Raw genomic sequence first — 141,798 nt, 5'->3', positions numbered from 1 at the left:
TCTTGCCGTGTGCAGGAGCAGTTGGACAGGCTGACGGGCCGGTCGAAGTCCTCCCCGTTGAAGCAGGTGGCGTGGGGCGTGCGGCGCTTGTACACCAGCTCCCGCCCTAACAGGCAGCTGTTGCCCCGCTCGTCTGACGGGGACCAGTGCTTGTAGTCACCCTCTGAGCACGGCACACCTGGGCACGTGGAAAAACAGGCAGCTTCACGACCCAGCCTCTCCGTGCGTGCGTGCGGCAGCCACGCCCCTCACGGGCGGGCCGAGGCGGCCTGAGGGGTCTCACCGAGCACGTCGCTGGCGTTAACTTGCAGGATGAGCCAGCTGTGCAGCTGCTCGGCATAGGAACCGAAGATGGTAAAGACGGTGCTCTTCTCGCCGGGCTCCGTCAGCAGCTGGTACACGTAGACCTCGCGCTCGGAGAACTGGAACTCCGTCCACGTCTCGCCCTCGTTGGTGCTGAACCTGCGGCGACACGGAGAAATGCGCCCGGCGCCGGGTCATCCCTGACGGGGGTTGCTTGGCAACCACCTGAGGCACTGTGTGAGGCTGTAGGCACGTGAAGGAGAGAAGCAGAAGGGGTAGGCGACTCACTTGAGTGTCCTGGTGGAGCCGCCCTGAGCGATGGCCATCAGAATGCCCCCGTGGTCCCCCCAGGTGTAGAAGTGCGGCCCGGCCAGAGCCTGGAGCAAGAGCGGAATACTGAAGCTGTATTAAACTCCCTAACAGATGAGGAATATCAGGAGCTGAACGTGGGATTCAGTCGGATAGCAGCACCGTGCGGTGAGGCTGCGATCCGAGCACGGAGCCAAGCTCGTGAAGCCCCCCACGGTGGGAGCGTGAGGTGGGGGGGGGTTGGGAGTCTGTACCTCTCTCCACCGAGTGCCTGCACTGCTCGACACATAGACGTTGGGCTTATTGGCCAAGCTCCGTCCCACGGACCCTAAGGGGGAAGGGAGAAAGAGAGGCAGTGGTGAGGGGAGAGAGAGAGAGAGAGAGAGAGAGAGAGAGAGAGAGAGCGAAAATTAGTGGAAGAAGAAGGAAAAAGAAAGAAGTGGGGGTACGGTTCTCCACACTACGTCAGCGGTCCGGGCATGAACACACACACACACTCAAACACACAAACAAACAAACAGACACACACACACAGACACAAACAGACATACAAACAAACACACACACACAAACACAGCACTCCTGTCTGCAAGCATGCGCACGCACACACACACACACACACAGCACTCCGGTCTGTACGTGTACACACGCACACACACACACACACATGCACACGCACACACACGCACACACACGCGCACACACACACACACACACACACAGCACTCCGGTCTGTACGTGTACACACGCACACACACACACACACATGCACACGCACACACACGCACACACACGCGCACACACACAGCACTCCGGTCTGTACGTATACACACGCACGCACACACACGCACGCACGCACGCACGCACACACACACACAGCACTCCGGTCTGTACGTGTACGCACGCGCACACGCACGCACACGCACACGCACGCACACACACACACGCACACAGCACGCACACGCACACGCACGCACACGCACGCACACGCACGCACACGCACGCACACACACGCACACACACGCACACACACACACATGCACACGCACACACACACAGCACTCCGGTCTGTACGTATACACACGCACACACACACACATGCACACGCACGCACGCACGCACACACACGCACACAGCACTCCGGTCTGTACGTATACACACACACACACACACACATGCACACGCACGCACGCACACACACACACAGCACTCCGGTCTGTACGTGTACGCACGCGCACACGCACGCACACGCACACGCACGCACACACACACACGCACACAGCACGCACACGCACACGCACGCACACGCACGCACACGCACGCACACACGCACACACACACACACGCACACACGCACACACGTACACACACACACACACAGCACTCCTTTCTGCTGAGCGGAACCTCTGCCAGATGGAGCAATGTTTAAGCCACACCACAGACAGGAAGTAGACAGCTGCCAGCAAGAGTGCTAGAGGCAGGCTGGGAAGTGAGAACTCGAGCTCTCTGCCAAAACACAACCTTTACACATCAGGCAGCAGCCTCCCCCTCCAAAGTGCCTGCTGCTTCACAAGGAGCTTCTGTTTACACTGGAGATTGCACAAGAACACCTCAATCAGCCATTTAAAATAAATAATTTTCTTTTTCAAACAACTTAGGTCTACAAACAGAGCTCTTGAATTAAATACATTTATGAGTTATAATAGCATAAAGTTAAATTATTCATAATAAGTTTAAATTATTCAGAATTCTATTGCACCCAATGTCACAAGTTCCCACTCAAGAACCCATCTTGATGGTAAGAAGGTAAAATTGTTTTTAACAGTGCTGGAAACTGTATTTAGTAAACATCTAAGATACTCAAAATGCAGCTCTAAATGTTAAATGTTTCCTTTCATTCTGCCTTTTAACCTTGACTTTGGAACAAGCACGACTGCGAGTCTGACTGGCTGCTTGTAATTTCTGAATCCACCTTTTTTTGCTGTACCACTGGTTAGGTTGCTATCCTACAATCCCCCCGCGAGTATGGAATATATTGGACTGAAAATTGGCCTAGCGCGTTGGCTCTCGGTGCACCCCCCAGAGACCCCCGGAGCCCTGCCCTGAGGCAGCTGCTGCAGGCTTCTGCTCGTCCAGAGCAGAATCAGGGCATGCTGTGTTTTCTCCTGATCCTCTCAGCTCTGTGTCCTCTCGGGGAGCTAGCGCGCATGTCAGCGGTGATGGGACACACAGCGCAGACACCTCGCTCTGGTCCCCTAAAACAAATGTGGCGTTTTATTAAAAAGCTGAGGTCTGGAGGCTTATTTCGGATAACCAGAGGAAAGCATTAGGAGAGTGAGAGCTTTTGTGTGTGTGTGTGTGTGTGTGTGTTAATTAGCTGGTGGCTGAAACAGCAGTAATTAGCACATGTGTTTGGGAGCACGGGTGCCCTACGCGGGCAGACGTCTGGGTGAGACTCCTCTTCTCCTCTTCTCTCACGGCTCTTTATCTTATAATGGCTTAATGAAAAGGCTGTCCGCTGGCAGCCAGCACAGGGAGACGCGTGGGAGACGCGTGGGAGACGCGTGGGAGACGTGCGAGAGACATGAGTGTGCCCTCCAGATGCAAGCAGAGAGCTAAATCAATGTTTTCAGGCAGATGTGAAGGGGTGAGGTACTGGAGAAGACCACATCACACACTGCTGGGTGTGTGTTACGCTCTCAGTGGGGGCTTGAGCCCCTCGCATGTACAGAGACACACACACACTCACAAACACACACACAAATGCATGCACACGCGCACACACACACACACACACACACACACACAAATGTACGCACACTCACACACACTCACACACACGCACAAACACACACACAAATGCACACACACACACAAATGCACACACACACACAAATGCACACACACACAAATATTTTTGGCTCAGAGTTCTAATAAATTTTGAGCAAGAGGAAGTGGGTGTCTCAGCAGTCTGAGAAAAAGCCTGCTCGCATTTCATAAACACACAAACACACCCTGGAGGATGTGTTACCAGACAGCTGAGGGCTTGGTCATGTGACCTACCTGTTGCCATAACGAGGCCAGGTGCAGACTCCTTGGACAGGATGGGCATCCTGCGCAACTGAATATTCAACAGCTGACTCCAGCGCTGAGACAGGTGCAGTGAGCAACCTTTAGAGAGCTGGAGAGAGAGAGAGAGAGAGAGAGAGAGAGAGAATGAGTAGAGAGAAAGAGAGACAGAGAGAGAGAGGGAGAGAGAGGTAGGGTGAGTGAGTAGAAAGAGAAAGAGAGAGAGAGAGAGAGAGAGAGAGAGAGGGAGAGTGAGAGAGAGAGGGAGGGTGAGACAATGAGTAGAGAGAGAGAGAGAGAGAGAGAGAGAGGGATAGAGTCCAGCTTAAACAGTGGACCACAGTTTAAATGTGCCACTCCCACAATGCTAACCACTTATGTTCAGACACACAGAGGCTGGAATCCTGAAGAAAGACTGTCAGTGGGCATTCTGCAATAAAAACCCCTTAACAAGCTTACTATTTACCCAGAAAACCTGTGCACAAACACACCAGCCACAGCTCTGACACACCAGGCGCAGGCTACCTGGCAGTCTATGGTGCCGCCCAGGCTGTCAGTGGTGGGCGGCTCAAGGAGCTCCCAGGTGCCACCTTTGTCGAAGGTGATGACCGAGCGCATGTTGTCCTCGCTGACAGAGCCGTTGAGCAGCGTGGCCACAAACACTCCCCGCAGGCCTTCCACACGGTGCAGGTCAGCGAATGGCTCGTTGGCAAAGTACCTGCAGATCACAACACACACACACACACACACACACACACACTCAGTCTCATATTAGAATCGTTGTGGGGTATTTCCACTGTCTTGTCCATTAATGCAGATAAACATAGCTAAAACCGCTTCTATAGTCTCGGTGTCCATAGTAACCAAATGTGAAATGTGAAATATTTTGGCTTGCTCAGTCTTTCGAATGAAAACTGCCTTTATAGAGAAAAAGAGGGAAACGTCACGGCAACATCAACATGTTCATCACTTCCTGTCACGTTTGCGCATCACCCAGCCTCGGCCTAAACGCCGGCTGTCCCGAGCATTCCTTTCTGAATAAGCTGCACTTTAGAAAATGTCACGCTAGCACGACCGTGCTGCAGCACTGGCAGCCACGCCGGGGGGCCGGAGGCGTGGCCCGGGGCAGGCTCCGCCTCTCCGCCTCTACTGGGAAACAATGAGGTCATGCAAGCATGGATGAAGGATGGCCCTGTCTTGGTGCTTTGGAGGTGAGAGGGTAGGTGAGAAGCAGGAGAGGGAGCTCGCTAACCCACATATGAGTTGCTACTGTCCTGCAGCAGCAACATGCCAACGGGTTCGAGGAATGAGAAATATGGAAACTATACATGGATACACATACATGAAACACACGCACGCACTCGACGCAGCGGTACCTGATCAGGGTGTTGCTCCCGGAGCCCTCGGGGCTGTAGTAAAGCACGTTTTCCAGGGACAGAGAGAAGGCCAGGCCCTGTGTGTCCGAGATGTACAGGTGTGTGACGTTGTTGTTGTGGTTCACACACACAAACACCTGGTCCTCCGAAGCGTCCGCTATGTAGTACTCCTGCAAAGGATGGCATAAGGACGGAGAGCTTACGCAGGTCAACCACAGGTCAACCACATGACAGGCATACAGGTGAGACAGGCATACAGGTGAGACAGGCGTACATCTGAGACAGCTGGACAGGTGACACAGGCTTACAGGTGGATCGGTGTACAGGTGACAGATGTACAGGTTGACAGGTGAGACAGGTGTACAGGTAAAACAGGTGGACAGGTGTACAGGCAGACACCATGCACGTTACAGCGTGCATCACTGGAACATTGAGGCAGAGCCCTGCTACTCACTGTGATGGGGTGGCGGGTGTTGAACTGGGCCTCTTTCATGGGCTGCCGGTTGTAGGAGACCCACAGCTGCACAGAGCGCGGCTCCCGGGTCCCCTGTGTCGGTGGACACAGCTCTGTTAGACCAGGACAAACCAGTCCAGCCTGCAGTCTACCACTACCTTCTAAACAAAGCGCGGAAATCTACTGGGCTGTCAGGAAAAATCCCGTTAAACACTTAAGGTCTGCCAGAAGTGTCAAACTTCAAGTGCTTTGAAATAACATACCATATACTAATGTGTATCATAATAAACCACAATAAACCAAGTAAGACACCCAGTCAGTATCAGCCAGTGGTGTCCTTCCCAGGGTTCTGTGTCAATAAATAGCTTTAAGTACTAATGAATGCCAAGGCTATGGAGTACAGACAGCAACCTGCATCTGGGGCAGACTTGTAAAACCTTACAGTTCTGGAATCCTAAAAAGGAAGGAAGTGTGTGATTTATGAGGTGCAAGCATGAGCTCAGGAACGCGAGCTCTACCGTAGCCTCCCCGTGCCCACAGCTCCGAGCTGTCTCGGTGCATCACCGAGTGAGCTCATCCTCTTTCTCTCTTTGTACTGCAACCGCCTACACATTTGCTCCTGACCCCGATGCTGCAGATGCATACCTGTATCAGACGCTGCTGCGCGAGCATCCCTGCCTTCCGCCTGACCGGACTCAATCTGGCTCTGACAGCTTTGGTCGTAAACAGAGGATAACTGTCTTGGACAATCAAGTGGGATTAAACAACAGAAATGAGGAGATCTCCTCGTCCTGGCTAAGTAAGAGCAGAGAGCCGGGTGACAGGCCCTGGCTTGCCAGCTTGTTCCCAGTGCTGCGCTCAGGGCAGTTGGGGCTCAGCGGGCTCAAGCCAAGGACAGAAGCAAACCCTCGGGAGGCTGGAGGGTAAACCCTCGGGAGGCTGGGAGAGGGTTTTCCAAAAGCTTTCCGGGTGCTCGCTGTCTGCCTCACGGAAATGAATTCGGCCCGAGACACTGCTGGTGGCCCCATCTCCCCCTGCCGCGCGCCTCCACGCCGCTGATTTATCTGCCCTTCGATGGCCGCAATGCATCGTGGGTGGCCAAAGAGAAAGCTGGCCTGGGTGTTGGCGCGCCGTTGCCAAGACAGGCGCAGGGAGCTCTAGTGGTATGGCACTGACCCACTCTAAGCCAATGGGAAAACAAAGTGGACAAGCTGGTTTGAATATGCAAAGCTGATGTGTCGCTTATAGTATGCCCAACCCCCCACCCCCCCCACCCCCCATTCACTCAGTGTTTACCTCGGAAACAAGAGTCTTAGTGAATTGGCAACCTCTGCCATGTTTCAGTCAGCTGGAGAGGCCTGACGTGGAATTCTAATTCTACAACATGATTAGGATATTTGAAAGTGTGTGTGTGTGTGTGTGTGTGTGTGTGTGTGTGTGTGTGTGTGTGTGTGTGTGTGTGTGTGTGTGTGTGAGAGAGAACTGCCGCTCAGACTTGTGTCACAGTGCAGCTTCCATGGTTACTCAGAAGCAGAAGTGCTGTATTTGTGTTGTTGTTCCTCATCAGCGCTGGAATGTGAAGATACCAGATGAAGTGGGTCAACCTGTTCAGTGAGAGGACTACTCACAGAAGCTCATATTACACTAAAAAAGTGGGTTATCCTTCAACGGGACCATTACAGCAGCAAAAAAGCTTAATTATTACCCAGGGCCTCAATGCTTTTTGCCGGGAAACCCGCCAGATAAGAGGAAGCTTACGTTTCCAGCGCGTTAATTGGGATATGAGGCTCCCTGCCACCAAAACACACTCGTGATATTCGCTATGCTAATATTATAAGCTGGGCTGAAGAAAGGAGAAAACAGGAAGGAGGTAGAGAGAGAGACAGACAGAGAGAGAGAGAGAGAGAGAGACAGACAGACAGACAGAGACAAAAGACACTGAAGTTCACAAACTGGTAAGCGAATCTCTTTAATCTTGACTGACTGTGGCACTGAAGTCAGTAAGAGAGCTTCTCTGATCAGCCGAGCCAGTCAGTTCAGAAGCAGCCAGGTCCACTTCTCTAGCTTCCTTCAAGACTTGGGTAAGTCTGTCAACACACATTCCCTCCAGCATGGAGATATACAGCCAGTCCTGCTGACAGGACTCAAAACCCCACAGCGCTATTTGCACTGGGCTGCTGGTATCTGTCAGTTCAGCCCTGTCGGGGACCTAATTTCCCCATAGCCATCATGACATGATCTTGTTTAAATACAAACTCCAAGCTCTGTGGGGACATCCGTGGTCAGGAAACCCTCATGGTTTTCCCTACTGTAAATCCATCAGGTCCTGAAGGGAACATAAGCAAATCCATTAAGAGGATCTCATTGGAATTTTGGATGTGGGAAGGGGGGGGGGGGGGCTGGAATGGAACACAATACTGTAACTCCTGCTGTAACTCATGCTGCAACTGTAACTCCTGCTGTAACACCTGCTGTAACTAACTCCTGCTGTAACACCTGCTGTAACTGTAGCTCCTGCTGTAACTAACTCATGCTGTAACACCTGCTGTAACTAACTCCTGCTGTACCGCCTGCTGCAACTGTAACTCCTGCTGTACCCCCTGCTGCAACTGTAACTCCTGCTGTACCTCCTGCTGCAACTGTAACTCCTGCTGTACCTCCTGCTATAACTGTAACTCCTGCTGTACCTGTACCTCCTGCTGTAACTGTAACTCCTGCTGTAACTGTAACTCATGCTGTAACACCTGCTGTAACTAACTCCTGCTGTATCTAACTCATGCTGTAACTCCTGCTGTAACTGTATTTCATGCTGTAACTGTATCACATGCTATAACTGCCAGTGAATTGGCAGCATATCTGCGTGTGTTTCTGTGCCTTTCAGAGAAGCCAAACCGTTCCACTCCAGCTGAGATGTAGAGACGGTTTATTGATACAACCCCAGCTGCTGACACATTCACATCACAATAGGCCCCACACAAAAGAACAGTTATGAAACCACGTGTCTATGTATGCATTTGTCTTTGTGTGTGTGTGTGTGTGTGTGTGTGTGTGTGTGTGTGTGTGTATTACTATTGTCTGTCATGAATGTAGAAGAAAGCATTTTCTAACGGTGTGTCCATACAACGGTCTGAGCCAGTGGGCCCTGGGTTGGTGCAAGGCTGGTGTGAGGTTGGAAAAAAAGCAAAAAGGAATGATCATCCGGAGCTAAAGTAGGAAGCGTTCAACTCCAGGGATGAAAACACTCACAGACCAAACCAGCATTAACAAGAGTCACCCAACTCTGGATCCTGTCACGACAACGCCGCAATGGCAACAGGACTGGAACTCCCACGTAGTGATACAGGAAACTTCAACGGTATACCGGCCTTGTTTTACGGGAGCTGAAAAAGGAGGGGGGTGAAGGGAGGAAGGCCAGTAGAGTCCTTCCTCTGGAGGCCCTGCTGGGCACAACAGTCCCAGTTCTGCAGCGTTCAGTGCAGAGTCACGCCTGAGAGCGACTCTGCGCCTCTAGTTCGGCGGTCACTAAAGCTCTTGACAAGACCAAAAAAAAAAGGGATCGGCACTTTGGAGATGTCAGGACCATTTTCATGCGTGCAAAAGTGCTACAACCGAGAAAACTCAACAGAGAAAAATATGACCTTCAAAAATATGTATTGCGAATAAAACTAGTCTAAAACTACTTTATTTCTGAAAATCATCGTGGGCACATGACCCTAAGACAAAACCCTTGGCATTCCACACCTGTCAAATCAAGCGCACTTCAGATTGTCACAACAGTAACAGACTGAGGGGTTCTGCAACTTCCTGCCCTGTGCGCTCTTACTCCTCAGAGCAGCTCTCTGTCCACGTAGCCATGAATCTGCGTCTGCCTCCATGGAAGCTGAACTTCCTTTTATGGGCATGCATTATGAGAAACTCACTTTTTCAGTGACTGTGCAAAGGCATTCTGGTATCTGGAGCGCCTGCCAACCCACAAACTGTGAAGGAAAGCAACCCAGTCAGCTTCTTGTGGGCTTTCACGGGAAAACACGGGTTAAAAACAAGCCATTCAAATTCGGCCCCTTATAAGCATCGCTAAGGTCGTGGGTAGAATCGCACAACCACCCCCCAGCCCGTCTTACTATGAAGGTGTAGCAGTCCCTCCAGTGTTATGTCAAAGGTGTGAGCTGAGCTCGGTAACTGTTCTGGTGTCAGCTGCGCAGACCAGCCTGTAGCGCTATATGAGCCCCCAGCCTGGACAGAAGAGCTTCGTTGGGACGGCGAAGACCTGTAGCTACGTGTGACTGCTGTTCCAAACTGGGTCAGTACAACGCAGGCCCGGCAATGACTTTCTTACTAAAAGAGATCAATACCAACTGTCTACGGTAAAACTGCAGACAAGGGTTATGTAAGTGTTTAAAATAATTATGCTATGTGACTATGTGGGCGTTAACCACTAGCTGAGCTAATGGCTGAGGTTGTATTAGCTGCACTTTTCTAGAAAGTTAATGGCACTGCTTGCTGCAGGACCTACACATTAGTTTGTTGTTAGTTAACATTACCAGTTACACTAATAGTTTGTTGGCCGAATGTGTGTGAGATTACCATCCATCCCTTCAACACGTGAATAACATGAGAGTAAAATTTACGGTTGTATGCCACCTCAACTGATCAGGGGTCAGTGATGTTAGCATGTTGTGCCAAGGGAGAATGTGCTCTCCATCTCTCAGTCACAGATACAGGGTCGTTTGGACAGAGAGCACCACGAAGGCTGTGGGGCCTGTGGTATCATGACCCTGCTCTGCTGGGCATAATGGTAAGACCTCCTGGACTGTACAGGACTGTACAGGATGTGTAGCAGTTTCCACAGGTGCTGCTAACAAGCAACCTTACTCACTGATAACAGAAAACAATGACAACACGTTTTATAACAAATGGATCTATATAATCAACTTGTTCAGGTGGTTGTAGAAAATGGTCTTGGGGGAGAACTCCTTCTTTAGCAAGCATATCACTGCCTTGGCTGTGATGGACTTATAGCACACAAACCCACACCCACAGTTCATCCTAAATCCTGATGTGCATGAGAGCATGTCTTTCTCAGAAATTCTCAGTTATCATGTACTTGGCCAAGTGCATAATTCAGCATTCCTTCAGCTAAACAGCTTAGCTCCCCACAACACACACACACACACACACACACACACACACACACACACACACACACACACACACACACACACACACACACACACAAACACACACACAAACACTTCTTACCCTGGTGGTGGTAGCAAACATGTACTTGTCCCGGAGCTGAAAGCTGTCCACTCTCTCCAGGATAATCTTCCGGTTTTCCTCGCTCTGGAAGAAGTCGGTGCTGCTGAGGACACTGGAGACGCCCTGGGGCTCATGCCTCTGGATGAGCACCGTGCTGGGCCCGTCGTACGGCTCCACCCCCCTGGGAGGAAACGCACGGGTCTGCCGTTACACACGCGCACACGCACACACGCACTAGATCCGAACAAAGGACTCAGCAGGCAGATATCCACGCCTGGTGGTCAACTAACAAAAGTTCTAATGTGACCACAGAACCACAGAGACACCGAACAGAACCCCTGAGATGCTGCACGGAAGTGCAGAGCCAACCTTGGCGCACGTAAGCTGTTCCCTTCTACCCGAGGGGTTTCTGCACACGTCCCCTCCGGGCCCGGAGGACACTTTCTCCAGCACCACACGCCCGGGCTCTTGGAGAGCCCATGACTTCACCACCTGGAATCTGGGCCTGGGAGTCTGAGTCTGGGCTGTGGAGAGACGCGCCAGTCCCCTTGTCTAGGTGGGCTCGTGACGCTCTTGATGAAAGGATGAAGGGATTAGACTAAGGGGAAGAAATACACGCACTGCTGCTCACCCCGCGGTTCCAGGCGCACGGCAGCGGGGGATTAGCAGACAAAAGCAGCCGCTTACGGCATCGCAGCTCAGACGCAGACAAAAGCAGTTGCTTGCGGCACTGCAGCCTGGGGGCTGGCATGGCCCCCTCCAATGAAGCTTGGTCCTAAAAATAATAATCCATGCAGTCCAAAGAGGCCGGAAAACCTCTGTGCTGTGTGTGCAGCATCTAAAAAGGTACAACCAGCACTCAAAAAATGTTTTTCTGTATGTTTTTTTTAAAAATACCTAGTATTTCAAGTACTGTAATAGTTTTGTAGTATTAGTGGTACTAGTGAATCTGGCGGCACGGACCATCTCAGTCATCAACGATGCCACAGCCTGCAAGGGATCTCGCCCCACGAATCGTACCAGGATGACAGACACAGACAGATACGGCTCCACACAGAACCATGCAGTGGTGCGTGTGGTGTGGGAAACAGAACCATGCAGTGGTGTGTGGGAAAGAGAACCATGCAGTGGTGTGTGTGGTGTGGGAAACAGAACCATGCAGTGGTGTGTGTGGTGTGGGAAACAGAACCATGCAGTGAGTGTGTGATGGTGTGGGAAACAGAACCATGCAGTGAGTGTGTGATGGTGTGGGAAACAGAACCATGCAGTGAGTGTGTGATGGTGTGGGAAACAGAACCATGCAGTGAGTGTGTGATGGTGTGGGAAACAGAACCATGCAGTGAGTGTGTGATGGTGTGGGAAACAGAACCATGCAGTGAGTGTATGGTGTGGGAAACAGAACCATGCAGTGAGTGTGTGTGGTGTGGGAAACAGAGCCATGCAGTGAGTGTGTGTGGTGTGGGAAACAGAACCATGCAGTGAGTGTGTGTGGTATGGGAAACAGAACCATGCAGTGAGTCAGTGTGGAGGGAAACAGAACCATGCAGTGAGTGTGTGTGGTGTGGGAAACAGAACCATGCAGTGAGTGTGTGTGGTGTGGGAAACAGAACCATGCAGTGAGTGTGTGTGGTGTGGGAAACAGAACCATGCAGTGAGTGTGTGTGGTGTGGGAAACAGAACCATGCAGTGAGTATGTGTGGTGTGGGAAACAGAACCATGCAGTAAGTGTGTGTGGTGTCAGTAGTGCTGCGCTCTGCATGCACTCCCTTCCTGAGTCACAGCTGAATCTTAATGACAAGCAGTTACCCAAACAAGTGAAACCCAGAGTTGCAGTCTTTTCCTGGAACAAGACCAAGACTGTGCAGAAATCACTGGAATTTCTCTTAATAGACTCAAGACATTTCACGAACGTACAGACTTACAAGATTCGAGGTTAAAAAAAACAAAAGTAATAAAAATAAAAAAAAAACACATTTGAAGAGAAAGTTCTGCTTGTTCTGAAAGTGCTGCTTGTTTTCATAAATATGCAGCTAGATTTGAAGCCTGTCGTGTAAATACAGGGGTGGGAAGGCTACACGTGGTCATAGTGAAGCGCAAGCAGGGGCTGTGGAGTTCACACACGTACAAATGCATGCGGCAATATTACAGTGGCTAACTCAGTCAAATGTACGCAGAACCAGTCAGACTAGCTAAAGAAAGAAGTGGGGCGCCCACATACATACCTCACACACATACAGATACATACACGCGCACGCACACACACACAAGATACAGACACACACACACACACACACACACCTCCTTGTCCTAAGGGACCATAGTGCCTGATGGACATGATGTGACAGGATCTCAAAGTTCGCAGGATGTTCTGACTCAACTTTTCCCACAAGTACTTGATCGCCACCAATGATCTTACCAGAAGTAGGACTTGACATGTTCCTGAATCAGAACCCACGTCTCTCCAAAGTCATCCGATTTCCACAGCTGCCAAAGAAAAGAATCTTAATGAGTAGCTGGTTCAAGCCCAGTAGAAGGAAACTGAAAGCAAAACTTTTCACTGATGACTGGATGCATTACAAAGTGCTTTTCATGCAAAACATAAAGGGAACAGATACTATACCAGAATACAATAATAAGAGAATCTTAACCAAAACTGGAAACAATAGCAGATTCTCAAGAAGATCTGCTAGACAGCAGTGAGACGGTGTCGAGAACGGAGAAGCAGTGAGACGGTGTCGAGAACGGAGAAGAATGACAATGAAGCTGTTACTGGAACACCTGTACATCAGTGTGTTGGACAAACACCTGTACATCAGTGTGTTGGACAAACACCTGTACGTCAGTGTGCTGGACAAACACCTGTACGTCAGTGTGTTGGACAAACACCTGTACGTCAGTGTGTTGGACAAACACCTGTAGGTCAGTGTGCTGGACAAACACCTGTAGGTCAGTGTGCTGGACAAACACCTGTAGGTCAGTGTGCTGGACAAACACCTGTAGGTCAGTGTGCTGGACAAACACCTGTAGGTCGGTGTGCTGGACACACCTGCTTGTCTGGGTGGGAGCTGTCATAGCCCAGGACCAGACTAGGTCTCTGGCTGTGGAGCAGCAGGTCGGTAGGTTTGAATGGGGTTGCAAAGCCCTGGACACTCTTGCAGAAGTCGAAGGTGTTCCACAGGTAACTGTTTGTGGTGTCCGCAAAAAGGTACTGAAAAGAACACGAAACTTAGGACACAGTGAGAACAAAAATGTATCTTTCAGTACATTACATCACATTTAAGTGAATCTAATTTCTCAATAGAGAAGCATCAAAATTCACCCTCCTGGCAACTGACGAATAAACAAACAAGTACTGAGAAACATCAAAAGCTCGAAACGGAGAAAAACAAAACGGTCTTAAGACAGAGTGCGAATGAGCCAGCCTTGCTCTACAGCTCTGCTGATCTAATTCTCCCTCGGCATCTAGTGTTTGATCCTTTATTCATGTGCCTTTCCCATCACCTCTCTCCTTCCAATGGCCTGGATTTAGAAAGAGGACAACCCCCCCCCCCTCCCACGTAGGAAAAGAGAAGACAACCTCGAAGAGGACCCTGGAGTTTGAAGAATCAAACCTCCTTTGGAGAGAAGACAGAAAAACTGAAAAAAGAGGAACAGGGAGACAGAGAGGGGGGAGAGAGGGAGAGAGGGAGAGAGAGAGAGAGAGAGAGAGAGAGAGACAGATTGCGAGAGCTCACAGATGAAGTGCGATTTCCACGGTACTGCACACAACTCTAAACAGATGTCTCCACAGGGAGTCAACACTTACAAGACAAGACTGCTATAAATAAAGGCTCACATGAGCAGGCAGGCCTGTGTCAAAGGGCTGTTTGTGTCTTGGTTCTGCCATTAACTCTGGGTTACACTGCCAGTGTGCTGGTCAGTGTGGTATTACTATACAGAGGTTTCTGCAGCAAAATCCTCTCCCTGCAGTAGATCACTGATCACTCTCCACTGATCACTCTCCCTGCAGTAGATCACTGATCACTCTCCACTGATCACTCTCCCTGCAGTAGATCACTGATCACTCTCCACTGATCACTCTCCCTGCAGTAGATCACTGATCACTCTCCACTGATCACTCTGTCAGTAGCCGCTACAGTAGTCGCTGTAGCAGCAACGCTGCCTCACCCTACCAGGCCCGGCCATACCTGAAGAGCTGCACTGCAGAAAGGAACCGCAATTCCCACAAGGCCATGCACCTGACCTGCACATTGGAGTTCAAGGGCGAGGTCTGCAGGAGAGGCTGCAGGAGACCCTAATGCCCATAATGCCTGTGACCTTGGCTGACCCAGGTCAGCACACACCCCCAACACAGAAACACAGAAGAGTTCGGGGAAAAGTACTCACCCGTTTATTGTCTGCAGGGCTGTGGTAGAATTGGGAGATCACCTGCTTGCTGTTCTCCTTCTCACCAGACATCTTAAACTTCTCCGATATGTGGGTGAAGGTGGTTCCATAGTCATAGGATACGTAGACCTGTTGGAGATTTTTAAGGCAAATGTACTGAAGAAAACTCCTGGGTCCAAAGAATTCCTGAATGTACTGAAGAATCCCTGGGTCCAAAGTCTGGGTCCAAACCCAGCTCATGAAGGACCTCTGTCTGAAGCATCCTGTATCTATATCTAGCCACTGACTTCCACCTGTAGTAATGCGGTAGCATGAACGCATCACAATGGATTCTGATTTATCGTGTTCAGCTACTTTGTTTGAAAAATAATTCTACAATATACCACAAAGCACGCTAAGGCAGAACAGGTGCTAATTAAAGTATCTTAGCATAATGCTAAACATCCATCCAACCTCAATACTGAACCAATATAATAAGGTGACAATTATCGCTAATCTGCTGCTGTTGACGTAATATCGGTATGATCATAGAGTCTGAACAAAAGGACCAGCACATCACGTTCCACTTTTGGAAGTACGATCGGGATCCAGTGTACAGTGATCCAATTTTACATGCCCTGCTTTTGTGCAAAGACAATTACAGAGTCAATCCAGAGCTCTCAAATTTCCCTTTCTGCATTGGACCCTGCACGCACAGTCTCTGCAATCCTTCGACTAACCCAAGTTCTGGAGCGTTCTGTCGACTGGTACGCATCTCGGAAAACTCCTCCCCTCTGAAACTCTTCCTTTTTTGTTACGTTCAGATCTGCACTCATGTAAACACATCCTGGACGAGACTTCACATGACATATTTAGTCTCCAGGCTTTGGGACGGGTGCAAACACTCTGCAGCTTGACTGACGACACTGAAAGGATGCCAATATCAACACTAGCTACAGCGGTGTCGTCAGCATACTTGCATTAACAATAAATCACGTTAAACATTAACAGAAAGAAAGAATGCTCTGTGCATGCCCGCCTGAATAAGGATTTAGAAGCCGTCTGTTGCGTTTGGGAAGGGATCGCGCTGTGCTGTCGGCAGGACCAGATCTAAGACATAATCAAAAGCAGAGTGGCACAAGGTCTGTGGAGTTTTTTATTGCGATGTGCCTTGAAAGTGGCAGAGCGAGATACCAGCAGCACAGGGCACCTTCAGCTGGTACCTTCTCACATCTCTGTGAGCCATGGGGAGCCCAGCCAGTCTGTGTATTTCCTTAACCCCAACACAACTTTAAAGCAGAGGACTCAATGATATGATACCTGGTCGCCAAATCTATATGGAGTTGTGTTATTAATTATTAATATTATTATTGATGTTGCTGTTGTTATTATGTTTATTATGACTATAATTATTAGTATTATTGCATTTCTTTACATATTGTGATATGCATATTATTTGTGTAAAAAAGCAACATTTTGGCAACACAGTTACTCCAAAAGACATGAAGGCAGAGATCCCACAACCCTACCTGTAGTGTTTGTTGTGGTGTGTTAGGAGTGGGGACATAGGCCCCATGAGCCTGAACCTGAGTGGTACTTCAGTGGTTAAGGTACTTGACTTGTAATTGGAAGGTTCCAGGTTCAAGCTCCACCACTGCCAAGTTGCCACTGTTGAGCCCCTGAGCAAGACCCTTAACCCTCAATTACTCAAGATGTACTTAGTCATAATTATAAGTCACTATGGATGAAAGTGTCAGCTAAATGCAGTAAATGATGATTCACTGATGACACACCGATTCAGTCAGTCAGTTCCACTAAATTCTGCTGCAACTCCATACTGTGTAGCATTTTTTGCTGACAGCTGACTCTCAGAAATGCTTAAAACAGGACAGAGGCAGCATGAATATGAATCTGTACATGACCTTTGTCACCGTGGCTCCTGCAACTCTAAAAAAAAAAAACACCTCGTCAGAAGAGTTGCACGGACTGGTTTCAGCTGAAATTCATAAGGTTTCAGCAAGCGGGTATCGTCCTCTCACAAGAACTCGCTGCACTTACAGAGCGGAGACGAGACCGTCTCGCACGATCTGCACCCTCGCCATGGCGGTGCCCTCGCCATTAAAATCCATTATTCATCCGTTATTCACCAGGAGAAATGCCAGCTGGTTAAATTGAGGCCCACGCTTGCAGTAGCGCTCGTCACTCACAGTAAACAGGATGTGGTGCGTGAGAACAAAGACCCCGCGGCCGGAGGGAGGCGGGCAGACTCACCGAGCTGCTCTTGGGGTTGGCTGCACTGATGCTGTCTCTGGCAAGAGCCACGATCACGTTACTCTTCTCTCCAGCCCAATGGACAACCATCTGGTTATGGGAGTCATTTAGGTTGGCCTGTAAATGGGGGGGACACAGAAACCATTAAACATAAGTACTGTCATTCTATTAAACCAAATGAACAAAGTATTGGAAGCTTGGGAACAGCACAGCAACAGGAAATAGAACTCATTCAATTAGCTGAGCAAATTAATTAACCAGTTGTGGTTAGTAATGCATCCATCAGCAACTAATATGGATGACCTTTTGAGAGCTTGAGGTCACAGACACAGGCGTCACGTTACAGATTAGATTCTTCAGGGGGTCTTTTCCCTCAAGGTTTCGTAGCTCTCTGTACTTTTCCTCCTCCGCCCTGCGGCGCCGAGCGGCCCCCGTCCCGATGAGGAGCACCAGGGTCAGCCACAGCTGGAGCGCTGAGACAGAGAGAAAGTGTGCCTTCTGCTCCCATCTTGCTCCCAGCTCTGTGCTGAGCAGTCTGTCTCATCTTTAATTCAGAATTCTGGGTGGACGATGGACTTGTTAAATGGGAACTCATCAGAGTTGTCTTCTGAGTCTCTCGGCCAAAATACTACATACCAGCAGCTTTTCTCTTTGTGGTGTGCGACTTGGGCAAATTAGCACAGAGAATGCTACAAAACAACAACAACAAACAACAACAACAACAACAACAAAGCTACAAAAGAACTGCATTTTTATAAGAAAGCAGAACAAGGCAACGCTACCGGCTTTGGGTAGCGCACCCTGCAGAGGCAGCCCACGGTCACCGGATCTCATCACGGTGACACGTCTGAGCTTGGCAACTGGGCTGCAGGGTGGGAATGACCAGTCCAGGCCCAGGAAGGAAATCCCCTCGAAACGCGAGCCCGAATGGGCCCCGAGGTAAATCTCCCAGGCTTTCTAACCTCACTGCAATGCACCAGCGCTTTTCCAGAACAGCTCTGCCGACACAGCTCTGTGCTCATTAAGACACGATCCTCTGGTCAGGCGCCGCCGATAAAGTCAGACGAGTCTAGCATATCTGCATTCACTGAACGCAGTAAGAGTTTTACCCACACAATAGGCTTATTATAAATCAGGACACACTTGATATGGGTACTTCATATCTACTATAGAAATATGCTTTATTAGTATATGCCTCAGTTATATGATGGCATTTGCATATGTGTTTAAATAACCTTGCTGTACAACAGACTGAAAAGAAACATCAACTTCATTAAATATTAAGGCTCAAATTTTATTTTCAAAATTCTGTGAAAGTCAAATTCCGGTCATTACTGTGAAGGACTAATCGTAAGCCAGATTCTCCGCGTGATCCGGTGCAAGTGTGTCCAAGGCTCGGTACCCCTCCCCTTCCTCTGTGTTCCCTGCGTCATTATACGAGGTCATTAATTACCAAAAGTGAACAGCAGTTGGCTTTCAGCGCAGCCTTGTTCTGCAGTCTATAAGCTCAAACATTCTTGTGGCTGAATAAGGATACTTATGCTCGGAAATGTGGTAGTCCGTGACCTATCGACTTCCTCGCCGAGAGAAAGAAGGCCCTGTTTGTCTTCTTTAAATTCTTGCTGTCAGAAACAAAGTCCCGCATGCAATGCGCACAGGATTCCACCTTCTCAGTCAGCGATGGTGAGTGCTTGTGCCGGCTTGAGCCCGCCGTGCAGACGGAGGAGACGCGTACGCTGTCTGGCCGTTACTCTGCAGGGCAGCCTGGACAGCGCCAGCAAATGAGCACGGCGCTATACACCCAGTAAAAGCCCACGCAGCTCACCTTGCAACAGCTGTTACTAGGACTGAAAGCTCAAGGCCATTGAAAAAGAACGAAAGGAGGGTTTTTCACAAAATAAACAGGCAAACACGTGAATGGCCACAATATTTCATACGCTTATCTATTATTCACCAGAGCAGGGAGGGGACAGAGAGAATGAGCTTCTGCCCACCACTGCAAGCATTTCAGCTGGCGGTGGACTTAAACAATGACATCATCTCTGCAGCAGCGATGTCAGGGCCAGCAGTTCAATTTGCATGTCATCTAGTAGCCTCTGCCTGGCATGAAAAACCATAGACTGCCTTCCCATTTCCATAAATAAATAAATAAAAAACACTAATTTAATATCATTTAGCTGCATTGGTAAATGCTTGACCAGTGAGACACCAGGGAGCTATTTCCTTGTCTTGGCAGTGTGCTGTATATTACTACCATGCATCAGGAACAGAATAATGGTGCTGTTACTGACATGAAGGCCTGTCAATGTCACTGTGGGGGGTGATTCACAGACTCACAGGAGACAACAGCTCATCTCAGGTGGGAACAAGGCAAGAGTTGCGGTTTTGGGCTGTTCGGACAGGTTCTCTCCACACTGAAACAGGAGGAGCCTGTCAAAACAAGCCCTTCCTCCACCCCTGCCAGGGTCAGCTCCGCCTCCCCACCCTGTGCCAAAGCGGACTCCGCCTCCCACCCACTTCGAGGCCTTGCTGCTCTGCTGTCGCCTGGCTTCGGGCCTGTTCACGCACACTCACACCCTCCACAGCCCTCTGATTAGTGAAGGGTTTTGAGCTTTGCCAGAACTACAGAAAGCATCTGAGCCAGCCAGAAAGCATCATTAACTCTAAAGACCCAACACTTCAGCTTACACTGTAGCACAAAAGGACACCCTGCAAACATTTCTGTACAAGTGAAGTTCAGATTTGTGTTGAAGATTCTTATCTGATCTTGTCTGGCTCTTGAAATGAGTGCGATTTAGAATATTTGGTATAAATAAAACCTCAGTGTTCACTATAACATGAGCAAAGGTAAGCAAAATAAACTACTCTAATCTTACTATTTCTTATTCTTCTAGTGATCCAATCGCTCGTTTAGTTTTTGTAGAAGCCCTCGGTACATTAGTATTCATGAGCCTTCGGAAGCAGCGCGCTGTGATCCCGTCCTGTAGGCAAAATCAATAGCCATTCTGAATCTAATGAAAACAGCTTTCAAGAGAAACTGATGGAAATGATGTCTCGGGCTGTTTCCAGGGGAATCGCAGATCTTAACAAACACTGAGCTCCTCCAAGACTAAAAGGATAGATGAAGCAAAATGAGAAAAATATAGATTAATCAGAGAATGGAATTAGGTAGCGCTCATTGACTGGCTGATTTATAAATATGTTAAAATGGTTCACTTTTTGCTCGGGCATTCCGTTCTAGAAAATAATTCTGAAGACAAGAACGTTCACAGTCCATCAATATACAAGGTTTCACTTCAAAAGTCAACAAATGAATGACAAACAACTGTGAAATTCAGAGTTCTCTCATTTTTTATAAACAACAATTAGTACCAACTTTTTAAAAAAGCACTTTGCACTAAAGAAAAAGTATGCAAAAAAAGAATTCCAATAAAAATCTGTCTCACTTTTTTTAAAATAACAAAACACTTTGGAGTTATGAAAGTGGCTGAAATATAAACCTTCATCCACCTTCAGTATCCCCCCGTTACTGTGACTAACCTACATGTCCACATGCTTATGCTAACAACTATGAAAACAATGTTCAGGTTTGACTGAGGCCTTCCTTCAGACCTGGAAGGTAAACGGCCAAGCCCCAATCGCTTCGAACGCACCATCTACTATTTTGAAATCAATATCAACTCACCATAGAAAAGAAAATGTTAACTGGATCATCTGGGGAAGCCATTAACCTTGCTAGCAGTAACTGAGCCCAGTGCAGGCCTACAGTAAATCTTCCATAAAGGAGAAGACACCGTATAGAAGATTTCCTGCACACACCACTGACAGTGCTAGGTGTCATTCGTATTCAACCTTCTTCCTGTTCAGCTCGCTGGAGCTTTTATTTTTGAAACATACTCTTCGTGTTTCTCCTTCGTTTACCCACAGGCCTACATGCATTTGTTTTACTGCTCCAATCGTATCCCAGCCAGTTATGAAACGGGTGATAGATCTTTCCAGAATGCAATTTAAATTGTTGTTTGTAATAACACTGTTGGGGGGAGTTTGCCTACTACAGCTTTAATGTTTACTCTTTTTTAAGTTCCCTTTCCAGTCACTTATCAAACCCTCCGTTCCGCTGAAGTCAAACATTCAAGCATACTCAAATATTTGCTTTTTACTCCCCTTGCAAGCCAGGACTATTAAAATTAAAATTCTTTGGCCTGATTATAGACTCGAGGGACAGAACTTTCCAGATTGCAAGTTAAAACTGTTAGTTTGTAATAACACCACTGAGGGAGATTGCCTATTGTAGCTTTAATGTTTACTCTTTTTAAACTCCCCCCCCCCCACCCTTTCTGTTTATGTGGAGCCAGTTTCCAACATTATTTTATGCTAATCACATGACCATGATCTTATGATGACAGAATCTCCTTACAAGCTGCCAACCAAGTAGCATTATACAACAGCTGACTTGAGATGCAGGGATTAAGCAGTTAAATAGATTTCATGACGGGATGGATGGACGCTTTTGCGGCAAGATCCAGCTGAGGTGATACAGAAGGCTAAAACGCACAAGAATAGAAAACTCCCACTGCAGTTTGGACTGAATTTGCTCCGTGGGCTAGAGAAATGTGTCCACACATGCAGTCCTGCACCATCTCGACTCCAGGCAGAGACAAACAGAGGACACCCTGGTCATCTTTTTACTGCCATGCACAGGCAGCAAAGCTGCTAATGGGTGGCGTTCCTCGCCATAGTAACACAAGCAACCACCACGGTGCAGTCCTGAAGCCCATGCTGACCACGGTCATGAAGTGCTCCCTGTCTAGTCTAGGCTAATAACACCGTTGTTAAGGTTCTTCCATGGAAAAACAGCCATGTTGCGGCCAGTGACACCTCTCGCACAAACGGCGCTGCCTCATCAACACAGCTGCGAGCCGTGAGAAAAGGACCAGACGAGGAAGCTTTAACTCGAGAGTTAGACGGGGCGACACTAAACTGCTAAATAATATCCAAAGAGAACCTTTAAACGGTTGATCGCACAAAAAAAAAGCACCCATGGTTGGATTTAGTCTTACGTCACTGGGTGTATAACAACTCCTGCACGCCAGTGTCGCCGTAATAAGCCTTATCTGATATTAAATAACCCTTATATCATATTTACACCGGACTAAATTGCTGAAAGCTTTGCGTTCTCATTCTTGTACTTCGTTAGGTGCGGGTTCGTTAGACACTCACTTCGCGTGCGATCAGGTGGCGTGCCGTATCTTTCTAAGGACAACGGCGAGGTGAGACCTGGCGCTCGCGCTCCTACTGTCCGTGAACTGCGTTCGTCCCCAGTAAAGCAGCGGACCCGCGTCTGTTCGCGTAACCATTTCAGGGCCGTGATAAACCCATCGGGGAAGGGACACGGGTCGCACCGTAACGCCGGAGCACGGAAGGTGAAGTCTGGCTGCAAAGGCTGCTTAGCGCTCGGGAGCAGCTCGGACTGGCAAGAGACAACTCAGTCCGACCGCTTCGCTGACTTCGTGCTCACAAAAGAGACAAAACCGGCTTACCCTTCCATAAACCTTGGGCACGGGTGACTCCGCGGGGCTTCGCCGATTCCGGTGCACGGTCGGTGCCGCCTGCACTTCTCGCGCAAAGCGCACGATTCGAGTTTCGCTGCCCAAGCCCTGCACAACCTCCTCGCGCACGTTCACCAGCGAGAAGCCTCGCGCCTGCGGCAGCACAGATCTCCGGTCTTGGTGAAGGCGAAGCGTGGCGGAGACCGACCCAGGAACCAGCAGTAATAGCAAATACATGCCCCAACGACGGAGAGCGAGCATCTTGCGTGCCTGCCGTGTCGCCATGTTTGTGTATGTTTTTTTTTTTTTTTGAGTGCGCGTGGAAGAGCGCCTCGAGTGGAGAGCCGAATTGATGCTCGAGACCTTTGTTGGTGCATATTTAGTGTCGGCCGATGTACCAGATCCCTTGTCTGCACAACCGCCTTTCTAATGTTTGCACCGTTCTGCTGTGTCTGCCCACTCGCCACTATTCGATTAAAACTTCTAAGATCGTGCATGTAAAGCTGTTTTTGCTTAGGATACTGGGACATCCCGAGTGACTACATTTTAAAGCATTTCAGATTAAATTAATTACATTTGCTCTTGCAAACAGTTGGTGTCAGATGTCTCAGGAGACCATTGCAAGACACATGGCATTTTTAGAGTAATACACTAAATAATTTGGTTTAATCACACATCCAGCACATGTTTAGTGTTTTAAGCGTTACTTTGGGTTTAGTATGATTAGATTCTGCAATAAAGCTTAACCAATACATTCACAACAGAACTACCTTCCAGACAAAGCCCATAAAACCTCTCTTTAGGCTAGGTAACTGCTGACTCAGTTTGACTCTACATTTATCATGAACAGTGGCGTATTTCTGACTAGGCCAGTGCAGCCAGTGTCCAGGGGCATCTGACCACAAGACGGTCAAGTCAGGTCAAAGACACCACTGCAGGTGTAAAGGTAAAATCCATAGATTATGCACAAAAAAGTGAATTAGAAAATGAAGCGTAATATGTCCTCAGGGCCCTCAGTCCATACATGCAGTCCATACACGCAGCTGTGCATCTCCTGTGTGCCTGTACACCCACAAGCCCAGGAAGATGTCCAAGAGTCACCTTTTGCAAAGGTTCAAGTCTTCTCCACAAATGACTACACACACACACACACAGAGAGAGAGAGAGAGAGAGAGAGAGAGAGAGAGAGAGAGAGAGAGAGAGAGAGAGAGAGAGAGATTCTGCTTTGATACTGAATATTAGCACATTGTCTGGCTGGAGCAGATATCAAGTAGGTAACACAGTTAAATGAGATGTATCATGGAATGCTGTTGTTGACATGCCAAAAGGATATTTTGAACAGCTCTTCCAAAGATGCTTGTGACTAGAGGCTTCACAAGAGCATGCTTATAAACAATAAACATAGTTCACTGTTGCATTAAGCCAGAGCTGTAGCGTAGGCTACTGCAGTGAATGTCTGCCCATTAATAGTCATTTTACACTTAGATTGTCAGTGCATGTTAAGGTGGTTCATAAACTCACTGTAATTAACTTATGTGGTACTAGTTCCCAGTATTTTGTGCTACTATTTTAACATAATGAAAATGCAAACAAGCTTTAAGTAAGCTAGATAACATTTATTTATGCCACAGATGTCCTATGGGTTCTGTAATTGCAAAAAGACTAAGAGAAAAGCCCTAATCCATTCTCAGCCCTGTATCGAGTAAGCTCTTGTGCTATACTGCAAATATTCTATAAATCTGTTTTAAAACAGACTGTTCCTTAAAAGGACAGGCATAAAGGAACAGTGATTGGCTTTGGGTGATATGCATATGGAACGGAGCTGACCCTCTTTTAAGAGCACATTTGATGTTTCTAACAATGCCAAGTTGACCATTTTGATCGACACAGTTCCGTATTGCAGGTTTTGCGCTACTTCTGTTTATTTCATATATATATATATATATATGTATGTATGTGTGTGTGTGTGTGTGTGTGTGTGTGTGTGTGTGTGTGTGTGTGTACACATATACACACACACACACATAAATGTTTTTTGTTTTTTTTTATCATCTGGTTTTAGAAACTAATGGTGGGAAGCTTTATTTGAGATCGGGTCAAAGAGGTGTACGCTGTGTTCTGTTGTGACATGTTCAGTGAGTTACCTGACATACTTTCTCCCTGTTTAGAATACGGTGCAGTGACATCGTCCTAATGTTTTTAAGAAGGGGGGGAAGCAATCTCCAAGGTTTGCAAAGGTAAGGAATATGCAGACTCATAGCTGCAATTTGGAAGGTACTGTCACACAGCTCTCTGGGCCAGCAGCCCTAACCAACAAAGCTAATACAAGGGCCCTTCACTATGTTCCCCAGAATCCCCAGGGGAGATTGTTGTCCCGGAATATTGATGTGAACCACCTGTTTCTTTGTGAAGTATTGCTGCTGTTTGTAGTGAGTGGTATGAGTTGGGCCTAGTACTCGCTGTGTATTGACCGGTTTCCTTTTGGGCTACTTCTCTCTGGCTCTGTTTTTTAACTACGATTTTGGATTGTCCCTCTATAATAAACTATTGACTTATCTCCTGCCTCATTAAAGTTAAAGATTTGAAGCTACTAATTAACATCCTAAACACTTTGTTGAATTGTCTTATATATATATATATATATATATATATATATATATATATATATATATATATATATTTGTGAAACAAATGCCTAATTAGTAATCCTACTAATTAAGTTCCAAGTTCTTTGGTAGAAAATACCGTGTTTGTAATCAACATCGCATAGTGGTCTACAGATTATTTCTGTTTGGTCTTGAGTCAAAAACCCCACCTTGTTTAAAATAACTAATCTTGCTAAGGCTTAACAAACGTAAGATAAATACATCACCCCATGTTTTTGCTTTACTTGTTCGTGGTGTAAAATGCAATGAATGGAGAAAAAAGAAGCAAGCAAGAAGCTGTTTTTGAATATTACATTGTAAATAGAAGTGTCACTGGCTTCACGTGCCCTCGTTCGCCGTTCCATGTTGTGGCACGTGCTAGCTAAAGTCGTTAACGGACGGCTAAGCTAAGATAGCACTTTAGCCTACTTAGTAAGCCAAATTAAAGCCGAGCTAGCTACCTACGTGACAGCGAAAAATTGTACGGTTACATAATCTGGTAATGTTTATTTGGTTTCATAGGTCGATTTAAATTTTGATACCCAGGTAAATGATCTCTTTTCTGAGCAATTAGCTATTTGTCCTCGTCATGCAATGAGCAGTTAGCTATTCTAACGTCAAGCAGCATCGTGGGCTTCAAGAAAGTCTAAGTGTTAGTTAACTAGGTTAAATAACTTCAGTTAGACTGCTTTATACCACTGTTTAAGGGTAACCTAGCTAATGTTATTGATTCCTTCAGGTTTAAACTGAACAGTAAACTTATATGTAGGTGACTATATATTAACATTAACTAGTTGGTTTACTTTACGCAGGAATTACATATTCCGTTTAATGCAATGCAAGTTTAACTAATAAAAGCTATCAGGGCAACGTTAGCTAAGTAAACTAGGTTAGCTAGCGTCAGCTGTGTTAGCCTGGAGACTGCCCTGGGTGGACCTGCTAGCTTCGCCAGTATGACAGAGCATGCTTTGCAAATCTTGTGCACATAATGCTTGGCAACACCTATGAAACACTCATTTTTGGGAGACATGGGTCTTTTGTCTTTCGACAAGCAGGAAAAAAGGCCATGACTTGTAAAGAGTCAGAAGTGACACTCAGGGGACATAAAATAAACGTGCCAGAGGTAGGTCATGTTATTAAAATTGTCTAATTCTAATGGCCTTATTTGTTCATTGGACACTCATTTTGGGCACAATAAATACAAGCACACAATAGAGCACATTTGTATACATTAAACATGAACATGACATGACCCCCCCCCCCCCCCCCCCCCCTTATATGCTTAGAAGAGATACCTTTAGATTATTATTAACTTTAGAGTTGTGAAGAAGCATTAGTAGATTGTTTTCCAATGTCTTCCAGGCAGCTGATTTATAGCATCAAAGCACTTTCTCCAACACTTCTCTAATGTTCTATTTCATCATGAAACTGATGTTAACTTTACAGTATGTAGGCTACTTGGTGCACAGACTCCCTTGGTATTGTTCAGATTTCTTCATCAGTCACATGTCAAACACAGCATTTCATTTTTTGTGCTAAATATAACAATTTTTTTCCATAGGGTGAGCATGCTGTTACATATTGTGAAAATTCTGCAGCAAAGAAGATAAAGGTACAATGTACCAAGTCACCAACTGCAGATGTGACCGGTGGTTTTGAAACAGCATGGGCAGGCATGTTCATGTTCACTTTTTAGCTTTATGTTGTTTATTCCATAACATCATAACCTACTATAAGTTTTGGCCAGGGGTCCTTCATCAGCTGTGTAAGCAAAATGCTGCATAACAGATGAAGGACCTCTGTCTGGAACATCCTGTTTCTCTGGTAGCCTTGTGTACATCACTGCAGTTTTGACTTCGCACACACACACACACGCACATGCGGTGTAGATGTAGAGATAGTCGTTCCTTCACTACAATTTTTGACTCACTCTTTTCTCTGTGCATATGTGCCTACATACATACTCATAGATATAAAAATAACTATTTAATTTCCAATTGTAGAAGCAGAGAATGATGTCAATCTCCTCTTTTCAAAGTACTCCAAGGTCTTGCAGTAAGTCCACAGGTCATGTCCAGACTGCTGTAAAATAACTACCCAGTTAACGGGACAATTCTGTATTTAATATACAGGCTAGGTACTATACTTGAGGTTTGGCGAAAAAAATTCCCTAAGCTCCTAATAGCTCAAATGTTCTCAGCCATTTATGCCCCTGCATCCACTTTATGCTGTTTAACAACTGTTAGCTATATATCATGTTTATTCTTGCTGTGCTCATTTTGGAGGGTTTGAGTTTTTCAGTGAATCCATTTTCCCATTGTTTAATAGTAATAGACCTGTACCCAAAGGTGCAAAGGGGGGGAAATGAGGAACATTAAGCATAAATACTTAACGTATGAAACCTGCAGACGAATGTTAGTCAATTATACATCTAGAGATGTATATATAATGCCCACTGTTCAGAGAGAGAGCTGCGGTGGACGCATCGCAGATCGAGGAGCTGGAGAGTATTCTTACTGAGGCATTAGCCTTGCAGTCACAACTTATAGAGAAGAAAGAACATCTCAGACGGTCTTTGGCTGTTATTTCAGACAAATTGCAGAAATAGATTTTATCTGAAAGAGCTTTTCATAAACGGCTTAGAATTTATTTAACTAAGATTTTTGTCAGGTTTTTTTGTCAAAATGTATTGAAATAAATATTTCAGTATTTGTAACCTTTGAGTTACACTTGAAAACGTTTTTGTTTTGTTGTGGTGACAGTGTGAAGGATGCTGAGTAGTTAGTTGGGGATTGTATTCTGACTTGTTTATAGTAAATATACATAATGTCCACATAAACGTCCTGTAATTATTCTTCAACTTCTAGCTCTCAAGATTACATTCAATTACAGCCTTTTAAATAATGAAATGTTCACACAAATTTCCCTGGAATGTGACAGCACAGACTGTTTCAGGGTGTTTAATTTTTATTTAGTTAACATGGATATAATCATAGAACACTGTAAGGTTAAGAATCCATCAGACCGATGAGAAGTTTATAGGTTAACCTCTGTATGATCTGCAAGGATACATATGTGTCTTTTTCAGCAGATAAGCTCATAACACATTCTCAATAGCTTTATTTAATCAAGCCATCATAAGCCTCATTAGGCGCAAATGTATGTAAGGCAGCTGTAGAATAAATATTTATTATGCATTTCTATGCAGTCAATTTCTACTTGTCCTCAGTCTGATATGTAAAGGTTGAGTACTTTCCCAAAGTTTGGTTTCCTTTGCTAGTCTCTGCTGAGGTCAGTCTTATTATTTGGAAAAATCTTGATATTTTATGTTATAGTACATTATAACAGTACTTGAAATAAGGTGACAAGTCCACGTAACACTGATGAGTGACCTCCCTCAGAGTTGTTTATTTCCAAGTGGATGAATGTGGTAACTACAATACCTGTGGGCAATTTGAGACTCATTGGTTATGTGCACTGTACAGTAGTTGGAGTGTATGGCATTAGTGTTTTTACTTAAGCATCTACTAATTTGTGGTGACATTTAGCTGCTATTTTTTCTTTATCATTAAAAAATGTAAATCTACTGAACATGGACCAGGTGTATGACCTTCTAGTTCTTAAAAACTAAGGGGTGTAAACGTAGCCGTACATATGGAACGACTGACAGCTGTTGGAGTGAACAGACTGTTGTTGTGCCTTAACAAAAAGGTGTTGGCTTAGCTGAACAAATGATTTGTTACATTTAATGTATTGCCTGGGCATTTCTCCTAGTCACAAAACAAGTTCCTGTTTTTCACACAGCCACTGGGGGACAATACTTGGCAGATATTTTTTTGTTCTAAAGCTGAAATAGCACTGACACTGCTAAAAGCATTTTGTGTCTTTGAGCCTTTACAACCTTCTCCTATTAGATACACTGGCTGTATTATTAAATAAGTTACATACAGAAATACAACATACTACTGGCCTAAATATAACCTAAAGGACTGTAGCATTAAGATGATTATCATTTTTAGTGATCACTAACAGATCTTTGAGTGACAGTGCTGCACGGGATGGGGAATTTATGCAATCAGATTTTAATCACATACTGTGGGAAATTACCTTGTTCTTTAAGGCAATAAAGACCTCATAATGCTGTATGAAGAAAATAATTTGATTGTGATGTGAAGATTATCTTGGCAAGTAAGAACAGTGCTGAGAACTTCCATTTTTTACAAGGCCAATCTAATCTGAAAATTGCAATGATTGCTGATTAGGGATTTAGGAGTGTTATCCTAACCAAATCCCATTAGGCTCTTGCCATGATTGCGGATTCTTCAGCATTTTGTTGGGAATCCCCAAATACTTGGCACCATTGAACAAGACAAGGTCCTGTGTGCCAGTCTCAGAAACACATCATTTTGTTGCTTAGCAATGAATCCCTCTTGATACAGGCCATGGCCTAAAGAAGTAGGTAAATGTGGCATATGTATCTGATGTAAAACCACATAAAATGGGCTTATCTTAGAGCTGGGCAATATGGCAAAAATATGATCACAATATTTTTTTCCCCCATATTGCTCAACATCAATATTTATCACGATATATAATTTCATAATGATGATGTTGAATAGATTATCTTTTTGTGTTCACTTGTTAACCTTTACTGGGTAGCTTTCTTGTAACATTAACTCTTTAATCTTCACAGAACAGGAATGTGATGGAAAAATCTATTGTATTTACTTTTAAGAACATCTTAATAATCCCAATCAATACTGAAACGATATCTTTAATAAATTAAGATCTTATAAAAAAAAATATCCTTAGCGTCTTTAATTGTAAACAGTGAGTTTTATATGTAGGGGGATTATGAATAATTACCCAGTTAACCATAGAGAGTTGAGGCTATGTATGGTCTAGTGGGTTTATTAGATTTGTGATTTAATTCTGGGTCATACACACCACATGGCTAAAGTGTTGTTTTACAGGTGCAGTTCTGTCTCCACCTAGTGTTGGAATATAATGACTTTTCAGGTGGTTGAACCAGAGATAATTCAAAATCTGGAAAGTAACATGATTAAAACTGGCCTAAAAGGATTAGAAAAGTAAGTCTGTCCTTTATATTTATGTACATTGTATACATTGCACAAATATGTAATCCTCTTGGTACTTAGTATCCTACTACATAGATGAACAATGCAGATGATTTCCAGGGGATTTTAGTCTAGGGGTTAAAATTCTTATCATGAGGGGAATTTCACATGATGTTGAAATTTGTACCAAAAGCCACAAGACCATCAGACCTTTCTGTACAAGGAGAAGAAAATGATAAAACTACAACCACACATTCTTCAGTTAATCTGTAGAGCTCCAAAGTTGATCAACCCATGCATGCATAGTGGGTCTGCAGTTTGCCTACAATAAAGATTTATGAGAAATCTTGAGGGCAAAATAATTTTAAACATAATGTAGTCCATAAACATGCAAAATGGTTTTATGTAGCAGACAACAGGCTTTGGACATCTTTTTGATTAAAATAAACCGCACACTTCATGAAGTGAATTTAATATTGAGGAATCTTAAGACGAATTTAACTTTATCCACTGCTAACATGTGCATTAAAATCTGACTGCAGACATAACACAATAAGAGAATGGCAACTCCTTCATGATCAGTTCTTGAGCTTTTCCAAATATATTGCATCATATGTAATTATGTTAACAATTATCATTATGTTCCCTTACTGTTATCTAAAACTGTTCATATATGGCTTATAGCCCCAAATTCTTAGAGCAAAAGTCACCGAATTCAAAACTTTACAGCAGACTGAGTCGCTGCCTGTGCTCACGAAGCGGACACACACAGTGAACTTAAGCAAATGACTCCAAATCACAAGGTGTTGCTTGTGGATTACATATAGATCCCAAACTTTCAAAACATACTCAATCTGAATGAAAGAGTCTGTGTAAATTACCACTATCCAAAGCGGAAACACCGACAGCAGTCTTTCACGCAAAAGCCATAGCCACTTAAAGAAGACCAAGGCAAATAGGGATGTCTAATGCTGGCTAGGCTTGCAGTCTTTAAAAAGGCAGACAAAGTAATAGTTTTATATTACCATTTAACATTTCTAAAGTTCACAAAACACCCCAAATAATCCAAACCAAATTAGATCCACAAAAAATTCATACAAGATTTAAGGTGTGTAGAACTAAACTGAAATCATGAGTCTGACATGTTTACAGATTATTATAATAGAGTATATTAAGAATTATTTTTGAAGTTGTTGATGACAGCAAACAATTGAGGTGTCTTAACAAATCAGTAGACAATTATATTTTCCCTTCCTGAAAGTTAATCATGTAAAATACGGCCAGTGATTTTAAGATGAAACAAAATAAAACACTAGCACAAAGCGACCAAAACATGTTGTCTGGGCCAGACCCCTCACAGGTACACTGTCATATCTTAAGCAGGGGAAAAAAAATGAATTGCTCAACAGCTATTAAACAGCCGTGAATCAATGCCGCATTTGTCAAAATCATATATTTAGAGAATTCAAATATAATCTCACAAAATGAAATCAATTGAATCATAATGACAAAAGCTCCAGGATCCAAACCACTTGCCAACACCTCAGACCAGCCTTCCTATTTGCTCCACAGGAGAGCCACGGCTTTACAAATCCCGACGTCATGGTAGTTGAAGTAGCAGAGACCTGCGAAGGTGACAGTTGACAGAAGGAAGAGGCCTGCCCTGGCCATCTTGATCTTAGAATCTCCTTTGGCATAATCTGTTATGACCTGGCCCAAGCCCCTGAGAGAGAAATCTTATGGTTAGACACACAGTGCACACCAAACAATATTGATACTAATCAATCCTTTGTTTAGCATAAATATCATGATATCATCTTAGCTCAATGCCACTGTAGTGGGGGGGGGGGGGACATTAGTTAAAGATACAATACTCTCTTTTAGTAGATAGTGCCCTATTCTTTAAGTGTTGGTTTAAAGTCTTAGCACACTGTTTGATTGAGAGCAAAGAAGTGCACCACCAAAATCAGGTGTTTCTGAACACTTTAGCTGGAACACCTGATTTCGACTGATGGTCTTTTCTGAAAATAGCTGACACCCACTAAATGAGCTTTCCTTAAAGATGGTTAAATCCCTGATTTAAGGCTTAAACAGACACGCATGATTTGGCAATGTAGACCAAAGCATTCAAAACTGCTTAGATACAGACTTCTAAAGCTTTTTTCTCTAATTAAAAAGAGCTTTAAAAAAATAGTTAGCACAGTTTGCACAATGAGAAAAAACGATTAATACGTTTAAATATCATTTTAAAGACTTAAGTTGGCTTCATAAAAAAATGTTTTCCTCTTTTTCTTTAAGTAAAATGAACTTTGGCTTAAGGACAAACGATTTGTTGCATTATTAAAACAATTTGTTTCAGAACTTACATTTTTAAAAGTTTATTAACAAGGTTTCGTGACATGACATTTCAGATGAACTAGTCCAAGTCCTGTTAAACAGCGGTGTCAAAGAGGCAAACGAACCAACATCCTCTTTGGCGGCGGCAGCGGTAGCACTGGGCTATTCCCGATGCTCCAGAAAGACCTGCTGTGATTTTACCCACCAGTGTGCGTGTAGCGTGAGCACTGCAGCCAGGGAGTAGTCCATGACAGTGCCTGGGTAGAAATAGGCCAGAGGGCCCATGCTGAGGAGAATCACACTCAGGGCCCGCTCTCCCTTCCAGTGATGCGAGGCTGAACTGGACCCAGAGACTGCTGTTTGACACAAGAGGGCAGATCAGTGACGAGCAAAACTGTGCTAAGCAACATTTATGTTCATGGCCTTCACTGTACTGTAACATTTGTAACCAGGAAACTATTTCATTGTAATTAGACAAATCACATGTCTTCACAAGTGCTGGACTGGGAGGCACAGTCAAGCAGGTGCCTCCCCCAGAGCTTATAAAAGCTTGCTACACATGACTGCATCCTCAAACTGCTGCGATGGTACATGAATTAAGCATAAGAATAAGTTTAATTATAGTGAAGTGTTTATTAAATGAGCAATTACCTAATATTTAAAGAACAGGGTTTAGACAACCGACTAACGTAAAAGATTGCAAGTAATACGATTGATTACATTTACGGCATTTAGCTGATGCTTTTATCCAAAGCAGCTTACAATTATGACTGAGTACAACTTGAGCAATTGAAGGTTAAGGGTCTTGCTCAGGGGCCCAGCAGTGGTAGTGCTTGAACCAGCAACCTTCCGATCACAAGTCAAGTACCTTAATCACTAAGATTATAGTCTAGCTGCAGTTTTTAGCATCACATTATTATTTTAGTATCACATTATTATCACATCATTATTTTAGTAAAACAGAAAACACCGCCAGCACAATACCCAAACTACTAAAACAGCAATGCGTAAGGACAGAGTTGGTCCTGGGTAAGTGCAGGACTGTCTCTTAACGTTAACCGGGGCGTTAACTAGGCAGGAAAGAAGGGAAAAAACGAATGGGGCAGTAGTGGAACGCAGCAGTCAAGCACTGGATTACCAAGTTACCATTACGCTGCAGTTTTCAGCAGATCTACCACTTGACTCCTGGCTCTTCTCTCAACTAAGACACGTTTACCAAGACATTTTGGCAAATAACCTGATGTTCACACAAGTTACAAAGAATATATAAATTAAAAAAATTTAAAATATTCTCTGGATGGAAAACGTTTCAATATTAAAACTACCTCTCCTCAATGAGTTTACTGATTATAAATGTCTAGTCAGCATTATTGCACACAAAGTACACTTATTATTATATGAAGAACTTTGCTTGCATAGCTGATGAAAGACCTCTGTCCAAAACATCCTGTTTGTCTGGAAACTGTGTACTTCACTACAATTTTGAATCTCTGCATTACTACAGTACACTGCAGTTACTCATCCGAAATCAGTTAAGTGTGTGTGTGTGTGTATAGCCTGTTTCATTGATTAATAATGTATTTAAGTTGTGTGTTGTTTTATATCTTGAATGACGCCTTTATCAGTATGCTTACCATAATGAGAGGGTGTTGCATGTATCCGAGCTGTGAGCAAAGAGGAGTGACCCTCATCCTTTTTAGGTGCAGCTAAAGGTCTTATGAGAGAAGCACTGCGAAATAACAGAGCTGTAGAACAGGACACTTGTAAACAAACAAGCCAGACAATAAAATGCACTCTGCACACAGCATTACATTTCTTTCCCCATGTAAAACAGCTTTGACAAATATTTTATTATTAAAGCATAAAAGCAACACTTATAAAAAGAAATGTTTTATTTTAACTGGGAAAAATAGTAAACCCATGTCCAATGAAATCCTGGAAACACAGATCTGGCAAAAATGCAAATCAAGGCATCATGTAAGGTACTTAACACAGCAACTACACCGGACACAATTCCTAATATATGACCAGTCTTACGGTTCTTAATATAAGGCTACTAGACAGACTGACATCAAAGAAAATATAATACAATACATAATAAAACATACAGTCACTAATTTTTGCGGCGAGTTAGCGGTAGTTATTGTGTGCCAGTATTTTGTGTTGTCGATTTGTAACTTTGAAAATGTGGAATTGTCGTTTATATAAAGCAGATAATGTTTTTATGTCACTGACGTAGCGGTTAACAAACTTTGTCTTTGAACTATTTAAGTCGACCTGATTAAATTATTGAGCATTAACAAATATTTCAGACATCAGCGACAGTGTCCTACAGCTACACCAGCTAACCTAGTGCGGGAACTGATTTAGCTTGTAGCGCTATTGGAATTTGTGAACTTGAACGATGAAGCATTTACCGGGAGAAGCTACTTAAAGAGTGTGTAGTGTCACTAAATCCTTAACCACCCATGTCTGCAAAATCACAACATGTAGCTTCAAACACAAACACTTACGTCGGACTCCCCTATGACAAACAGAGCTGACTCTTACGAGGTACGCCATAGCCGTCAGTATCGCCAAGGTCACTAGGGTTACCCGGAAGCAGTTCTTCCGAGTGGCAAGAAATTAAAAGTTGGCAGATGTGTTTTTGTTTTTTTTAATGTGAATAAAAACATTTAAACACATTAAACGATAACATGTATATGATTATAACGCAAATGCTCTTCTTGTTGATTTTTATGCAGTATGAAGCGACCTTCGAGTTGAAAAAGACACTATTAACTGGATAATTCTTCGTTCTCATATGATAAATTATGTTATAAAGCAACAAATACGTTTGTAAATTTAGACATTTTTGTAGGCTAATTTTTAAATCTAGTCAAACGATGGACGACAAGACAAAGGTGGTTATCTTTAAAATATTTATTTTAAAATGACAAAGAAATCATCAGAAAGTGGGAAAATATTACAAATTGTAGCCTAAAATGTATTGTTGGATTAAGACGACTTGACAAAATAAAAGCCTAACAGTTTATGAGAAAGCTCATTCTCTGGGTTACCGATAAGACCAACCCTGGCCAAAGCCTGCTTGGACATTTCAGAACAAGACCGACTAGTGTATAAATGAACCTCTAAATTATGTCTGATTTCACATAAATAATTGTTATTGTATTAACATCTAAAAAATCAGATCCATAATTCATTTTTGTCATTTATTTGCAGTTGTCTAACCCAAAAGAGGTATAAAACAAGGTACAAATGCTCTAAATAATTAATTTTTTTTACACCTACACTAAAGTGACAAATTTACAAATTACAAGCAGCTTACTGAACCAAACTGTTCATGTTCTTAGCAGCTCTAATGGCAGACTTCATGGCAGTCTCAATCCAGCCATGAGGTGTGGCTGTGTGCTCCCCAGCAAAGTGGATCCTGCCTTCCTTCCTGAACAGGGCAGAGCTGTAGTCAGTCCTCTGATAGGGTGTGAAGATCGCAAAGGCACCGTAGCTGTAAAGATCCTCTCCCCACTTCTTCACAATGCCTCCAGTACAGAGGCTGCGGATGTAGTCGCCATGGATCTTCACCAAGTCGTTCAGCACCATGGCCATCAGCTCCTTGTCCGGCACCCCCTGGAAGAGCGCGGAATCGTCGGAGCAGGTGTAGGAGGCCAGCAGCGCCCCTCCATCTGTCCCAGGGAAACTGTGGCTGGGGTAGTAGATGAACCGGGAGGGCCTGTCCGTGATGCTCCTCCCTCCCTTGATGCCTTCCTCCTCCCAGAACCTGCGACGGAAACTCAGCACCACCTTGGTGGAGCTGGAGTAGTGAACTGAGCGCAGAGCCTCCATCTTCTGAGGCGACAGAGGTGGATGGAAGTTCATGAAGAGTGTGGCTTTGGCTGTAGTTGTTACCAAGGCACAGTGGAATGTGAAGTTGGTCGCCACGGTGGGGTTGCGCCAGTCTTGATAAGAGACTGTCACATTGTTTTCTGTTTGACTGACGAGTTTCACTCTTGATTTCAGCAGGATTGTTCCTTTCAATGTTTCATAAAATGCTCTGGGTAACTTATCAAAGCCACCAGAGATTTCAAAATACCTGAAAGAGATCGATTCAGTACAAGCACGTTAAATGAACTCTACATTGACTATACACAAAAGCAGTGCCTGCACACATGAACCCACGTCTAGTTAGGATGCACTTACTCTGTCTCATCGTTTATATCCGACTGGATGTAGAGCATCTCTGTAAGAGCGATGTAGAAGAAGCTGTTCTCGTTAAGAATGTCCCCGACCATACGCAAGGCTCCTAGGCTCAGTTTACCCTCTTTAACCAAATACTCCTGTCCAGTCCAACAGAAATGCGTTCATCAACAAACTAGCTGGATATGCAGAATTTCAACTACAGTGTCTTTTAATGAATATAATTCATGGACTTGTTACCTTAACAGAATACGAATCATATTTCAACATTGTTTCATTGCAGCCATATCTCTTCAGGTCGTCTCTTATCTAGTAAGCAAAGAAAGTTGATTTAAATAAATGTAAATAGGCAATTACAAACTAAATAATGTGAGGCACTAATAGCATATTTAGACTTTTTGGTGTTGAGTGATATTATGTCCCTCCGTCACCTTCCACAACGCCATGTCAAAAAGTTCTTTGGCTGTTTTCCCCTTCTCATGCTCACTCAAAGAGTAGTTTAGCACGTCAGGATTCTCCTTCACTTTGTAGGTTTTTTGAAGCAACCCGTTGACAAAATAGTAAGTATTTATGTCCTCTTCAATGAATCTGTTCAATTTCAGACCCATCTTTTTCACCAGTATTCCAAGAATCCTGGAAAGTAAATGAAATCACCCGCTTTTCACATGATCACAGCTTACACCTTCTCTATGTTTATTAATAGAGCTTTTTTGGAAGCGTAACATAAAACAATACACGAAAGCATTATAAAGCCCATGCAATAAATTGAAGGAAAGGTTTTCATTCAACCAGATAATTTATAAGACAGAAAAATAACTACCAAACAAATGCAAAGTTCATTTTACCTTGGTTGAAATATGAGGTTGAAATATTAGATAAGAGAATTAAGATTTGTAAGTATCATGTAGTACTATCTTATGTCTGAGAATGGCTAGCACCTGAGGAAGTAACTTTAGTCTGTCTAATAGACTGGGTCTTTATCTCAGATTTACAAACCTAAAACTTGTAATTCAAACCTAAAACCCAGATTTCTTATAAGAAAGCATAAAATGCATATTATACTATTTTATAAGCCAGCTACCTTTTGTTTTTTTTCTCTTGTGTGTTACTCTGAAACAAATGGCATCTGAGAGGAGATGATGGTTAAGCTCTATTAAAATGATCACCACAGCATCACCGCTTGGCATGCACAGATGAAAAGGCACAGAACTTTCACTCACTTGTGCATAGCTGGGATCCTCATGGCACCAAGTTCAGCATACCAGCCCTCTCTCTTCATCCTGTATGTCTGGATTCTTCCACCGATGTGATCGTTTGCTTCGAAGATCGTAACCTAATCATCCGTTTGGACACTGGTTAACGACTGACAGTTAAAATCAAAATACTAATGCAGATGAACATATCTTGTAATATGTTTGACTGTAAAGGCTATTACATTGTTTGCCAATCTCTGTCCTTAAGATTCTGTTGTGCAACTTTGTGTTTTCTGCACTAACACACTTGATTCAACCCCTCAGTTGAATCACATGGCTGTGTTAGGTGTGACAGAGCAGAGAAACCATAAAAGCAGTATGGGTCTAAAATTGGGTCTGGGATTACAAAACCTTTGTGATAATATTCAACTAGGATTTCTATTCTGATGTAACATTTATGTAGGAGAATAGATCCCAGCACCATGTGGAAATATGTTTAATTCTTTGTAGTAAAGCTGCTATGACACCGTCGCTGCAGTATACATTTATTTCCCTGTGCAGTCATCAGGTTAAAGGTCCTCCACAAATCGACTTTTACAACCTTATTCATGAGAACACTGTCAGTACCTGTCATGGTTTTCCCCTCCCTAGCATCCTTGTTTCCATGGCAACCCGGTGTCTTGTCTGTTTTGCTTTACTTGCTAGTTCCGTTTGTTCTGCCCTTCGTTTGGTTTCCTCTCCTGTCATTAGTTTCGCCTGTTCCTTGGTTTCCCTCATTTCGTTGTATATTTAAGCCCTGTGTTTGTTCAGTCTCTTAGCTGGTTATTGTAATGTTCCTCGTGCTCGCCTGAGTAACATTTCATTACTCTTGTCGAATATGAGGCAGACGCACATGCTGAGAAGAGCAAGATTTAATCAGGGCGAATCCAGAATCCACAACGTAGTCACACTACAAGTTCGAAAAACCAGCATAGGTTGGTTAATACATCGCTCTTCTCAGCGTATGCGTCTGCCTCATGTCTGTTCCCTGTTACAGTAACATTACTGTCAATTGTTTTTGTTTACCAGACACATCTGTGATACACAACATGAAACAAACAGCCCAAGAGGCAGCAGAATATTAATTAGATCTCTAGCAGTTCTGTAATCCACTACAATTACTTACGTAGGAATATGATGAAAAGTATAAAAACCTTTAATTATTTTTTTATTTAATGCTTTTTGAAGGTGAAATACGATTTAATTAATTTATACTGTCTGAACAGAATTCATGTTGGTAGTGCTGGACCTTTAAAGAAGTTACAGTAGAACTGAAGCCAGAAAACAGTTCAAACGTCTGAGAGCCAAAGCCTGTTAGGGGACAAACCTTGTGCCCAGCATCCTCTAGAAGTTTGGCTGCTGTAAGTCCTGCGATGCCGCCCCCAATGATAGCCACACTGAGGGGAGTCCTTGTAGGAGGAAGCCCTTGGTCTATTATCTTTTCAAGTTCATCGTAGTCATCATCATTCAGGCATTGTAAAAGAGGATCCACTACATATCCATCAGCACAGAAGGCAGACAGACTGACGATCAGCAGAGTTAAAACAGACCCTGGAGGAAAATGGTAAAACAGAACTATTTAACATTACTCTTGTCTCCAAATAGAGCTTATACATATATTTACAGCATTTAGCTGACGCTTTTATCTAAATCAACTTACAGTTATTACTGAACACAACTTGAGTAATTGAGGGTTAAGGGCCTTGTTCAGATGCCCAACAGTGGCAACTTGGCAGCGGTGGAGCTTGAACTGGCAACCTTCCATTTACCGGTCAAGCACACTAAGCTAGTATATTTCTGTATCTAATATAGACAAAATAACAAAGATATGTTGCCTGCTGTTACAACAGGTCATTCATTAAAGGATTGCTGGAAACATGGCACAGTCATGCACAAGACAAGTTGCCATTTATCAGTTATCACTTAACCAACTTCAGTGTGCCGGAATGGTACAAATATATGTGGATTACAACGCTTATTGTAAAACCTGAGTATAAGATAAAAGAAAGGTGTGGCAGGTATGGTTAGATCCACAGGCTTCTTGGACAAAAATGCTTTGAACATATGTTTTGATATAATATGTAATATTCGAGCTAGAACCTGTTATTAAAACAGCCCTTGCGTATCAAACTGCCTGAATGGTCTTGAGACTCATTTTTAAGAAATGAAGTCCAAGTGAATGGTAGAGTGATTGTGTAGAATTATACACACGAGTGAAGGTGTAATCAATTCATTTTTAATTACTTGTTATTGCATGTTTCAATTAATTTCACATTGTACATTGACAAGATTTAGGTGTTTCTGTGAGGATGTTTGTGAACTATTTTCCAACTTCTATGACGAAGGATCAAATAAGCTAATTCAAATAAAACGGACAGTGCCGAACTACCCTAAACGTTTAAAAGTTCAAAATTCAAAATCTTAAGTAGGTCTACTTTAATTTCCATATCTACTTACAATAGTCATTTGCCCCAGGTCTGAGACATATTCCATATCTACTTACAATAGCGCCATTTGCCCCAGGTCTGAGACATATTCCCCTAAGCGAACGGTTTTGTGGTTTTTTTCACCCTGCGTCTGCAGCCACTCCTTATGCTCTGTGAAGAAACAGAAAGCTAAGAAAGAAAAGCATTTCTGATTCACGCCGTCCATTCCTCACTGCGTAAGTCACGTCTGAAGAAGTGAAGTCTGGATCGTGAAGAAGTCCACATAGTTAACGGATGTTGCTTATGTACGTTTAAACCGTTAATTGGCTTACATCCACACGATCCAGATGCATTAGATTTTTTAAACAAGATGTTTGATTACGGATAAATTAGGTGATTATAAAATATGAAATATGAGTTAAGATGAAAAATCCGGGTTAACGCTATGTGTGGGGTCCTGGAGATATTTTCCCACACTGACCCAGGTGCAACCATACAGATTCATTTACTATTCATTAACATACCAAGGGTAATTTCCACCCAAATTAATCATTTAGAATGAGTTATTATGACATTCGCTTTCTTTAAAAAATAAATAAATAATGAAATCAAATCATATGAAATCTTTTTTTGATGTTTAACCGAGTGAGTGCTTGACAAAAATATTATTTACTATTTGGCTTAAGGACAATTGAGTTAATTAGGCCTGTTTTCTAATTTCAGAATTAGGGTATTATATGATAAAGGAAATGTTAGAATTATAATACCTAATGTAAGTAATTTTCACTTACCGGTGTTGACGCTTCTGCACGTCCCGAGTGTATGGTAAGACACACGGTGAAGCGTTTGGTTTTTAATCGGAGAAATCGAAAGCATCATGGATTGTTTAGGAGAGAAAACCCGAGTAGGTCACCACTCTCAGCAGAATGAGTGTGAGGGTGGATGGGGACTGGATACAACTCCTCCCATACTCCACCCATACACAACTCCTCCCCTGGGGGGGTCTTAGTGGGTCTTACACTACGGTTCATACATTCTTGAGCACTGTTACGCGACGGTTAGCACGTAGCTTTCAAATCCAAACTTAAAAGGTCATAGTTTAACATCTGGGCAGTGGAGTTCCTCCACTGCTTGCCAGTTTGCTGTTCGCTATGTTTAAATCAGTGAAACATCACGAATACGCATTGCGTGCCTTGTGGAGTGAGCTTGCGTGCTTAGTTGCTTTCATTTTCTCTTCAGTGAAAAACAAGCCGTGTACTATAGAATCTGTTGAAAACGTTAACGTGCCTTGCCGTGGAAACCCCTTAGTTTGACATCAGGCGGAACGTTGGGACTTTCAGACAATGTTGCTGACAAGGCTGACAGTAACCTGAAATGAAATGATCGCTTTCCTTTAGTGTTATATAGTTTTTTGTGCATGTAAACTGGGAGTTACTGGGAGTGTGTGTGTGTGTGTGTGTGTGTGTGTGTGTGTGCTGTGGCTATAGATACTCGGATATTTCTTATATATACTTACCAAGTTTGTTCTTTGAATACCAACCTTGTACTATGACTGTTGGTGAAGTAGACTTCAGTGGATAACATATTTATTCATGTGACAGACATAAAATATTTGTTTATCTTACCCTCTCCTGTTCTGTCTCCCCTGATGCATTGTAGTGATGCAGGCATCAGAAAGACATGCGCGGACAGAGTACACCAATTTGTTTATTAGGTACATTGTAACGTTGAGCGGTAAGGAGGCAGACGCATGTGCAGAGAGGAGCAAGGCTTATTATGGGCAAATCCAAAATCAGAGTTCTTTAGGCAGTCCAGGGTCATAGAGCCAACAAGGAGAGCTTGGGGATACATGAGTAAACAAAACAAACACACAAATGCACAAAAGCAAACAGGGGAATCAGGCTATAACAAAGGCTAGGAGCCATGGAGTACAAACCAACACAACTATACAAATAAACATGCAAACATTCAATGAACCAAACACATACACAAATCATACAGTCAAACAAGGTGAGGACAAAATGAAACTATGGAACAGAACTAAACACGGGACAGGGAAAACATGGAACACGGATGATGGAAGGGACTGATTGTGACATACATCTACTCTATTGCAGTACATATTGGCTTTCCATCCTTTGACATTTAGTTCTTTGAACTGAGAGATCATAGGATCCGTCTTGTTTCTTGCAAAACTGTGCACTGTTACCAGTGGACTCTCTCTTGAATTATCTTTTTTAAGAAGATCAATCCTGTATATGTTGTGTATATACCGTATGAGTAAATTAATATATAGCAGATTATTGTTTTATATTGTGATAAGGGGGATGGGATCCACACACAAGGCATAGGGAGAACTAACCCGAAACATTACTCCAAAAGTGTTAGTGGTTGGGCAAAACAAGACGCTTGCGGTTAGGAAAAAAGGGGAAGATTTGTTAACAGCACAGGGATGAGGGAATAATCCAGGGTACAAAAGGGGCAATCCAAGATGAAGAGAAATAGCCAGTCCAAGTCCGAAACCAAAAGAGCAAAGATACAAAGAACCAGGCAACAAATACAAAAGGGGTAGGCAAAAACCAGAAATATGAAAACAGGGTACAATTCACAGAAACACTATCCAAAAGGAACGCTCGGTATACTTAGAGATGAACTGTCGGAAAATACTTCTCAAAGACCTTGAGTCCGAAATCGAAACAGATCTGATTTAATGCCTTCGATTGGTCACGTCGTTGAATGGGTGATGAATGGGCTGCTGGGTATTGTAGTCTGCAATGGGATCTGACGTCACGACAAAAAGACGGTAACTGTGAGAACAGGCAAGGGTGAAAAACAAAGGAAGCAAGATAATGAACAAAGATACCAAAATGATAATCTAAAAAACTTCTGAAGAAAAAACAAAACAGGCCAAGTCACGGTCAAGAATCCGAATCCTTAAGGAACTTTATATGCAGGTAAACCAACACTTTGCAATGAGACAAAGGAAAATCAAGTTAATATAAAGAAGTAATCAGTGAGGGAACACATGAGTATGATTAATATTCAGCTAAGGCTGATTGACAGTCATAGATTGGGTTGCTTGAAGATGTGACATTTATACAGTAGTTAAAACTCTGTTACTGACTTTCAACTGACTTTCTATTTTGACCCAAGTCTAGGCAGCGAGGCCGTAACAACAACACTGAGTAATTTAAATAATTTAGCCAGGTGGAGTGTGGAATAAAAGAACTCAAAGCAAGTTTTTACAGCCAACAAAGTCTTCACACAGGGCTCACACAAACAATCAGCAAGATAGGATACACAGGGAAACTAGGAGGACACAAACTCACAGGCTAGCAACATGGTTAGCAAACATAACAAGCTATGGGCTGCTAAGCTAAAACAGTGATACAGGGTAACAAAGACAAAACTAAAGTAGCAACGGAAAAACAAGTACTAAGCAGAGTCAGCACCAAAAAGCTGAGCCATAAGAAGCCATCTTCCGTCTTTCAACTTGGTCCATATATAAGCCATCTTGATTGGTAGGGAGGAGCCAGTCATGAGACAGCAGTTGTATCCAAGTACCAAACTGTAGCACATCAGGACTGGAGTCACCAAGAAGGGAGCACAGCAGCCTTAGCAGTTAAAGGCATAACACCAAGCAGGTGTGTGAGGACTGGAGACGTGTGGCTCACATGTTTGCCGATATGAGAGATGTGTACCTCAGGAGTGACACTACCGGTTTAGGGGATGCTAGGGCTTGGCTAGACATTCAAGTGGAGGAGGCAGGCGAAACTCAGTCAGACGTTTCCCTTTGTGACTCTCAGTCTTCCACTAGCACAGCCCTCAATGGCCCTCAACCCTCCACTCCCAAAAGAGTGAAAAAGAAAAAGAAGAAAGGAAAAAAGAACAGAAGCACCCTCGACCCTGCTGTTGTGGTAGAGCCTGTCCTCCAGATTGGCTCACTCTGTCCCTGCCTGGAGGAAGAGGAGTCTCCTGAGCATTTCCTGGAGGGACCTGGTTACTCCGTGTCAGACTCTATGGGGGTCAAACAGTACTCCCTAAACTACTATGGAAAGGGTAAAGCTAAGGGGCAGAAGGACTTCTGCAACTCACTTTCAGATGCAGAATCTGACCATTCAGTGGTCTCTTATCAGGAGATGGAGGAGCTTCCCCTTGATTATGTTTCTGACACAGAATCTGAGTGCAGAATCATGGGCAGAGATGGAAGCCTTCACCATAATTCGTGAAAGGTGCACACCACTCCATAGCCCGGATGCTCCCTCGCAAGACCTCCAAGAAAGAGCAAGTCACATCTGGCATGCACCGCTCCAGAGCCTGCTTATCCCCCCACAGGTCCACCAGTAAAGTGGAGGTGTGAACGGAGGTGTGATCTCCACCTACCCTTCCCATGGGGCTCTTCAATCATGTCCCTGTTACTGTCTCTACCCCTGTCCCAGTCACTGTTGTCTGACAAGTCCCTAAATCTCCCTTTGTTTCCCTGCCCCTATCTGTTAGTGTGTCAATTCCAGTGTCTGTTGTTGTTCTGGTCCCTGTCTTCCTCCCTACATTTCTGCCCACATGTTACCTAGGAAGGAGCCCTGGGACCAGTTTTGCCCTGTCCCTCGGGTCCTGGGGGACCTGTTGTGCCTCCCCTTGGGTTGGCACAGGGTTTGGTTTCCCCACTTCCCTTGTGAGGTGAGCTGCTCCTTCTGCTGCTCCTGAACTCATTGGGCTCCCAGGTTTAAGCCCTTGGCGCTAGCTTGGGGGCCTTCATGCCGGTGATTGGCGCTCCAGATGTCACGGCCTTGGGGTGGGGTTAGTCACTCATCCATATCACCTGTCCCTTGTCACAGCCCATGTTAAGTTATTTATTTAGGTCCCTGTGTCAGTAGTGTTTGTCTGTGTTTGACCCTGTTTCTCACATTGTACTTTGTTTTCAACGTCGGTTAAGTCTTGTGTTTTGTTTTGGTTTTGTTTCTGTTTTTATAAAAGACTTCTGTTCATTACGGAGACTTACCTAAGCATCCTGCTTCCTCGCCACGTCTCAGCATTACAAAACTAAAGGAAAGCTTGTCAATGAGGTTAACAGTGTGAGTGGAGACATAAGTGATGACTAGATTATAGTTTATTCAGGACCCCAATGGCCTGTAGGTAGAGGCTTTTCTTCTTCATCTGAAGGGAACAACAAATGTGGGTTTTGACTAGCTGCTCAAAGAACTACATGACTGTAGAGGACTTGGCAAATTACAGTTAGTACAACTTGAGCAATTGAGGGTTAAGGGTCTTCCTCAGGGGCTCAGCAGTGGCAAATTGGCCATGGTGCGGCTTAAACTGGCAATCTTCCAATTACTAGTCAAGTACCATAACCACTGAGCTACCACTGCCCCACTGCACTGACCATGTCTTGAATGATGATCTTCTTAAAGTATGTATGAATCAAAGACAGTGTAAGGGAGCAATTAAAAATGTATGTGAACACTTAGCTAGCTTGACACCACACTGTAATAAACAACATGGCAGCTGGTGGAATGTAGTTTGTATAAAGCTAGGGATGGCATCACAGACTCTCTAAAATAATAATAATATAAAATAGCAAGGAAGAATTAATAGTTGATCAATTGTTTATCTTTAGACAAACAAAATTTGGATGCTGCAGGTATATTAAATCCTTCCTTTTTATAAAGGTTCATCATAACTTAACAACATAACTCATCATATCTTAATGGCTGAGGTGTCATGCCAGAAGCATTTGAAGCCTCATCTGTGCAATGTAGATTTTAGTCTGCACTGACCATGTCTCATTCACTAGGCTGCTGTGGCAGTAGCTGATGAAAGAAAGTGCTGCATAGTCTATGCAAACCTACCCGGACGTACGTGGAACTATATGGACCTACCCGGAGGTACGTGGAACTATATGGACCTACCCGGAGGTACGTGGAACTATGTGGGACTATGTGTACCTATCTGGACCTACCTGGACCTATGCAGACAATAGGTCACTTCAGACGCCAAGGCAGTTATGGCAGCATTTCCAATTGATTTCAAAATGTAGAGCTTCATGATCACTGGTGCAATAGCTGCACCACACATAAAGGACCAAGCTGGTGTGCAGGTTCCCTGCCACCAGAGGTCACCACCTGCCCCACCTGCCTTGAAGCACTTATGGACAGTGTCTACCCATTCCAAATACAGATACAATCCTTCTGAGCCGTGAACGTCATGGTTGACGCATTCGGCCAGATCACCGACATCAGCCGCACCACTCCTCAAGACCTCCACCTGGATTTTGTCACCTATATTGAGTTTTCTCTTGTATTTTTGGCCAATTTGTTCACAATAAAATAAAAACACCTGATTCTCACATATAAGAGTGTGCCAGACTTCTGTTTGTGGACCTGTGGGCTCAGCATTCAGAACACTCAATAATTACTCCTGAAATATTACTGAAGAAACCTTACGAGATGAAGGTCAGTCAGTCCATATGCAAATGGTTCCACAATTTCCTAACTAGAACCACTATGTTTAAGTGGATTCCTGCCTCGTTCTTTGACTCACTCAGCACAAGTGCACCACAAGGCTGTGTGCTCTTACCTCTCACCTGAATCAGGTCTCCATTCTATTGCAATAAATCAGGTACCAGAATATCTCCAGAAACCTTCCACCCTGGACTTTTTTCTGAAGTTCTCATCTTATAAAACGCTTTAAGATGCTCAAAAACCAAAACCAACAGGCACAGGAAAGGTTTTTTCATTAGGCCAGATTGATGCTGAACCACCATCCTACGCTGGAAACACCACAGTCCAACTAGAAAACATTTACATTTATATTTACAGCATTTGGCAGACGCTGTTATCCAGAGCGACTTACAAAATCACTACACAAGCACCTCACACAACCTGCAGTGAACTCTCATATTTATTTAACTGCACATAATTTTTTTTAATTTTTTTAATTATGTGATGGCTAAGGCTATGCTCTCAGCAACTGCTTTAAGCACCTGGTCATGGCGAAACATATAGCAACCGTCCACAAGTGCCTTTGGATAGCTACTGAGGAGATGTTCCAAAGAGTGTCTTCCAGAGCAAAGGAGGCAGGTAGGTGTCTTGTTCTTTCCCCAAGCAAGAAGGTTTGCTGGACTTGGCAGGGCATCGTAAACCGCCTGCACTAGGAACTGGACATGATGGAAGTCTGCCTGCATGATGTTTAACCAGGAAATCCTGCACTGCACTGTATTCTCCCACCTAGTCTACGCTCTCTGTTGCCGGAGTCCCACCGCCCTGCTGACTTGCTCTTCCTCCACACCTGCTCGGATCTCTTTCTGGAGTAGATGGTGTCTCTCCCTGCCCTGAGCTTTGCTGACCTGGGTCTTTGGGAAGTAACCCAAGCCCGCTCTGCCCATCGCCAAACTACCAACCAGTGCCTTTTGTCTGACGCGAGACTCTGCCACCTCCACTTCCTATTCAGCCTGCCATTTCCTTCCTGTCCTCACCTCAGTGCCGGCTGATGACACTTTACAGTCTCTGGAGTCCCTGTGCTGTTGGACTTCTCTTGTGCATGCAACCTTAAACTCTTCAGTGAGGCCACTGAAGGGTAGCTGCAAGATATTACTTGTCCCATACAGCGCTGCACTGGTGAGACTCCATGGGAGGCCCAGCCACTTTCGGAGGAAACTGCTGATCTTTCTTTCCAGGGACTCAACTGTTGTCAGTAGACCAGCAGAGGCCACAAGACTCGGTAGAATGGAAAGCTGGTAGATCCAGGCTTTAAATCTACCAGGCAGGTCGTACTTGTCGACCTTAGTGAGCCAAGCTCCAAGCTCGTCATTGCACTTCTGGATGGCAGCTGAATCTTTCAGGCTTGCATCAAATAGCTTCCCTAAACTCTTGACTGGTTGTACTGAGATGGAAGGAATACCAATTCCAGAGATTAAAAAATGGTACTTATCAGTCACTTTCCCTCTCTTCAGCACCAAGGATGAGCTTAAAGCTCATCCTTGCCCAGGTGATAATTCTCTCAAGTCCTTGTATGATCCATCTGCTCCCTGGGACAGATGTAGTCATGATGGTAAGGTCATCCATGATCGCTCTAATGGGGGGCTTCCATACGCCAGTCTTGGTTAGGGGCCTCTGCATTCCACCTCGGCTGACTTGACCACCATGTTCATGGCAAGGGCAAAGAAAATAACAGAGATGGTACAGTCTGTTATTATTCCTTTCCCAAGACGATGCCTGTCTGATGTTATTGACCCAGAAGTGATCCTCAACCTGAAATTATGGTAGTAATCTCGGATCAGATCCTTGATCTCACTGGGAACATGGTGGCGGTGAAGTGCAAACTCGACCAGTTTCTGTGGTATGGACCCATAAGCATTGGCCAGGTCCAACCACAACACAATTAGGTCACCTCTGTTCTCATGGGCCTCTCTGAGCTGTGTAAGTACCCCCGTGTGCTCCAAACATCCAGAAACTGCCGGAATCCCAGCTTTCTGTACTGAGGTGTTGATAAAGTTGTTCTTGAGGAGAAACTCAGTCAGTCTTCCTGAGACGATGCTAAAAAACACCTTCCATACCACACTCAATAATGAAATTGATCGAAACTGGTTGATGTTTCTCAAGTTCTCCTCTTTTGGCATCCAAACTCTGTCAGCACACCTCCACTGGTCAGAGACTCTACCCCTTCGCCATATCACCTTCAACATCCTCCATAGGAAGTTCAGGACAATGTAAATTATTGTGGAATCATGCCTTGTACATTTATCCCTAATGTTTCTTGTGGTATATACTTTAAATTGTGCTGTGTATTTATTCCATAATTGTCAGTAATGCCAGTGCACCCATGTCCTTTCAGCATTGTACTCTGTGTTTTAGTGTATGCACCAAAGCTAAAAATTATAGGGAGTTGTAAGTTGAGGAAGTCATGCACATGATGAGATGTTCTGGTTCTTATATCTTTTCATGGTGACCAACCAATGGGGTGTCATCTGTCATCTGCCATCAGCAATGTGTAATTTCCAAAGAAAAGATTAATTTTAGTCAGCATCTGCTATGTGTCCCACACTACACCAAGTCAGATGATTTAAATGCCACAATTTCATCACATTCCTTACTGAACTAAGGGGAAATTCTGAAATGTTATGAGAACATAGAAGTATAAGCTCACGTGGCAATGTCACGTTTGTCTAGATAACTACAGAAAAACGTCCCTGGAGGAAAGTGGAGTGTAACACCATTCCCTCACCATTACCTCACCATTACCTCACCATTACCTCACTTAGACAATGTTGGCAGATTTTGTTAGACATTTGTTCTCGTCTTTCATTTAAGAATGGTTGAATTAAGTAAAAAAAGTTTAGAAGATCTTTATATTACAAATGATAAGACAGAACATTTATCTTCTGAAGAGAACATATAAACCACATTTAAGATTAATTTAATTGCTATATTTTTTTGGAATATACAGTACCCACAAATGACAAGAAATCGTAATACATGATGGAAGAGGATCATGGGCTTTACCTCATTCATTTTTAATCTTACTGGAATACGGTGCTGCCCCAATACTTTATTACTCTAAATGGAGGCAAGGCCATAGCCGTGAACAGAAAACTGGGGGAACCAAAAACAGGACAAATGAAATTCTTCTTCTTCTTTTTCTTCTTCTTATTATTACCTTCTCCTTACCACCATTACTTGGTGTTCACTATCAATATTTGCTCTTTTTCTCACTCACCTGTTAGACACCTGCCCTCTCCACTGTGTCAACAGAGTGGACAGGAAAGAAATATTATCAGTAAACAATTGATATTTTTGCCATAATATTCAGGAATGGACCATTAACAATTTCTGATTGTCAACACATTATTCACAATGTTATGACTTTACTCAAACTCCAATGCCATTTATCATGAGCAAGCACAACTACACAGGTTACTGTACGAATATGCAATACATTAAAGCTCCTACTCTCTACATGTTCATATGCATTATTACAATGATTGACACTTTACTGAGACTTCAAGTGGGATTTCTAACAAATATAACAATACATAAAAACATTAAATATGCCCGAGACGATTGTTGGACGATGCATGAATGTGTGGCTAATTAACTAAATACAGATAATGATAGCTGACATCAGTAGTGATGGTTGATTGATTTACCATTCGCAAATTGGCCCATTTTCATCAAATATGCTTCCACTTAGTACAATTACTTCAGTGCAAAACAATGTATTTATGTTAAAGTTACTGTTCTCTGCAAATCAGAGCTGTTAGCTTGTCAGCAGTGGTGGGTGTTACAATAATAATTGTAACAATAATAATAACTGTCTCATCGACAACCGATGGGAACACTGACAGATCCTAACACTGCACAAAGCTAGTGAGTGAAATATTTGTATTTTTTATCTCAATATATTGCGGGGGGGACATTTTGAGCGTATTTGAATATTGGAGGGAGGGTACTGTGCCTTGACTGGAGGGCTGTTTTATTCTGTCTGCTCAGGTTTCCTTCTTTCTTGTCTTGCCTGATCAGCCTGTGTGTTATTTAGCTTTCTACTTCCCCACCTGCTCATGAATCGAGGACAACATTTCCACGTGGACCAGTTTACCCGTAATGTGCTGTCCGTTCAGAAGTTCAACAAGTTTAACAAGAGGCGTAACTGAACTGTCTGCACTGCACACCACGGAACATCACTGAACATCACTGCACACCATGGAACATCACTGAACATCACCTCACACCACGGAACATCACTGAACATCACTGCACACCACAGAACATCACTGAACATCACTGCACACCACGGAACATCACTGAACATCACTGAACACCACTGAACATCACTGAACATCACTGCACATCACTGAACACCACTGAACATCTCTGAACATCACTGCACATCACTGCACATCACTGAAAACCACTGAACATCACTTGTTTCACCTGTTGTGGGATTTGCTGTCTTGTGTGGAAAACAAAAGCAAGAGAACATAGCAGTCATGCGCTGGCAACACACACACATAGCAACAGACACACACACACACACACACAAACACACACACACACACAAACACACACACACACACACACTCACACACACACACACACACACACACACACACAAACACACACACACACACACACTCACACACACACACACACACTCACACACACACACACACAACACACAACACACACACACACACAAACACACACACACACACACAAACACACAAACACACACACAAACACACACACACAAACACACACACACACAAACACACAAACACACACACACACACAAACACACACACACACAAACACACACAAACACACACACACACATAGCAACAGACACACACACACACACACATACACACACAAACACACATACACACACAAACACACATACACACACAAACACACACAAACACACACACACACACACATACACTCACACACACAAACACACACACACACACATAGCAACACACACACACACAAACACACACACACACATAGCAACAGACACACACACACAAACACACACACACACATAGCAACAGAAATATAGCAACATAGCAGATGACAGTCTGAGCTGCAGAGGACAGAAGAAGAGGAACTTGCCAGCAGCATAATCTACTATGATTTATGAGCACTGAAAAGCAAACCAGAACACAAACAGAAAAGTTATATTACATTCAATTTTCTATCCACAGAACACATTTTTAAAATACATATTTTTTACATTTACATTCACATATACGGCATTTAGCAGACACTCTTATCCAGAGCGACTTACAAAAGTGCTTTATTATTTACTCATAGAACACATCCTAGTACAGTAGCGTATCTTGGAGTCCAATATACCAATGAATATTATGTCCAATATTTATTGATATAATCATATAACAAACTGTCACAAAATAATGATTTGGATAATATAATTTATGATGTTAAGTAACTGCTGTATCTGTTTTATTCACATGCCCTGGAATGGTAATGAGGGCTGGGATTGAGTTGGGCCAGCCTGAGCCATTCACTAAGATGGTGGGAGGTCATGTTTTCTGATGCGGTTTAGGTGCCACTCAAAACTCATCTACAGGAATGCATTGTTGACTACAGAATTTCCAGTATAGAAGTGGATTCCACATGGAAAGTGTTTTTTTTATTATTACCTGTAGTTATTGTACTTGTTATTTCACTAATGTAATGTTGTCATCATACAAACATTGTTTTGTTTGCTCTTTGTTCTTGTTTTTGTTATGTGGCAAAACAAGAGTAGTCACACTTGGCCTAAAGCCTTTTTTTCAGGGTGTATCAATACCCTGAAAAAAAGCTTTTAGAAAGGATAAACACTATGTTTTCATACCAAAGAAAAATCTTATGTGTGTGTGTGTGTGTGAGAGAGAGAGAGAGAGAGAGAGAGAGAGAGAGAGAGAGAGAGAGAGAGAGAGAGAGACACGCACTCTATAATACTGGTGTTAGTACTGGTTTGAATGGTAAAGCAGCTGTTCAACCACACGACCGTTTGTGTCCTTTAGTGGGCAGTAAAGGGCCTTGCAGCGCGCTAGAAAGGAAACGATGTAGGGAAGTGTTTTGGATTGTTGTTGTTTTTTAAGGTAGACCGAGGACAACAGGTTCAGGTTGGTTTTGTAAGCTAGATACTAAAGGCAAGTTTATATTTACACCCGTTAAATGATATTTTAATCATCTTTGTGATATATTGTTGTATTTGGTTATTTGAAGTTAGTTAATTTAGATAAATATCTGAGTCCCTGGTTAGCTAGCATGTGAGGTTGCTAGCTAGCTAACAATGCTGAAATGTTACCAGTTATCTTAGCTAGCCAGCTAGCTTCCTGCATACTCAGCTTAGTATTTGCTTAACAACATTAAACAAATTACATCTGTTCGTATTATAGCAGTTGTGGCTACGAAGGTGTCGTCTATCTTACAACTTGACCGAACTAGCTAGCCAACTGGTAGCCCCTAGCTAACTTATGTCATTTTGTTCATCTTGTGTAGTAATGGATAAAGAGTTTCTCTCTAAGATGAGTTCAGATTGAGTCTGGGTTAAAAATGTGTCATTTACAGCAGTACAAGCTGATAAACTTAACGAATAGAGGTAAATCAGCACCTGGTGCTTGGTTGAACATTTGCTACGTAATGTTTCATTTGGTATTTCCTTCTTAAGACGGTGCCCTTGCCTCATTGCAAAACTTACTTTAATTTGTGCTTATTTGTGATATAATTGTAGGGTGTCATGTCGAGGGTTCCAGTGGGTAAGGTATTGCTTCGAAATGTTATCAGACACACAGATGCTCACAACAAGGTTCGTCTCTGATGTAATTGTTTCTCTATCAACTTGTCGAAAAATAAACCAGTGACTGGTACTATAGATATTACCGTTGTTTGCTTATTGTTCGTTGAATAAATAAAGATTCAGGAGGAGTCCGAGATGTGGAAACTACGAGACATGGAGCTACAGGGCTCTTCTGCTAACGCCCCATCACACAGATGGATGACGAGTAGACCCTGGGCAAGGTTCAAGTCCATCCTGCTGCTCACCATAGAACCCGTTAATGTCGGTGCCTGCCAAGTGCCATTTTATGCTGACGACTGTGTGCTTCCACAGGGGCAACATGCACTGTGACAGATGCTTCGAAGACTCAGAAGGATCTGCACGGGACAGGCTTGGCGAAAGAGAATGTCTGTCTGAAAGAGATGAACGAGAGGCTCGATACTGGACACGAAAACTGTACGAGTTTGAGGCCAGTGATCCAGACAGGTGATTGTTTATGCTCAGTGCTAGGTTCTCAAGTATTAATAATAGTTTCATTTACTTGGTTTTCAGTTTGAATTACAATGTGTAAATTAGGGAATCTTATTTCCCTACCTAGATGGGGTCATAGTGGTTTTAAGGAGCTTTATCCAGAGCAGTTTGAATCAGATGGGTAAGGTTCAACCATTTTAATGCCATTAATTCTTCAAAGGTAGTTTTTTGATGTTGTCTTTTATGTTTTGCTAGTGCCACACAAGCTTCATAATACTCTCTCTTCCTTTTGTTCATGTGGTCTGGTATTTTAATGCAGAGGGGCTGACTGCAATCGAAGCCAGAAAAACGGCAAAGAGAAAATGTCCTCTAGTAGACGGAAAAGTTCCAGAAAATCCTCTAAGAGGAAGAAGAAAAAGAAGAAGAGGCAGAAGTCTGCAGGGCTGGGCACGGCATCTGACAGCAGCCTGGCAGACTGCCTGGGCATGAAACCGAAGAGGAAGCGCAGCAAAAGCAAGCACAACCATCGAAAGAAGAAGCGCAGAGACCAAGCGAGAGAGGAAGGCAACAGTGAATCAGACACTAGTGAATCAGACACGGGGACGGAAAGCACTCACAGGAAGAAGCACAGAACTGCATCAGACGCCCACAGAGAGCCTGAAAGGAAAAAACGGAAAAACTGGAAATCGGCCAACGAAGAGAGATCCGAGGAAGACTCGGAGGACTGAATGTACAAGTCACTGATCTCAGCTTGGTACAGACTGCTGATGTCGAATTCAACATACATGATTCAGACTGTTTAGATATGTTTAGATTTGCAGGTTGTTATTGTGGAGTCCTCTCCCTGACCTGTATACCTCACTCGAAAGAAACTTGATAACTCTTTTCTACTGGCAGGGCGACAAGCAAGTTTGTTTTTCTAGTCTTTTAATGATGTCGTCATATATATATATATATATATATATATATATATATATATATATATATATATATATATATATATATATATATATATATATATATATATATATATATATTTTAAAAATCCTGTCGTGGTTGTATGATTTGTAGTATTTGTATACATCATGACCATTTTCTATGATTTTTAGCCAAGACTCAGTTATTTTTCTTTCATATGGATATATACAGGGTTGTCAAGGGAACAGTGTGTTAGCCTTTACTTTTTTTATTTAAAAAAAAAAAAAAAAAAAAAAGGTACTCCGTGTATTTTGGCTAGGTCTCTAAGTTGGCGTATTCTGAGAAGAGCTGAATATGCTCCTCATTTGGTGAGAAAATGCCCAACAGGTGGTGCTCTTGCACTGTAAATCCTTACAGGATTTTACTGGTCCTCCCTTTGTTATCCTTTTAGTTTGCTGTTCAGGTGCTTTGCTCCTTCTTTGTATTACCAAAGGTCTTGGGGCAAAGTGGAATTTACTCCAGTTATGGAATTTTACTTATAAGAGGTGCAAAACTCCACTTCTGCAGGGCTGTGAAACTGCCCAGTTCTGTATTTTCTGAGCTCATTGTCAGGTTCTTTGCAAACTGAAGGGTGTTCTCCTAAAGCAGGGAGTGCACTAAACTCTACAGGTCTGTGTACAGTTGAAACCCTCCCCGTCTCACAGCCAAGTGTGAAGTGCTTTAGTGTAAGAGCCAAACCCCTTTTATTTCCCCGTTTTCATGGTAATGACTGCTGGATGGAGCAGAGCTTTGCCCACTTGTGCGTCTCATTGTTTGTCTTGGTTTCCTTACCTCGGCTGTACATGGATCGTACTGCGTGTACTGTAGCTCTGTGCTGAAGACTCATTATCCGCATCACTGGCTTCCACCTTTCCTTGTAAACATGGGGTACACAGGGTAGAGAACATTGTGTCTCTATGGTAATGAACATTGGTCTTGCTTAGCTGCCTGGCACAGTGACTCAAAACAAGTCTGCAGATTATCAGACTCCTGAGCTGTCAGGCTCTGTTATCAAATGGCATTAAAAGGCTTATGTTGGAGGTGATTGTCTGGTTACCTCTTTTCAGTACCACACATGATTGTCAGCATACTGCTCAGCAAAACAGGCTGCATGGGAACGGTTTTATTCCATTTTGCAGAAAATCAGGCATAACTGCTAAAAGATCTGGATTCTGGAATAACGTAGTTATGGGTGTGGGTTGGTATTGAACTTGTAGCTATGATGACAAATTTAGTGGCAGCTCTTTGACAGTATTTTCAGGATATTGGTTGTGTGTTGTGATCTGGGAGGTGTAAAAGCCAAGGAAAGTGAACTGGGATTCTCAGTCCTAAAGTCCCAGTGTTGGGAGTCTCTCCTCAACACTCCAGTGTGTGGCTGAGCCTTGACCAGAGTTGTCTGGGGACTTTTCAGAGAGGATCATATCCCAGAGACACTTTGGACGACATGTGCTGAGTAATGTGATCGTGAGCCAGCTTCAGGAAGTGTGACTCGTTCTAGTCACAGATTTGAAGGAGTGACATTTCTGTCTTGTTTTCCTTATTGTGAACTGGTAACAGTGCTCAGACTTTGTCCCAGATTCATTTACAGACTATGTACACACCCAAAATAGGTATTTCTCATAACAGAAGCAGGAAAAGTATGTTTTTTATTCTCAGATAGGAATCCAGAATATATGACAGTAATTTTTCAATACATTCTCCATAACCATTTCTGGTAGAGGATAATAGAGATATGACTTCTCCAAAACAACAAATTTGTGCATTTCATATCAAGTCTCAGTCTAACACCATTTGTTGCTTATTTTGTCCTTTTGCTCTGTTGTTTCACATGCAGCCTCAGCACCTGAAGGGCCCAGGTCCCTATATGAAGCTTTTACACTGTACTTTGGACTCTAGCCTACTGTATTCATTCCATGAGTAAGTGACAAAGCACATTTGTAAGTCGCTCTGGATAAGAGGGTCTGCTAAATGCCATAAATGTAAATGCTAAATGCACATCCATGTATTCAGCTGTTCTCAAAAAAGCTGTACTTGAATAGCCAGTCACAGTCCCATATTCATATTTCAGATATCCAATAACCAAGGTAAAGCCCTAGTTTGATCCCTTATCCCTTAGAAAGGCTGTAAGGGTAGTGTGATTGAGTGGTGCTGGCTCTAAGCTCTCTTGTGGGAGGAGAACAGTTTTTAAAATGATTTCTCTTATAATTGTGGAATTCTTGAGCATTATAGGCTTAAACACTGTGATTGGTTGTCTTAAACCACATCCATAGTCACCCAAACATGGCTGCAAATCAACTTCTGAAGTTTGAAGTCTAATAAAGGGATAAGGAGAGTGTTTCAGGACTGGGAAAATACTTAATGCAATTTAGAATTTGACAGAAGGGTAGGCTGATTTATAATGTAATGATAAACCTGAACCAGACTTGGAGAAACCAACAGTGATGCTAGTCCTGCTAGTAGTTTTAACTAAACCTTTCAGGAACTGGAAATGACATCATCATAGTTGTTTCGTGTTCATAATTCAACTGTGATCAGAGCATACGGGTCAAACGGGGAGAGCACCGTGGAGCTAGAATAATGTCCGGTTATGCTTTTTTCATGAGCAAGGCAACACACCAAAGGACCTCTATTCAGATCATCTTTTTAATGAGATATTCGAATTAAACAATAACAGCATGTATTAAAATTATTTGTGTGAGACATTTAAATTCTTTAAATGAAGGAAATCTTGCCTTTAAAGAAAATGAGCAGAAAGGCCAAATACTAACTTGTACGATGATGTTATTTGCATATGATAGCTTGACAAAAAAGGATCCATCTTTTGGATGTTATGCTTTGGCATTGCTTCCCATAAATGGCTCTAATGCAAGCATCATTGTCATTGTTTCATCTGTGTTGAAAATGGAGCATTATATTGTTGCATTCTGGGATTTGTAACGCCACACTGATCTTTGGCTCAGACATGACATTCAGTCACGCTGTTTCATAACAGCCTGGGGGAGGTGTTGCATAAGAAAACACACAAAAAGTATTTTTCCTTCATTCCTATTACATTTTCACTGAGGGCACCATGCGACGACAGCACATTTCTTTACAAAAAAGGGTGCAGAGGAAAGATGCCTTGTGCCCCCGTCCTCCAGCCAGTTTTTTTTCACAGCCATCTTCGCATGCATGGCCTTATGGGACGTTACTTTGACGTCAGTGAGTGCCAGCTCAGCCTCTGCTGATAAATTGCAGCAGTAATTGATGTGGAACAGCACAGCAAGCCCACAGGCTGATTGCTCTGCTCATGCAGCTGCAGGTCTCTGCTCACGTAACCTCTGGTGCAGGTCTCTCCTTACGAACACTCACCACTCATGTGACAAACACAGGCACCCTGTTTTCAAAATCTTGATAAACACGAGGAGGAGAGATCAGCCTACCATGGCCTGGCACGGTGGCCCTCAGGCACTGGGATTTAGGTTCTCATCTTTCTTGAAAGACCAAACATAAACTGAAATGATGCGGTTGTTTATACACTGATAAGGGAGACTTTGAGGTTCACAGACAACCGATAACTGTTTGCAGTCAGACTGGTGACTCACTTTCTCATTGCTGTTAAAGGAACAATTCAGTAAGTTAATGTCTCGTCCACTAATTTACCTTCTATTTTAGTCTTGCGTTCTTTGATCGTTATTAACTCTACCAAGAAGAGAGTCTTCGTCAGTCCTGTGGGGTCATGCCCGCGTAGCACAGACACACGTTGCTTTTTAGTCCACTATTGGTGTCACTGATGTTGGGAAGGAAGCGCTAAGAATAAACCATGTTGTGATTTGCTTCTATCTTCCTGCTGTTTTATAGGCTATTGTTAAGAAATATTCTTTGTTTGTTTTTTATTTATACATTTTTAAGGCAGAAAAAGAATTAGCTTCAAGGGACAGACTGTAAGCATTACAGTTACACAGGTCAGGAATTCGTGATCATTTTGAGTGATGGGTTTATCCGTGTCAGAATACCTAGCTATGATTCCCCTGTGCCTCAGTGCATTGGCTGTTGCCAATTTTGACAGCATTTGTGACCTGGGAGGCATTGACTTGCTGCATGTGAGAGACCTATTTTTCAGTCAAGATCCTGCAGGTTGATAAACAGCTTTGTCCTACCTTCTACACCAGGACATTTAGGTAGAAAAAAAAAGCACTCTGCCAATAGCAAGAGGTTAACAGGGACCCAACAGGCTCCCCTGCTGATGGTATGAGTCTGAGCCAACACACCTGACCTTCGTCTTCGTCTTCCCCTTCATCTCATCCTGAGTACTTTGTGCCATTTGCAAAGTTAAACCTCAGTAATGGGAGACCATGCTGAGAAAACGACATTGTAAAATTGAAGAAAATTGCTCTTCGAGGCTCTTTCATAGATAGTTTAGGAGCAATGCATTAGGGGAAAAGAACAAAAAACAGAGTAATTTGGAGAACAAATGTTCTCTGCAAGGTAATAAGGCAAACAGGGAAGAAGAAGTAGGCTACATTCAGCAATCTATGTCCCTCGTCACGGCAGGAACATTAAGTAACACTTATACATGAGGAACAAGTAAACGTGTGGCTCCAGGAATAATTCTAATGCAGAGAAAAGACCAGTTTTCAATATCCCTGTAATTTTTTCCCCCATCTCTAGCCTAAACTGTAATTTGTATACTATTGTGCCGAATTAATTGCATAGTTCATAAACCATCAACGTGTGTGAGCTAGAGATTTTTGTCTTTCTTTCATGGTTGTGTTTAAACCCCATGCACTCCATCTGAGAGCGGAATGTTCCTAAACACCGGAGGAGCAGGAAGGCAGATGAAGGAACACAGCCGAACGTTGCATAAACTCAAGGGTGCGACGTCCTCGGCACACCCCGGCCTCGGAGAGGGCGGGGCTACAGGAACTGCGCACTGATGTGTATAAGCTCGGGGGAGTATGAGGGAGCCATGTGAAGGGAAGTATAAAGTTTCACAGACAGCAGGTCTGGGTCAGAGGGTACATGCTGTGAGGGAGGAGAGGTTTGATGTCTGCGGCGCCGTGATTAGTACCAGCCGACAGCACCCCCTTCTGCGTCTAGGCCCCTGACAACCCCTCACTCTGTGAAGTAGAAAGGTTATGATGTCTGGTAATCTATGACTGCATGACTCATGCAGTTGTTATCTTGTAGCCATGACTGCTGGTATCACGATTCTGCAGAATCTGATCTCCATAACTAGGAAACTGTGGCGAGCGATACGAATGCTTTAATCTCAGCCATAACTAAATGCTCCCACAAATGTTGCAAAGTCTTGACTGAGAGGGAAGAATGGCCCGCCCTTGTCTGTCTAAATGCCACCGAATGTCACTGCTCGCCTCATACTGATTGTTTTATTGGTTGAACTTAATTTCCTTATTATGTTTGGAAAAAATGCTCTTAGTTCTGCGATTGTCAGTGCCTTTTAATACTGAATTTTCACTCTTTTTACATCAAGTTTCAAACATTTGAATAGCAGTTTATATTACTGGATAGTACTGGGACATTGTGATAAAAAGAGACTAACCAGTAAAGGGGAACATTGATATTTATGTCCAATTGTCCAACTTGGATATATAACAATTTAGCCCTGCAAAGAATCATTGTAAGCATTGTCTTTTATTATTTTTGCTTCCTCACAATTTTGCTATATAATTTTAGAATTTTAATGTTTGCTTATTTATTTTGTATATGCTGTTTGTTTTTTCTTTATTTTTTAAAATAAATATAATCCTTTATAATTAAGCATTGAAAATAGGGATGCTGCCATTTAACCACAAGGAAACATGTACCCTCGATATGTTTGCATTTCAGTTTTTAAATTACTGCTCGTCATTTGCTCCATGAGTCTTTTATTTTGGCGGATTTTTCCCACGTGTTTGTGGAACATTTTAGCACCTGCGCAGTACAGGCGGAAACCAACCCAGCGCATTCGGAGTCCAAGATGGCAGGAGCGGAGGGAGATGATTCTCTGTACCCCATTGCGGTTTTGATCGACGAATTAAGGAATGAAGATGTTCAGGTAAGCCAGGAAACCGAGCTGCGGTCTTTTCTTGCTTTAAAATGCGATGCGTGTTGAATGAGTAAATCCCGCGTGAACGGCAGGCAGCTTTAGCTAGTGTCGGTGTCGGCCTTCTGTAGGATAAGCTAAAATAAGATAAGCTAAGCTAAAATAAGCTAATCTAAGATAAGATAAGATAAGTTAATACAAAGGGGATCGGTTCATGCTGAGGAACGGAGCCAACCGCCTGTTTATCTCGATGTCATTATAAACGTTATCAGTTTTATGTCCGCATCGTTGTTGTACATGTACGTGGTGTGTTTGTTAGCTACAATCCCGGCTTACCGTGTGTGTGTGTGTGTGTGTGTGTGTGTGTGTGTGTGTGTGTGTGTGTGTGTGTGTGTGTGTGTGTGTGTGTGTTTTACGCAAACGTTAGTCTGAGCCGGTGTACCCCGGTGGTGTTCCGCAATATCTGCGCTTTCTACAGCGAGCCTTGTGTATGGAGGAAACGCGAAAGATTTGTAAACTCAAAGGCCGTTTGCACATTTGCTCTGTGTGCCAGCGCAGTGGTCCTTCATCCACCCAGGCTCCGTTAGAGAACATCCTTCTCCTAAAGCCTTTGTGCAGCCTTACAAGCGTCATAAGAACATCAGTAAAGCCGCATGGGAGTTTGTGCAAATAAATATTCAGTATACATGAGCTTTTGATTATTATTATTATTATTAATAATAATAATAATAATAATAATAATAATTTTCTTATTATTATTATTGAATCTATGTACTATTTTGTAAGCTTGGCAAAGACAAGAAGAATATAGAAATGAATCGAAGTGAAATAAAGAAAAACAGAAATAAAATGCAAAGCAATGAAAACCACAAATAACCCCCAAACCTTCAAACGGATTACACTGGGTTAAGATATTCGACATGGTCTTGCTTTACGCAGGTCATTATACGACATCACTCTCCAGGGCTTGTACAGCCAACTTTTAAGGGTAATTTTTGGGTCACAGAGAATAATGAAGAATAAATCTGTAATCAAGATCAGCAATTTGATGTGTACAGCCGTATCTCACGTAACAGGGTTTTCTAATTTTGTTGTTGTATTTATTTTCATTATCTTTTTAAATCTTGCTTCACAGATGGCACACAGAACAGTGTATTGGTCTAAGTGTTCTGCATTAAGCACTCTCCCAGTTGTAGTTAATCTCGTCTTTACTGAGCGAGGTCGTGCCCAGTCTAACATTTAAGCACAATCTTTGTGCCAAGGTGTCCTCAGGGAACCCTGTCATTGTGGCAGTATGCGTGCTAAACCATGCAGAATTTACTCCACGTTTAAAAACTGCGTTCCTGTTTTTCAGACCGGGTTCCAGAATGCCACGCCTGAGCATTTTTCCAGGTCTTCAGTTAAATGCAAATGTTCACACTCCCTCTTTTCTCTACCTGTAGCTGCGACTGAACAGCATTAAAAAGCTGTCCACTATTGCTCTGGCGCTGGGTGTGGAGAGGACCCGCACCGAGCTGCTGCCCTTCCTCACCGGTATGCACAGCACCGCCCGGCTAAAGACACTGATGCCCTGTGTGACTGAGGTGAGGGTATAAGTACGGTGCTCAGAGTCTTTCTCCTTTCTCCTCGTGCAGACACCATTTACGACGAGGACGAGGTGCTACTGGCTCTGGCTGAGCAGCTGGGGAGTTTCACAGTGCTAGTCGGTGGGCCGGAGTATGTGCACTGCCTCCTGGTAAGGGCTCCTTTAAGATCAAACGTATTTTACAATTCTGGAGTTGTTCTTTTTTTTTTTGTCAGCACACAGCATTTTGGATTAGCAAATTACTTTGGAGTTCTAGCATATATTTAATTACACATATCTGCGTTACCCTTTTTATTTTAAGATTTCTGACGTGCTTTACCAAGACACTGGTATTTCTGGTTCGTGGTCATGTTAAGGGGTTCTTCCTCCCTGGTAAACACGACTTGGCTGATGCAGTTCCTTGGTTTCCATAGCAATGGGATTTGAGTCACTGTCTTGCTGAATATTGACACATCAAACTGATTATGGACATATATTTTAGTAAACCCACCAGCAGTGGTTTAATGTGCTTTATATTACCCTGTGTTTAGTTACATCACCCAGAGTTCAGTGAGCAGCTCCAGAAGCTGCTTAAGTCTCATTATTATGATTTGCTTGTATGTCTTTTTATTCCTCATCAGAGTGTCTTCTCTGTCCATAATCCACCATATCGCAGATCAGCTCTGTACTCTGCAACCTGTAGAAATCGGAACTTTCTGGTTTTAAGGAGAGTTTTACGTGTGCAGCCTTGCACGTGTATTTTGAATGTTGTTGCTAATTTTGCTGGCTTTTCAGTCTCTTCTTTTCCTATTTTCTTTTTTTCCAAGATATTTCAGCTTTTAACTATTCTAACTTGTCAGCTTCTTCCTTAGTGCCTGTAACTGAGTCACAGGAGTTGTGTTGGTTCACAGCGACCGGTTGGTGCATTTAGTAATGAAAGAGTTGCGGTCAGGATGTCTTCTGGATGTCTTAGCCCAGTGTGTCCCCTCTCCCCACGTCCTCAGCCGCCACTGGAGAGCCTGGCCACCGTGGAGGAGACGGTGGTGCGGGACAAGGCCGTGGAGTCTCTGCGTAAGATCTCTCAGGAGCACTCGCCTGTGGACCTGGAGGTGCACTTTGAGCCGCTGGTGAAGCGGTTGGCGTGCGGAGACTGGTTCACCTCCCGCACCTCCGCCTGCGGCCTGTTCAGCGTCTGCTACCCGCGCGTCTCCAGCACCGTCAAGGCCGAGATTCGTCAGTAAGTGCAGCCGCGGAGCCGCCGTGCGGTCAGGCTGGAGAGGTGGGTGACGTGTGTGTGTGTGTGTGTGTGTGTGTGTGTGTGTGTGTGTGTGTGTGTGTGTGTGTGTGTGTGTGTGTGTGTGTGTGTGTGTGTGTGTGTGCGCGCGCGTGCGCGCGTTCGCAGGCATTTCCGCACCCTCTGCTCGGACGACACCCCCATGGTGCGGCGTGCGGCTGCCTCTAAACTGGGCGAGTTTGCCAAAGTGTTGGAACTGGACTACGTTAAGAGTGACATCATTCCCCTTTTCACAGCGCTGGCGTCTGATGAGCAGGTACACACACCCTCACGCAACCTGAAATCTCAGGGTTCCATGAAGTCCAGGCAAAATTCACACACAATAGTTTTAGTGTAAATGTGGTATGGCGTCTCCCTGCTCTAGTTTGTCATGGTAATTTTGTAATTATTTAGTGCGTACATCTGCTATGAACTTTTCACTCACTCTTTGGAGGAGTGACCTGTAGCTAAACGTGACAGCCATGCAGACATAGCGGCTCGGTTCCCAGTACGTTTGTGCGCCTCCTTTGACCAGTACTACACTGCTGCCTGGATGCACTTATCACTTTGCTCATTAAACTCTTGTTATTATATATTCAAAATGACAACAAATTTAATGTGAAATATGGGTTTGTGTTGTGTTTAAAAACTTGGTTGAAGCAAGTAAACTACTTAATGTCACAGGAAAGCCATGGAATTGGGTGGAGCTTGGCTGTGTAGATCTGAATTTTTGTGTTGGGTCACGAGAGACCATATTTCCTGCTTTCCACAGTGAGGATGATGAGAGTGTGCTGGCAGCAGGCCAGTGTGATACATTTGACCTCACTAATAGACTCTCCTCTTTGGGCGCAGCTGTGCAGCTGAAGGCTTGTGTGCAGCCCTTAGGTGCTTAATTTCAGTGTGTTAAAACTCAAATTAAGATCGGTGTGAAAGGTATTCAGACCAATCAACTAAGTAACACTGCCATTCACAACATTGCTATTTATTTAAAAAATGTATTTGAATCACTTGTTGCCTATAAATACCTCAAATGAGTATAAACATTTTTTTTCCAAAATTGTGGAAATTTTTCTTGAAATGTTTTCTATTCAGCAATTTGTGTGTGTGTGTATGTATATATATATATATATATATATATATATATATATATATATATATATATAGATAGATAGATAGATAGATAGATAGATAGAGAGAGTATAAAAATGCTCATGTGAACGTGAGGCTAAAGAGTCAGCACAAAGGTCATGGTCAGTTCTTCTGTAAGGCCCATCTGCGCAGACACACACACACAGTAGTGATTAAATCCCTCCACATTGCCCAAATCATCACTGGTCCCTGCATGTGCACGACAGTCCCACTGGTGGTTGCCCTGGCAACACGTGCCACATCTTGTATTTGATTTCCCATGAGCTCAGAGGACAATGAGAGAAAACGCAGGGCCCTGAGAGAGTAACTGGGCACATTCCCATCATGTACTGGAGTAGAGAGGGGTCTTGTGTGGACATGTGCCGTACGTTAAAGGAGCAGGAGCACAACTTTACACGTGCTCAGTCCTGAAAGCATCAGTTGAGTTGTTTTATATTCAGAATGTTTCTTGAATTTTGAGGATTACATTTAACAACATCCAGTTTAACCTTGTGGTGGTACTGTGCGTACTGTAGTATGGAGCAGAAAGGCTGTCTGTGCTGTTAAGCAGGACTCCGTGCGGCTGCTGGCCGTGGAGGCGTGCGTGAGCATCGCCACGCTGCTGCCCCAGGAGGACCTGGAGGCTCTGGTGATGCCCACCCTACGCCAGGCCGCCGAGGACAAGTCCTGGAGGGTGCGCTACATGGTGGCGGACAAGTTCTCCGAGGTGGGAATTCAAAGATGATTCGCTGACTTTGTCTTTTATTTATTCCACAGCTGGATGATGTTAGCTCTGTCCAATATCATGTTAGCTGATTGCTTTGTTTTTTTGGGGGGGGGTTTTGGGCTCAAAGCTGCAAAAGGCAGTTGGTCCGGAGATCACCAAGAACGACCTGGTCCCTGCGTTCCAGAACCTTCTGAAAGACTGTGAGGCAGAGGTGCGGGCTGCAGCAGCCAATAAGGTCAAAGGTGAGGGAGAGGTGATGCCAGGGCCGGGTCCAATCAGAAGTGAGGATCTGGGTTTGGTGTAGGCTTCATCTTCTGTGGGGTCTCTTCCCTAAACAGAGTTCTGCGAAAACCTGCCGGAGGACAGCCGGGAGACGATCATCATGACCCATGTGCTGCCTTGTGTCAAGGTAGAGTTCCCTCATCCTCCTGCCAGCGGGGCCGCGCGTTACTGCAATGTCGACCAACGTAGCGGTAGTCGGGGAGAACCACAAGAGGGGAAAGGCGTTGTAACTCGGCCTTGTTTTTGACTGATGGACCTCCCGGATTTTGGTGCTAATGGTGTTGTAACTCGTGATATCCAGCAGATCTGTCATAAAGACAGAGGTGTTTTAATGGCCTTCCCAGGGCAGGGTACGCTGTCGACGCAAGGTGATTACCGTTCAAACTGTCGACTCAGGGGTGATTGTTACCTTTGGCCTGTGTTTGTGGCCTTCATGCTGCGTTTTTCTTAAGTTCCTGTTTGTTTACCATCTCATATTTATGGTCACATCAATGATCATAGATGTTCAAATGTGCATGTTTACTGCATTTCCTCCACCTGCACCCCCTTTACAACCATCCTAAGATCACTGACAGTTTCATCAGTCGAGTTTTAACTGGCCAGCAGGGGTCACTGTTGTGATAGCATAGTCCTATATGGCAGTTTTATTTCCACAGGTTGGGATCAGCCTGGGATCAGGTGACAGATCACCTGCCTTATCTGTCAGATAGTGGAAAGTTGTGGCTTCATTTTGCACTTGATTGCATTAGATTTCATGAGCATATGTTTCCAAGGCAACAAATATAATTCCAATATTAGGTACATTATGTCTGTTGTAAGCTAATAAACCGTATTTGAACACTTTGTTTCAATGACTGGTGGCTAGACCTACCGGCTCTCTCGTCCTGGCTCTTTGTCAGATCATGGGAGAACAAACCTGTCCAGGTTCATCTGCGATGGCTCATAGGAGAACATACTTCTCCAGGTTCTTCTGGGTTGGATCATGGGAGAACATACTTCTCTAGGTTCTTCTGGGACTGATCGTGAGAGAACATATTTCTTCAGGTTCCTCTGGGTCAGACTTCCTGCCTTCTGGAAGATGATGAGAGAGTTGCCAATGTGTCACTGGTGCAGGAATGTTTGCTTTATTTATAGTCGTGTAACAGGGCGTTTGGAAAGTTCTAATTGCACTGTGTTTAAAGGCAGTTTAGAACTGCTGGGCAGTGCATTCATACCGTGTAATATTCACTATGACATTATTTATTCAGGAGATGCGTTTCTGCTGCTTGTTTGTTGGTTAAGCTGCCAAGAGTTTAAAATGAGAGAGCGCGAGAAAGTTCTGTTAAGTTGTTGTTCCCCTCAGCATGTTTTGGCTTGGAGAAACGTGACTAAAACATGTTTCACTGATGTCAGCTGACCTCTCTCAACCACTTCTTCACCATTTTATTATTTAGGAAGATTCAGCAAAAAAGGTTAATTCAGGGAAATCTGATTTGGCATGTTTTTCATGCTGGATCCTGAAGTGATGACGGTAACTCTCTATGTGGTTCCTTTGCTTTGAGTGGAGAGGTAGTGGCATAACATTACTTCAAACCTGAGCTTAATCTGATGACCCTAAGACCCCGTTAAATAGTCTCTCGGGTGAGGCAGTCGTCCTATAAGTGCCTGTTAACGCCACCCCTCGGTCTGTGTGAATGAAAGAATTGGACAGCTTGTTACTGGCTTTAAACAGGAGCTGTAGATGCATGCTCGGTACTGGATGGTCACGTCTGGTCCTAGAGCTCCCGTGTCTGATGTTGGTTATTCATTAGGTCGCTTATGTAAGTGTGATTCATTCCTGCTGTAAACATTTTTTTTTTAGCTTACGTTGTCAACAAAACTGATTTAAACGTAGTGTTTCAGTGGCCTGGTGAGGCCCGAGAATTAGATGTACATGTAAATAACGTGCTTTTTTTCCCCCCTTTTTTTCTGGGTTTGAAATCGTTTCCAAGTAACATCACTGGCACTGTAATGACTTCTAATGAAATGTTGTTGAGTTTTTCTCTCTCTTCTCCTCGGCCAGATGATGAAAGTAATCAGCTTGTTCATGATTACAACCTCTTGGGAATGAATTGGATAAATTTTCTTCCCCTCTGCTCCGCCAGGAGTTGGTGTCGGACACAAATCAGCATGTGAAGTCTGCCCTGGCCTCTGTCATCATGGGCCTCTCCACCATCCTGGGCAAGGACAACACAGTGGAGCATCTGCTCCCCCTCTTCCTGGCCCAGCTGAAGGACGAGGTAAAACACCTGGCCCCTTGCCCACCCGCTCCAAGCAATCTCTCTCTCTCTCTCTCTCTCTCTCTCTCTCTCTCTCTCTCTCTCTCTCTCTGTGTCAGTTTCTCTTGTCTTGATCCGTTTCCGTGCAGGGGTGGAACAATATATTATTTCTTAATTGTTATCGCAGTATTGGCCTTGGCAATACAGATATTGACCTTGTTTTTTATCGGTGTGAGCATCACCAAGCAGTATGTACATGAAGAAAAGTGAACAAAAGTCAATTTGGGTGAAAATCACACAGACCAGTCTTTAAATGTAACAAGGACTGACTAGTATATTTTAGTGTGCTACAAGGCACAGCACACAGTACGCAACAACTTAATTCCAGTGTTTTCTGTCCATGTCCCTATCGTTTGGTTGGACCCTCCAGTGGCAGATGAATTATTAGAATTACTCTCTGGTTTAGTTTTACTTCCATACAGATGCGAATTGGCAGGTTTAGTGCCACCTTGTTCTTGAGCCTGTGGGACAGTTTTCCTCCTCCCTGGAGCCCCTGATTGTTGTATGCTGAATGATGTTCCAGCCCATTAAGGCACTGTTTGGGGAAAAACTGGGCTACGGGAAAGTTCCGTGCTCCCAGCGCTACCCCAAACACAGGGTTCAACCCTTAAAACATATTTCACGAGACTGTCATTTTCTCCCTGCTGTTAGAGTTTGCGGCCTTTGACCCTACCAAAGTTTTATGGCCTGCCACAATCGAGACGTTTAGGCGAGGCGGCGGAGTCCCGAGCGTTTGTGTTTTTCTCCTTCTTCTGTTTTATTGCTGTCCTCTTGAATGTCAAACATTGGCTTGGATAGTGTTTAGATGTGAAATGAGCAGATTATGTCCTGTGGGGTTCATCCTGGCCCCTCCTGCATAACGCTGCGCTCGAGTAGCGAGCATGATGTTTGGAGTCGTCTCATTCTTCACAATAGCACTTTTGGGAGAAAGCCATCTAAGGTCTCGCATCGTTATACGGATGAGCTCGAACGATATCATGACCACAATCCTCCAGCAGCCTTTTAAGGAAATATCAAAGACTTTTTGGTTTGATTTGTTTTTTTAACGGACCGTACACGAGCTTTACTTGGAGAGCAATGTCACCAGAATCTGCTGTTCTAGACGAGCTAAGTTTAACGCCAGAAGGATCTGGTGTCATCATCACCATTCTTGTGTGAAAAAGCAGCCCCACGTTCAGGTCTTTATAGTGATGCTTCAGTGAATTAACAAATGCGGCGTGCCAGAGTCTTTAACTGGGTCGACACCTACAGTGTCCCGAGGTGCGCCTGAACATCATCTCCAACCTGGACTGTGTGAACGAGGTGATAGGCATACGGCAGCTCTCCCAGTCTCTGCTCCCTGCCATCGTGGAGCTGGCCGAGGACGCCAAATGGAGGGTGCGCCTGGCCATCATCGAGTACATGCCGCTCCTAGCAGGCCAGCTGGTGAGTGGTGCTCTCCTTTCACACCTGAGCTGTGCAGTCACCTTAATTAAACATGGTAACCATAAGTGGCTCTTTTTGTGTTTAGCTTGTCTGTATGTTTTTATTCCACCTCTTACTGGTACCTCACTCATCTTTAGCCTTGAGAAGAATACGGGACAATGGACCTTTGCTTTGCTTTTGGCATTTGTTCAGTGTGGTATTTTTAGCTGATTGGTGAGATGAGTGCTTTGTTTTCTCTCTCTTTGCCTACGTAGGGAGTGGAGTTCTTTGATGAGAAGCTGAACTCTCTGTGTATGGCCTGGCTGGTGGACCACGGTGAGTTTTCCTTCGGTGGCGTCAGTACTGGGTGATACAAAGCCCTGGGGGACCCTTGTCTCGCCGAGTGGTTTATTTAGCTCGGTGCAGCCGTCGGGGTGAGGCTCTGGAGCTCCGGTAGTCCTGCTCCTTGCCTGCTGCCCTGCCGGAGGAGCGGGAGGCGTGGGGGAGATGAGGAGGTGCGCTGTGCTCTCCTGTCTGCTCTTGACTAACTTCTGACAGGAATCCTGCAGCTCTACGGAAACCCCTGTCCTCACCTCGTCCTTCTCTCCTCCCTGCGTCTAACACTCGTTCGCCAATGTCTTGCTCTCTTTGGTTCATTTCCTCATCAGTTTTTCTTTACTTGTTTCTTGCTTTTATAACTCGTTGTCTCACGCACGCCCCAACCCCTAATTGCTCGCCTCACAGCTGTTGTGTGGTCCGTGCTCGCGGTGTCCTTGTTCGTCTGTGTGTCAGCTTCACTTTCTCGCTGGAGGATTCGGAAACAAGATTTCACTCCAGCGCATTTGCTGTGCCTCTGTTCAGTGCTGCTAGTTATTTTCGCTTGAATTATTTCTGATCATTTGTGTTTGTGTCACCTGAAGCTGAGTGATTTAATAATTTACTGGTCCATGTCTCATTTTAGACTCATGTCTAAGGTCATGTTGATGAATTGATACTCATGTCCTGCATTAATATTGTAAACAGATCCTTGAAAGGTACCAAAGTGGATGGGCTACTTTAGTCAGAGTACGTAGGCTACGTCCGAAATTGGGTATTGCGCACTACGCACTTATTTGTAATGGTAATACATCAAATTCTCACGACATACTTGGTGCTGCTTTCAAATCACTGTCGAAAATAGATTGTGTGTATATACAAATAGACTGGATGACAGGGGAAGCTACTATGTGTCTTACGCCCTTTAGTGGTTGGCTGTGGTACAACTTTTAACCACACTCATTCTCATGTAAGAGACCGCTTCAGACGACAAACTTTCTTTTCTAATTACACATTGAACAATTTACTTGGCAAGTGTGTTCTGTCAATTTTGTTAGGTCCCCTCACTTTATTCTCCCAATATTTTTCTTCAAGAAGAACAGGATTTATATCTATTTGATTATACTTAAAGGGGTGTGGCCATGAGGTAATTGACAGCGATGGGCTTTATTTATTTAATTATTTTTAAACTTGGTCGTTATTGACAATTTGGCATTTTTGAATTAAAGCAATATTTTTGGGTCAGTTTGCTAGTGTTTTAGCAAACAAGCTAGCTAGCGACCTCCGTAGCTAATGTTAGAAGAGCGTATTGTTTGTTTACTCAGGCTCTACTGCGCAAGCACACCACATGGAAACGTGCATGTTGGCATTAAAAATCTTTGTAGCTTCAAAAATTCACAACGCGACTCAACAGTGACGTACCGTCCATCGTATGTAGAGTCTTGGTGTGAAACGTTTCGGGGACACGCCATCTCTTCATGACAAAAACGGTTGAATTGATGCGCTGAAGTAAAAATGCGCTCATGAGCTATTAAAGTTCGGCAAGTGTAAAGGATTCTGAAGGAAAAAATCTAAATGTCTTTAGGTATTGAGTGTTGGCAACCTAGAGCAGTTAGAACAGCTATTCAATTAACATTAGCTCCTGCTAATCAAATAACTGAAATATCTTCATCTTAGGTTATGACGCATCATGTTAAAATTAAACATTTAGGAGAAAGAATCTGCACCTGAATCAATTATTTTATAATCATTGTATTTAAACTTAAACCACTTCTTTTGTATTGTTTGGTTCGGCTTCACAAACATCCTGTCCTGACGTTATGGGATTGAATAGTGTCCAGTGTTCACGCACTTTTACCTAGCGTAGGGTGAAGGCACCCTTTCGATTACTAACTGTGAATAGGTTTGGCGCACTGTTTGGTACAGAAGTATGCAGTTGTCTGCTTTTGGTCCAGAGAACTTGGCATGTGCAGCCAACAGAGTTATTTTGTATGGAGATTTTCAGTGGACATCCCTGTTCCCTCAGCCCAGGCCTCCAGCATAAGCACAGTAGACCCGGAGCCTTGGACTGAACCACAGAGATCTGCACATTTGCACCAGTTGACAAACTAATGCTCTCACACGTCACTGGCATGTTTTCTTTGGGTTTTCCCTCAGCGTACTTAAACCAAATGCATGCACTACACTGGTGAGTCTGACATCCCTCTCTCCCATGGCTTTGGTAATGCGCCAGCCGAGGAGGCCCTCTGTCAAATCCCAGGGTCTTGAGTTAACTGCCTTGCAAAAGAAATGATGTTGTCTTGGAGCTGAAATATTCACGGCTGCCTGTGCCCGATTCTCAGTATACGCCATCCGAGAGGCGGCCACCTGTAACCTGATGAAGCTGGTGGAGAAGTTTGGTGCAGAATGGGCCCAGAACACCATTGTGCCCAAAGTGCTGAGCATGTCAAACGACCCCAACTATCTCCACAGGATGACCACTCTCTTCTGCATCAATGTGAGTTCTAGCCTGCCTTAAACTGCCACGCCCCACTGGTAGTATATTTTAGCACTTTCCTGCCATGAGGATCATTGTGCGTTTGTGTGTGTGTGTGTCAGGCCCTCTCTGAAGTATGCGGGCAGGAGATCACCACCAAGCACATGTTGCCCGTAGTCTTAAAGATGGCCAGCGACCAGGTTGCCAATGTGCGCTTCAATGTAGCCAAATGCCTACAAAAAATTGGACCAGTTTTAGACAGCAGGTTAGTCCCTCAGACGCTCCCCCTTTCTCCGACGTCCTGTTCTCAGGCGTCTCGCTCACAACGCTGTGTTTCTGCAGTGCCCTGCAGGCAGAGGTGAAGCCGGTTTTGGAGATACTGGCCACGGACCAAGACATGGACGTGAAGTACTTTGCTCAGGAAGCTATAAGCGGTATGTCCCCCTTTTGGGCTCTCCTGTCCCACTGTCCACCCGAGTGTTCTCTCTCCTTCACCTTGTTTCCTTCTGGTCTCCACAGTTCTCACCTTGGCTTGAACATATTCCTCCGTCTCCAGAGAAACGACGCCGGCGACAAAGGAAGACTTGTTGCATTCTATTTATTGTTGGTTTTGATTCGTTCCGTGTTGATGTCTGTGTAGCTCCCGTTTCCTGTCTGTGCTATTGAAAGGGTCACCCATTCTCACGCTGTAAATCTCTGAACGCTTTGAACGCAGTGATGCTAGAGTTAAACAATTGCATGCTCCGTCGTTCCCCAGTCTTGCTCCTGGAATAACCCTGCACCTCTCATCCTCCCTGCTGCAAGAGGTGCATTTTTAAACACGGCGAGGGCTTCATCGCTAGCTGCCGAGTCGAGGCCAGCATGTCAGGAGCTGGAGCAAGAACCTGGAATGTGTGTCAGGGCATCTTAGGCCTGGTTGAGCAAAGGCTGGCATGTTCTTGTATGCAGGACCAAGTTTAAACCTTGGACACTGAAACAGATCCCTCCACTAGCTATTCTGCCCATATGCTGCTCACGTAGTACCGGCCAGCCCCTTTGGTGTGTGCCGTCTGCTTCCATAAACCAGGTCTCTGATGGCCCGCTTGTTACCTCCATTCCGTGTTCTGGCCCGGTTGAGTTTCTGCTTGAGACCAGAACAGGCGTCACAGACGGCGGCACATGTTTCTGCAGCCAGCGACGTGCGCTGCCGACGTGCGCGACCCCCGTGCAAGATCATGGCCTCCTCTGTCTGCAGCAGCGCAGTGTGCCCTCCCCTCGCTTTCATCCGTTTTTGCTGAACTAATTCCACGGTTGCATTTCTTTTGTTGTAGGCCGATTAGCTCCAAAGGGAATTTTGTGCCATTGAAATGAACTGTAGGTTTTGCTCTTTAATTTTACGGTGAATGTGTGATAGAGAACGATGCGTCTCAAATTCCTCTATAACTACTGTGGGCAGCTGTGAACACAGCGGGTTTTTGACCTGCCGTTGGTCTAGCAACCACCCCGCCCCCAGTTCATATAGCGATATTCATCTGAATGTGGAAGACAAACCTAACTCCTAGATCCTAGTCTCTGGAAGGCTGCTGTTCTTTTAAAGGGGAAAGTGGAAGGGAAGTGCCAGTGTGGGGTGCTCAAGACTGTCCCGATTCCAAGACTGTTTGGGATCATCTGGACCCATTTTTAAACTACTAAGTGGGGCTTTACTGTACTTTTGGAACTAAATAAAAACAAAAAAACAAACTGATTTTGACTCAGTCTTTGGCATTACACAATCCTCTACCAACACGCATACGTGCTGAATAATTTCTCAGGTAAATGTGTCATTGTACTCCTAGAGTATTCTGTTCGAGTCTGCTGAGGTGAGTCTAATGTCCTGAGGAGCAGTATATTCTAAAACCTCAGCTTCTGATATTATCAGAAGTGTCGGCTTGTACATGTTCTACACTTAATAGATGTGCTCGAGTCCAACACTTGGCTAATAAGAGTCAGATGTCTTCCTTCAGCAGCTACTCTGGCGTTTTCTTTAGGAACACTCAGCGTGACTCCGGCCTAAGAGTCTCAGTGCTATACCTGATGTACAGTGGTTCAGTTTCAGACTACAGGACCACTGTTGCCTGAATAGTCAGGGGGCAGACTGCCTTCAACATTCACTAACCCTGACACGCATTGTGCTAACGTCACGTCTCACTGAAAGGCGAGCATGTGCAGGGTAACGGGTTATGTAATCAGGGTACTTACAAGGCAGGGCTTTCTAATTGCCGGTAAGTCTATTAGCATGTGATGTCAGGGGTGTAAATGGTTTAGTATATTATTAGAAATGTGCTTTGGGTTGGTTTCCCTGGTGAAACCTGTTTTCTCCTACACAAATTACAGTTGATTCATCAGCACACTGGTAGGTGCGCCAGTTGTACTCATTACTTTTACATTTATTGTGTTCATTCTGTTAATCCTAGAATTGTAGTCCAACAGGTTTAAAATGAAGGTTTCCACAAGACAGTTCGTAAGTTATGATGGGACATGAGAAAATAAGGTCGCAGATGCACGACTCCGTCGTTTGGACAGGATTCGGTGATACCAGCTCAATTGCCTACAGAACTGTGTACGTCACCCTTTGACTCAGTAATTTATGTTCATCTTAAGTGATGAGGCTCCTTTTCCCCCTCAAACAGAACTGTCCCTAAACTCGAGGGCCCTCCTGGCTCTCTGAAGCCCCCGACATTGTCTGATGACCTGGTGAACATAACGGCGCAAGGCTGCTGCTGGAGTTTAGGCACCTAGTTTGAACACGCCGCGTCCACTCAGCTTTTAATGTAAAATCATTTATTTCACGTCTCAAAATGAATTCGCCTCGCCTGTAGGGCGACGGTGAAACGTGGCGACACTCAGTCTGCCAGGTGGCAGCCTCTCGGCTGCTTTCCTCTCCAGGCAGTTGTTGGGCAGGGGTAAGGTGTTGCTCTGTGGCCTGTTGCCATGGTGACTGTTGACGTAAGATTCATTACCGGCGGTACTGGAAGCTACGGCGATCTCCATGTCGATGGGATGAGACAGCACAGACTTCCTGGAACGTAAACACTTAATCCACCTTGGCGGCACTGGGCTTGATCAAATACCAGAACTGTGGAGCACTGCTAGGATACTGTGAGTAGAGTCACAGGGACATGTTTAAGTAGTTAAATGAAAAGTGCTAATGAAAACAGCATCAAATTTCGCCGAGTGCTTTGGGCTCAAGTCAGTTTACTTATTGTAATAAAATATCCCAGCTGGTTTCACTACACGTAGATTGAATAGCTGGAGCTGAATCAGTTGTCTATGCTGTAAATGTAATTTAAAAAAAAAAAGCTGTTGTCACACTTGCAACGCAGCCCTTACATGGATGTGAGCTTCAAACCCAGTATAATTTAACTGAACAGACAGTATGGCCACAACTTTGAGTAAATGTGTTACCATAGGGAATTAGTTTCGTGTCATGAGCTGTGACCGTGTATCCTTGAACCATACTGAGCAAGTTCTCATTCGTGTAGAGGTGTGTGTGTGTAGGGGGGGGTCCTTCTCAGTTGGGTCCCGTGTGTTCGGCTACATCGCAGACCTCTGACTGCAAATGAGCCACGCTCTCCCCTGGGTAGCAATACAGCGACACTGTTCACCAGCTACAGTCTGCTGTGCTAGAGTGGAGGAGACCCAGCAAGTTGAGAGAAAACAAAAATAATTAAAGAATGGTTGCCTCCTCTTCCACAGCCTTGGGCAGTTTAGAGGAAATGACTTGGCGAACGCCCGATGTGAAGAACGCGAGAGGAAAACAGCTTTGCTCACCTTCGGCTTGTGAGAGCTGTTTGGAGCGCTGGAGATGTGACTCTTGCTTCACCTCCTGCTTGGCCCCTGCCATTCATAGCCTCCGTGGGAGCTGCTCAAAACGGCAGAGACGCGTCTCCTTTCTGCTCTCAACAGGAGCGAGGAAGGCGAGAGAGGCAGAGGAACACAGCTTAAAGAATGATGATCCCAGCGCAAGTTGTTGGAATGCTGTAACAGTTCTTTACAGCAGAGGAGGCAAAAATGGGCCAACACACCATACTCATGGAAACACAACTGAAGGATGGCTTTAGAGAGCTTATTGCACAATTAGAAACCGCACTGCTTGCAAATAAAATGTGCAACAGTCATTCAGTAATTTTTTGTTTTAATCTTGACAGCAAGTTAGCTTATGTGTGGTCACATCAATGAGGGGAAACAGAGAACTGGAACTCTAAGTGACGTTTGGCAACTGGAAGTGTGATTATGATACAGTAACACATTCATGATTCTTTTAGAACTATTCATAACAAATATTGCTATTAATACTTTTCAACGGCCTATACTGATTAACAAAATAAAAACAAACAAAAAAACCTAACCAATTAGTAACTAACCAAGAAGCTCCAGTCTCCACATGGTGGGGCTGGAAACTGCAGAGGACTTTGGTTTCTGTACCTGTAGAAGACGGTCTACTTCTATCCTTTCAGTTCATCAAACCAGAAACAGAATAAAACCAACCAACCAAACAGAAAGAAAAGGCACCACGAACACCACACTGAAAACAAGAATTCCTTGCATCCTCAAAGCACTTCCAAAAAAAACAGCTAACCCCTAATTTTTACAACACACATACAACAGTCACCGAGTGGAATTCCCACGAGTCCGGGGAGACGATGTCCTGTGGTGCTGCTAACTGGGGAGCGCAGGGTTGATGAGCCTTTTGGTTTACCTTGACGGAACTAGCAGGGCAGGTCGTGCTAAACTGACCTCCACTTCCACTTTGCTACATTTCATTTCCTTTTGTTTCCTTGGAAAAAATAAAACGTGCTCCAGTATTTTATTTGTCATCTGGTCTTTGCTGCAAAATCACAAGCCTTTTACATTCACCTTCTGCACTCTTAACCAGAATTATATCGTCACATACTGTATTCAAGTAGATTTGGTAAGTGCTGAAAAACCCCTAACATCTATATTCAATCTGATTTCTGAGGAACACGATCAGCTGGCCGTAATCCAGTGTTGAGTGACTAACCTTCCCTTCACTGAAACCTTTAACACCTAATCATCATTCTCAGCAGTCTTTATAACTTCACGGACCCATTCAGCGTCAAGGGTAATCCCGGTCAGAATCGCACCCTCCCTCTTAAACAGCAGTGGGATCACAGTCCGTGTTAATCTGCTGCAGGAACACTGGCGAGTCCGTGCCGTGGCCGGTGGTTTCTAGTGGTGACGCGTGGTGGTTTGTGCTGTGGAGCAGGACTGGGCTGGACCCTGGCTGGACCCACGCCCTGCCCTGCCTGCGTGCTCTCACGGGCCTTCCGGAACCTTCCCTCCAGCTGGACCTCATCCTGTTTATGGCTTTATTCAGTACCAGCGTGTCTGTATTGCTTCAGTATTGCCACCTTACTAACACTGCACTTAGCAAGCGTGCAAAATCGTACTTTCGTGCTCAGATATGGCATGTGAAAGGACATGAAGAGAGTAGCATTTGTCCTACGTAAATTAAACAAACAAAAGGAACGCATCATGGGCCTTGTGCTCCTGGCCAGACCCGGTCAGGTGCAGCGTGGCTGTCCGCGTGCCGGAAACGTTCGCCCTGAGCTGACGTGGTTGGGGTCGGTCCGGCAACGGAGGAGGAGAGCTTCCTCTCACAGAGCTCCGACGAGGACCCCTCCCCCGGCCCGCTGGAGGCGGAAACGAGGGGAGAGGTGGACAGGCATCCGAATCAGAGAAAAACTAAAGAAAACGGAGAACACCACATCCACGCACAGGAACTCTTGCCTCGCCCCGTCTTCCTACCTGCCTCACCCGCCTCCATTTTCTCACCAGCAGCTGAAGGGTATCTAAATGATAACACTTTTGTAACCTCCTGCCCCAAACGCCCCCGGGTTTAGTTCACCAACACGAAGCCATGTTGGGAGTCCATCGCTTCCATCATCTCACTGTCCAAGAAGGAGTCGGCAATCGTTAGGCTTTCGTACCCGGACGCGGTTGCCCCTGTCACTGGGTCAGGAGGAGGGGCCTGCCCGGGGTCCAGTGGGTGTCTGTACTGCTCCTGGTGGAGGACCTCTCCGAGGGGATACTGGCCCAGCTCATGGGAAGGGTAACTGTAGCCCACGGCCTCAGGCTGCTGGCCCAGCAGCGGGGCCAAGGGGCCCGGGGGCCGGGCGGAGGCCTGCAGGGGTGGGTAGTGGCCCAGGTAGGGGTCGTACGTCAGGGCCTCGACGCCTGGCTCCATCAGGGGGACGAGGTTCTGGGGATGTGTGTATGGGGGCGAGGCCCGGGAGCCCTGCTGCTGATGAGGCAGTGTGGCTATCGAGCCCTGGGTCTGAGGGGGCGCCGTAGAGTCCTGGTGGCTCATCTGCATGCAGGGTGAGTGACCATAGGGGCTCTCGACTATGTGCATCTGGTTAAAATATGCCTGCATCTGGGATTGCTTCTGGAGATACAGCCTCTTCTGGTGTAACCTGCAGAGGACAAACGGGTGGTCTTTTTTATAATTATAGAAAAATAAATAAATAAATAAATGTGGGAAAAGGCGTCGGCATGGCAATTGCACACCTGTGCTCGGCCAGCTGCTGCTCCAGACTGCGCGGGGTCTCTTTGCAGAACATCTGGCAGCTGCTGGGGTTGGACATCAGGCCAGTCTTCTGCAGAGGGGACGAGAAACGTGAGAGATCTGAACACCACGCAGGAGTGTGATGAGTGTGTGTGTGTGTGTGTGTGTGTGTGTGCGCGCGCACAGCATTACCGGCACTGTGTGTGTGGGGTACTGGGGCTCTAGACTCTGTCTCCTGGAGAGCAGAGTGTGAGGACCACATGAATACACCAACATGTCCTGCTGGTGGCTGCCCTCTCCCTGTGTGTACACACACACACACACACACAGTTTTGCCAAAAAAAGAACACCCAGGGCAAAGGGTATTCAGACGAATGGATAATCGGTGGGTTAATGAACACATTGAACAAAAGAGGGACCCTCATTAACCCCACACCAACAAACCCTTCCCCTTCACACAGACAGGCTGATAAACTCGGTGTGCTCTCACGTTTACAGGGAGTGGGCTTCCTCTGACTACACAGCCCCACGCTGCGTGACAGTGTTAGGGTAGCAGGCACGGGCCGCTACCGCACTCTCTGTTACGCCGACAATGGCAGCCTTCATCACGCTCCCAGAACCGAGAGTAAACAACGCACAGCTGGCTGCTGTGACCTAAGGCACAGATGTAGGTGAGAGCAGAGGGCCAGGGCCATGTTCCTGCCACCGCAAAGCTGACGTCAGATCAGCAGAACAGGGCAAGCCTCGGTGTTGGCCCAGTCCGGGGCGGGGGCGGACTGACCTGGAGTAAGGGCTCCGTCAGGTCGTGCGGGTGCATCTGGGGACCCAGAGGCCCCGAGGAGGAGGAGTTCTCCTCGGAGCCCATCTGCTCGTAGACCTTGTTGAGCTCCAGAACGCCTTTGGCCCGGGCGAGGTGCCGCAGGTGCTGCCGGAACGCCACCAGGCCTGGAAGGAGACAGGCAAAAGAGCGGTGTTCGTTACGACTGGGTGTCTGCGATCACGCGAGCGGCTGCCTCGCCCGTATATCTGGAACGGGGCCGTCTGCTGCGTTTGAGGCGCAGGGACGCCACTGCGGCTGCTCCACCCAGGGCGGGGGTGGAACCCGCACCACGCGGCTGGAGCTGTCAGCGGGGCGGGGCTGACGGACTGTTCTCCTGCTATTTTTGGGCCCTGAAGTGATTGGGCAGAACTATCTAGGAAAACAAGGCGGGACAAAGTGGGACCGAGCTTCAGCACAACCTGTGATTCATCCCAGTGAATCATCAGACTGCAGGGGGTGTCTAGAGTGTGAGAGAGAGAGAGAGAGAGAGAGAGAGAGAGAGAGAGAGAGAGAGAGAGGGAGGGAGGAAACCAGAAAGACGAGAACGAACGTCTGACTACCAGGCTTTATTTAGGTATCACAATGGGTTCACTGGGTGCGTCAATTGTATGACGTGCAGGGGATCAAAGTGCCTTTACGTGGTGTTGCATGCTCAGGGCTAGACCTTCTCCTGGCTAGAAGCTGTAGAGACAGCCTGGGTGGGAGCCAGCCAGCCAGCCAGCGAGACAGAGAGAGAGAGCGCGTGAGAGCGAGAGCCAAGACTAAGTGCATGAGAGAGAGAGCGAGCGAGCGCGAGATCACCTTGCGTCAGGGATGTGTCCGACGCCCTGCGGCCTTCTCTAAAGCTCACAGGGGAGCGGTTGTGGATGTCCCTCCTCTGTGAACTCAGTGCTTGCATGGCCGGGTTGGGTGGGCGTGTACCCACGAAGGGCGGCGGGGTCACGCGACTGATGGGCGCGTTGGCCAGCACCACCTCGTTGAGGGAGGGTGGGTCCTCCGTTGCTCCCAGGTCGCTGTGCATGGAGCCCATATCGTACTGGGACTCCACGCTGCCCAGAGAGGTGTTTTGAACCAAACCGAACAGCTTGCCTGCAACAACGTTCACAGTAAACATTCACGTTGCTCAGCGCCAGGCAGAGTCCGGGATTCCACACGATTACCTCGTACCATGAACCATGACCAGGCATCATCTCGTGCACATACTTACCTGCCTTATTGTGAGCCTGTGGGTCTACCTAGGGCTGGTGATATCATTAGCGCTCTAAATGACATGATACTGAGCTTATCGTTACATCATGACTTCAGAGCTCATCATAGGCTGTTGATACTTATATTACCCTGACCAACCGTACTCCTGATTTTACATTATGTTCCTTCTTAAAATGCTTATTTTTGTAAACATTAAATAAAATAAAAATACACCACTGGACTTTTACAGCCTTATGCTTTTGTGAAATGTGGTGGTTTAATGATGCACCGTGTCTGTTCCAACTTTATGACATGCATCATGCATCATGAAAAAGGCATCGAGTATCGCGATAATATCGTTTCATATCGCCCGTGACCGTGTCCAGCCCACAGCAGGCCTGACCTGAGCTGGTAGGGACACCTCGCTGGTTGGTGACCTCGGAGAGCGTGTGCCGACGCTGGCCAAAGCGTGCCGTGCGGAAGGCGCTGAAGACGTGGGCCGGGTCCTCTTCGGAGTCAGGATCTTCCGTCTCGATGCCCTCGTCAATGGAGGTCTCCATCATGTTGCTGGGTGATGAGGTGTTGGACTTGCGCATGGCCACCGGGGGCAGTGGTTCCAGCATGCAGCCTTCCACCTGCACAGAGTCAGGGAGGATGCTGATCCCAGGGCCTCTACCTTGCCCTTTGGAACAATGGTTGTATAACAAAGGCAGTTTGTAAGCTTCCAGCAAACACAGTTTGTCAGCAGATAACTGCTAGTATTAATTTAGCATTATCTATTTAAATCCCATGGCTAGATGTCTAGGCAGGATTTAAAACAAAACAGGGGCTGAGCTCAGTTTAGCTCAGCGGAACAATATTTTCTCCCAGTCGTGTTCTTTATAAATGTACACCATTCTGGATGCCGTGAGCAGTGACGCTACACAGGACTCCTCAGTTCCGTGGCCTGGTAAAGAGCGTTTTCCCAAGACACACAGTCATCATCTCCACTTAGCCCTCCTTAGGCAACACATTTGATGGGAACCGCACCACCCAATCACAGAATTCCCAAGAACAGCACTGTCCAATCACACATTAAGAGGGCCAGGCTCATTTATAACCGTAGAGCTCACTGCATGAGCAGACGCACACGAGTTGTGCATGTCCCTTCATCCTCTCTCTCTCCCTCCTTCTCCCTGCCTCCCTCTTTCCCTCCTTCTCTCTGTCTCTCCCTCCTTCTCCCTGCCTCCCTCTTTCCCTCCTGCTCTCTCTCCCTCCTTCTCCCTCTCTCCCAGTCTCTTTCCCTCCTTCTCCCTCTCTCCCTTCTCCCTCTCAGTCTCTCTCTCTCTCTCTCTCTCTCTCTCTCTCTCTCTCTCCCTCCCTCTCCCTGTCTCTCCTTCTCCCTACCTTCTTGACTATGACTGTCGCCCTTCCTCTTCCTCAGACGAGTGTGAGAGCCAGGGTGGGGTGGGGGTGTATGTGTGTGTGTTGAGGGGGGGAGGTCTGGAATGTAGGGACAGGAAGTGTGTTTTGGCTGAGAGGCCAGTCAAAGTCTCTTGCAGTACCAAGTCTATAGAGACACAGAGACACGCAATCTCTTGCACGCCTGCGTGCGTGCGTGCGTACACACACACACACACACACACACACACACACACACACACACACTCCCTAATTGACGTGGATCATCAGGATGAGTTGCTGGGGTAACCGGAGCCCCGGCACTGCCTCAGAGAGAGCAGCTTTTGTCTGATTTGCGAACCCCGTTTCCTGCAGCATGCTGAGACAGGAATGCTGCTACCCAAGACACAGAGAGAAAGAGACAGAGACAGAGAGAGGAAGGAACAGAGAGACACAGAGAGAGAGACCCTGTCTGTCTGTGGCAAATTATTGCCAAACGCCTGTCTTCTCTCTGTTTCCAGACACTAACCCCCCTCACACACACACACACCGCCCTGTGAGCATACTCAGATGATATGGCGTCAGGATTATCACCATCATAAGACTAAACGATGTCATTTCCTCCTAAGGAGTTCCTCAGTCCTCACCGCGCTCACTCTGGAAAGAGCTCAACACAGATTTCTTAGATTTAAATATGAATTTAGCACATGCCTCATTAGCTCCGCATAACTTCATTATAAATGTTTATATAAACTACCAACAAGCATTATTATTGTTTTAGTTTATTTGTAGAAATCTGATTATAGAATTGGATTTCCACAGCAGCTACCGGAGAATCTGCTGCTAAAAGTGAGATTCAAACGAAATAGAATCGTCTGAACTCCCGAACCTTACATGTAAATAAAGTGTTACAATTATTTCATCTTCTAGTCCACATGGTACGCCCCGCTGTGGGTGTGGTGCTTCCCTGCTGAGAACAGACATGTCTGACTGTGACACTGAGCTGGGCCGGCCCGACCCGCCGCACGCCCAGTCCTGACTCACCACATCGGTACCTAAGCAGGTTCAGACCAGGGAAGTCCCCTGTGTGGCAGAGGAACAGCTCTGAAACAACAAGAACACTGCGGGGGTACTGCAAAAAGCAAGTGGTGTGTGTGTGTGTGCGCGCGCGCGACTGTATGGACATCTGTGCACGTGTGGGTGGGTGATCCAGAGCCACAACAAAAAAGAATAGTGAAGACAGATAGGTTATCTATGCAGTCGGTCATGTGAGCAAGTTGAGTTTGTATTTGTGTGTATGTGTGTGTGTGTGTGTGTGCGCGTGTGTGTGCGCGCTGGTGGCCATGGTGACTGGGCTGCTGTCACGTCCAAGGTGTGCCATAGGCTACAGCGACTCCGCCCTGAGGTGCGTATGTAAGGCTGGCAGCTGCCTGCAGACCACCGGAAACGCAAAGTTGAGAGAGAGAGAGAAAGAGAGAGAGGGAGAGGGAGAGAGAGAGAGAGAGAGGGAGGGAGAGAGAGTCTAAAAGGCTCCTTAAAGAGGGCGGGAGGAGAGTGAGGGGGAAGGTCAGAGCTAAGGGGGGAGTGCCCTCTTCCTTCTGCACCAATCAGGGAGGTTGGGGTTCATGGCCCTCCCAGGAAGCAGGCAGGGAGGAAGTCCTGACCCGGGTCCACCTGACCTTCTTGAAGCACGCGCACGTGTGTGTGTGTGTGTGTCTGTGTGTGTGTGCGCGTGTGATCAGTGAACAGATTCGTGGAACTGGGAAGTGTGAAGAACGCGGTGAGTCATCTTCACTCGCCCAACCTGGGGAGCCATGCTTCCCATGTTGTGCAGCTGACGTGAGGTTGAGCTTAGCCTCAGGGCGGGGGGAGAACCTCGCTGTACGAGTGAGCTGCGTTTCGCCACGGTGGCTGTGTGTGGAAGCCTCTGCCCCAGGGCGTGAGGCAGGCAGAAACCAGGTGCACTTACTGGGGGAGTTCCCACCTCTTCTCCTATGAGGCTGGAATCAGGCGCGCACGGGGATTGTGGGTAGGCGTAGGAGTCAGCGGGCGCCTGAGGCACGGCGCACGAACGCAGCAGGCGGACGCCTTGGGGAAGCAGGCTGACCTGGGGAGTCCCGCTGCTCGCCTGCAACGCACACAGCACACACTGACCTAGCATCAGGCCCGCCCTGACCGTATCGGCCCATGCTGGGCGAGGTGCTGAAGGCCCAGGCTGATCTCGGATCAGCCGTGGGGCGCTACCTTGACCACGGTCTGCTCGGCAATCGTGCTGGGCCGGCGCTGGCGGCCATCCAGGCTCGGCTCCAGGGGGAAGCTGCAGCGGTGCGCCTTTAGTCTCTCCACCAGCAAGTAGTAGATAGCAGCGAAGTGGTTGTAGCTCTTGTTCTGGAGGGACTGCCACACAGAGGGTGGGAAAGAAGACCAGGGGCGCGTCATGGGTGGCCAAATGCAAATAATCGAGCTGAACACGCTGGTAAGAAGTGCAAAAAGTAGAAGAAAAAGTATTCTAAACGTTTTAAAATGTCCTGAATCCTGTGAGCTTAGTTTGCTTTGCCCCAGGGACTTGATCTGGCATTATTCCAATTGGGAGTCTTTTTTTCGTGTGTGTGTATGTGTTTACGTTAAACTGATCAGATTCTTTTGTTGAGCTCTGGGGAGGGTTCCGTTAATGACAGCAGCTGAATGCACGCGCAGGGCGTGGAAAAACATGAGCAGCAGCTGAAACTCGCGGACAACTGATGGTGAGGCTACGCGAAAAAAACAACAAAAAAACCCCCAACAAAACGGCTCCCAATCAGCAGAAGGAGGAGCCCGGGCGCTGACGTTAGGTCTGGGGCGGGTGGCGCGCACCAGCTGAAAACGCTTTAAACAAAAAGAACTATAATGCGCCGGTGAGACGCTGGCAGATGTCTGGGGGCCTCACCTCCACGGTCTTGTGCTGGTCGATGCCCAGGCTGTGCATGAGACGCAGCACCTGCTCGCTGTGCTCACCCAGGGCAGCCTGCGGGTAGAGCGGAGGCCTCTGAATGGGCACCTCATGCACCATCCACTTGTGCTCCTTGATCTGAGGCAGAGAGAGGCGCTTGGATGGGTCCAGAACCAGCATGCGTCGGATCAGGTGCTCGCAGTCTGGGGGAGGGGAGCCAGGCGGGAAGAGAGAAACTTCAGGAATGCTAAACCAGGAATGCTAGTTGCCCTTCGTGTCTGTGGAGGTGTTGTCATCTAGGTCACTGCATAAAGTAGTTATAAGTCAAAGGACGGGCAAGTCAGACCACAAGTCCAACTGCCTTGACTTAGTAATACAATACCACTTAGTCATACATAATACTACAATATTACTTTGTAATACTAATATGGTACTACAGTGCTACATAGTAATACTAATACAGAACTGCAATAGTACTTAATGTATTTATACAGTACTAAATATTAGTACTATTAGTAATACTAATACAAATCACTAGTGTTACTACACATTTGTGCCCAATTAAAAACATTATTATTAATTAAAAACAACAGCTATGAACAATACCATGCCAAATACCACCAATACAGTCACCATGTATCATAGTCCTTAGACCACAACACAAAGCTCAAAAAATCCAAAAACAAATACTATCTATATTACAACTGAAAGAAAGCTTTTCACAGCTTCACACAAAATGATGCTTTAGTTCCAGAAAAACAAACCGAATGCTGTAAGAAACAACAGCACATTGAGAGAAACCCATCTGAACGGCACTGGCAGCCCTCAATGCTCCGTCGGCTGTGGTACCCGACTCCGCCGTTACGCTTATAAAAGCTAAAGTCTATTCACTGTAGACCTTAAGAGAGCGATAGAGGCACCCACAACAGCTCCAGTTTAACCCCCCCATCGTTATTCTCCACACTAGTGGAAAGCGAATGCCACTTGGCCCATTCAGTAGAACAGGGGCTCGAGAGAGAGAGCTCCAGAAACACAGACATTGATGGGACAAAGCGAGGAGACCAGAGAAAAGAGAACCGAACAGAGAGAGTCCTGTATAGCAGCACCAGAAAGGTCACAGTTAGAGGCCTCTCCTCACGCAAGCTCGTTCGCCCTGCCTGCTGGTGTGGCCTCACTCTGCACCTGTACACGCTGCAGCTCCCCACCACCCTCAGACTGCTAGGGGTGATGTTTGTGCTTCTGGACCTTCAAACCGTCGAACAGGATGTGAGGAACTCCAGACGTGAGCTCATTTAAGGGAATGGATCTCAGAGGTGTTGTGCTTCTCAGAACTGTACAACCACCAAGTAAACAGACAGAAAAAGCCGAGGGATGAGCGGGTAGCACAGCAAAAAAAGTGTCTGTGTGTGTGCGTATGCATGTGTGTGTGAAGAGGAATGTGTTCTGTGCAGTGAGGACGTGCAGAGAGGAAATGTAAAGGAAAAGCACACTCCGTTCTCCTCGCTCAGGACGGGGAGGGGTTGTGTAGACAGGAGGTGGAGCTGCTTATCTGCATTCAGAGCGTGGCCCAATGGTTACACTCCTGGACTAAGGCTACGCCCCCTCCCACATATGCAGAAACCGTCCAGGAAAGAGCTGCTTTATGGATCAACACTGAACAGACTCTTCCACAGGTTGCACAGACCACTTGAATGGGGCTCAATTTGAGCAAAAAACAGCTCATTCAGAATTGGGTAACATTTTCACTCCAGTGCAAGAGCACCGTCTCTTTCCTTCCCTAGAGGGGGAAGTCTAAACGCCTCCTCATAGAGGGAGCGAGGGGGAAGGTCCTGAGCTGAATGTGACAGACAGAAGGTGTCTGTTTTTCTCTCAGAGGAGCTTGTGAAATTACCCTTAAGCCATCACTGCGTTTAAAGCACCCTGCTTCATACCTGGGGCTGGCAGACCCCCCTGACACCTGCTAGTCTGCAGCGACGCGTGCCACTCACCTTCCGTCATGAAGTATGGGATACGGAAACGTCCCTCCAACACTCGCTGCCTCAGCACAGGTAGAGAGGGACCATCGAAAGGCAAGGCACCACACACTAGCACGTACAGGACCACTCCCATGCTCTGTAGGAACACACACACACACAAAAAGCATAAATGTCGCTTTACCACATGGAGTCCACTCCATTCCAAACACTAGCAGAGTTGGTGTTCACATGGGTCACTTTCCCTGTCCCTCATAGCCCAGGTCAAAAGGTCGGGACCTCACGGTGACAGCGGCGCATGCTCTGGCCACACCCCTCATTTGGAGGCCACGCCCCTTGTCCAGAGGCTTACCCAGATGTCCAACTGCGGGCCTTCATACTGCTGTCCCTCAAACACCTCAGGGGCCGCGTAGGGTGGGCTACCACACCATGTGGCCAAGGGCTCTCCTGGCTGGAAGAAGTTTGCAAAGCCAAAATCTGCAGGAGAGCACAAAAGAGAGAGAGAGACCCTTCTACTAAACTCTCAGTGTTTGTATATTAGGTTTAAAGTATATATAAGATCACAGACAAGGAAATGAAATTGTAAACAGGAATCAACATTTTGTCATTTAATTGTTTACATGCTAAAATTAAACTAAACAAAATGATGGAACTAGAGAATGCGCGACCGGCATCTTGGGGGTTGACTTCTGAAGAGACGTATAAAGATCACCTCATACATGATCCACACACGCCTCACGCCAGGATGTTCATGGAACCTGTGGAGCCTCAGGTCCTGGGGGGTGGATCATGAACCAGGTACCAGCCTACCATCAACGCCCACCTCCCTCAGAGAGTGCAAACCCCAGGGAAGATCTACTGCTTTCCAACTCCATTGGAAAATACATTGAAGAGAGACGTTTACTGCCCCCCACGCTAGTACCAGAACTGTGGTCTTCACACATGAGAAGTGCTTTCCATGTCTTTCCACCAAAATGCAATGAGGCTCATAAAGGCACACAGCCCTTCACCCTGGATCACATGACCCGAGGCCTACGCAAAGTTCTGTAGCTGACACACCGAGGGAGGCGGCCATCAGAGCCAATGAGAGACTCCCAGAAGCACAGACTACCATTTCCCCGAACCTCCCACACGCTGGTGCGCCCTTCCAGAGTCCGGAATAACGAGTAGCCGTCCAGAGTCTGTGCAGATGCCGAAAGTACACACTGCTTACCATAAACGCATCCTGGTCACACACACGGCCGCGTGCACCTCAACAAAAAGAAGCTGGACTCCAGGTTCTGAAATATACAGGTCGCTTGGACACAGTAGTTACAGGTAGAGAAAACGAATCCTCAAGACACCCTCAACCAGTAACTCCATCATGGGCTAGCAGACCGAGCACACAGCCCATGAGAGACCTACACAAAGAGCCCAGAATCCTCAGAACGGAACCAGACCAGATCTCTCCTCAATGTCGTCTGTTCTAAATTAGTCCCATAACTAACTACTGCATTCTCACTTAATTTAAGTAATATAATGCACAGTGCACATAGTCACTTCTAAGCCCAACTGAACAGGTTAAATAACATATATATAAAATATACTAAGAGTCTTTATGAATTCATTTTAAAAGGAGTTGAAGGTGCAGGCATGGCTTACATTCCAATACAAATGGAAACAAAACATTAGATACGGGGTCCAGTAGGAACCTAAAAGACACTCATTCTTTTATCTTCCAAGAAACAGTGGCATGCTGATTCCACTAAACTATGTACAGAGATTTTGTTTTTCCCTCGTCACAAAAGTCTAAAATCCAACAGCTGTGCCTCAGGTGGGATAATTACCTGGTAAGTCACTCTGTGTAAGAGCGACTGTCAAATGCCGTAAATGCAAATGTAGATATAAAGACGAGTGTAAATACCTAATTAAGATTAAAAAGAAGAGTGGTCAATTTGGCTTGAAATGAAGGGTCTTCTTGCACAACTACAACTTTCCCCGTGTGAACTACACACCCCCACACACCACTCTTTTTTCTCAAGAACAGTTTCCTCATTTACAAGCACAAGTCACATACTTTCAGGCCAAAGGATGTTTTGATATCCTTGGCACAGAAAATATATCGACAACACAGGGAACGTTTTCATACAGATAACGTATTAAAACACCCAAACTCCAGACACTGTCCAACAATTATGACAGCATCACCAACAAACGCTGTTTTACAGCGTTGTAAAAATCTGAGCCTTTATAGAGTACCGGGCAGAGGTGAAGGACTCTGGGAAGGTTTACCTATTGTTCCATGTTAGGCTGTAGTGTAGTGGACTATTGTCCAACAGACACAGATCCTGACCTCATTTACAGTAAGTCCACAACTCCCATTGTCTGAGGCCGATTTGCCCAAAATGAACAAATGACCTCCCAGAAGCCTGTCCTGAATCAGCAACGTTATATCTGTTACAACACAGACATGGAAATGGAGGGAATCAAAACATAGAACATTTAAAATGACAAACAAATAGCTGTAAGACCATAACAGTGCTTAGTAACTTCCTGTTTAACACCTACACGTCAAACCCTACAAATAACAAAACATTTTTGAAACATTGACCAAGATGTCAAACGTTACAATAGAAATCCTACATAAGCCGGACTAACACAAGCGTGAGATGTGGTGTGATCAAGAGTCCAAAATAAGACAAAATGACTCTAATAAGAAACAGAAAATAATTTTTTTAAGAATAAAACTTTACCGGATTGAAGAAGAAATGGATGAAGGCTCCTTCTGAGAGTTATACCAAAAACTGACACACACTGTGGAGGGTTGCCAATCCAAAATGACAATGTGAAAAACTCACGTCAAAAGCCTCCATCAGACAATCCAACGCCAACCGTGTCAGGGCAAGACGACATTAACGGATCAGAATAATCTACGACCACCAGCACCTCCGAGACTCACCAATTACAGCAAAAGAAATGGATGAAGTCAAATCAAGTTAAGGAAACTTAAGGAAAGTATGTGGTCTAGACAACATTATCTTAAAATGCAGCCCTAAAGTGACAAAAGCGAGATTAAACTTTTTAATCTCATTTTGGAATCAGGAAACTTTCCTGAGACCTGCAACCAAGGATTAATAGCACCCATATAGTAGAAAGAAGCCAGTATCTACAGACGCATGTGTGTGTGTTGGAGCCTGGAGGAGATAGTCTGGAGAATTATAAATACCAGAATAATGACCTTCCTTATGGAGGACAACATCTTAAAGCAGAGATGAAACTGGTTTTTTAACACAACACACACCAGACCAGATACATACTTGACATGTAGCAGAAATATCACACCAAATGAAAGAAAAACATTGACATGCTTTGCGGCTTTTCACAATGGATTTGATTTAGTTTTTTGCACGAAGGCTTACTATTTAAACTTCTTCAAAATGAAATAGGTGGGAAAACATTTGATATTATAAATCCATATATTCAAACAGCAAGATGTGTGGAAATAATTGGCAAATATAGAACAGAATTCTTCCAGCAGTGCTGTGGAGTGAGCCAGGGATGTAGATTACGTCCTATACCATTTACCATAGACATGTGTGGCCTAGCAACAGCACTGGACCAGTCTGACATGCCAGGCCTAACATTATGTAATGCTGAAATCAATTACTTTGTCTCCAATACCATACACAGAGCAGAAGTGAGTCTTTACCCACTACACATCCACATAAATGTCCCCCTCATCTCTGCAGCATTTAAGGAAGGTGATTTAAGACACTGCCTCCTTTCTGTGATCCATTGTTTGATAGACACAGTATGTTGGAATACATTTCTCCTGGTTTATTTATTTAAGATTAAATAATAGGTTTAATTTTTCTTAACTTTTGTGCTGCTTTTGCAAAACTTCATGATTACAGTCATGCCGATAAAACATTAGAAATTAAATAAAATTAATGAGCGAGACAAAGACGTGTGTGTGTGTGTGTGTGTGATTGAGAGAGTGTATGTGAGTGAGAGAGAGGTTAGGTGTCTAAGGGCTTAGTTGATGTATGAAGACTCCATGCTGCTATGTGCTGATGTAGCCTGGGTGGGGAGGTCGATTAGGAGCCTGACTCACAGGAAGAACAACCCTAATAGACAGCAGTCAGCTTCACAGCAATGTGCGTGCAGGCATGCGTGCGTGTCCGTTATTGATCCTGTGAGAAGTCGGGATAGAGAACAATCCCACACCTAAGTGCCGTCAGCCTGTCGCACCAATCACTCAGAACATCACTGCACTGTTCATCCACGGTCATGAGCCTACTGGCCTTTACCACTGAGCAGGGGAGAAACACTTCCTGACCTTTAGAAGGAGGCCCTGCTCTCGCAGAGCAGTTTTTCACTCCGCGTTTCCCAGCGCATCCAATTTTCAGACGTTGGCATAAATGCCATGCTAAGATTCCATAATCCCCAAAATAAGGGTATTGAGTATCTGAAAGATCAAGACTCGGGTGCCAATACCCTGCAGGTCAAACCCTGCAGTTTTCTTGGTAAACTTTGACCTTTCATACAGCAGTGCCTCAAAATAAAAACTGTCAACAGACCCCACTTGCCAAAGGTCATTTAATGTGGATTGTCGTTTCCCACATACATACGTACCCCATAACAACACACTAAAAAGTCACACCTCCATAACTACACAAGACTACATACAAGTCTGAGAAAACATTCCCTGTATATGTGCTCTCCTTACTGAAAAGTGCAATGCCTCGCTACACAAGAATGACGGGTTTTAATACGGTCAGACACACTACGCGAAGCTCGTAGGTTTGATATAGTGCCCATTGCTGCCAGGAATACTAGTCCATGTTGCCAAACAGAGCAAGGACTAGCCAGAGACCCCTGTGTGCGTGGAAACGGGACTAGCCAGAGACCCCTGTGTGCGTGGAAACGGGACTAGCCAGAGACCCCTGTGTGCGTGGAAACGGGACTAGCCAGAGACACCTGTGTGCGTGGAAACGGGACTAGCCAGAGACCCCTGTGTGCATGGAAACGGGACTAGCCAGAGACCCCTGTGTGCGTGGAAACCACGCAACCGTGCTCTATTTTGTGGGTTTATGTTTTATTTGTGCAATTTAAATTGAGTGATGGAGAACTAAAAGCTTGCGAAGCTTAATTCTGGAGGGAAAAACAAAGAAACTTTTACATTTTGATTAACAAAAAGCCTAGTTACTAAGTAGTTGTTGATTTAAAGTTAAAATACTGTTATCGACATAAACATACTGCTTTAGCCATCATCTGTTTAACTTTTCAGCCATTCTCTTAAGTATCTTAAGTAGTGTCTTTAAAAATGTATACTTGTAGTTAATTAGTGATGATGTGTTTGCTTGGTCTATAATTAAATGCAGTCTTTTCAATTGTATGAATTTTTAACTAACCTGATTAGAACGGTTGTACAAAGGTCATGGACGAAAGGGAGGTAAAACATGCAAATAATGATACGTGACAGAAATCATCAACAACAACAAAATATCACCTTAATATCATCCCCAATTTAAATGATGGACATATCAGAGAAGATATGGTTTATCGACCGAGGGCTAATGGTCATGTCACCTGCCAATCTGAAATGACATGAAAGATTCTGAACTTAAGACCGCAGTAATGAGTTGCACAACACAGCAGTTACCACGGCAATGTGCAATAGTGCAGAAGAGTGTAGCAACGTCAAGCTAACAGTCCCATGTGTGCAGTTTCTTTCGATCTGAGCAGTTGCTGCTGTACTAGTTTTTTTTTTTTTGTTTTGTTTTTTTTTCTCTGTAGGACAAATATTTAGGCACAGTGGGGTTGGAGTGCTTTTTGCTTAAATTCCATTCTTCATCCCGCAATTATTTAGGACTTATCTTCAAGGAGAACGGTACAGTGTGCCTCACTAGAGAACCTGTATATTATGTATACAGTAAATTATATATATATATATATATATAAAAAAATATAAAATGTGTGTGTGACGTGTGCAGAAGTCCGCCTGCAGTGTCCTGCTGGGTGTGCCGTAATGACACATTCAGAAGCCCAATGGGAGGCCTCTTATCCCAATAAACACATTTCTCCATGAATATACCAGAAGTGAAGCAAAGGGTTAAAAGGTTCTGGGAGTGGTTAAAACCAATTACAATTATAAGCTAATATAAGTTAATATTTTAACATTAAATGTTAAAACAGGCGCTCACTCGAGCAAATATGACCTGCTGCTGGGACTCTTCTTTACAGCTATACGAAGGAGGTGCCATTGGTGGTGTCGCGTCTCCAGTGAGTAACAGAAAGGGCCATAATATAGCATGAAGTGGAGAAGAGAGGCACTGCAGCTTGAAAGAAACAAGGAGAAGCGAGAGCCGACTCGGATGTGCTGACCCGGTTCTGGAGCTGCACGCCGAGCAGCAGGGCATGATGTCAGTGCCGCAGCCCAATGGCTGGTGTAGTGCTCCGGCGCGTACCGGGAGCCCCGGGGTCACCTGGAGACAACGGCTGTTTCTCAGCCTCCAACAGATCACTATGACCACCCAACCTGACACGGTTCCCTGGAAAGAGATTAGGCCAGCGCCTTCCCCGACGCGTCTGCTCCGCGAGGACTGTAAAGGACACTGCGGCGAGATGAAACGCCGGAGGTGTCCGTGGTGGACATGGCGGGGTGTGTGGTGCTAAATGTGGAATCTTTGCCCTCAGTTCCACAGATGTGTGCGGTGCTTTCAAGTTGAAGATAAAAGGGTCCCCCACACATGTGACCTTTCTGACTCCAACTGCTATCTGAAGGCATAGAGGTGCTTCAGAGAGACAGGCCTAAGAACACACACACACGCGCGCGCACACGCACTTTTTTTGCTGTACTACCCGCTCATCCCTCTGCTCTCAGAGTGTTTCTCTTCACTCCGAGCTTTTTCTGTCTGTTTACTTGGTGGTTGTACAGTTCTGAGAAGCACAACACCTCTGAGATCCATTCCCTTAAATGAGCTCACGTCTGGAGTTCCTCACATCCTGTTCGACGGTTTGAAGGTCCAGAAGCACAAACATCACCCCTAGCAGTCTTGCCTGCACGCTGTAAACACCTTGGGAGCATTGTTTGTGGTCGGCAGCGGGGCAGCCGCCCGGAACCGGAATTGCCCGTGCCAGGCACTTGAAGTTTATTACCTCCGGTGTATCTCACGTGTTTCCCCGAGCTCCGCTTCCTAACTGGAACACACCCTGTCTCTCAGCCGCACAGAGCCTGTACGGATCCTTGGGCAGCCGCCTCCATTAAATCAATCCCCTCTTTGCTCATACTGGCATTCCGCTGGGAAGGACCTCACCAGGAATATTCCCTGGTGGCCCTAGCGGCTCCGTGACCTGCTGATGTCACTGGTCACACAGTCCAGCACGAGGTCAGAGCACTCGATTCTAAACGGAGGAGAGGCTCGCAACGCCCACGTGTGCGTGTGTCATGGGTGCATGCAAGCCCTGCTGCGTGCTTGGGCGTGGGACTAATCCCCGGGGATTACTCCCCCACACTTCCCCGAGGTCAGGCTGGGTCCCGCAGGACTAATCCCCGGGGATTACTCCCCCACACTTCCCTGAGGTCAGGCCAAGGCCCGAATGCCACCGACTGAACACTGAAAAGCTTTTCAGTGATGTTCGACATCATTTTGCGGGGAAAAAGAACACACACACAAAAAAAAAGAGAGCGATATGTTTGCTATAGTCCTTAACCATGTTTACCACACCACGTCTACCTCACAGTAATTTGTTGCATATTTATTTCTCCTTCTGCCGATTCATGTCGGGAACGGACTAGCAGCGTACATCTGTAACTAACTTGCCCCCAGTATCTGTGACTGGAGCAACAGCTGACAGCCTTGCACGTCTGCCCCGCCTCTGCCCCTGTCTAGCTTTGTCCTGCTCACCTGCGATCTTGATGTTCATGTGTCCGTCCAGCAGCAGGTTCTCGGCCTTCAGGTCGCGGTGCACCACGCTGTGTTGGTGGCAGTACTCCACGGCAGACAGGATCTGCCAGAACCTGCGTCGTGCCTCTGCTTCACTCAGACGCCCGTGCTTGGCCAGGTAGTCTGCGACACAGGAGACAGACGGTTACCCGTCTCCGCCAACCACAGACAACACAGCCCGGGTTGGAGCGCAGTATGTCATGGCAGTAACAGAGCACCCCACAAATCCCCCAACCGCACTTTTACTCATCGTACGTATGGATTCTCTTTATAGGGTTTTTATAGCGGAGCTACTGTATATGCTATATAACGTTATACAATAATATAGCTCACCTATAGCATATGGTATATGATGTTATACAGTATCTCAGCAATGATCTACAATGATGGATAACATACAACATTAAGCCATAGAATAATTTAGCTCAGCAGTTCTAGCTTTCTAGTGGCCTCGGTGTAGAGAATGAAGTATGAAACCATCGTTTTCTTAGGCGGCCTTCTCCACACAAGCTTCCATTCATGACTCACAAAGCCAGTACCATCTCGAACACAACTGAACAGCGAGTCCTGGCCACAGGCGATTTCCAGGAGACGAGCGCGGAGGAGAGAGCTGAGCCGCAGGAGGGAGGCCTTGTGGTGTGGGAGAAGGGTAAACAACCCTCTGGATGGTGCAATCATGTGGTCACCACGCCCAGGAGTGCTGGGTCAGGGCCCGGTCCTCGGCCTGTGGCCAAGCCCACAGCCCTCACACATTCCAGGCCAGCACCGCACCCGCCCCAAGGCTCCAGCTGGCAGCAGGTTGGGCGCTGACACGCTGGGCGTCCCTCTTGGCTGGACCGCGTGCCGCAAGAGACAGCCGTAGCTGCGTACGCGACAAACCGGACCTCGTTACAGCGCTTGTTCGCAGAGTTTACCCTGGAAGCCACAAATTTGGTATGAGCTGCGCAGACTGAGCTGCCAGGGCTGTGGGCGTGCGTCAGGGATGTGGGCAGGGCCTGCAGCTGTGGGCGGGGCCTTTGGATATGGGATGATGTCGGGATCACACCGGGCTACCTGAACACACTTGTACACCTTGGCAAAATGTGCTTACAGCACAAGCCATGGCACCTCCTAAGCTAAGCGTCACACTAGGGGTCAAGCTAAGGCACCTCCAGCAAAAGCCAACTGGATATACACAACAAAGAAGAAAAAAAAGAGCTCGGACCACACGCCACATAGATCTTTTTTTTTTTCTTTAAAAATCTGCTTACTTAAGGGCTAGAAATGAGACCAGGTATATATGATAAACGATGCAGTATTAATATTTACTAGAGATTTGGGTTGTTTGCTTTTGTGATCCTAAATTCAACATTCGCATAAACAAGTTTGGCTTGCAGAAATCGCACACATAAAACACATCGGGGAACGGTCACAGGTGAAAGGTCACAGTGAAGAGGAATCCATACTGCCATGATACTGATTAGAGAGCAGGTGCAACATTCCATGTGTTAGCCACGTCCCCGAACATGCGGCTAATCAAAAAAAAAAAAAAACAACCCACACCTGACCCAGGAATGTGGCACCCTCATCACAGCTAGCCTCTCCTCTAAGCAGGGACTTTACTGCTCTCGAGACACACACTACACCACTCTTATCCAGAGCAACTTGCAATTTCAGTCATGTTAGAGGCAGGTGAATGTAGTGCACCTGTGCACAGCACTGTGGCCCAACACTGCGTCTCTGATAATCTCTGGTGTATTTACTTCTGGCATCCACAGAAAAAAAGGCACGTGCTCCCTTTGTTCAAAGTTTGCCAAAGCCATTCAGCTGACCTAGAAAAATGTAAAAAAGTGCTCTGGAGTTTTGCACCTGTGCAGGCAGCAGACGAGGGACTGTGGTCACAGCTGGGGGACCATCAGAGCAGGAATGGAGGCGAGACCGAGAGGGGCAAAAAAATCACAGAGCTCTCCGAGAGCGAGAGGACACACAGTACATTGTGTGTGACCCACGCTGTGCACACCTGTGCCTATGGGAAGGGCTCTCTGTGCAGCTCAGCACGGTGCTTGCCCATTCGTACGTGACTTCCTGCAGGCCTTTCAGCCCACACAGACAAATGCCCCCCCGACACTCCCATGGGCTTTCGGTATGAAACTGCAGCGGCGGTAACAACCACCCCTGCTCTACTCTGCGCTTGGCAGAACTGGGAGGTGCCTGGCGCCAGCCTGCGTTTCCCGCCCGGCCGTGGCAGGGACTTTAGGCTCCCCTCCGAGAAGAGGCAGGGCAGGGAGGCAGCGGGAGTTTAATGGCGGCGGCAGACGCGAGCGTCATGACTGATCTGACTTCGATGGCACGCCCATCTCCCAAGCTGGCGCATTCTTCAGAATTTCAAAAATAAACGTGGCCCATTTCTCTCTACAAACTGATGTCCCTCACTCCATCTCTCTCTCTCTCTCTCTCTCTCTCTCTCTCTCCCTCCCTCTCCCTCTCTCCCTCAGCTCCTCATTATTCGAATGTGACCCAATTTCCAGACCCCTCCACTGCAGTAGCACAGCTGGCTCTACACAGTAGGACAGATAGGCACTCCTGGCAGGCTTCTCCATGGGGGGCCAGGTCCCCCCCCCCCCAATGGAGAACAAGGCTCCAAAAACCTCACCACGCCCACCATTACTTTGAAGAGAGTACTAGACAGTGATTTTGTATGTGTGTTTGTATAAAAAGTGAAACATTTGAAACTGTAGCCTCAGCTTGCCATAGAAAGCATAACAATTATCTTGTGCAACCAACAATCTCACCAGACATAAGTCACTGTTTAGTGTGTAATGTCTGGAACTCGCCAAACACTCTGGTGAACATCATTTAGGGGTTCATCAAGGTCCCATCATTTACCAGACTTACAGAGTGACACATATATACAACTTGAGCAACTGAGGGTTAAGGGTCTTGCTCAGGGGCCCTACAGTGGCAACTTGCGAGTGGTGGGGCTTGAACTGGCAACCTTCTGCTTAATATTTGAATACCTTATCACTGAGCTACCACTGCCCATCAACTGCCTTCACACTTCAAATTCGTCAGGTTCAGACAACTCCATCAACTTATGCCTTCATGAAATGCTTGTCCCTCATCATAAACCCTGAACAGTCCTATCCTGGGTCGTCCTGAACAACAGGAGGAAGTGCTGTGTGTGGCTTTAGCACATCATTAAAGACAAAGCTTTCTGAGTTTTAGATGATCGTGAGTGGGTGACAGTGTTCCACCCTGAGTTGCAGGGTTTGGTTAGCTGAGTGTTTGCAAACTGGACATGAAAACTGAACTTATTTCCCTGTCCACGGGTGAACTTTCAGAAACTTGTGCATACAAGACAATTTCAATATCCCAAAATGCTCCAACCAGGGGCCACACACTGACAATACCGGTTAAAGGGTGACACATGGTCATACGATGCAGGAATCAATTTGGATGATCGATGTTTGAGAGATTCTGGTAGCGAATCACAATAAGTCATGTACCATGAACAAGAAAAAAATCATCAGAAATAATCACATGTACAGGAGAAGTGGGCAGACGAGGATTTCTCACATTACAGACTCGCGCTGCAGTGGTCATCATCCTGTCCCTGGTCTATAAACGCTAGCGTCACAGTAACACAGTCCTATCCAGTTTGTGATGGAAACCACGCCTAACGGGAACTCCTCGCCAGCTCCCCACTAACAGAAGCTGGCGTGCTGAATGTAGATGGAATCTGTGCTTTTTTGCAAGCCTTCAGGGCAGTTCATCTGTACCTTGTTTAGCATCACCCCTGAGAGGGTTTCCTTCTGACTTCTGACCTCATCTTTCTTCACCTTGTGAATTTGTTTTGGTTCAGTGATGATTAAGAAAACTGACATGAGGTGAACTGACGATATGGGTTTGAGTCAAAGATAATGCATCTGCGCAGATCAGCTATCAGACGGTCTGACGCACACGCCACAGATGATCACTACCAGAAAACCAACCACATGCTATGTTGTTTTGTTGTCATTTAATCAATGAACTTTACAGTGGCAAAACATTATCTTCCTAATAATGTATTCAGAAGCCTGAACTCAGCATAAAAGTTCTCCAGAACATTTTATTGCGTTACTTTGTGATAACACTTTATTGATCCTGATGGAAACCGAGGGGACCTCTTGATGTAGAAACAAAGCCAAACCAACCCAAAACAATAAAGCATCGCATTGACAGCACAACATGGGCCTAGTATTGAATACACGAGCATTTAAAGGAGCCGAACCACTTACCAAAGAGCTCTCCGTTCTTGGCGTACTCTGTCACTAGGTAGAGCATGTTCTTTGTCTCCATGACCTGCACGAAAACAGAGACATCTTTTCAACATTCAGACCCACCAGAGACTCATTCTGTGTTTGCACGCACGCACGCACAGACACACACACAGACACACACACAGACACACACACAGACACACACACAGACACACACACAGACACACACACAGACACACACACAGACACACACACAGACACACACACAGACACACACACAGCAGCAGCAGCTCAGGCCTGGCACGGCGCCATGTAGTAGGATGGCAAAGCCAAACAAAGAGCACAGTTAGGGCACACACGAGACTCGTACACGAGACAGGCCTCTGTGTGGGCAGGGTGGCTGGCACCGCCACCCGATGGCCTCGGACATGAATGAGTCAGGCCTGCCACTCGCTGTGACTCGTCGCCTCGACTACCAGGGCCGAGGCAGAGCCGTCCCTGTGTGGGAGGACTCCGGAATTAGCCAAAGAAAACAACCAGGCTAAATGTAGGAAGCAGAGAGGATTTATTATAAATCAGAGCTTCCGCAGTAACGCTACCGTGGGCCGTTCACACAGGCGGCTGGGGTGCGTTTACAGACACATCTGTTCCGCTATCGCTGGGGTGTTTCTTGTTTAAATCAACACTGGTCCAACATGGGTGCTTTCTACGGGGTTTTTCACACTGCCTTTTAAAGGCAGCACACTGACTCAAAGTCGGCAGCTTTTCCAGAAAATGAATCATACTCTTAAGCCATGTTTTCCTTTCCAGAAACTTGTCTAGGTGGAAGCCATGATCTCAGGAAATTTTCATAACGCACTGACCACAAAGTACTTCTGATCCACATCAGCTGCCAAGCATGCAAAATCCCTGGAAACAACTCATGCATATATTTGTTTTACACCATAAAATTGTCCTGCTAGCATTCTACTTTACAAACTACCAGTGGGGTTTTGAAAGACTCGTCACACTACTATGACACCAACATAACATGAAACTTGAACACACAACACCACACAGTAGTGTGGGAGATGAGATGTATAATGGCAAATATAATTTGTGGGGCCAAACTCAAAGAACGCATGACAAATTAGCACACATGCTTTCATCTGTCATTCAAAATGCTAGTTACTTTGTAACACGGTAAACATATGACAGACCAATATTGACAAATTATTCCAGTGTCACATGTGAGAATGTCTGCGCGCGCGCGCGTGTGTGTGTGTGTGTGTGTGTGTGTGTGTGTGTGTGTGTGAGCCCTGCTCTGAGGCAAATGTGGCTGAAGGAAGCTCAGGTTTTGAGATCAGATGCCAGGAGCCTGCCCGACAAACCTCTGTTTATGAGTCCTCAGAGGAAATGACTAATTGAGCCACGCAGCCTGAATGGAAGAGCCGTTGGAAACGGTGATTCTCCGCCATTACACAGCCACACTTGGACCGGCGCCGCTGGGTTGTATAATAACCAAGAGTCCTTCACATTCCCGACGGCCGAGGCAACCCAGAGGCTTACGTAACAGGGCTGTAACTCCGAACGAGGACTTCGGTGGGCTTTAGGAATGAAGAGTTCATCTGCTTCAAGGAGCTGGACTTCCAGCTGTAATAACAGGCCAGCGCCCAGCCATACTCATCAAAGTTTCGACCGGTTCGGTGAAGTTACTCATTAACTATGGCATGAGAGCTGGAGATATCTGATCTGATACAGTAAACATCAGCAGGCACTGGGATATAAGAAATAAAATTGGCTGAAAGTTACCTGGTACAGCTTAACAATATGCGGGTGGTCTAGCAATTTCATGATTTTTACTTCACGATAGATCTTCTCCAGGTTCACCGAGTCTAGCTGGGTCTTGTCTATGATCTTTATGGCCACCTGTTGAAGCAAGGACATAGCGACACACTATAGTTAGAACCCAGGCTAAGGCCACAGGCTGCAGTCCATGGGTGTTCGTTAGTCTCACACACTGTAGTTGGCAACAGTCTATCATATTATGTGTGCGGCGAGCAGATCCGGGCTTGGGGTGGATCTTAAGCATATCACATATGTTCGAAAAGACAACGGATGACACCTGGCAGCTGAGCAAACTGGCCTGAGCCAATCAGATTGGCTGAGACTAATAATTTCCTAAGGCTATAGGTCAGTGATCCAGAAGGACACTCCTTAGTTAAAAGGTCCCAGGGTTGCTCAGGTGGGGATGGACTTTACCCCTCGCCCATGAAGAGGAAGCACTTGGATCAGCAAAAGACCCAAGACTGAGCTCTCAAGGTGCAGGAGCAGGATCTCTGTGGGACACACACAGGACAGTGCAGCGCACACACACAGATGACCAAGGTGGAATTTTCCCAAAAGGTTAGTGATGCTGCCATGGCTTTATAGAGCTACATCTGAATGCTGTAGCAGGTCTGAGCCCTGCAGTGCAGGTGGGAAGCCTGTCCCAGTTTTGGAACTAAACTGAATTTTCCCACAGTTGCTTTGAAACATAACGAGCCAGTAGTGAGACATACTGAGACAAACACACATCTTCACTAGAACTGTGCAACTGGCTTTACTATGGAAATGAGCCACGCACAGTGGAGCCAGGCAACCTTAGCGTTACGTGGGGTGACCTGACCAGCTGACCATCAAATGACCTCTGAAATCATGGACGGCACCAGTGACGCTCAGTTCCCGACAGTGAAATGTTTGGTTTAGGTCACGCGTGCACATCTAACAAAGCAGATGAGAACGTCAGCTGACAGAAAGAAACGGATTAACCCCAACGCTGCCCAGCAATCCCCGAGCAGTCCCACAGGGCAGCAGGACAGACATCTGACCAGTGAGACATCATATGCTAATTCCCTGACACATTGCTCCAGTGTGAAATTCAACATCTTGGCCGCAGATGCTAGAGCTGCTAAGTTATCTGAAACCCAGAAGGGATCCAATGTCTACGTAGAATCATTTTAACCAAACCACATTAACAACAAAAACAACAACAGAATCAGAATTTAAAGGCAATCACAACAGCTCATCTCTATGTCTCAACTCTGAGTGATACTTTAATATTAATCTGAGCAAACCCGCAGGTGGGACAGTGAGGAGGAAGCAGTATCACAAAATCACTGTTTGTTATGCAACAGATGCATAGTTCAGCAGCGTGCACGCTCCGGATATCCACGTGCCCCATGCCTATGAACACGTAAACCCATGTCATCTGAAAACACTAATAAGAAGAGGACTTTGGCACGTGCATACTTCAAAAAACCCAGCTGTCAGTATATCATAAATGAGGTGAAGGTTGGATTTTTTTTTTTTTTTTTATTAAGCCGTTTTCGAGAAGTCATCGGTTGCAAGGAAATGCAAAGAGAACACCACCAAACTGCAAACTGCACAAAGGTCCCCGGCATGAGAAAAAGGTCACAGAGCCAAACGAACGCGCCGATGTTGGATACTTTCACACGTGAGGTTTCATGACACCTTGTGTGTGGTGAGAGTCGCTCTGTTGCAGCATAAATGTGCGGCACCTAACGTCCTTTTACACGCGCGAAGTTTCCACGGCCACGTCCCACTCACCTCGGTCTTGGTTATGCGGTGTCTCGCCAGCTTCACGACAGCGAAGTTGCCCTTCCCGAGAGTGCGCTCGATGTCGTAGAAGCCCACTCGCACGGGACCCCGGAGCGCCGGTCTGTGCTGCCCGTCAGCCATGACCATGCTTTTGCAGGGACTCGGGGACAGGAGACACAGTCTCGAGCCGAGATAACGAGGTCGCGAGAACAAGCCCCCCCCCCCCACCTCCCGCTCCAATATGCCTATTAAAAAACCAGCCAAAATAAACCCCCTGCTGTGGGTCTGGAGGAGAAAGGGAAGCTTCGGGAGTACTACAGGGCGTCGCGCCACCCTTCGCAGTACAATGCAGCGGCGGCGTTTGCAGCGCTATTAGCGAGAGTACACGAGCCGACTTGCAGGAGGCATCATGTTCTCCGGTTGACGTGCATTGACGTCAGGGCCCGCGGGGGTATTTGTACAGGGGGCGGTGCTTTGAAGCAAGTTCCACGCGCCGGTGCCAATTCGTTACCAAGGCGACCGGACCCACCTCTTACGTCAGCCAGGGCAGCATTGCTATTCTGCAAAACCGCCAGGTCTGTTTGCTTCCGCGCCTGAAGTTGATAGCGCGCTGTAAAGTCCTGGTCAGCATACTCTGATAAAGGTCTTTGTTTGCCGTGCATAGTGAATCGCGAGCCGAGCATGACACGCGCGCGCGCACACGGCGATGTGTTTGCAAACTGTTTGCTCTTCGACCTTTTGCGTTCCACTTCAAATCTGGATCTCAGATCTCATCGTGCGCGTGTGATGTGAATTTGGCTGCTCGAGACCAGAGGGCACCCAGGACAGGCCACGTTGTTAGTTTTGACGGAAGCAAACCCAGGTCCCCCGCCACATCATCACATATACTTTGGTAGAATTGAGTGCACAGTTTGCATGGATATCTAACAAAAACAACAAACAACCAACCAACTCCCCACTGGATCAACATATTAATTTTAAGTTTTAATTGCAAGCATTATTTAATAAGCACCAACCGTAATAATAATAGTAATGACATCAACATATGTCCCCAGACAGCTGCATTTTTACCGAGTTATAACCCATAACATTGTTACTACTTGGTAGTTCACAGAAGTTAGACTTTACAATGAATCCAGAATCTGCTCTTTACATAATGAATACACTTCCAAACTAAGTCAAAGTATGTGAATATATACATCGAATACAATTCCAGTTATGTTTAAGATCGAATTAAGACCTCTTCCCACATACGTGATTATTATCAACCAGCGACATCTGGTGGCGAGACGCATTATTACTGCCGTCTCCTGTTACATAAAATTTAGTTCACTGACTACACAGGCCTTCTCTGAAGAACTGCTGGTACAACACATTACAATACAGTATTTTGATTTTGTAACAGAAAGTAGTAATATTCAATACTGATAAACAATAAACATATTAGGCAATCATCTGAGTAGCTAATAGTTTGTCTGTTTAGTCACTTTTTGGCAAAAAAAGAAAATCTCACATGATTGTCCTATCATTATTACTATAAGGCAGGCCTTATTAAATGGGCTATGAATAGATCTTCATTATCTGTGGTTAAGAGCTTGATAGTAGCTAATTGCAAATGTGTGAACCTCAAGCATTTTTCATAACTCCTGTTTCCTACATAACTTTTGAAAGTCCTGTGTGGTCTGGCTCAGTAAGTAACTTGTTTAAATGCTACAAACCTTTTGATTGACCGCTACAGTTACAAACACTGTGGATACACTGACCCGATGCTAAAGGATACCTGGTGTGCTCTGGGTTCATTCTGTCCTGCCAACAAGAATAGTAGATTTCGGAAGGAAAGGCCCAGCCGCTTGTTGCCACATGTGCGGTAGCACCCTTTCCCCACACAGGACAGACTACATTTCCACCTGCACATAAATAACTATTTCCAGTCTCAAATCTAATTTCCTTACCACACTCGCTAAAGGTATTAGATATTTAAAACAACCAAACGGAAATCAGGACAATGTTTCACTCAGTATCATTTTCTAACGCTGGAAAAAGGAGGACACACTGACAGGTTTAGGGTGCTGGGAGCCATGTCAGCAGGATTTCTCGAGCAGAGCTGAATATCAGAACTAAGCAAACCTGTCACTGCTCTGCCTTTGAGCCGCTAGACAATTCCTAAATGATTTGATTCCGAAAAACAAAAAGAACATCAATAGGCATCCGCTGTAAATGTCCCTGTTCAGGAAGGAGGGCAGGACGGAATGGGCAGAAGGGTCAGGGCGCTATAGTGGGAGTTTCCGAATGGGTCGTCCTGTTCCTGGAACCTGGTGTCTGCAGAGAAAAAGGCGACAAAGCGGACAACCGAGACCACCTCTGCACTGGCTGTTTTAGAGAGAGAGCCAGGCTTACCGTCCACCCCGGTGCCAAGGTCTTCACGAGACCCTTTGTGTGCTTCACACTGGATCACTGTAGTCAGAGTTCCCCTACATAGGTGGGGGAGGAGGGGGTTGGGATGCCCAGCCTCGGTCCCCACAGGCAGATGGTTTCAGTACCCATAGATATCGTTATCCACCCACCCGGCTTCTGTGGCCAGCGGGCTGCGACACGTCTCATAGATGTCGTTGGTGACGAAGCCGGCAGCACCACTCGGGAGGTTCTCATAGTCTCCGTGGCAACCAGGGCCAGTGGCGCTTATGTTCCCGTTGATCTCAGAGCTCATGTACTCCAGGCAGGCCGTTCGCGGCCCGGGGTCGTGCAGCGGAGGACGGCCGCCGTGGTTCTGAAGCGCCCTCGCAGACACCCAAGGCCCAGGCTCTGCGTAGATGTGGTTTGGTTCCTTTCTCCTGCAAGGACACAACCGTCAGTCAACTCTGGATCTCGAGGCATGCAGCTGCTGTCTTGTTTACTGATGAATTTACTTAAAGCAGCAGCACTCACTTTCTAGCCAGGACTCGATAACAGAAGAACCCCGAGGCCAGAAGAATGACCATCAACAAAAGCGGCATGCCAGCCATCAGGACGTAATAAACACTGATGCTTTCATCTGAAAGAGACACTGAGGAAGGGCCAAGTTTCAAAAATAAAACTACATACAGAGGCTTCAACTCTCTCTCTCTCTCTCTCTCTCTCTCTCTCTCTCTCTCTCTCATATTATATATATATATAAAAAACACACAACATACAAAGCATTCTGAATAGGTCAGCCCATAAAAAGGAACAAATTAACTCACTTAATGCAAAAAAGACTACATTATTAAGCTGGTATTGTGCATTACCTGATGATTTTGGCAATTCTTTGTTTATCTTTTCATAATTCAATGTGACAGGTGGTCGTTTTGGTTTCAGAGATATCTTGGGTATATCTGAAGAGGAAGAACTATTGTTAATCATCAGTTTAAGACCAGTGTTCAGTACATTTCTAGTCTATATAGAAGCAGTGAGCTTCTATATAATTTCTATAATGTTGCTAAATATGTCCAGGAAGTTTAATATACTACATTGGTTTGTATACTACATTGGTCACAATATAAGAAGGTTGAAGGAATTCAGTGAAGGAATATTTGAGTCATATTTACAACAGGGCCCTATTGTGTTAATGATACAATACACACACACACACAACATGGCATATTAATGACTTGTGATAGCCAATGAAGCCAGTTCTGTAAATCTTTTGATGTTAACCCTGCCCCAGTGCAAACAAAAGAGTTAATTTATAAAGTTCTTGTTAACTGGATAATCAGATAAAACAGTGTATGTTAAGGAATGGAAAACACTAAACGGAAGATTGGTCTGTGTCTCCAGGTCCTGGTACTGCTTTACACCCAAAATCCCACAAAGCCCTTTTTCAATACTTTTACTGTGGAATCTGTGTCACTAATAATGATGTATAATCAATCGCTCAAGAATTACTCAGCTCGTGATTCAAATCAGTCATTCAACTCATAATACTCTGGAATGAGACAAAAAACAAACAAACAAAAACACAAGACTTACATATTTCACTTAACACATTTCACTTGTGGCAAACAAAAGGCTCACTGGTCCACTGAACCTCTTCCCCCCCACTAGAGGTCCTCGTATGTGCTGATATAAGCAGTCTGGCCATAGATGTGGTCCTACTGCAGACCTGCTGTGTGGTTTGTTTTTCTTTTTGAAAATGGAAACCAGTGACAACTTTTATTCTTTGGTGAACTGAAATCAGTCTTTTGTAAGACCAGTGTGGAATACGTGATCATGTTTACATGCAAAATAATATTCCTGTATTTGTTGGAATTTGGTAATATTCTGATTAATTTTGCAGAATATGAATGCTACACCCTGATAGCCATCATATATTCTGGTTTCTAGTAACAAGCTGGCATATGACAGTATGATAAGTGTCACATCTAATAAGGTTTAAAGATAAAACTATTTAGTTTGCACATATCAAGTTACACACTGCAAAGCCTTCACACCTAATCTACAGCTCAGTCACATTCAGTTTTCAGAATATTTATTGAGAATACTTTTCTTAGTATGTACACACTCTGTGACACATGCAGGGCTAAACCAGATTATGAACCTTACTCTAATACTGTTTGCAGAGACTTTCTGTTTTTTTGACAGAAAAAAACAAACAATACAAGGGAAGAGTAATTAACACTTTAATTCTGTACGGTTGTTCAAATGGTGGCATATCGTACTGTTTGCTGACAGTACCTAGCCTCCTCTCAGAAGACAGTGCGCGTTCAGAGTACTTTACCTGAGTGAGTCGTGGAATTTCCTGCAGGAGTAGCAGCCGGAGACTTTTCTAAACAGACGGCGAGACAGGGGACATGAGAGATTACACTCCAAAATCCATCTTTTACAAACCCACTTGCAAGTCCAAGTTAAAATCCGGAAAAAAAACAAATAAAAAAAAAACAAATTCAAAAATACTGCCACGAGCTCCATCCTACCTGCAGAATACTTGCATATAAAGTTATTCTTGGCATTGCAGTTGGTATCAGTCCACTTTAACATGTAGTGGGCCAGACTGGAGGTCCTGTGATAGAGAGCCCCACAAAGCTCTGAGCCGCAGGACGGCTCCTTTAGGAGCCAGTGCCTGCAACACAGGGTGGGAAGCAGCAGCCTTAGCGGGGCATTTGTGCCAAAGCCATTCATACGTGGGCCCGGTCAGTGCTCCTCAAATGTCACTGATCACAACAGGATCTGCTGGTGGGTGGAGCAACGCAAATTCTGTCTTTGAACTTTCCTGTCAAGTGCCCGCATTAGACGTGGTTTCTGGAAGATTTGTGCCCACAGCCGAGGTATTTTGTTGCAACACGGGCTAACTAGAATTCAACATATACGTCTAATGCGGGAATTCTCCACTGCTGGTGTACATACAGACTGATTTTAATCCAAACCGATCAGTATATAGGCCTACTCCACTATGTTACTGCTTAGGAACAATCACTAACAGTATCATATGCAATGAGCTATAGTCATTTTCCATATGACTCTGGACACAGCTACTGTTGTTTAGTTTCATCTCTATGGCAAGCTGTAAAATGTCCCACCAATATGTCCTGAACTCCCGGTTATGCAGCAATATTAGAGATGAAAAGAAATTGGAGAGAGGACCTCTACTCATTCCAGTAGAGAGGCACTCTCCAGAAATGAAGTCAAGCAGCCTACCTGAAGGTGGCCTGGCTCTGATCCAGCCAGTAATACCGTGAAGAGCAGTCTCCAGCTGCCGACTCTGTGGAGGCGAGGCTCCTTCGCAGTCCGATCCAGAAGTCTCCGTCCGGGGCCCGCAGGTCGAGAACGAACCTCTCCACTAGTCTCTGCTCGTTTTCCGTCTCGATACTGAGCAGTTCTCCGCGGTCGTCCCTGCAGGCGCGCCTGGCCACGTCAAAGCTCACCCTGAGACGAAGGTCCTGCTGGTATACGATCTTATAACACGGCTTTTCGGTCCCCCGACGACATATACGTTGACCTGCCGTGAAGCCAAAATAATAAAAGCACAAACAACTGAAGCACATACCGTAATATATCTCACTGAATCCCACCTATCAGACGGCATTCGGACATCCGAGGCTTTTCACGCAGCGAGAACTGAGCAGTTCCCAAGCTGGACTGAGCGCAATCCGGACATGTGAATGTCTGGAGAGAAAACCAATCTTTTCAGCGGAGCCCCGTTAACATTACGCGTTCCTGTTAAACGTGTACAATACAACGTGTTTTCACGCATGGGCTCCACTCCCACAGCTGTTTTCTCATCGTAAACACGCAACATTCTGCTACTTAGAGCACGTTATTTGCATTTCACTTGCAAAAACAACGGTGTAGCTTTGCAGAAAGATCGCTCCTGCCAGAGAGAAAGTTAAGAGGTAGAATAAAATTCGAATAGTTCCATGTCAGAAACACTCCACCTCCTACGCATTTAAACGAAGACTTTGCTGGTAAATTTGTTGCTCGAACAATGGCTGTCGAACTAAGTTACTTTAGTGATAAAAAATGTTGCCAAGCATTTGAAGGCAACGGTTTTTGCAATCAGACTTTTATGTAATGCACAAGGCAAATCTCGAATGTTAGTCCTGTGTTTGTTTTAAAATAAACTTAACAGACATACAAACAAAAACCTCACACTCACATGGCAGCTCGTATGTGAGCTACAGAACAGGCCTATATGGAGCATTAGTTTTTCCTGGGAGACTAGATCACACACTCGCATACTTACTAGCGAATCCTTCCAGCGCATAGCCTGTATGGTAACACACAGCCAAAACAGTCCCAATCAGTTTCATGAACTCCATCTCCACATATTTCCACGCGTGTTATTGATGATGTACAGTTAGTCAAGTGGTGCGCAGCTGCAGGACGAACGTCCACCGTCAATTCACCCACACAAACGCACAGTTAAGAGATTCCAGTTGAACTGGGCTGTGCGTGATGTCTGCAGTCTAAGAGGTCTGGCACCAGAAACCGAGCAACAAGCAACCCAAGATCTTCACTTTATTTCCCTGTTCGTTTTCATGGCACTTCGTCGACTTAAGTGAACCAACCGAGTTTGGTCAATAAGAGGTGTTTGTTACAAAGTGTCCAAAGACGCTTTCTTGTTTATCATCCTAAAACACAATAAGACAAAAAACAAAAACAAAAAACAAAAACAAAAAACAAACAAAACAAACAAACAAAAACAAACAAACAAACAAACGGTAACCCGAATTCTTCTAACCGCTACATTAGTGTAGCCGTATGAGGAACGACACTATTCACGGTCGCTAGTGGTTTTGAGAGTCTGCAAACTCCACTGGAAAGCGCATCCATTTAGATTAATGTACAGTTCAGCAGGTTCTGACGCCACCGTTGCGGGCTTCATGTCGGGCTATGACCTGTCTGAGCAGTCCTGCTTCACTTCCAGTGCGACAAAGGAAGTTGGCAAGGAAGGGAAACGCATTTTTGTCAACAGCATGTTTCCTGCATGCCTTTTCTGTTTGTTTTTGGGGTTTTTTAAATCTTTGGATTCATATCCGTTTCCCCTTATACCCGTCAAAGAAAATACATTTTGGAAGTGAAGTAAAGAAACATTTGAGTTCTAAATTGTGTAACAATAAAAAGGGACCATTTATAACTAAAAGGTTTAACTTCAAGAACCCTGCGCCCATACCCTACATTTTTCAATCTAATAAACAGTTTCTTTCCCCCCTCTTCGTAGGCTGTTTGAACTAGTATTAGCACACGTTCAGTTGTACGTGCGTGTGTCATAGAAAAGAAGAAGAGAAAGCATCGGTTTTGATACGCGTCGGTTTTTGGCTCCATGCCACGATTCACTGCCTTTCCTCCGGGAGCGCACAGAATGGTGACGATCTCAAAGACTCTGTATGATGGCCTACTTCTCCAGAACAGATGAACGCAGAATAAGACTACAGTTCAAAGGACATATAGCGGTCACTCGCCACTGGCGATGAAATGTAATTACATATAGCCCGTCGTAACATTTAGTTTACCAAATATCGTAAGAAGAGATTTGCAGAGAACCTGCTTGGAGAAGATTTCGTCACTGATTTTATTTTCATAAACAACAGATTACACGGACTCCTAGAAGTCCATAGTGGACTTTCTTGGGACATGCACGTCTGCAAATGCAGATGGGAGAGGAGATTCAGACGGGTCGGTAGTCGAACTGACACTTTTCATCTTAATTAATATGGAAAGCCAAAGTGGTAAAAATTCGCCTCAAAGTAAACGCGTTTTATTTGTAACGCCGCAAAAACCATCAGAAACGCCGTATTTTACGCCGTTTATATGTCAGTTGAAAACACCGTAAAAAGCGCCGCTTTAAGTTTTTGCTGTTTTTTACGCTACTTTGGCGTTCCTGCAGCAGCGTAGCAGCTAATGACCTCATCCTACTGGTTTATAGTAAGATAATGAGCTCCTCCTACTGGTTTTGACAGCCAATAGACTTGAACTTTCTTCACCCAAACGCTCACGAACAAGGTCAGACCAGACCAGTTCACTACAGCTCTTAATCGGCTGATAAACCAGTGCTCAAGTTTGTTTATTTTTGGGATTCACATATGTGTTAATTCGCTGAACAATTTAATTATTCATACATTTATTAGCTCGCTAGGTTAGCTCAAGTTGACCCACCTTTGACCCTCTGGGTTCCAAATCAATTCTGTAATTCCATTTCAGAGCCCCACCTACATCGTTATCCACCCTTTCACTCCTGGGTATCAGAGTAAAAAATGTCTTTCTGTTCTCTAAAAAGGACAATTCCCAGTATATCTTCTTACATAATTTGTGTGGTATCTTAAATGAGTCTGATTGCCACAGGTCCTTCAAGGAATGCAATCGTGTTTCACTGTCTCATTGTCGCTGTTGTTGGAAAACAGATATGTCTATATTTAAACACAAACAATAGCACATACTTCTTTTTGTTCTCTGCTTGTATTATTTTCTATGAATGGGTATGTCTAACATTTCATTTTTTACTTTTCTTGAACTCTGCCTCTATTAGAGACATTATTTGGGAATTAAATATAATCTCACCTCTAATAAGAATGAAGAGGGACATTTTATTAGTTTGTTGATATATATGAGAGAATGTCTCACTCTAAGGATGAAACCTCTCGATTTTTGCCAGTGGGGGCAATCTAATCTTCACTTTGTAATAGATGGACCACGAAACCATGAAAAAAACCCCTTGTTTTTATATCTGTAGATATAATTTGTTGTGAGGGTAATTAGTGTCTCTGAACAGAGCTAATATGTCCATCTTGTGATGAAGTCATAAAAAACAAATTAGCTGGAATTACTCCATGACGTGTTTGCTGCATTCATCACAGTAGCTCTTGCTCTCATTTCTAAAGTCCCTTATAAGAGTGCTTTGCCAGCAAACACACACACACACATGCACACACACACACACACACACCTGTATGGGCAATTTGTGTGGGCCTCAACCCCTGACACACTTAAGTAGCATTTTAAAAAGTTTCCAGTATTAGCATTTTTAATTTTGTCTTTTCGTTGCATCTATTAACCACATCTCCTAATGACATGATTTTTTTCATCGAATAGTTTAAATAAAATATAATGTTAAAATGTTTATCCTTGTTGAAACATACACTACATATACTATACTGTGAATGTCTTCTTTTGAATGTCTAAATAAATACTCCACTGCACTATATTTAGTCCCACTCATTCTAAAGTTGATATTATACTGGGCCTGATTGTAATTAATGGGAAACAACAATTTTATAAGGTCTTAATTGAAAAAAAACAACAACTCTCATTTAGGTTTATCCCTGTGTACTGTTCCTAAAAGCACTGCTTCAGTGAAACCAAAATCAAATCTGTTTACTTAATTTGAACACAAATAGTCTGATTCCGGATTTGTTACACTGAGCTTAGACTCTCTCACCATGGAATTTAAACGGACATTCACAACAACTGTGAGGTTAAAGTGCACAATTGGTGTCACTGTCCAGTTAAATAGCGGCTGCCCCATGTAATAACACCTACTTATTCAGTTTTGAAGTTGTTTGCTTACCAGCCACTCGGGTACTTGGAGATCCTGTTTCCATGCAGCACAGTGCAGAGAGAGGAATGACACAGACACAGGGATTCTGGTACTATTTAAGAGCCTTTTCTGCTGCCACTCAGACAGACAGTGACCGTAGCTGCCTCAGGACTGGATGATGTAGGGTTTGTTTACCGTATACACTTCACTTTAACAAATCAGATGAAAGACCGAGTTGACTTCAGTCTGCAGGGAGCCTTCTGAATAACAACAGTCTTGTATTAGATTATAATATTTCTTACAAGGATGTTTATTTGGATTAACCAAATACCCTCCACATGCATAAAATTAATGACAATGAAATTGCTTGACCAGAAATTACTTCAGAACTTTTGAAATTTTATAAGAGCTTGTATTTTTTATAGAGTATATCTAGTTGAACTTGATAATGGACAATAGTGTTTTTTTGGTTTTATGTGTATGATAATGCTCATAGTCTTTTTGCTCCCAGCAGTGGCAATACTGTGGTGTGTGTGTCTGTCACTGCTGGCCGACTTGCTCAACTCTATACAACTGCTCCTCCCTCTACGAGACTGTCCCCAGGGAGTCCTGAGACAACATCCTGTCCTGCTAGCCCCTAACGTTCCTCTCCCTGCATGTGTACCCAGACAACAACGACCTGATGGCGGACTGCCGAGTCAACACCATCGCCCTGCAGGTGAACCTCTGCACGGCACTGTGGGCAGGCTTCGACCCTGCCAACCTGGCCCTGAACAGTCAGCACAACAATAGACTTTTCCAAGGAATCATAGACACCAGCGTGGACCCTCTAGTCTATCCGCTTCCAACTTCCAGCCAGTCGCTACAGGTCCGTTTCACAGGCGCGCTTTCGCGATGGCTTTGGCCTGCGCAAGTATTTCCCTCGGACTGAAGGTTGTGATCGTCACTGCGTTCTTTGCAGTCCAGGTTGTAAACGAGGTTCCCAGCTCCTCTGGGCCCTTTAGCCAGTTCTCCTCCGTCCAGTCTGTCATCATCACGGGCGACGTCGACACACCCAGCTCCTCGGTGGGAATTATCAGCTGCTCCACAGATCTCTACTATCACTTCTCCTGCCTTTACCCCCTCGAGTACCTCATCAGCAACACCAGGATAGCTGTGTAAGTTTCAGAGCAAACTCCCATAACTTCCCTGTACACCTTCCTCACCACTGTAGACATATCATTTGCTACACACACACAGATATATATATATATATATATATATATATATATATGTATATATACACAAACGTTCTAGTAGAGACAATCCCTCAAATGGTTTTGGCTTGAGTTAATCATACTCTAGGTTCTAGTCTAATAAATCCTCATGAATTAAACGATCTGTAAGTAATAAGAACAAAGGCAACACTGAGTGAAAGAGGCATCCTTTGTCATCAGTGCCAGTGGCCACCAGTGACAAAAATGGAAGCTTTATTGACACACTCAGCATGAGTGTGTACGACATGAGTTGGTTTACCTGCTGCACGTCTTAAAAGGATTGAAAAGGTCCCCGTCCCAACTTTTACACATATGCTTTTTCTTTCCCAGGATTAAGTCTCGTTCTATCCGTCGGTGGTGCCATCTAGTGGACTACAACTTTTCCCACTCAGTTAGTGTGATACCCCTTTGTGTGTCTTTTTCTAACTGGGATCTTTTGCGATTCGTTATTTCGCAACTCCGTCCACCTACACTTCCAACAGCGCTACAGGACACGACTTTTTCACCGGGTGAGAAATGAGCTTTTTGTTGGCATCTGCTGTCCATCACATGCCTTAAATAAAGACAGTGTCTGATACTGGGCCAGGGGTTACTGACACAACCACCATGTCATTGGGAACTCTGTACACTGCGTCTGAGAGTAAGACCCCAGTCAGGCCGCATGCTGCGTCTTTGCTCGGCTTGAATACTGATGCACCAGAAATGCGACTCGGAGGTATTTTAACCTGTTTGACCTTTTATCATTTTTACTCTTCAGCGGTCGAGAAACTTTTCTTTTGTTATTAAATTATTAAATTAATTTACTTCCCAAAAGTTACTTATGCTATTAATATTTATGTTATGCTTCATGTCGAGAAGGAGCTATGTAGGTGTTTTAAAGAAGAAATTGAATGGTAAATCACAGTGACAATGATTTATGGTACTGACCCAAAAAAAGCAAAACAATCTTAAACCACATTCTAAAATCCCTTCAAATAATCACGGCAGTGTGTGGTGTGATCACACACTCCGTATGGTCTGTCTTTCCGCTCCTCTATACAGTGAGTAGCAGCGGACGGTCGGCCAGGAGCCGGGGACGCGTGTCCGGGCCGGTGCTGAGGCCAGTGTTCGGCACTGGGTGATGCTGTAGAAAGTGTACTGGGTCGATGGGCTGCCGTACATGCTGGAATGAAGGAGCCGGCATCTGGATCGTGCGCTGGTGTCACCCACGCGCTCAGATGCCTCAGCACCTCAGATCAGCCGACGCCGTGGCTAGTGGCCATACAGGTACGTGTCCAGGTAGCAGTCCTCACCACATTGGAATATTGTAATGGGTTCTTCTTTGTAAGTGTAATAAGAAATAGGAAAGAGATCATTGTCCTGAAGGGGGCTTTGTTTTCACGCGTCATCTTATAACGCCTGTACAGATAGAGGGAAGAATGTGCTAATATGACTTTATAGTTTCAGGGCATATTAACTGCAGTCCTTGTGCCCTCAGTGGTGGTTTTCGTGGCATTTGTCCATTATGGCCTTTGGAATATGCCCACAGTGTTTACCCTGTTTAGGACTTTAGTGCTGCTTTGTATAGCACTTTAATCCTAAAATTGGTTAAATACGGTGTGAATATGGCAGAATTTGATTGATTTATCTACACCATGATCACAATATAATATATACATTTTTAAAAAATTTTAACTATTATATAGAACACTTTACATGTATAAAATACATATTTGTATGTCAACATTTGTACAAGCACAATAATTGCATTAAACATGCAGACAAAAATATAAATTTTTTGTTATTTTTTGCAAATGACAGGCAAGTTTATTTTTTCTGTACTGTATAAAAGTTGCTTACACTTGACACATTCTTGAACGTTTTTACAAAAGATAATTCACATTACTAATTCACAGATACTTCTCATTACTGTGGCCTCTATTTACATTGCAGCGGTCTCCTGGACGTGTGGCGAGGTAGTGCTCTAGTTCAGAGTGTGTCTGATGTCCTGCAGTAGTGCGCTGAGTCTGGTGGAGAAGTCCTCCTGAATGGATTCTATGCTGATGTACCTCGCTGTCTCCCCTTTCCTCTGCTCTTCTTCAAGCTTGGCTATTTGCTGCTCTAAATTAGCGATGAACTTCTGGTTCTGTGCCGAGGAGCTCTGGCAGAAGAGGTCCACCCTGGAGACTGCTGCAGCTCCTGCAGGCTTTGCTGCGGTCAGGAGCCCTGCCAGCGAGACCTTCAGTGCCGCCACCTTGCCCTGTACCTCTAAACTGAAGGAGCAGATCTCCTGGCCAAGTCTGGCCGTCACCTCCTCCCACAGCTCCTTCCTGCTGCTGTCGTGCTCCTCTTCAACCGCCTCGAAGGCCTTCGTTTTAAAGTTCTCGAAGGCGGCGGTCCTCCTCCGATGGCTCTCGTCCAGAGCACGGCCAACCTCCTCCAGGACCTCCTGGGAACGTGAATGACCATCAGGCCGGAGACCCTGGAGGCTTCGGCCCAGCTGGACACAGAGCTCCTGGGCGTGGGAGTCCAGAGCCCTGCTGAGATGCTGGGTTAGGGGGGTCAGGAGCTGGCGTATGTTGGCCGGGGCCAGCTGTGGATGGCTGGGGTATGGAGAGAGCCTCTGTCTGAGCTCCATCAGCTCCTTCCTCAGACGGGCACGCAGGCGTTCAGACTCCTGGCTCAGCTTGTGCCTCATTTCCACCATCATGGGGTCCTGCGCGTCCTGCGCGTCCTGCGAGTAGAGGTCACTGCTCACCACGTGGCTCTTCCACACTCCGTTGCTAAAGAAGAGTTGATGTGACATTTTCAGACCCCGCCCACCGCGCCGCCCTCTTCCACCTTGCTGCTGATATTTGTTCCACTGATATTATGAATGATTACGAATTCTCAGGTACTTACTTGAATTCCTTGGTGATGTCTGCTTTGTTAATAGCAAAGTTTGCACTCTGTTCTTGGACGCTCCATCGTTCCTCTTGGCTGGTAGTGTCCTGCCAAACTGGAAATCCTGCAGGGCAGATAGAGTGAGCGTGTGAGCGTGGCCCTTCTTCCAATCAGAAACAACATACAAGTAGATTGTTTAATGTACATCTATGTACAACTACAAACCTGTTGAAGCAACAAAGAACATGACGACGATCACCAAATGTTCACCAAACTGACGGCGCATGGTGCTTTTCTTCCTTTTTGTTTTGTCACTGTAAGGAGGTGGAGAGGACACACAGTCACAAGAAGTTTTTCTCTCTTTTTTTGGTTAAGTCTTAATGGTCATGCCATTCTGGGGTCAGCAGATGGCCAGTGTGACTCAGACCTTACCTTTCCTGTCAGGCTGTGTGAGGTGCACTTCTCAACCCTTTCTTTTAAAGTGGCCCCTTATCAGAGAACTTCCTAGAGTCCGCCCCACACCCCATGTCAACAGGGACCACGTGGAGGGCCAGCATGATAACAGGCAACCGCGGGAGCCGACGGCGGCCCCACTGATTGGCCGATCTGCTTCAGAGCCGAGGTGTTTTCAACAGCTCTTCTTCAGAGTAATTCCTTTGATGTCGCTTCAAGGTTGAGATTGACGCAATGTGGAGGCAGGTGAGGTCAAAGCTGATTGTATTCTCATCATCACCCTAGTACAGTGACTCAGACAAATTTGTTTAAATCTGAATATCTTATATTTTTGAGTTATCAAGAGCCAATAATAATTAAAGGCCTCCTACCACACCTGTTCATCACATAAAATTGACGAGTGTTTGGGTATATGTGGAAAATTCAGAAACAAGTATAAATTAATTAAAAAAGAAAACTGTTTCAATTACTTTAATCAGATTGTGTCCCAACTGGCTATGCAGAGATCATTAGCCTGCCACACATACACACACACACACACACACACACACACACACACAAAGGGAGTGCATTCTCTATAATCTACTGCTGTCCTCCCTATAGTTGGTACTCCACTTGAAGGTGCCCTTGGATGTCTCGTCTGTGTCTGCTTGGAGGTAATTAGTTAGCAGCAAAGCCAACAGCAGAGAGTACAGAGGCTTCGTGTAAAATCTGTGGAGAAAACCTTCCTATGCATGGACCTGCAGGAGAAGCAGGATAACTAGTCACACATCTCACAGAGATTCAACACGACAGCCACTTTCCCCTACGGGCCACCTTAAGATGAACAGAACGTTTAGTAGAAAAACAAGCCAAAATCAATGGTTTTGTTTTGTATTTGTTGTTTATTCCTAATCTAGCAAAGCACATGCTAAGTGAGGATAATGAGGAACAAATCAGGGGAGCGACTGAGGCATTTGTCTTACTTTGATCATTGATTATTTACTGAGGGCAAACACTGGGAACATGCCAGTGTTTTTATTACGGGTCCTGCTTGTCCTTGAAGCTTCGGAAATCTGCACACTGTCAAACGTCCAGCACAACAAGCCAACCTCTGATGTGTGACGTTATATAACACCTGAAAGTTTTGTTAAAGAGAAAGTATGGCTTGCTTTGTAGTGTTCCAGATGGTAACTGTCTCCATAATTTGCTGGGTAAGTCATCTCACGGGTTAAAGAGTGAGTGAGAGTGAGCTATGTCTCTCTGGGACTGTCCTCCAAGGCCTCTGGAGACAAACAGAGACAGTTATGAAACACGTAATACATCGCAACATGCCTTGCAAAATGTAACATATAAGGAACCAAGAGACATCACACACCCCAGAAAAAGAAGCAATGAATCATAAAAAGTACAGGAATAAAAAAAAAATCACATTTTTCATCTGCAGAAAGTAAATAATAAACAGGTTAGTCCTCCATCAGTTGACCACCAACTGTTGTATCATATATTCAATCAATTCAGTCTATTCAATGTTAAACAAAAAATAATATTTTGAATTCATGAAATCACCATATCCAAAACACATGTTTATGTGATCCTTTCTCTGTGCTGTGTTTGCCTACAGAGGACTAAGAATAAATAACAGTTCCATGAGCTGCTTGCATCACTTTATATTGGGTCTTTGTAACCTTGGTACAAATAAATATTCTGCCAGAATGTGTCAGTGCTTTGTTGCAGGGTTTGAACTGGACTGCTTGTCCCAACTCTGCTTCCCTGACTCTGCATTGCTTTGTAAATGATTAATGTGAATAGCATTAGCTGCTGACAGAGGTACAGGGATCGGTGAACCCGAAACAGAAGTGTGTCAAGGGGGATTCGGATAAGTCTCGGTGCAAATGCTTTTTAAACGTATAATTATATATGCTATATAATTATAAAAACGTTTGTGGTACGCAGTTGTATCTCGTCCTCGCATAAATGTGCATTCTCTTAACAAAATCAAAATATTAAAAAATAGAAGTTTTTACTCTTAAAAATAAATAATGGAAAGGACTCAAAACAAACATTGGCATTCCTGTAAGTAGAGCTGAAGTGTAAACATTTAGCAGGGCCCATCTCAATATCGGCGTCTGTACGCATACAGGCCTCCGTTTTCAAAGTGCTACGGCGAGAGGATTAAGCTTAGGCACCTCTGAAATATTTATGGAGGTGCCAGTCAGTACCTCGGTCATTTAGCGTGGAACTGTTATCCGAGCCACATCATTAACCGCATCTGAGGGTTTGGGTACATCTCAGAGTCCATGAGCACTGGAGAGAAAATGTAGGCTCAAAAAAGTTGGTCCACCAGAATGATGAAGCACTTTGGGGTAAATCAAAGTTGGTCGATAAGAGTGATGAAGCACTTTTGGTGAAATAAACGTTGGTCCATCAGAGTGATGCAGCATTTTCATTGTCATCAACAGAGTGAAAGACTTCAGGTATAGGAAATCAATCGATTAGGATAGCCCTTTTCCAAACCTCTGACAAGACCAAAATATTTGCTCCACATAAGAGAATATTATGAATGCAGTGTCTAATCTGTTTTATCAAAGGTTCCTAAATGAATGTTGTTTACCCAACATTTACAAGCCAAGAATATTTCCATGAATGCAATATGCATACTGTTTACAATATCGATATCACTGATGTAACTAGATCAGGGTACAGCAGGTGCAGCAGGAAGAGAGGAAGATTCTTTCAAAATGTAAGGAGTTTGTGTGACACCGAAAGCTTTACAAACGTTTTGTACATCGTGAATATGTACAGCCATTCAATACCAGGTCAGATGGAATCTGATCAGGACACTAGATTATTGAAGTTTTAACAGTTATTGGACATTTTTGCACAGGGAAAAAAAAAAAAAAAGGTTTTAAAAACAAAGGTAGGGTTTATTGCTTTGACCCAAAGCTTAGTGTGAGGTGTACTGTGCAGTTGCGACTAACAGTCATCTCAGTTTAAGGGGCCTTGTCTAACATTATACATTTAAAAGTCTAACATTTATACATTTATGCCATTCACTGTTAATATTCTTTCAAATAATTTAGATTTAAAAGTATCCAAAAGGCTGGCCCATGTAATCCTGTAATAAAATCGCCAGAGAGCACGAATTTAATTAACGAAGATGACAATAATGTCCCGTCCATCAAGTGCATTGTATTTTACTGGAGTTCTCCAAACAGGTCTTGTGCTTCCATTTCTTGGTGTTGGGGACAGAAATGGGGCACATAACATGCTGTTCCCTACAACTGCGCCAGCAGGAAAAGAGAAGCTGTGGGTTTGTGTTCTCTAGCATTCCTTTACTGAGGATAGGCACTGCTGCATCCGAGAGACTCACCTTTAACCCAGAAAGCACATCAGCTCTGTAAATAACCAGGCTGGACTGAACTACCTGACGCAGGGGAAAGGGAGACTCATTTGGAGAGGACATAAAGCTCATAGGCTTTCCGGCTCCATTCCGAATTAGTTTGAAATGAACCCAGTATTGTTGTGCAGTTCAAGGCCACAAGATTCGCAAATCTCCAAAACTTCACATGAAAACGTCTCGGTACTTCTGCTGAATCCAGACTGAGAGACGGGTAAAGCACAGCTCAAATCAGCGTGTCACCAAGCCCCAAGAGAAACCGGTAACATGACCTGCCAGGGTCTCTCTGCCCACGGGCATGTGCGACACCTTACCCCTACCGCATTCATGAATCTTTCAGCATGCTGGGGAAAGTGCTTCCTATTTCCCCCCAGACCGCCACGGTGGGAGGACGACACAGCGCTCCGAGACGATGCGGGAGGCCGCGAGCAAGACATGGGCCGCTCTGCTCTGGTGGTTGCTCGTCCCGGGACCGAGGAACACCGTGGGGCTGAACGCGACACGGGGACACCCGGGCCAGTTCTTTTGCCGGCCAGGTACGGTGCACGGTGTCTGGCTGCTGGGCACAGGAACTCGAGACGGCGGCCTTCGTATCGGGCTTTCCGCACCTCCCGCTGCCGTGCCCGTCGTCTTTGGAACCGATTTTGCGTGATGCAGGTGCTGTTTCCTCAAGGCAGTGGTCAAGTTGTGAAATGATGAGGAGTAGGTGGTTGTGTTTCATGCCTTGTTCAAAGGTTACTACTGTCCAGAGGGCGGGAAAACTGCTGTGCCATGTCCCCGTGGAACGTTTGGACCAAGTTCCTGGGCCACAGACACACGCGACTGCATCAGCTGCCCTCCATATCACTACGCCCCCAGAGAAGGACTGGCTGCCTGCCTGCCTTGCGGGCCCAGAGCACAGCAGCCTCTTCCTGCCCAAGACAAATGCGTGTGTCTGAGAGAAGGCCAGGTCTTCCAGGTGAGCACATGCACCTATGCGTGTTCGAATCTACACTTGTGCCTGTGCAAGTTTGAGAGGTTTGCGCGCACAAACGACAGTACCGACCGGAGCAGATCTGTGGTCGGGCGCTTGTGTGGCGACCTGGACGAGGTTGGGTTACTTGCTCTGTCTCTGACCCACTAGGCTCTGAGGCCTCCTCTGCTCAGAGCCCAGTCACAGGTGAAGGGTCCTACATGATTCGCTATCACTCCAGCCTGTACAGCAGGGTGAGCTGACGGACGTGTGCGGCCCATGTTCCCTAAACGCAGGCCAGCGATGGGCAGTGCCACTGTGCCCTTGGGTACCGTGCAACGCAGATGGAAGACGGATGCCAGCTGAAGGTGTACGAGCTCTGCAAGGATGGAAGCGTGCGGGACCAGCGCGGCGAGTGTCTCAGCAGCGGGCAGTGGGAGCGGCTCTGCTCTCTCCAGGTCAGTGCAGGACGCCGAGAACAGCCCTGCGAGGGAACACTCCCTGTCGCGCGCACACACGCGCCCTGTCGCACGCGCGGCCACTCCCAGCTCGGCACGGCACCACGCACAGGCTGTTTTCCTGGCACATAGCACGTGAACCTCTGTGTTTGAGCTCAGTGTAGCTGTATTACACAGATCCTACTCAAAACACAGTACCTGGACCAGTAGCAGTAAACATCAGCTGCAATGTATTACTCATAGTCCTGTGGAGGAGATTTGATGGCAAAATAATCACATGAAGCAACTGATCTAATTCACTATTGCTTGTCTATTATAGTGATATTAGTTTATTTTGCATTGCATAAGTCTGTGGAAATACTACTGTCTGGTTGCCTGCCAGTCACCTTTATTGCAATCCAACTGTGTCACACTGAATCTGACATCAGTACCTGCTATGGGTCACAATGTTATCTTAAAAATAACATTTGTAATGGCGGAAGAGAGTGAGTGAGACATGAGGCCAAGTAAAGATTCTCCTGAGTAATCCTCCATAACAAAGAAACAAACGAGCACAGCAGCGTGCTCGCTAATAAGCGACAGGAAAAACCAAAACAAGCACAGTGACAGAAAAGGTTTGTGGTGCGGCACCACAGATGAGTAACACACACCACTAGAGGAGAAAACCTGAGGGCTTTAAATACGGCAGGGAACAAACAAGACACAGGTGATTGTGTTTAGTAATCAGGTGATTGGGAGCAGGGCGTGTGTGCGCACGTACCCCATAACACTGTTGATACAACTTTTTGAATTTTTTAATATTGTTGCTTGTGTTTCATGCCCCAAATCATTAATGTTTTAATTTAAATTATTTTTATATTGACTAAAATATTTGTATAACTTTGAGAAGGTACCAATCTTGATTTCTTCTTCTGGTCCAAAATAAAGTTTTTTCTTTTACAAATATAAGAATTTTTTTAAACTGCATAGTTTTTTTAAATCACTGTCATTTGATGAAGTTCTTACCAATTCAGCTTTCCATTCCTAAATCATTACTTGTTGTTAGAAGGCTTACACCTTGGTACAATGATTATTGACAGAGAGGTCAAAGGTTAAGGACATTGATGAGCTTTCTTTGTTGGATGTTTATTTCAGTCATTTTTGCTTATAGATTTTCTTATTGATCTTTTTTTCTGCTAGTTCCTTCTGCTGCGAACTTAGCTGACCCGAAAGAGTCAGCGATCCCTGAACCAAACGTAGTCGCTCCACGACTCTTCCATGAACACTGCTGCGTATGCATGCCCAGGGCCTTCACCGAGGCCTTCTCGCTCCTCTTCCTCAGGTGTGCGCCTCGCCGGAGCGGTACGAGGGCTACGATGCGTCCCTGGGGCTGTGTGTGTGCACGGACCCAGCCTGGCATGAGCCCACGAGGAGTGAGTGTGTGGGTGGGTGCAGGGACAGATCCACTCCGCCTCTGCTGCTGGTCTGCAGTGCTCCTGAACTCCATCTGCTGTACACAGCCTCAAACTCACAGGTGTAGCCGAGTGACTCCAAACTCACACCTCCAAACGTCTTAGTCTGCCACTAAGAACGTAGCATATTTCCTTTTTAAACAAAAAGCCATGTAACATACTTACTAAGCAGTATATTATATAACACAGAAGCAAAACATTTTGAGCTGTTTATTCATATGAAATTGAACTATCTGAATATCCTGTTCACAAACCATTTATGTTATTTGATTAGTTTGTTAAATTGTTGTAATTCCAGGTTTTTCCTTTTAAATGGCAACGGGTCCTCATCTAATGCACAGCGCCCTCTATGGTACACATTAGGATGCCATGTTTGTGGGTAAAAATTAAAGAGTAATTTTTATTTTATTTTTTAAAATAAATATTTACTTTTTCAGGAAATATTTTAGATCATATCACCTTTAAGGAATAACTACAAAAGAGAAATAACTACAAAAGCTAAACTAAAAATCATGAGCAAACTTTAATAAAATGCATATCTTAAATATTCACTAACTTGATCACTTTAAAAAATGGTATTAAAAACATAGAAAAACATTTTACAGATGTCTGAAGCATTTACCACAGGCAACATTGTGCAAATGTGAACTAGCCGACAGACTGTTCAAGCATATTTCAAGTCTTTACTAGTAATATCAAATCAAATAAATATAATTCATAAACAGAATAAACATATGATGATTTTAAATAGGATATATGCCTAAATACAAATTTTTTAAAAATGTATGTCAGGACATTATTAGCTTCCATGTTAATTCCAAAATTGCACCAAAGTAATTTCATACATTTTTGTCATCTTATTATATTTATATATTTTGAATATATCAAGTGAAACAATTGTAAAATAACAACAACAAAAAAAGACAAAAAACCATTGTAAATTAACAACAAGAACAACAACAGGGATTCAAAGTGGGCCACAAACACTTATATGTAAAAGGTAAATACTACTGTTTGGTTTTAGGGTGTGTTACTCAGTTACTGTTCTAGCCTCAGAAAGTTATCACCCAGAGGAGCTTAGCCAAGCAGCCCAAAGCTGAACTATACTCCTGTTTGGAATACAAAAAAAATCCCAGCATCAGATCCTTCCGTTCTCTCGGGGGTGAGATCGGATTTTTGGAAGTGTGTTCACTTGAAAGACATAGCAGAGAATCTTAACTGAGCTAGAAGCTAGACTGAATATTATAATCTGAGTATTTAATATGGGATGCAGTGAGTGTCCTGTGGCACGTTTTTATCAGCTCAAAGCAAACACGGCTAGAGTTCTGCTCTGACCTATTTGAGGGAAGGTATGTTTCTGAAGCAGGTGCTTGCGTCCGGAAGTGTGCTGTTATCTGTTCTTAAACGCTGGGACTCCGAGGGTAGGCTGAGGTGTGATGGGCATCTTGGCTTCTCCAGGCCTGTGTATGTGGTGCAGACTGATGGTGAGTGACAGGGTCAGCAGCACTATACAGGGAGACTTCACGACCCATTCATCAACCTTTGACCCTGCTTGCCATGCCACAGAGACAGGCTTTTTTGGCCTCCTCCATACCGTCCCAACAGACGTACAGATGTTGGTTTTGGATAGCAGCCAAGAGGCCCACAGCACGGCAGAAGCCCCCAGGACACATGGCATGGCTGAGTTCAGAGGTAGCTAACTCATCAGCCTGCCATATCCGATTTAGATTGCACATGGACAACCCAAACGGGTGGTTTCAAGGTTCAACTTTTATTTACTAGGAAACCATACCCACATGGACATGAACTCTCATTGGTCCAGTGGCTCAGCATCAAGGGGAGCTATGAATGGGGGAGTTGCTGGGGTGATGAACCCGACGGCATGCTTGTGTCTGGACGACATCCTCCTTTTCACCGTGACAACGCAGCACTATCCTCAGTATGACACGTGAGTAAGCCAACGCAAAATCGTTCTGTATCGTTTGGCCATTGACGCTGTCAGTGACTGACCTGAGTGTTTACACCATTCTCCGCAGAGAGAACTTACTCAACACCAATGCAGCTTTCGACTGGGGACCCTTCAGGCTGTTAGCGCAAGAGTTAACAATGGCACCACCTGCACAGTCCCTGTTTTCCATTAGCTTCAGTGAGCCTGGGGTGTATGCCCTCAGACTGAGCAGCAATCATCACAAGCACATGGTATCATCCCTCTCCGGTCTACTCTGAACCACACTAAACTGTTGCCAGTGTATACTCACCAAAATATGTAAGCTAAAGGGTCCATCTCTTCCAGTATGTGAAGGTCTTACCTGCTGGAGGAGAGTGCTATGACCCCAGCCCATTCTTCCCCACGCACCCACGTCACATGACTCGCATGGGCATCGCTCGCCAGCGCCACCTCTCGCTGCATCCTGATTGGCTGGTCATCGGAGGACTCTTAGCAGGAGCTGCAGCTCTTCTCTGTCTTTGTATTGTGTTGTTGGTCAGTTTGGTGCTAATTATTCACAAACTGTACACAAACACTGTAACAGAGTGTCTAGAGCAGAGGTATTCAAATCAGAAACTGTACACAAACACTGTAACAGTATCTAGAACAGAGGTATTCAAATCACAAACCGTACACAAACACTGTAACAGAGTGTCTAGAGCAGAGGTATTCAAATCACAAACCGTACACAAACACTGTAACAGATTATGTAGAGCAGAGGTATTCAAATCACAAACTGTACACAAACACTGTAACAGAATTGACACCTGTCTTTGACACACAGGTCTTGTTCAAGGAGCGTGGCTGGCCTGAGAAACGTCCCGCCCAGGCCAGATACCGCATTCTGCAGCTCAAATACAACATGGACGACTACTCGTCAAAGGGCTCCAGGGTGATACTGCTGAAAAAGGCCCACCGAAGCCTGCAGGCAGGGCTGACAGAGGAGTCAGGGCAGAGAGGTAACGCAGGCAGCACAGGGGCACTCACCTGTAGACAGACAGGACGGGAGCACTCACCTGTAGACAGACAGGATGGGAGCACTCACCTATAGACAGACAGGACAGGAGAACTCACCTGTAGACAGACAGGATGGGAGCACTCACCTATAGACAGACAGGACAGGAGAACTCACCTGTAGACAGACAGGATGGGAGCACTCACCTGTAGACAGACAGGATGGGAGCACTCACCTGTAGACAGACAGGATGGGAGCACTCACCTGTAGACAGACAGGATGGGAGCACTCACCTGTAGACAGACAGGACAGGAGAAGTCACCTATAGACAGACAGGATGGGAGCACTCACCTGTAGAAAGACAGGATGGGAGCACTCACCTGTAGACAGACAGGATGGGAGCACTCACCTATAGACAGACAGGATGGGAGCACTCACCTGTAGACAGACAGGATGGGAGCACTCACTTGTAGACAGACAGGATGGGAGCACTCACCTATAGACAGACAGGACAGGAGAACTCACCTGTAGACAGACAGGATGGGAGCACTCACCTGTAGACAGACAGGATGGGAGCACTCACCTGTAGACAGACAGGATGGGAGCACTCACCTGTAGACAGACAGGACAGGAGAAGTCACCTATAGACAGACAGGATGGGAGCACTCACCTGTAGAAAGACAGGATGGGAGCACTCACCTATAGACAGACAGGACAGGAGAACTCACCTGTAGACAGACAGGATGGGAGCACTCACCTGTAGACAGACAGGATGGGAGCACTCACCTGTAGACAGACAGGATGGGAGCACTCACCTGTAGACAGACAGGATGGGAGCACTCACCTGTAGACAGACAGGACAGGAGAAGTCACCTATAGACAGACAGGATGGGAGCACTCACCGTTAGAAAGACAGGATGGGAGCACTCACCTGTAGACAGACAGGATGGGAGCACTCACCTGTAGACAGACAGGATGGGAGCACTCACCTATAGACAGACAGGATGGGAGCACTCACCTGTAGACAGACAGGATGGGAGCACTCACCTGTAGACAGACAGGGCAGGAGCACTCACCAAATGGCCATATTATGGAGTGGGATTTACTGGGCTGTCTCCATCAGAGTTTCCCTTTCCTGTCCTTGAGTGGCTCTGCCAGCGATGTTTTAGTATTGCCACTGCTTTTACACTTTTATCCCATGCTTATAAAAAGCTTGTTAATAAACTAATGTGCTGAGTCAGCCATGCCTGGACATTACAGGACAGGCATGTGCTATTCTACAGCACAGTATTAGCTGCATCTGCATGTCTCACCGAGTGTGTCCAATTTGTGTCCAGCTGTCATGCCAGATGAGTTTTGGGACTATGAGGAACAGGTGGACCTGGAGGCTTTCAGTTCCAGCACCTTCTATGACATTCTGCTCAAGCACAGCGTGTCTGTTACTGCATGTCTTGGGCAATTAAGAGGAGAGGTAATCCTAACCCTAGCTAAGAGGAGAGGTAATCCTAACCCTATTTTAGAGTAAAGGTAATCCTAACCCTAGCTAAGAGGAGAGGTAATCCTAACCCTATTTTATAGTAAAGGTAATCCTAACCCTAGCTAAGAGGAGAGGTAATCCTAACCCTATTTTAGAGTAAAGGTAATCCTAACCCTAGCTAAGAGGAGAGGTAATCCCAACCCTATTTTATAGTAAAGGTAATCCTAACCCTAGCTCAGAGAGAGGGTAATCCCAACCCTGTTTTAGAGGAGAGGTAATCCTGTGTTTTTGTAACCAGTAATCCAAACACATTATAATTTATTGAATGAAGTTTTGGAGATGTGCTCATCTAGTCTCAGCGATGATTAATCAACTCTCCTGTTTAAGCCCTCTCGATGCTCCCCGAGGCCGGAGTTTAAACTGTAAAACGATGTATGAACACAGCATTATTTTGTCAGAACGTCCTACTGAACCACTGTCCTGTGTCAGTAGGTGAAGCAGCTCTACCAGAGTGTGATATCTAAGGTGCAGGAGCTCCGCCCTGCCTTTGGGGTGGCGACAGGGAGCAAGATGGAAGATCTGGAGAGGCGGGTGGAGCGGGAGACGACACGGAGGAAGACCCTGGGCTTGCAGCTCACCCAGCTGCTGGACAGCCAGCTGCAGATGTTGCGCACCGAGCTGCAGCATCAGCGCGCCATGCACACGGCCTTCTCGGCAGCCCTGGGGGAGTGTGTGCGGCTGCTGCCCCTGCTGGATGACAGCCAGGCCCACCTCTGTGACACACGCATCCAGCAGCCGTATGTTTGACTTACATATACTACACGTATGTTGGGGAAACATGTGAAATACTGACAAAAATGCAAGAAAGCTGTGGTTGGGAAATTCTGACATGCATGACACTGAAAACAGTAAAAACGATTGGATATTTTATATTATGAACTTTATTACTTTTTTAAAAATAAAAATGCACTCCATATTTGACGTCTACAAAACATTCTAAAAAAGTTGAAGCAAGTTTACCACTTTGTTACATTACCTTTGCTTTTAACAACACTTAATAATCATTTTGGGCAGTGAAGACACCAACTGATCCAGATTTGAATCTTCAGACTGAAGTCTTCAGATGCACCATTGCGCAGGGTCATTACTCTTTAGCGCGCTGCATGCTTTCAGTGGGAGACCCGTTTGGACCACAGACGGGCCATTCCGGCAGCCCCACAAGCCTCCCAAAACGTGCATATATCTGTCAGCATTAACGGAGCCTTCACAGATATCCAAACTTACCCCTGCCGAGGGCTCTAACACACAGCCATGCTTTTGAATGCGATGACTTTTGGACTTTACATCAGTAACAATCTGGATGGTCCTTTTCTTCTTTGGCCCGAAGAACATAATGTCCATAATTTCCATAACTGATCTAAAAGGTGGACCCGTCCGATTTTGGTGATATTAGGCAGCACAGAGTGTAAGACACCTGAAATCCTTGCAGTCACTCATTGAGGAATGTTGTTTTTAAGATGCTGATGAGTTGTGGCATCAGTGTGGCAAGTGTTAAACCTCTTAAAGGACTAGACCTTGCCAGGTGCTGCTTTTATAACCAAGCATGTCTGTATCACATGTTTAAGTTTTTTTTAACACAATTTTTCAACTGACAGACCCTGAGACTCAAGACCCTATCTCTTCTTTTTTTAGAATATGTTGCAGGGATCATTTTCAGATTAAGTGCACTTTAACAGAAAATAAAATGTTTTTCTACAGATTTATTTTAAATACAGGTCAAACCAAATTTACAAGTCACTACTTTCTGTTTTTATTTGGATCGTTTTACACATACAGTCCAACTTTTACGGAGTAGGGTTGCATATACAGGTAGAGGCATTTATAATGATCTTTAAAAAATCTTAAAACAATATATGACCTGTTGTAGCTTGGAAAGTAGGTGGAGGGTGTTTTCCCTTCAATATGAGGAATTTCAAGCAAAAAAGGGAGCCGTTCCTTTAATTTCCTGGGTCTATCCCAAAAGAGAAGAAGAAGAGGAGGAGAAGAGAGGAGAAGAGAGGAGTAGAAGAAGAGAGGAGAAGAGAGGAGGAGAAGAGAGGAGGAGAAGAGAGGAGCAGAAGAAGAGAGGAGAAGAAGAGAGGAGAAGAGAGGAGGAGAAGAGAGGCGAGGGAATGAAAGGAGAGATGGGGGATGAGAGGAGAGAAGAAGAGTCATATTTCACTTGACTTTAATCTAAATAAACTTTTAATTTGTGATACATAAACCAACAGAACCCATATAACAGAGTATTTATTGAGCAATGGTGTTTTTTGTGAGGTTTTGTTTTGGTGTTTTTTTTAAAGAAAAGGTAACGTTCCTTTTTCATACGTGATCTTACACATATCACTCAGCAAGTCAGTCTCTTCTTGCTAACACTACATAGGTAGTATATAACATTAGGTATTTGGAAATACCTCTGGGTGAAACGCAGACATGTAGATGAGAGGAATAAACACAATAAGATTATTGACAGAAAGGGGTTCTGCCTGCCAGAGATCTTGGAGGCGGAGCCAATATATGTGTTATTCATTGAGCTGATCAAGTTCATTGTCACCTGAAACTGATTAGCCACTGTTTATAAGTCTGTTTCCTTTAGGGGTTTGCTGAGTTGCTGCTGCGTGAAGATGTGACCTCATGCAGGGTAGTCTGTGTGTCTGGAAAGGTTTTTTTTTGTTTTTTAATTTTATTTAAATAAATCTTTAGTAATGTGTGTGTGTGTGTGTATATATAAACCAAGACAGATGTGAGGTTGTGAATGAAAGAGTGTGTGAAAACTCACAGTGGTCAAGGAGAAAAACATTTGTGTCAGTGTATGTATGTAAGAGGTGACTGGATGCAATAAAAGGACAGAAAGCTAAGTGAAAAATGTACTTCAATAGTTCTCAGTGAAGGGCGGACGTTTGGATGCTTAAAGGTTTGGTGTTTCTTTTCTGTTTTTTTGTTTATCTATTTTTAATATTTCATTTAAGTTGGGCTTCTCAGCTATTGATTCTTGTAGTCAAGTGCGAGCTTTATTTTGGTGCTGCCTTACTGCTGTTAAATCCTTACATGTGAGGATCATCGTGTCTCAGAAGGGAATTTGAGTGTTATTTAAATGTTAATTGGAAGTATGTACCACTTTTTGCCTGCGTTTTGTGTTCATTTTATGAAAAGCGCTCTTTCCAATGTATACTTTGTAGGTATAGAATTAACCTAAAGGGTCAAACAACTTTTGCCACGGCAAGACTCCTCAAGCGCCCCTGTACAGATCCACACTACCGTTAACCAGAAGTAGGCACCGTTCACAACACCAGCAGAGTGTTTCTCTGTCCTCTGGCCCCTTAACCTCCCCAAAAGGAAACTTAATGTCCTTCGTTTCTTTCTTACGACACATTAACTTCCTGCTGGAACTCAAATTAACTTTCCTTAATATTTGGACTGCCTCCAACTCCAACCTCTCAGCCCTCTGTAGGAGAAGCCATGGCCCATCAGAGCAGATCTCAGGTTTTTCCTGATGTCCGCGTTGGTTCTACCTGAACGGCTCGGTTTGTCTGGACGCAACGTGTGCTGTGGACTATGCTAGCCTGGGAACTGAGACGAACAAAACTGGAGCGTTTATTGCCGCATATTGCCGCAGGTGTCGTAAGCGTTTCAGACCTAAAGGCCTTAGGAGCTCAGGCTTCTGCCTGGCTTGTGACACTTTGGGATGGTCACTAGGGCATGTAGGCACAGCCACACAAAGCTTTCTTTCTTTGTTCTTATCATTCTACCTTGGGGGGGGAATTCAGGGTCAGCAGCCCTCTTCAAATGTAATTGTGCTTCTGTAAATATTTGAAGAATTGTTTAGCTGGGAGAAGGAACTTTGACCTTGAGTGCTTCATAGACACGAGTGCACTCTCTGTGCAGCAGCTGCCAAAGGTCTGAATGATACTACACATGGAATATGTGAAACATCAGCAAGAAATCTGTCTCCAGCCTCTCAATGTTAAGAAGACTTTCATAGGCCTTTTTCATTCCATCAGTGAAATTTGAGCTAGATCTTTTGGGATCTATAAAGGTGTTTTGGAATTGCTGTTGCGTCTGTCTGTAGAGTAGAAGGTTGTTGAGATGGTTAACAGCTGTCATCACCAAATCTGCCACGGAGTTGAAGTGTTTAATTGTGCATTTAATTCAATGATCAGCTTAAGTAATGTAACAGCCACCCAGGTATAGAGACACAGGCAATAACACCTCTTAAGAGTTCTGAAAATCTCTGTCTCTGAAGACAGAGGCCTGTGTAAAGGTTTAGCTTCTCCTCCCATCTTCAGTGCCTCTTCCTCCACCCTTAAGGTTTTCTCTGTGATGACGCCTCTGTATCTGTGAGGAAAACATAAATTCATGTTTTCCACCGTACAGCATTAAGGACCGCGTGGTGGTGCTGGCAGAGCAGATGGCTGACCTGGTGTCCGCCGAGGCCCAGAGGCAGGGGGCCTGGGCCCTGCTCAAGAGGGGCCTGGGGGCACGCCTGCTGTGCCCTGTGTCCGGAACGCCCCTCTCCAGGGATGACCTCATCGGTGAGCGCCCAGACTGAGCGTACTGGGTCTGGCTAATTAAGGGCTCCACCTAGTGGTGGTTGAATGTAACGTGTTTTACAAGCTAGTCAAAAGCACTGCCTCGCCTCTCTAAAAGCTGGTGATCATGCAGTGAAGTAAGAGACGTTTTTCTCTTTACAGCCCCTGATGGCACAGTTCGGGCATGTGAGGCCGTGCACACGGACCCCTGCACGGGCCTTGCAGTGCCCGACTCCAATGCCCACATGCTTCTGGCTAGCGGGCACAGCATGCCCGTGCCCCCGGACTTCTTCCTGCAGCCTCGGACCGGACGGGTGCTGCCCGTGGCTGGGAACGTGGGCTTTGACCCTACCAGCTCCACCCTCGTCTACACAGCTGACGCCTGCGTGGGTGAGACCGGGCTCTTTCACCAACGCACCCAGACCTCCACTACAGCACAATGAAGTGAAATCATGGTTCACGCAGTCTGATGTGTGTGTATATGATATGGGAGAAGTGGAGGGTGGAGTTACTTCTGTGTCTTCGTGTCTCCTGTGCCTCCGATCATTCCCTTCTGCTCTCAGACGAGCTGGGAAAGTGGGAGTCTCCTCTGCTGCCCTACGTCCCGTACCCCCAGTCCCACAGTGCCCAGATCCCAGGGCTGTCCAAGCTGAGGGGTCTCCGTGCGGGCCAGAGGCTGGTCTTTGGGGGGCCCATGTGTGACTACGACACTGGCGTGCTGGTCCCCATCCTGGCAGTGACCATCCACCCCCAGACAGGCATGGTCTACCCATTGGGTGGGGTTCATGTGTGCCCAGTGTCACGACTGCAATTGCCCATCCAGATCGGCTGCCCCATGCTTGACTCACGCACCGGCAGCATGGTGCTCATCACAGGGGTCACCCTGGACCCCCAATCTGGTCAGCACACATATTTTTTTTTATTTATTCCATGCTTATAGAACGATTACATATGTAAGATTAAAAATATAATTCACTGTAAGTGTTCAACTTTCAAAAATGAGCAGTATTAATCACATTAATGACATTTCTAGAAAAAAAAAGCAATTGCTTTTGTGACAGTTATTGTTTTTTAATGAAATTTTAAAATTTAAAGCTGCCAGTGCCAAGAACACTCTTTGCCACATAAGGCACTGCCACCAGACTCTGAGCTATTTATCCAACCTTAAACTCAGTTAAGTTAGCCAGCGAAAGCATCACGATGCACTGACATTCCTCTCATTCCTTGATTCATGCGGTGGATCCGAACCCCTCTGGGCGGATGTTCCGCGCGGCAGGGGCGGTGTTGCCCGTCGGGGGTCTCCTGCTGGGGGACACCTTCATCGAGCCCCTGAGTGGGAGGCAGGCACGCGTGGGTGGGAGCAGTCTGCGTGGGGGGAAGGTGGTCCCCCACGCCGGGGGCTTCCAGGCGCTGCTGGACTGCCAGGCCCTGGGGGCGCGGATGCGGCTGGCGGAGCAGGTATGGCGGTACTGCACGGGGCGGAACCCCGAGACGCTGGAGGGGTGCAGCTGGGAGAGCAGGTCAAGGGAGGCCACTTTGGAGATGGAGCAAGCGTGGAGGGCCAGCCAGTGCTCCACGCTGCACCTGCTCAGCCGGCTGGAGGCCCAGCGGGAGTGGGCGTGGAGGGTGGCGCAGGATGGAGGCAGCGTAGGTAGGTGGAGCGGCGTACGAGCCAACAGAGGTCCCATTTGAGCAGGCGTGAAACTACATAGCCGTCTAGACTTCATAGTCTTCTGTTCAATGCTCCTGGCTTGTTGGCTATCGTGATGAATAACGTTATGAGTCTCATGTCATAATAAATGTTCAGATGGATGACAACAGAATGTTTACTTATTGCATTTCTTTTTGCAGAAGACATGCTCTAGGACTATATTGTAGACATCTGCTGGTAATTTTACTGAATTAACCACATCATTAATTTGACAGCATGAATGTGTGTGTGTGTGTGTGTGTGTCTGTGTGTGTGTGGACGCTGTTGCAGGGGAGCTGAAGCTGCCCTGCTCTGAGCTGAGCCTGCCTGCTCTACCAGGGCTGGAGTATCCGGACCCTGGAGGCTCCGGCATTTCGGTCCCTGTTCTCGGAGCCCAGTTGGACTGGGTCTCGGGCTGCCTCGTGCCCCTCGCTGGGACCATGGAGGACCCAGACGGGAAAGGTCAGCCGTGGTCTGACTCTGTTTGTCCCCCAAAGGGAACAGCAGGATCTGCTTCATTACTGGGGGCTTGCTGTCTCCCAGGGCTAGTTCCCATACGCTTGGGTGCACAGACGGTGGACCCGGTGACGGCGGTGCTGGTTTCTGTGGTGGGGGCGCGGCTGGACGTGTGGAAGAGGACCGTGGTTCCTGTCACTACATCACAGTGCGTCACTATAGGAGAATCTCCAGACTGTGTGTTGGTAAGCAGGTCTGGCTAAACACGTAAAGGATTTAGGCTCCTATTTGTTTTGCTGTATATGTTTTAAGTGTCTATGTGTCTGTGTGTCTGTGTGCGTGCATGTGTGTGTGCGCGTGTGTGTGTATGCGCGTGCCTGCGTAATTGTCTGATGCAGGAGGAGGCTCTGCAGGAGGAGTGCAGCGTGCGACGGCAGTTCTGGAGAGACCAGGGTGAGAGGGAGGAGGAGCTGCTTGGGGATTTGGACCGGGCCCTCATAAGCTGCTTGCGCATGGACCATGTGAGGCCGCCACTGGAATGGACAGACGGCACTACGGGCCTTCCTTAGTGTACCATTCTTACAGATGTCCGTCAGTGTGGTAGGGTAACTTGTCTTACTGGTGTGTGTGTGTGTGTGTGTGTGTGACAGCTTGTGTGGACGGACATGGAGAGGCAGCTGAAGGAAGCCGTGACAGAGATACAGGAGGCAGCGCACACTGAGGCCCACAGGAGAAGCTTTCAGAGCTCAGAGCTTTCCCTTCTCCTGTCTACCCATGTCCTGCTCACTCTTACCAGAGGTGAAGGGCTACCACAGTCCAAGACCTGGGCCTGCTGCTCCAGACAGGCCGCGCAGGGAGTGACTGGCCTCCCGTGTGTCTGTGTGTGTGTGTGTAGGAGATGAGGAAGAGTGGGAGAACCAGAAACGCTGGCACGCTGAGCTCACTGCGATGCTGAACAGAGTGAGTGTGTCTATGGCACAGTGGCAGTGGAAGCAGGATCAACCAACACCTCTGGGAGAAGAACCGGTTAGCCTCAGCACACTCGCACTCTTCAGGAGTGTGCTCAAACACACTCGCGTTCAGACCTCAGCCCCACCGAGTTCTGACTCATCTCATTCTGTAACAACAATAATTCCGGAAAACCACCCAGATAAATCCACAAATAGCACAACCAAGCTGTTTATTCCCTGCTACCCCGAATCCTCAACAACACGGTTTAGTCGCGAAGAAAATCAGCTCACTGTCCAATAATTCGATCTGCTGCCTATAACACGTCGAGCTGGATGGACTCTGGACATGTTAGCAGGAGAAGTGCAGGTGTGCAGATGGTCTTTGAGTTGTGTGGATGGTGTGCCTTCTGCAGGATGTGAGTGGCAGCCAGAGGGCACTGTGGGAACTGGTCCGGCAGAGCCTTTCGGACCTGGATGCAGGCCTCGCCTCCGTTCGCTGTGCTCGCGACCTCAGCCAGCTCAGTGCTGACACCGCTCAGGTAACACGAGCCCGCACTGTGGAACACAGCACTCATGAAGGCTGCTCTCCGCTGGATTACAGCCAAATGAACACTTAGTTTCAGGGCCATAGAACTTAGAAGGTTTCGCATATCATCAGTGCTGCCGCTTCACACGGGAGAATTCTAATAGTATGGTTTTTATTTATTTAATAATGCTCCAAAAGCACATTTTTTTAAGTGCGCCCTTCATCTCTCTGTAGGCTGTGCTGTCAGGCTCGTCCTGGTACAGAGACTACGGCTTGGCGCAGCCCCATGGGAGGAGCCTGTGGAAAGAAATGGCCCTGACTCAGCGCAGAGTCCTTCCACGGCTGGAGCGTCTGGTTCAACTCCTGGAGGACGCCAGGCTCCAGGGTGTGTTGGCTGGATCCCAGCGCCTCCCGTGCTCGGGTACAGTGCCCTCAATCGCTCGCTCAGTGCAGAGAGGGACGTAGGCGTGTCTCATGGATTTACCCAACTTTTCCGCCTCTTCCGCAGACCCGTCTGTGCAGAGGTTGCTTGAGCGGGACACCCGCTCTGGAACGTCGGCTGCCTCTGGCCCAGCGGCTAAAGGTATTTATATGTTGACTAGGCTAAAGTCAGAACAGTATGCAGGTATGAACCTTCTCCTTCATGTTTTCTTTGTGTGGTGTTGCATTACAACCACTGAATTTTCTTGTTGCGCAGCAGTGAAGGATTCAGCCATGAGTGAGCAGACTGGTTTAAAGTTACCATCATCTAGCCTGTCCCCTGCAGAGAGAGGACCGGCCGGAAACCTGACACACGGCCAGGGTAAGACGTGCTTCAGACTTCCACATCACTAGCCACGATTTTGTCTGTCCGTACAGAAGGCTGGGAAGATGAAGAGGGCTTGTTTTCCATGCATGTTGCTGGGTCCAGACTTGCAGGTCAGATCATTTGTAGTTCTGTGAAATGACCTGTGCTCGTAGGAGAGCAGATCTGGCTTGAATAATTGAAGTGGATTAAATTCTGCCTGATCCTGTTGTGTCACATCATGCAAACACAAGGGGGCAGTAATCGCCAACTTCATGCAGAAGTTCAAGTTTGAAATGATTTAGCAAATTAACAGGACCGGATCAAAAGTAATTATGGTCTTAGTCACTATAAAACAACTAGAATTAATTCTGGCGTTCATCATTTGCCTTTGTTTAGACTGTCACCACGGCGACGCAGGCGGAGACTGGGCCGGGCTACTGGAGCTCTCCCCAGTCTTCCAACTTATCAAAGGGGTGGAGCAGCAGCTACGAGACCACGCCCAGAACGCAGGTCTCCTGGACGGCATGCCCCCAGGTCACTCACCGGGCTCACACGCGCTGTGGCTCACAAACTGCCGCGGCGGTTATACGAGCTTTTGTGCAGTTTGCGTGTTGAGCCCCCGGATCACAGATTCACTCTGCAGGCTCAGGGCGGCCGTTTATGGACTTTTTGGACGCGCAGTGGGAGTGTGAGGGACCCTTGGTGCAGGTCACCCCGGGCGCTCTAACCCCACGTGAGCTCCACAACTACCAGCACGGACGGCTTCTGCTCCAGCTGCTCCACGCACGCAAAGTGGTCTGGATCTCTTGTTCTTACGCACCCACCCACAAACACACATAAAACCTCATACTGCTTTATTAAGTCTTTTTGAGATTATATCTTGTGCCCGCTAAGCAGCGAAGTAACAGAACTGTGGCTGTGTGGAAGGTGCAGATTAGGTGTGGTTTGTTTTCTACAGGCACCAGCCATGACGCTGCTCCTTGCATCGAGTCTTCCAGCAAATGACTACTACTGCAACGCCTTCCGCAATTCCTTTTATTATCAGGTGCCTACAGAAGGAGTGAACATTTGGTGATGGAGTGTGTAACACTGAAAAAAAACCTCCAAACCAAAAAAAACTGTTTTGGTTTCTGTGGCTGGTTTTATTTAACACAAATCTTTTTGTAATTGTGGTTTGGCTGCTGCTCTGTCTCACAGTAGGGTGGATATGGCAGCAAGACCAGAGCTTTAGTGTGGCGTGCTGTTGTAGTGGGGCCCCCTCACTGAGTGTAGCTGGGCCCCCTCACAGACTGTATCAGGTACCAATCAGACCTGCTACCAGCACCTCACACCGTGCTGCTGGGTGCTGAATGAAAGCGAACACTTGCTCGTCACAAATGTTTGCGCGGAGCACTGGTTTCTATTATTAATATTATTAGTTGCATTTATTTAGCACCTTTCTCAACCATCACTGGACACAGTCACACACACAGGTCACATTAATACAGGATCATTTAGAGTATCCAATCAACATAACCGCCATGTTTTGGACTGTGGGAGACAACCGGAGACCCTGGTGGAAACTTGCACAGACACAGGGAGAACATGGAAACTCCACCCAGATAGGGTCTCGAACCCGCCGTTGTGTTTCTAAGCATTGACTGTGCCCGCAGGAGACAGAGAGCAGCTTGTACGTGCGGCGTCAGAGGCTGCAGAACGTGGGCGGCCTCTCCCTGCTCCTTCTGCACTGTGCCGCCCACGTCTCTGCCGGCCAGCTGGGCCTCGACTCTGCTCCCACCTTCCGGAGGGCCTTCTTCAAGGTACGCCGCCGGCGTGCGTGTGGCCGGGACCGGCTCGGCAGCCTCGAGAGCTTCTGCGTTTCTCCTCCCTCTGCTCTTACTGTGCTCCAGGTGTTACAAGTGGCTCTCGGTGAGCTGTTACTGGAGCCCACCACGCTGGAGGGGGGAGCGCATGCCACGGACCCGGCTCCCGACGACCTTGTGTTGGAGAGCATGCCGAAACCCTGCCGTGAGATCCTGCCCGAGGCTGTGAGCACGGGCTGCAGCCCGACCCCCGAGTCTGCTAGAAACGCCGGCACACGGCCACAAAGCTAAAACGCTAAGCTCTCACTTGCAGATAGACTGAGGGCAGAAAGTTGGGCTGATGATCTGTCTTCTTCCTGACAGGAGGTCCTGCAGAGACAGATTGATGGGTGGGGCAGTCTGACGCATGACGGGGGTCTGTAGGCGGGTCCCGGCACCACCCGGCCGCCATTTAAACCCAACCCACACCGCCCGGCTACGGCTCCAGACTGAAGCGACAGAGCACTCACGAAAAACGAGGACGTTTACCATTCCAGAAATGACACGGTCATCGACCTCAACAAAGCTGTACTCTATCACTCACTGGGAGACAGATCGTGGTGTCAACAGTGGATGACTTCCTTTTGGATGTGGCATATTTTACCCACTACTGAGAGTGGCATGTAGAATTTGTAAACAGTTTAAATCTAAGGCAGAACATTAAAGTGAACTGACTGCCACAGTTTGTACTTTATCTGCAAGCACATGTAAAGGAAACATGAACAATGTAATGCAGAACACGTATTAGTGCTGGATTAAAAACTATGGAAACATTATAAATTCCCATTGTAGTGAGGTTTTTGAAAATATATGCTTTCTTATATGAAAGCAGTGGTTTATTTCTGTACTAAATAACTGCAGTTTGTATACATTCAGACAGGGTGAGTAGAAAAATTCAGGAAATATTTCAGAACAAAAGCTTTATTAGACATCTTTGTACATAATGTTTTTGAGGGCAAGTTTGACTATTCTATACCCCAGTGGTGTTTAAATCCCAGACATCGAGGTATAAGGCTTTACAAAATCCAGAATTGGATTTGGGGTGCAGATTTTAAAATCCCTGGAATACTCCCTCCTGGGTGTTACTCAGAGAACGGCCTGCAGAGACTCTAAAGCTCTGGGCTGTGGAAAGGTGGAAAGCCTTAGACAATGAAGCTTCAGTTCTCTGCAAATACTGACCTGTTGAATCTGCAGGCGAAGGGTTCTCTGCACAAGCGGTCTGTTCACCTTATCTGTACTGCGATAAACGTGTCAAAAAATCTGCCATCATAGATCATTTCTGCATTATTATAGACATAACTGGCACTTTGCTTGGCTATATGAGTAAAATTCATAATTCTGAGGCTTATGTTTCTCCAAGGGGAAGGTTTCTATAGTGGAGCAAACTGTATAGCAGACGGTATTGCGAAATGTTTAACAAATATTTGAGGGATAAATCCCCATGTTCTTTTAGATCCAGAATGGCCAATGAGAGTGGCCCGCACTGAATGGCCCGCACTGCCGGGGATGTTTGGATGAGGCAGGTCCTGTCAGCGTTAATATGCACAACGGTACGGTTTAGGGTTGCCAAAGCCTCCAGTCCTTTACAACTGACTGTTATTAATAAAACTACAAACCCCCTATTTGGCACATCTTATTTATCATTTGTATGTTTGCATTTCCAATACATTCAAAGGAAACAACTTGCAGTAAAATAAATGTAGTATTGACTATTTGAATTTTTACCACATAAGTGTGGAACAGTCGACTAAGTGTTAAAGCACTGGAGTGTTGAGTGGTGTTGAAGCTAAGATGACTATGATCCACTAGGTCTGTGCTTTTAATCAAATATGTGTTTTAGCTGTTATTTCTCAGATTTATTCTGCAAAGCCATCATAAGTGTGCCCTAAGTATTCTGAGTTGATATGTCATACGTCTCTGGGTAGGCAGTTTGCCTTACAAATGTCTGTTTTCCTCTCATATACAGTAACCAAATGGAATCACAGACACAAAGTCTCAGAATAATGTAGGTGCATTGTTTTTCATCAAATTTTGCAAACATGACCTCTGAACTGTTGTTGACATACAGCTGACATGGCTACGATATCAAGTGGATCCACGCCTGCCTAAGTGT

At 45.5% G+C, this 141,798-nt stretch overlaps 10 protein-coding genes and 1 long non-coding RNA gene across 15 annotated transcripts in view; 4 read left to right on the top strand and 7 right to left on the bottom strand.

Moving 5' to 3' along the window:
• sorl1 (sortilin-related receptor, L(DLR class) A repeats containing) overlaps positions 1-23,240 on the bottom strand; it is a 38,092-nt gene extending 14,852 nt beyond the window's left edge. The window contains 14 exon segments of the mRNA XM_035534142.1: positions 1-178; positions 284-462; positions 592-680; positions 867-940; positions 3,676-3,793; positions 4,207-4,399; positions 5,058-5,227; positions 5,512-5,604; positions 10,771-10,951; positions 13,187-13,254; positions 13,817-13,978; positions 15,157-15,285; positions 17,407-17,523; positions 22,947-23,240. The exon segment at positions 1-178 is cut by the window's left edge and continues 9 nt beyond it. Of these exon segments, the coding sequence (XP_035390035.1) occupies positions 1-178; positions 284-462; positions 592-680; positions 867-940; positions 3,676-3,793; positions 4,207-4,399; positions 5,058-5,227; positions 5,512-5,604; positions 10,771-10,951; positions 13,187-13,254; positions 13,817-13,978; positions 15,157-15,285; positions 17,407-17,523; positions 22,947-23,240 (2,045 nt within the window).
• A 7,255-nt stretch (positions 23,241-30,495) lies between these two features.
• Positions 30,496-35,611, bottom strand: sdhdb (succinate dehydrogenase complex, subunit D, integral membrane protein b). 2 transcript variants are annotated; one of them, XM_027013670.2, is made up of 4 exons: positions 35,529-35,611; positions 34,650-34,760; positions 33,221-33,371; positions 30,496-32,401 (listed from the first exon to the last, which is right to left on the bottom strand). In XM_027013670.2, exons 1-4 carry the CDS (start codon positions 35,575-35,577, stop codon positions 32,236-32,238), a joined length of 477 nt encoding a protein of 158 aa, XP_026869471.2. In that variant the 5' UTR covers positions 35,578-35,611; the 3' UTR covers positions 30,496-32,235. The 2 variants fall into 2 exon arrangements, with proteins under 2 accessions (XP_026869471.2, XP_035390178.1); XM_035534285.1 differs by having other exon boundaries at positions 33,221-33,368.
• Positions 35,612-35,978: 367 nt separating this feature from the next.
• Positions 35,979-41,774, bottom strand: il4i1 (interleukin 4 induced 1). Its single transcript, XM_027013669.2, has 8 exons — positions 41,659-41,774; positions 40,945-41,038; positions 39,769-39,992; positions 38,430-38,542; positions 37,641-37,842; positions 37,450-37,518; positions 37,213-37,349; positions 35,979-37,105 (listed from the first exon to the last, which is right to left on the bottom strand). The coding sequence occupies exons 2-8, from the start codon at positions 40,973-40,975 to the stop codon at positions 36,340-36,342; spliced, it is 1,542 nt and encodes a 513-aa protein (XP_026869470.2). The 5' UTR covers positions 40,976-41,038; positions 41,659-41,774; the 3' UTR covers positions 35,979-36,339.
• Positions 41,775-53,432: 11,658 nt separating this feature from the next.
• On the top strand, positions 53,433-55,574 carry nkapd1 (NKAP domain containing 1). 3 transcript variants are annotated; one of them, XM_027013640.2, is made up of 6 exons: positions 53,433-53,522; positions 54,107-54,181; positions 54,290-54,393; positions 54,485-54,637; positions 54,750-54,803; positions 54,942-55,574. In XM_027013640.2, exons 2-6 carry the CDS (start codon positions 54,113-54,115, stop codon positions 55,348-55,350), a joined length of 789 nt encoding a protein of 262 aa, XP_026869441.1. In that variant the 5' UTR covers positions 53,433-53,522; positions 54,107-54,112; the 3' UTR covers positions 55,351-55,574. The 3 variants fall into 3 exon arrangements, with proteins under 3 accessions (XP_026869441.1, XP_026869442.1, XP_035390151.1); XM_027013641.2 differs by having other exon boundaries at positions 53,445-53,495; XM_035534258.1 differs by lacking the exon at positions 53,433-53,522 and adding an exon at positions 53,532-53,974.
• A 5,937-nt stretch (positions 55,575-61,511) lies between these two features.
• ppp2r1bb (protein phosphatase 2, regulatory subunit A, beta b) lies at positions 61,512-74,793 on the top strand. The gene is made up of 15 exons (XM_027013665.2): positions 61,512-61,616; positions 63,047-63,137; positions 63,239-63,339; positions 64,173-64,405; positions 64,571-64,718; positions 66,141-66,296; positions 66,424-66,538; positions 66,635-66,705; positions 68,702-68,836; positions 70,127-70,300; positions 70,555-70,615; positions 72,937-73,091; positions 73,193-73,335; positions 73,413-73,504; positions 73,590-74,793. Exons 1-15 carry the CDS (start codon positions 61,539-61,541, stop codon positions 73,604-73,606), a joined length of 1,770 nt encoding a protein of 589 aa, XP_026869466.1. The 5' UTR covers positions 61,512-61,538; the 3' UTR covers positions 73,607-74,793.
• Positions 74,794-77,206: 2,413 nt separating this feature from the next.
• On the bottom strand, positions 77,207-104,064 carry sik2b (salt-inducible kinase 2b). 2 transcript variants are annotated; one of them, XM_027013667.2, is made up of 15 exons: positions 103,662-104,064; positions 101,865-101,981; positions 100,092-100,155; positions 95,797-95,958; positions 88,260-88,384; positions 87,923-88,046; positions 85,932-86,137; positions 85,250-85,402; positions 84,975-85,133; positions 82,029-82,260; positions 81,239-81,526; positions 80,399-80,562; positions 79,810-79,917; positions 79,620-79,708; positions 77,207-79,525 (listed from the first exon to the last, which is right to left on the bottom strand). In XM_027013667.2, exons 1-15 carry the CDS (start codon positions 103,797-103,799, stop codon positions 78,949-78,951), a joined length of 2,706 nt encoding a protein of 901 aa, XP_026869468.2. In that variant the 5' UTR covers positions 103,800-104,064; the 3' UTR covers positions 77,207-78,948. The 2 variants fall into 2 exon arrangements, with proteins under 2 accessions (XP_026869468.2, XP_026869469.2); XM_027013668.2 differs by lacking the exon at positions 79,810-79,917.
• Positions 104,065-104,615: 551 nt separating this feature from the next.
• On the bottom strand, positions 104,616-111,024 carry laynb (layilin b). Its single transcript, XM_027013691.2, has 7 exons — positions 110,347-111,024; positions 109,302-109,602; positions 108,581-108,726; positions 108,385-108,432; positions 106,916-107,002; positions 106,578-106,695; positions 104,616-106,483 (listed from the first exon to the last, which is right to left on the bottom strand). Exons 1-7 carry the CDS (start codon positions 110,420-110,422, stop codon positions 106,186-106,188), a joined length of 1,074 nt encoding a protein of 357 aa, XP_026869492.2. The 5' UTR covers positions 110,423-111,024; the 3' UTR covers positions 104,616-106,185.
• LOC113579612 (zona pellucida-like domain-containing protein 1) lies at positions 110,987-115,406 on the top strand. The gene is given in 6 exon segments (XM_035533966.1): positions 110,987-111,043; positions 114,152-114,239; positions 114,306-114,505; positions 114,604-114,794; positions 115,057-115,142; positions 115,231-115,406. Coding segments are annotated over 6 exon segments (798 nt in total).
• Positions 115,407-116,831: 1,425 nt separating this feature from the next.
• zgc:162608 (uncharacterized protein LOC100037332 homolog) lies at positions 116,832-118,041 on the bottom strand. Its single transcript, XM_027013681.2, has 3 exons — positions 117,981-118,041; positions 117,774-117,879; positions 116,832-117,655 (listed from the first exon to the last, which is right to left on the bottom strand). Exons 1-3 carry the CDS (start codon positions 118,039-118,041, stop codon positions 116,857-116,859), a joined length of 966 nt encoding a protein of 321 aa, XP_026869482.2. The 3' UTR covers positions 116,832-116,856.
• A 1,077-nt stretch (positions 118,042-119,118) lies between these two features.
• On the bottom strand, positions 119,119-119,821 carry LOC113579585. Its single transcript, XR_003410887.2, has 3 exons — positions 119,757-119,821; positions 119,566-119,628; positions 119,119-119,472 (listed from the first exon to the last, which is right to left on the bottom strand). It is a non-coding gene; the product is annotated as an uncharacterized LOC113579585 (long non-coding RNA).
• Positions 119,822-121,999: 2,178 nt separating this feature from the next.
• Positions 122,000-124,516, top strand: LOC113579610 (platelet endothelial aggregation receptor 1). Its single transcript, XM_027013679.2, has 4 exons — positions 122,000-122,123; positions 122,322-122,545; positions 122,836-122,997; positions 124,319-124,516. The coding sequence occupies exons 1-4, from the start codon at positions 122,000-122,002 to the stop codon at positions 124,514-124,516; spliced, it is 708 nt and encodes a 235-aa protein (XP_026869480.2).
• Positions 124,517-141,798: the final 17,282 nt, after the last annotated feature.

This window comes from Electrophorus electricus, chromosome 15 (assembly GCF_013358815.1).
Source record: "Electrophorus electricus isolate fEleEle1 chromosome 15, fEleEle1.pri, whole genome shotgun sequence".
Classification (NCBI taxonomy): Eukaryota; Metazoa; Chordata; class Actinopteri; order Gymnotiformes; family Gymnotidae; genus Electrophorus; species Electrophorus electricus.
The sequence above is the reverse complement of the archived record's forward strand: the minus strand, read 5'-3'. Positions and strand labels throughout refer to the sequence as shown.

Coding starts and splice junctions, on each gene's coding strand:
- laynb (XM_027013691.2), bottom strand. CDS start 110,422: ATGGAGTTCATGAAACTGATTGGGACTGTTTTGGCTGTGTGTTACCAT. Junction 109,603..110,346: donor TGCGCTGGAAGGATTCGCTA/GTAAGTATGCGA, acceptor GCTTCACGGCAG/GTCAACGTATATGTCGTCGG. Junction 107,003..108,384: donor AAATTCCACGACTCACTCAG/GTAAAGTACTCT, acceptor CTTCCTCTTCAG/ATATACCCAAGATATCTCTG.
- nkapd1 (XM_027013640.2), top strand. CDS start 54,113: ATGTCGAGGGTTCCAGTGGGTAAGGTATTGCTTCGAAATGTTATCAGA. Junction 54,182..54,289: donor ACACAGATGCTCACAACAAG/GTTCGTCTCTGA, acceptor GAATAAATAAAG/ATTCAGGAGGAGTCCGAGAT. Junction 54,804..54,941: donor GAGCAGTTTGAATCAGATGG/GTAAGGTTCAAC, acceptor ATTTTAATGCAG/AGGGGCTGACTGCAATCGAA.
- sik2b (XM_027013667.2), bottom strand. CDS start 103,799: ATGGTCATGGCTGACGGGCAGCACAGACCGGCGCTCCGGGGTCCCGTG. Junction 95,959..100,091: donor CAAGAACGGAGAGCTCTTTG/GTAAGTGGTTCG, acceptor CCTGTGTCGCAG/ACTACCTGGCCAAGCACGGG. Junction 88,047..88,259: donor GCCCGCAGTTGGACATCTGG/GTAAGCCTCTGG, acceptor GTGTTCCTACAG/AGCATGGGAGTGGTCCTGTA.
- sdhdb (XM_027013670.2), bottom strand. CDS start 35,577: ATGGCGTACCTCGTAAGAGTCAGCTCTGTTTGTCATAGGGGAGTCCGA. Junction 34,761..35,528: donor TTGTCATAGGGGAGTCCGAC/GTAAGTGTTTGT, acceptor CCTGTTCTACAG/CTCTGTTATTTCGCAGTGCT. Junction 32,402..33,220: donor CTCACGCTACACGCACACTG/GTGGGTAAAATC, acceptor TTTCTCTCTCAG/GGGCTTGGGCCAGGTCATAA.
- LOC113579610 (XM_027013679.2), top strand. CDS start 122,000: ATGCGGGAGGCCGCGAGCAAGACATGGGCCGCTCTGCTCTGGTGGTTG. Junction 122,546..122,835: donor GAGAAGGCCAGGTCTTCCAG/GTGAGCACATGC, acceptor CCCTAAACGCAG/GCCAGCGATGGGCAGTGCCA. Junction 122,998..124,318: donor AGCGGCTCTGCTCTCTCCAG/GTCAGTGCAGGA, acceptor CCTCTTCCTCAG/GTGTGCGCCTCGCCGGAGCG.
- il4i1 (XM_027013669.2), bottom strand. CDS start 40,975: ATGTCTCAGACCTGGGGCAAATGGCGCTATT. Junction 39,993..40,944: donor CTGGGGCAAATGGCGCTATT/GTAAGTAGATAT, acceptor ATTTTCCTCCAG/GGTCTGTTTTAACTCTGCTG. Junction 37,843..38,429: donor AGGATCCCAGCTATGCACAA/GTGAGTGAAAGT, acceptor TTTACTTTCCAG/GATTCTTGGAATACTGGTGA.
- ppp2r1bb (XM_027013665.2), top strand. CDS start 61,539: ATGGCAGGAGCGGAGGGAGATGATTCTCTGTACCCCATTGCGGTTTTG. Junction 64,719..66,140: donor CGCTGGCGTCTGATGAGCAG/GTACACACACCC, acceptor GCTGTTAAGCAG/GACTCCGTGCGGCTGCTGGC. Junction 73,092..73,192: donor CCACTCTCTTCTGCATCAAT/GTGAGTTCTAGC, acceptor TGTGTGTGTCAG/GCCCTCTCTGAAGTATGCGG.
- zgc:162608 (XM_027013681.2), bottom strand. CDS start 118,041: ATGCGCCGTCAGTTTGGTGAACATTTGGTGATCGTCGTCATGTTCTTT. Junction 117,880..117,980: donor GTTCTTTGTTGCTTCAACAG/GTTTGTAGTTGT, acceptor TCTGCCCTGCAG/GATTTCCAGTTTGGCAGGAC. Junction 117,656..117,773: donor GACATCACCAAGGAATTCAA/GTAAGTACCTGA, acceptor ACTCTTCTTTAG/CAACGGAGTGTGGAAGAGCC.